The sequence below is a fragment of the Phoca vitulina genome, unplaced genomic scaffold (assembly GCF_004348235.1).
Source record: "Phoca vitulina isolate PV1807 unplaced genomic scaffold, GSC_HSeal_1.0 scaffold69, whole genome shotgun sequence".
Taxonomy (NCBI): Eukaryota; Metazoa; Chordata; class Mammalia; order Carnivora; family Phocidae; genus Phoca; species Phoca vitulina.
This window is the reverse complement of record NW_022589772.1, coordinates 6,831,160-6,973,362: the sequence shown is the minus strand read 5'-3', so window position 1 is coordinate 6,973,362 and position 142,203 is coordinate 6,831,160. Positions and strand designations below refer to the sequence as shown.

At 50.0% G+C, this 142,203-nt stretch overlaps 2 protein-coding genes across 2 annotated transcripts; both read left to right on the top strand.

Moving 5' to 3' along the window:
- Positions 1-25,839: 25,839 nt before the first annotated feature.
- Positions 25,840-107,481, top strand: FRMPD3 (FERM and PDZ domain containing 3; the record flags this gene model as incomplete). The annotated part of the gene is made up of 16 exons (XM_032392772.1): positions 25,840-25,892; positions 26,488-26,605; positions 42,906-43,047; positions 46,156-46,258; positions 49,206-49,251; positions 58,531-58,635; positions 62,346-62,453; positions 65,226-65,357; positions 66,985-67,104; positions 78,131-78,267; positions 78,602-78,728; positions 80,828-80,917; positions 82,839-83,018; positions 92,025-92,169; positions 101,153-101,974; positions 103,602-107,481. Coding segments are annotated over 16 exons (5,382 nt in total), but the record flags the coding sequence as incomplete, so codon positions are not given.
- A 12,156-nt stretch (positions 107,482-119,637) lies between these two features.
- Positions 119,638-140,183, top strand: PRPS1 (phosphoribosyl pyrophosphate synthetase 1). Its single transcript, XM_032392819.1, has 7 exons — positions 119,638-119,922; positions 130,451-130,634; positions 131,788-131,886; positions 132,946-133,070; positions 135,987-136,160; positions 138,085-138,244; positions 139,174-140,183. The coding sequence occupies exons 1-7, from the start codon at positions 119,801-119,803 to the stop codon at positions 139,264-139,266; spliced, it is 957 nt and encodes a 318-aa protein (XP_032248710.1). The 5' UTR covers positions 119,638-119,800; the 3' UTR covers positions 139,267-140,183.
- Positions 140,184-142,203: the final 2,020 nt, after the last annotated feature.

Sequence of the window (142,203 nt, the reverse complement as noted above, 5' to 3'; positions counted from 1 at the left end):
CGCCCAAAAGAGAATGGGTGTCAGTTCCAGAATCTTATTTTAGAGGATTATCAGGCCCACCTCCACCAGCAGCAGGACTAGCTCTGAATTTAGAGTAAGGACACTCAGTGTGTCTGAGTATCTCTATGCATATGTGCGTGTGCGTTCCCAGCGAGGAACAGTCTCTCCCCTGGTACCCAGACGCATCACACACATGGATGACACACACGGTGTGTGTGAGAGGGATTGTGCTCTCTGTCTGCCGTCCGGCTGGCAGCTGGTCTTCCTTTGGCCTGTGAAGGCCATTTAACCCCAGCTCCCTTCCCTTCCGGGTGCTCCCTTCAAGTGTCTGCCCTGCTCTGTGGAAGAGAGGCCCCAGCTGGGAATGTGTGTTTGTTTTCTGTGGTTCCTTTTTCCTCTGCCCCAGCCTTAGCCTGAGCTGCTCTTTCCTCAACAACATCCAAAGGGGGAAGCAATCATTGGTTCGAGAAGAATCTCCGAGCCAATGAAATGTCAGCTCAGCCATTGTTTCCAGATGCCTAAAGGAGAATTATCCATAGATGGAGCAAAACCTCGGTTGACCAGAATGTCTGGGGATGCGCAGATAGTAACGCAGTTTTCTAGCAGGTCAGGGGTTTTCATTTTGACTCATTGTGGAAATTCTCTCAAAAGTCTGTGGCCTCTTTCTTGCCTTAGGATGAAAGGCCCAGTGAGATAGATCCTGTGTTTGATGACTAAGGACCCTGCTTTCTAAATATCAGCTCCGATGTTTAGGATCGCAAGAAGATGGTATGGTAGCGCAGTCAGAACCCTGGCTTCTAGAAGTCAGAGGGCCTGGGTTCCGCTTTCCAGGTGAAAATGTGTACTGAGAGCAGACCACCCCCCTTGGAATTACTTACTTGAATCATCGCCTCATGCAGGCTGAGTTCATTACACTTTGCCTCTTTCTCCACACAGCCGAGTGAAGAAAAAAATGTATATGATCAAGTGATGGATCAGAAGATTGGACCCATGTTGGCTGAAATTTTATCATTTGTCCCATTTCTTCACCAAAATGTACACCCCTGAAGACACGCTGTGTCTTCCCCAAACCACTGAAACCCCTTAGCCCCCAGTTTCACCACTGCGCCACGGGGCCAGGCTGCAGGTTCTGATAGGATCCCTGCCGTGTGTGAGACCTCTGAGCGAGCCCAGGGCCTGGGGTTCAGTGAGTGCTTCATACATGGCAGCTGCTGGCCCTGGTGACATTGCTCTTTGAGGGCCACACTGGGGAAGACAAGTAGGAATGCACACAGGGCTTCCAAATTCCGCTGCGACTGCTGGAGTTGTAATGCGTAATCATAGCAAGGGGAATCTCGCAGCTGGAAGAGTCCTTCCAGGTGAGGAAATGAAGGTCAGAGGCTCCTAAATCAAGCAGTACGCCTGGCGGGGGCGGGGTGGGGGAGGCAAGTGTAGACTTTGGGGCAGATAGGAGAAAGGGAGGTAGAGGGGCAAATGTTGACTTTTGTGGTCTGGGCTCAATCCCCTCCCCCACGTCGTTCCCATCTGCTTGATAGCTGGGATTACTTCACCTGGTTAGGCTGAGGATTTGGGACAGAGGAGGGACTGGCCTCAGGGGTAGGAGTCCAGGCCTAGGTGATTGGGAGGAACTTGGGCCCTGGGATGAGTGGGGCACCGGTGCTAGAGGGACAGCCAGAGGGCATCTAGCCAGGGACTGGGGCAGGGGTGATAGCTGTGGCATACGTAGCCTACTCCCCAACTTGGCCCTAGGATACCCGAGGTACAGGATGCTGGCCTTGCCCCAGGGAATCCCTCTGGAGCCCGGGGAAAAAGGACGAGCCAGCTGTGTGCCCCAGGGCTGTTAGCATCCTGGCTCGGTGATTCTGCAGACAGAACTAAGCTTATGGTTCGGGGAGGGAGGCAGGTAGAGGAGCAGCACCTACTGCAGAGAGAACTGTGGGGAGAGAGGCCAGGCAACCGGCTCACCCAGGATAGGACTGTCATATAGAAATATTCCCATCTGGATAGTTCTAGAGAAGCAAGTCTGGGTAATGATAAACTATGAATTTTATGCATGAGCTGAACATTGAAAAACTTCAGCCCCAAGCTCCCGGCTAGCATCTGAGCCAAATCCCACTCGCACAGCATTTAATCAGCTTCCTGACAGATTCCAGTAAAAGGGAGATGAATTTACGAGATTGATTAGCTAATACGCAAGTGTTATGCTTACTCTGTGATCCAAGAGCACCAGGCTGGGGCCCCTAGACTTTCTGCTGCTCAGATTCTGCAGCTGCTTTCATGGCAGGTGAGCCTGGACCTGCCCCCTGGGGAGGACACTGAGCTGAGCTGTTCCTGCTCTCAGGCTCCCTCCCCAGCCTGTGATGTCTGCCCACCCCCCCCCCTCACCAACCTAGGACGCATCTGGTCCTTGGGAAAGAGTTAGTCTCCTCATTGCCCTCCACCCCCTATTACAGCCTCAGCTAGTTTGTTGTCAACCCCACCTCATGCCAAGGATGCCTCTCCTGGTCCCTGCCAGTCCAAAGTGTGCCCGCAGTCTCACCTTTTCTGGGAAGCCTTCCCCGACTATCAAAGCCCTTGCTGAACTCTCCCTTCTTCCAACTCCAAAGACTCAGTATTGTGTGAACCACACATAATCACAGACCACAGTTAGAGCTAAGCCAGAATTTAGCTAGTTCCATCCATCCCCACTTGTAAATGCTAGATTTAGTCAACCACAGAAGTAATACATGCTCATTATAACAAGTAAAAAATACAGGGAGGCTTAAAGAGAAAAAAATGTATCTCCCTCTCAAGCCCCTCTGATCCCACCCACTCAGAAAACCGCTCTCACCAGTGTCTCTGAACTGTCTCTGCTCATACAGACATACACACATAGCTCCTTCATTTCGCCTGTAAGGAACTGAGGCCCAGGGAGGTGAGATCCATTTTCTACTCGCCACAGCTGGCGAGGGGCCAAGCTGGGAGCAAGAACCCAGGTGTTCGGGCTCCCAGCTCCCAGGCCAGTGATGCTGTGGTTTAGCTGCCTCCCAAGAGAGTCATGTCATGTCTCCCCATGAATCGTAAACTCAACTGAGGATAAGAGAGAAAAAAAAAAAAAGTGTTCTCTCTCGCATTTCCCACAACACCTCGCACAGTTTCGAGCATCTGGTCCAGGGTGTTTACTAAATGTTTGTCTCCTCGTTTTAAATCCTTCTGAAACAAGACACAGTATAAATAAAGAAAAAGAAAATGTTTGACTCAGTGCCTGGTTGCGCTAGACTGCAAAGCCGAGTCATGCAATCATACAGAAATTGATTGTTAGGATGGCGGGGAAAAAAGCAGCCGAAAACTCAAGTGATTGCTGACCGGGTGAAGATACCCGGAGACAGAGACAAATGTGGAGGCTAAGGAGCCCAAATGTTTGAGGTACAGAGCTGAGAACCTGGTTTGGAGGTGGGGGGGACAGTGCTGGTGGTGAGGAATAAGGCCCCTCAACACCCCACTTTCTTTGGCACTTGTCACACCCAATGCCAATGGGCACTCTGGCTGTGGCCAAGTACTGAAGGCTCCTTTCCTTTTTCAAGTCTCGAGAACCTACTTTCTGGCCTTTTTTACTCCGTTGTGGAGTCATTAATGGGATTCGTATGGGTCTATTTGACGAAGTTGTTTATTGCTGATCAGGCGTGAGGGCAGAAAAGGCCAGGCTGGAATGGAGGCTCCTGCCCACAGGCGTGTGTCCCTACCCTGGAGAGCTTGGGAGGGGTTGCGAGTGGTCTCTGGCACCTCAACTAATCTGGAGGCAGAACCCTTTGGAAAATGATAAATACTAATTGAATTTTAGAGCTGAAACTAATTTACAAGATCATCTAATAAGGTTATTAATATCTCACATTTATATAGCACTTCATAAGTTTATGAAATGACGAGATGTGACTCATGCCTCTCATTTTACACGTGGAAACCTTTGTTTAGTTAAGAAGACTCTGACAATTGGGTAGTAGATTAATTGTCTTCATTGTGAGAATGGCATTGTGGATATATTGGATTGTTCTAATTTTTAGAAGATGAATGATGGAAGTATTTAGGGGTGAAGTGTCATGATGTTTGAAACTTTAAAATGATACAGCATTTAAAAAGATATAACTAGGGGCTAGGGAGAATGGGGGGTTGGTATTTAATGGGTACAGAGCCTCTGGGGCAATGGAAAAGTTACGACGGTGCATATTGGTGATGGACATCAGTGAATGTACTTAATGAATGCCACTGAATTGTACACTGAAAAATGGTTGACATGGTCATTTTTTTTTAAGATTTTATTTATTCATTTATTTGAGAGAGAGAGAGAGAGAGAGAGCACATGAGAGGGGGGAAGGTCAGAGGGAGAAGCAGACTCCCCGCCGAGCAGGGAGCCCGATGCGGGACTCGATCCTGGGACTCCAGGATCATGACCTGAGCCGAAGGCAGTCGCCCAACCAACTGAGCCACCCAGGCGCCCGACATGGTCATTTTTATGTTGTGATATTTTACCACCATAAAAATATATATAAATATATACACAGAGAGAGATAAAGCAAAAATACTAATAAATGTTGCTTCTAGGGGATGAATATGAAGATGGTTATTGGATTGGTTTTGAGGCCACTTTAGCGGCTCTGTATACTTGAAAATATTCGTAACAGAGCATAGGGAATCAAAGAAACCCTGAATGTGAGCAGGCCTATGGAGAAATGGACATATGGCTGTCTATCTTAGCCAAAGACTGTACCAAAGATGGGTGCCGGGCCCAAAGGGCATGTGGGAGGTTGGGACACATGATGGAAAGGAGGCAACAGCTGGACTGCCGTGTGCTTGGCTACTAATGGTCAGTTGACGGGGAAGATGGGAGAGTGGAGCCATTTGTCCACTCGGGATGTTACCTAGGGTGGGTTACAGGAAATTTGTACCATGGAGAGTCCTTAGGTTGCAACATGAGACAGCTTACAGTTAGGGGTAGCTCAGGAGCTCCAAGTTATTCAGAGGCTGACTGGCCAGTTTCTGCCTCACACCTCCTCCGGCTCACGGCGATGGGCACGAGTCCTCTGTGATTGAACGAAGCCGAGAAATAGAAGTTGCCAAAACTGTCATTGGTTCATTTGGGTTGGCTTTGGTGCCGCCCAGCTGCACTCTCGAAATCTCATCCGACTGCACACCCTCCAGGTGAGGGTCAGAAGGGCTCTCTGAAAGGTGGTCCCCAGGGGCCTGGTGGTTCCAGGTTTGGTGAGAGGAGTAATCAAAAGGAAGGATCCCGCGAGTCAGTCGCCCAGCCCCTACCTGCGTGTTCTGTTCCTCATTTGAGCCTTTGCTGATGACAGGGACGGGGAGGCTCTGGCCCAGTTCCGGGGCCCTCCAGATGTTCTTGCCATCCTTCTCCCTGCTTTTCAGGGCCGAGGGTCAGCTCAGAACTCAGCAGAGCAATTCGGGTGAGAATCGCCCCCCAAAACAATGCAACGAGCTCTAATTTGTGCGGATCCCTTTGTCCCCGCTACTGCCTTGCTGGACCTGCCCAGCTTCAGCCCCCGGGGCCTCATCCCTCCTCAACAGACAGAAGAGCTTTGACTGACCCTCCCAGGGCACAAGGGAAAGGAACAGGGACTTAATTTGCATTTTCCTTTGGCCAGCATTTGCCTGGTGTCTACATTAATCACCATAAAGGATAAATGCCACCAAGAGGATGAAGCAAGCCAGGGAGAGCGAGAGCAAGCAAGCGAGAGAGGGAAAGAGAGAGAGAGAGAGCACACATGAGTGCCTGGAGCAAGTAGGGGGGGGCCTAACGGAGGGTGAGGGAAGCAAGCTGGTCTGGAAAAGAGCAGGCCAGAATGAATCCTTGGTGCGCGCTCACGTCATCTCCTGAGTCTCTGGGACTTCAGCCTTTGGAAAATTGGATCTCCTTCCATGTCATGTTTGATAGCCCATATTCCAAAATAATGGAGTCCGGGGCTAAAAAGAAATCAGGCTGTAAGCAAGGCCGAAGCCAGTGTCGTCAGAAAAAATGGATGGAGTGCAGGTGGGAGATTGGGCAGATGAGGATAGGGGAGGGCGTCAGGGATTATTTACTAGTTCAGTTTCCTTCCGAATTTCACTCATAAGGAAACTGAGACTCGGCAAGGGGAAGGGACTTACCAAGGCCATGCAGTGAATTAGCCCAGGGGGAGCCCCTGAGTCCTAAGCCAGTCCTTTTTTATAGATTGTAACGCCCCCGTGCTGGCCAGCAAAAACCCCATGAGCCGAGAGTTCTTTTCCTCGCAACCATCTTTGCAGGGTGGCACCAACAGGAACCGGGTCTCGGAAAAGGCCTGCCCCTCTTCCCTTCCTGTCTTACCCAGCAAGGTGGCCACGCTCTGGAGTCAGGTCAAGCTCCAGTAGGTCCTCACTGTGTCTCCAGCCTGCTCCCCCTCCCTGTCCTTTGTCAGCAGAGGCTTACTGGAAAGGCCACTCTGAAATGAAGTTAATGTCAGTGAGGTGCTTGTTAGTAGGTAGCCGCTGGCAGACTACAGGCTGGGCCATCCCCCTCGGTCTCCGTCCGAGGCTCCCGACCTGTGCCGCACCTGGCCCAACTCCTCTGCCCCGCGATGCCGAGCATCGGGGTCACCCGGTGATGCCCTGGGGCCCGTATTTTTTCCCACCCCAGCTTTGAGGGCAGCACCGTCCTCTGTTGGGTTGCTGGAGAGGCAAAGCCAGGGAGCAAACCTTGGGGCAGAAGTAGGACAGGAGTCACAGAACCTCAGCCAGGAAGGGACCTTGATCTGCCCCCAGTGTACAGATAGGGAAACTGAGGATCACCGTCACGCTAACACAGCCCAGTTTCCACCTGAGAGCAGAGCATGAGGGAACAGGGTCCCCAAAGAGTTTGCCTGCATAGGAGTACTGTAACACTGTTGGGCAGGGCGGTTAAGTGGGAAGTTAGGTGGGGGCTTTGGGGGAGGGCAGTCCAGGGGACAGGCTGAGGAATTCCAAAAATACGAGCATTATTTTCATGCCGGAATAAAACACAGTAAAAACAAAAAGTTGCAAAGTCCTCGATGGGCAGAAGGACCTGGAAAAGAACTTCCTCAGAGAGGAAAAGGCGTCTGCACCTCAGCGTCACTGTGTAGCTTCCTGCCCGTCTGGCGCCCCAGCCGGGTTTGCTGTCGTCCCTGTGCAGAGACCCAGACATTTCCTTGCTTCTGAACCAATGAGGATGGGGTGTGGGCAAGGCTTTCAGCAGCTCAGGCCCCCCGCACCTCAGTGTGAAGGAGGAGGAGGGTCGCTTCCTGCAGGCACAGTTGTGCGGGTTGTGAACTACACAAAGGTGCTTAGCCAAGGAGCTAAGTAGGGGGGAGAAATCCAGCCCAGCTCTGCTCCCCAAACCCTGTGCCCTGGTGCAGGGCTGAGTCCACTTGGATGAAGGGGTACGTTTTTCATCTACCAAAGCCATGCCGTTATTGGGGCTGCGTTCACACTGAGGGAGTAGCTTCCTCTAAGCTTTTTACACAAAGGCACTGAGGAGACTACTTGTGGCTCTGGCTGCCATCAGCCGAGGGCTCCTGTGCTCCGTGGTGACCCATCCCCAGGCTCCTAAGCTTCCCCACTGAGGCTCCCTCCCTCCCTGTGTGAGACCTCCTGGTCCCAGGCTTTTGTTGTTGTTGTTCTTGCCAGCCACCTTCTGAGTACGAGGGCAGGAAATCCAGCAAGGCAGCCGTCTTGGAGCCCGGGGCCTGCCTCGTGAAGAGTCGCAGATTTCTGAGCTCTCTGAGCCCTGCGTCTTCTGCCCCTGTGCTCTGCCCACCTGTTTGGCTCAGCCGCCACATCTTGGATGCCGGCTCCCTTCCTGGTAGTCTGGTGCCAACTGCTTGTCTGGATCGTGACTCTGACTGTCGTGGCCCCTGTTTTGTGTGCCCTGCCCTCCCAGCTGCCCCTCTGTAGCCCGCCAACAGGGCCAGAACACATCCCTTAGGCCAGGAGGGCCCTGATGCGGGGGCGGAGCTCCCCGCCTGCTGGTCTGGACCGAGGCCTCCTGGTTGGGGCACTGCGCTGCAATGGGGCGTACGTGCAGGGTAGGCCGGGAGGATGACGGTGGCCAGGGCTTCTCGGCTGGACACTTTCGTCATGTCCACAGAGCGCAGTGGCAGGACCCGGCCAGACACCCAGCCTGTTCCCCTTGGGCTGCAGGGGAAGGGCTGTGGCAGGGCCAGGAACGGCTGTAGAAACCTTCCAGGTGTGAGGGGGAGGGCGGGCAGGTGGGTCCTTGGGATCAGAGTTGCTCCTCCTGGCTAGGCCTGAAGTGTCCCCTCCCCCCTCTCCCGGGCCACACGGGCCCAAGGCTTCCAAATGAACTCAGCGGGCCCTCCCAGAGGCCAGTGGAATATGATGCCAGATGGGCCTGAACAAACCGCCCGACAGAATGCTGCTGGGGAGAAGGGGCCCTCGGGTCAGGACCAGCACGGGGCCAGCCAGAGAGGGAGGAGACGGGTGGGGGGAGAGTGGGGGGGGAGCCAGGTTCCCGAAGCCTCTCCGCTCTGACAGGGGAGGCCAGCATCTTCTCAGCTGAGCCCCTTCAAGGGAGGACTAGCCAAAGCCCTTGAATCAAGAAGAATGTGAATGGAACAGCTAAATGTTTTCCCTCTCTGCCTCCCCCCTCCTCTCCAAATCCCAGAGCTGGAAGGAGCCAGACAGTGGAAGAAGGGGCGGGGAAAGAGAGCAGAGGGCCTGCCATCAGTCTCCTGCCCCACAAGCTGCATGGTCATCGGCATCGCTGGCTCCAGCTGGCTCTCCTGGGGAGGGGAGCCGGGTGTGGGTCCTGGCCGGGGAGAGCAGGGGGACTGAGACACGAGGCAGTGGCAGTTGAGTTCCGGGTCTTAGAGCCAGGACCAGGGCCAGGGCAGAAGCCTGGGATGCCCCTCCAGGGGTACTGAGAGGCCCCGGCAGGCCAGGGCAAGTCCAACTCTGAATGGATACTGGACAGGAGCCAAGCTTTGTAGAGTCCAACAGCCGATCCTCTGCTGCCTGTCGGGGAGCCGAGACAGCAGGCCACTCCCCAGAGGTGGATGCAAAGCCCCGATCGATATCGTTAGCTAACTGGAAAGGCCAAAAATCCGGTCATGCCAAGACGCGAGGGTTACAAAGAAGAGGGAACCCCAGATCAGTTAGCTCACAGTCAGAAATGTCTGCTTCCTGGTTCTTTGAACTCTCCTGGAAAGAACCACACAGCCCAGGAGAATGTTCCATTTTCATCACGCCAGTGGGGCTAAGCCAATGGAGTAATTTGGTGAGGGGGAAGGAAGGCGGAAGCCACCCTGCAATGGAAGAACCTCTCACGCCATGGAGCTTGGGTTCCTCTGCTGGTGAGGCCGTTCTTTCTCAGGAATCTGGCTGAGGACCTCACAGCAAGAACTTCTCGGTTGGGATTTTCTTGGGGCGGGGAGACAGTGGGTGGGAAGATGGGGAGTGCTGGAGAGAAGACTGAGACAGAGAAGAGCGTTCCCAAACAAGCATCTACCAGCTCTGGAGAAAGTTCCTGAACCAAATTAAATGTTCAGTCCTGCTCAGATGCAGTGGCTGCTTAACTTTCGTTCAGTATGTTACAAAATATGCAGCTTCGTTCTAGTTTTAATTGGTTTACTAGGTCTTAAAAAGCACCCCAGTTCTGTGATCAATAAGAAAAGAATCCAGGTTCCGTGAAGGAAGAGGTTCAGCCAAGGAGCACATCTCGTTCGCGGTCTGCTCAGAGCTGAGCTGAGCCCCTACCCCTGGGGGGGCCGTGGCCACTCCAACAGGTAGCCTCTGGGACCTCAGGCTCCTTGGAGCCTCACCTTATCTCAAGCTCTTGTACCAGGGTGGAGGGCAGGGGTGGAGGGAGGGAGGGAGGGGAAGAGGGAGGGTGGAAGGGGTACTGAGGAAAGGGAACAGTTCCTCCTTGATTCTATCCTGCTTAATGGTTTTCCCCCTGAAGAGCACTCATTTGTCACATTTAGCTTCAGGAGGTATGACAGGATGATCCATCCCTCAGGCCGGGGCCTATAAAAACCAGGGAATTGGCACCTGCCGTCTACTATTCTCTCCCTCTGCCTTCTCTGGCTGCAGCTAAACTACCACTGAAATGCCTTGTCCATGATGGAGTGAGCTTTTAACAGGGTAGCCAGGCCTGTAACGCTTACTTTATTCAAAGCCGCATAAAAGGCTGGAGGGGTCAAGAGCTAGAAGGGCCAGCGGAGGAGTAGGGAGGAAAGAAGACACCGGTGGCCTGGCCGGCTGTGAGAAGAGCCCCATGAGGCTGGGGTGTGCCTGGATCTTCCCTGGGGGCTGTCCCCAGTCATGCCCAAAGAATGGGCCCAGCTGTTCCAGACATTTCTCAGATGGGGAGCTCCAGTAGGCAGCTTCAGGGGTAGATATCTACCCACATGGCATGCTTTGAAAACGTCCATGGGTCCTTCCCAGCCACAAAGTACGTTCTCCATGCTTGGCCATCATCCCCGAAAATTATTACTGTGGGTCAAGTCATTGTCCTCCGAAGACCCTCATTAAAATGGACTTTTTTTTTTTTTTGTCTAGTTTTCATCTACCAGACCCAATGGCTTCTACCTGTCAAAAGCAGGGTCACAAATAAATGGGATCCAGCGCAAATACTGCCTGATGGGAAGGGGAGAGAGGATATGTTTGCCACAAGGTAGAGAGTAATGAGCTAGCTGGGTCGGGAGTGGTCATCCTTCAGCCAGGGAGGAAGGACTGGACGGCCCAGGAGAAAAATCCGTCAACTGGCACTGGTTATCCCTGGGATCTGGGTGTCCCTGTGTTCTCCCCTGCCCCCCAGGAGATAAGATTCCTTCAAAATCCATGCCCTTCCTTCCAGATCTCTGCATTCGCAGGGAAAGCCCCCCTTCTTGTCCCTCGCAGCCTAGGCTGCCAGCACCTGGTTCTCCCGAAAGAGTTCCATCCACGCTGGTGGTTCTACACCTTGGTTGCTCATTCAGAATCACTTGGGAAGCTTTTAGAAGCTTTGATGCCAGACCCCCACCCCAAACTAAACACATGAGAATCTCCGAGGGGAGGCCCCAAGGGCATCTCAGGGCTTCTCAGGTGATTCGAATATGCAGCCAGCGATAAGAAGTGTGGGTTTAGACCTTCCACTTGTTGCATCTTTTCCCGCCAGCCGAAATGTGGAGCTCGGCCCTCTTCTTTAATCCCACCCAAATAACCATTCTCCCAAGGAATTATGTGTAGAAGGCTTTGGGGGGACAGAGGGAGTTAGCTAACTGAAAATGTGAAGTCAGGAATCCTGGAGCTAAGGAGTCCTCGGTCACTCTCCCAGTCAGGCTCTCACGTCCCATCCTATTGCTGCTCCCCTCTCTTCCCTCCGTTTACTCCCCCTCCTCTCCATTCCCCCACACCCCAAAGTTCTGTTCCTTTTCACCACCCAGTGTTCTGCTTTCTCCTCTGTTGCCTTGGCACCTGCCTACCTATGCTGCCAAGGCAAGCAGCTTATCAAAAATCTTTCCCTAAAGACAGTTCCAGGTCTCTCCTTCAGAGGGATTCGGGTGCCAACGGGTGAGCTGATTGAAATTTCACCCCAGATCCACATGGTTTCGACAAGGACCCTGGATGGCCTCGTCGTTTTGCTCTCCAGTGGCTCCAAGAACCATCACAGACGCAGGCTCTGCTATTTCCATCCAAAGAAGCAGGGCCTACATCTTGCAGGGGAGGCCCAAAGTTGGCAAAGCATTTGAAGAGTGACTGTCTGTGTATCCACTTGAGGGAGTCTTTGTGTACTTGTGGGTGTCCAGCCCTTATGGCTAATATTCAAATTTGGCCCGTTTGCAGACTCCTAGGACTTTCCCAAGTGCAGAGAAAAACATCCCTGATGCAGGACCTGAAAGAATACATACTGTGGCTACAAAACGACTTTGAGATGAAAAAGGGACATTTTATTCAGCGGATATTTACTGGGCATCATCATATGCCAGCCACTGGGCTAGGTGCTTTGGATTTGGTGGTGACCCAAACCTGTGTGCCTGGTACTTCTAGCCTAGTGAGTTCCAGTGCTCTCTTTTTTAAGCTCCTCTGTTTGAAGTAAAGGGCACGATTTCAAAAACAAACCAACCAAACACTGAGCTCCCAGTCAAGAGTTTCCATGCACTGGAAATGCTCCTCGGCAAACAGGTGCATTTCTGTATAGGGGCCTGAGAACAGCATTTCCTTTTTATGTATGTGACGTGGTAGCATTTAAAAGACACTCGGTGTGTATGTCAGCCTTTTATAGGCCTGTCTGTGATTCTCAGACTGAACTGTGAGGACACCTTGACTCCTGAAACCTTGCTTCCCAGAGCCCTGTCAAGTTCTCAGACGCTGGCTCACTAGCGAACTGACTAACAGCTCTCAGCGCTTACGACACCCCAGGCCCCGGGCTTCTGGCTTCATACATGTCGCCTCATTCTGTCCTCACGATGGGCGGGTAACGAGAATTATTGTCCCTATTTTACAACTAGGAAGATGGCTCACCTACTACTCAGTAGCAGAGTCGGGATTCAAACCCAGGACTGTTTGACCACAAAGCCTTTCAAAACTCACCGCCTCCCGACGCTAGCCGCCAAAGCCGGGCTAAGGGAAAGCAAGCTCCCGCATCATCATCATGGTCACGGCACCCTGTCGTCCTATCAGTGATCGTTTGTCAAACACCTTCTTTGTGCCAAGCACTGCTTTCAATAATAATAAACCGAAAGAATATTACCAGCAGTCAAGAGTTAGTGAATTCTTATGCGCCAGGCACTGTCCTAACCATCTTATCAGGATCGCCCTAATCCTTCCTCACCCTACTGCTGTGAGATAGATCCTATTCATAGCCCTGTTATAGAGAAGAGAAAACCAAGGTTCAGACAGGCTCCCAGCTAGCGTGTAGCAGAGCTACGGTGTGGCCTCTGTCTGTCTCCAGAACCTGATCTCCTGTGCCGTACGGCCTCCCCGAGTCAGGGGGTGCCTGCTTGTCCCTTGCTGCCTGCCCCTGGCTTCTGACAGTGGGACAGCTCTCCCAGACCCATCTGCCAGCTGGGGTGCCCTCCTACATGAGCTGACAACCCAGACCCTTTCCATCGGGTAACCGATGCCCTGAGCACCAGAAACCCGCCCAGAGAGGGCCTGCCTGGCCAAACACTTTGCACAGCGGAACTTTGGGGAATTATGCAACCGAGACCCGTATAGGCAGAGGCCAGGTAAACAAGATGACTCCTCCCTTCGTGTCTTCTCCTCCTCCTTCTCTAGGGGCTGATTTCACAGAGTGCGTATTTTCTCCTCATCATACCCCCTCCCCCCCCGGGCATCTGGCCCACCAGCGTCTCTCGCTGATGCCTCCCTCTTCCGCCTGGCTTCAGCTAACCCCAGGGTCCCTCACCTCCTGTCTCCTCTCAGTGTTACTTCTTCGTCATGTCCTTCCATTCCCCTTTCGAAAATGCCTGTTCTCTCTGCTCCAAATCTCCTCGCTTTTCCCTGCTTTCATTTCAGCTCAAGCCACATTAAGGTTGTAAAGCATTTTGGAAAAGAGCGGGCATGGCAGGACGGTAAATAGGGTTTTATGGTGTTTTGCTGTCATTGAGCTTGGAGCCTGAAAACCAATGGCAATTCACAGCCCTGGCATACCTTCATCTCTGCAGGCTATTAACTGGCCCTAGATGAGATCTCCGGGCCATGACCCCAAATGTCTACTTCTCAGACGATGCAAAGTCACTCCAGGTGGAGTATTCGCTTGAGCAGCACCTCCCAAATTGGCTTCCATAGTGCCCTGAGTGCGAGGGATTAATAGATACCACGGGGAGAAACAAAAAAAAAAAAAGGTTTCTGAGTACAAACGAGCTTGACAAATGCTGGGTTAGATAAGCTAAATTTACTACTACAGGGCTTCGCAGAGCCCTTCACATACTAATGAGAATCATGAATCCCCAAGAGGACATTTAGACCCTTGCCACCCGAAGTGTGGCCGAAGGATTGGCCGCACAGGCATCACCCGGGGAGCTCACTGGACATGTAGATGCTCTGACCTCCACCCCAGATTTTCTGAGTCAGATCCGGCATCGTAACAGCATCCTCGGGTCATCCATACGCACGTTAAGTCTTGAGAAGCGCTGATTCAAACTACCCTCCATTTCTCAAACTCTTCTGTCCATAAAAAGCCTTTATGGGGCCTCTTCTGTGACTCGTGTTCTCCGCAACATACTTTTGGGGGAGAGACTAAGGCTAGGAAGGCCTTCATAGGAATTTCTCATTGTCTAGAGACTCCATCGGAAGACATCAGCCAAAACAACATTTAGAAATTGGGGAGGGGGGGTGGATTCATTATATGGTACCCAAAGACTCACTTTCCTGGGGCATTTTTTAAGCAGTGCTGCTTCGTCTGTTCTCTGGCCCAGATCAACGTGCTCGTTTCAGAAACCCGGCAGCTTCTCTGGAGTACTGGAGCTCAGGATCCGAACCTCCAAAGAATGCTGCATGGTCGGTCCCCTGCTGTAGGACATTAGAAAGGCAATTTTCTAAAAGCTGGGCAACTTTTCAGTCCGGTGTGTTCTGTTCAGTTAAGCTGTCGCTGTTTTTCTTTTAGGCCTTTAAGCTGTTGTGCCAAACACTACAATAACACTAGCTATTTTGTATTCAGATCTTGCGACTCATTTAGGGGCATTGTTAATATTTTATAAGGAACTTCTCATTTTTTTCCATTCACATTTGTGATTTTCAAGTGTGTTGCTGCATTGCATTCATAAACGTGATTTTTATTAAGTCTCAGGGCTCCGTTTTTTTTTTTTTCCTCCTCAGAGAAACACATCTCCAATTTTATGTGAGAAGTTAAATGGAAAATAGGCTTTGATATTTGAAAATTTGATTTGCAAGAAATTTGTCTAGGAGGCAACCATTCTGTAGAGTAAGGGGCTGCCATGCCCAGGCTCTGGTTAGGACATAGGCAAAGCTCTCAGCACGGCTTCTTGGCGGTTGTCATCCGGGCCACCTTCTCGGTGGCCACTTTCCGTGGCTAGCCAGGATCGCCTGCTCAGAGCGCAGAACAAGGAGGTGACATGAGCAGCAGAATGACATGTAGGGATATGTGAAATTGGCCCCTCAGGCTGGAGGACCTGCTGACCCCTGAGGTTTTCCGCTCTGGGTTTGGAACCATCGCTCGGATCTCTCCCACCCTCCCACCAGGACAGAAGCAGCAGAGGAAAGAGGGAATGGACTACTGACATACCTCCTCATGCTGGCTTGGAAGATCCAAGGCTTCATCTGAATGTCTCACCTGCTCAGTGATGCCGGGGAGGCTACTGTTCCGAGGCCCATCGGTTTAGAGCTAAATGCAGACCCACCCAAGGAAAGGTGCCCAGCGACACCACGATCATCTCAACCTTTCTCACGTGACAAATGCCCATTTGTAATGTTAAAAATGTAGGACACTCCCCATGATAGTGATTCTACTTGAATTTTTTTTCTTCGCTCTACTGACAGATCTGCAATTGACGTATTCAAGAATTTTCCTTGCAAGAAATCCATAGGCTTTTTAGGGGACCAAAGGCATACAGATTGTTCTCTATACTTTATACCTGGGTGTGAATGAATAAGAATGGCTTCCATTTCGGGAGTGTTTACTATGTGCCAGGCACTGGGCTCAGCATTTTACATGCACGATCTCATCTAATCCTAGTAATACTTTACTATCTCCATTTTAAAAATAAGGCAGTTGAGGCTCAGAGAAGTAGGTGAGTTACCCAAAGAAAGTCACAGCGAGTTAGCGGCCAAACCATGAGGCAAGTCCAGATCTGGGGGCTCCCAAGTTCTGCTCTTTATTCCTCAGGCTGGGGGACCGGCTTTGATGGCAGAGAGCATCAGAAAGGCTTTGAATTCTGAGGGGGGCAAATGGGCTCCCGGGGAAACAAAAGGACGAGGGGGTCGAGAAGTGGCAGACATGAATGAGCATTTGCCTCATAATTTTGCCTAGAGCTAAGCCTGCAAGCTAGCCAGGGTTAAGGTGGCCCTCATAAGCCACCTAGAGAGCTAATGACAGACCCCCTTCCTGAATCCACCTCTACACACATAGCGGTTCATATGCGTTGTCGCAGACAAACTTCCAGTGACCCCGGCCTCCTTCACAGTCCTTGGTCACTCGAGACATACTCCGTCCCTGAGTCTGGCGCATGCCATTCCTTGTGCCTGACACACTCTTCCCCCAGATAGCTATAGAGCTCACTCCCTCCCTTCAAGTCTTTGCTCAGCTGAGGAGCGCTGAGGACTTCCCTGACAACCCTATTTAGAATTGCAACCACTCAGCCAGAAACCCATATCCCCTTCCTTGCTTCATTTTTCTCCAAATCACTCATCATTCCCTAAAATATCTATCATTTCACCTGTTGATCTGTTTATTGTCCCTGGAACGCAAGCTCCATGAGAAAAGGGATTTTTATCTCTTTTGTTCACTGCAGTATCCCTGGCGTCTAGAACAGTATCCAGCACATAGTAGGAGCTCAGTAGATATCTGTTGAATGAATGACCAAATACGCAAAGAGCTTTAAACATGGCTCCCCACCCTGTCAGATCTGCAGAGACACACAGGTTCTTTGAGCTAAAACAAGAGGTGAACATATAAGAGAATGAGTGCTTTTGTAGGTGAGAGAAAGTGGGGAGTACTCTATGCACAAAAGACACGTGGTCCTCAATCTGGCTAAAGTCAAGGAACCCTATTGTGGACCTCTCTTGACAGCAGTTTTACTCTTCGTATCCATTTGCAGTACTCTGCGGTCCCCAGGGTCCTGGGGCCACAGTTCTGGGAACCAGAGTGGTAGACACTAGGTGGTTTTGGCAGTCAAGAAAGAAGGGTTGGTCGCTGGGTGAATAGGGGCACAGGCATGGTGAGAGTGGGAAGGTAGACAAGAGGGAGAGTGGCCCCGGGCACCACCTGGGAATGGTGGCCGAGTATACATATTCAGAGAGGAGGCCAAGCACCTACACAGGGAGCCTTCCAACACTTCTGAAACCCTCACCGTGCTAAAGATGGCTCAGGAAGACAGACAAAGATAGTTATCGCCAAATAGCCCTGGTAGAAGTTGAAAGTGTTTTATCACCTCCGAGTGCTAACTCTTGGCGAGTGGTGAGGCTGCTCTGATCATCGCCCCATCTGGCCTTGCTTTCCAGAGAATTCTGAGTTCAGATGGTAGCCCATTGGTGGCCGATTGGTCTGGGTGACCTGGACAATTTCTCTGCGATATTTCCCTGCTTGTCTGCTACCCCTCCAAATAGGGGCTCCAGAAAGCGGTTTTCGAGATAATCTGTGGGGCTGCGGCGCCAAGAGCAACCAACCTGTGGATAGCGGAGCTGGGAGCAGCAGTGGGTAGCCAGTGGGCAGGGGTACTCTTCTCCGTGGCACTTCATTACTGTGCCCTACAGTGCTGGAATAAGAGGGCAGATTAATCAGGGGGTTCAGTGAATCCTGGTGGTTCAAGAGATCAAACAAGAAGGCGGTCAGGGATGGAGATCAACGTGAGGGGCAGGGGTGAGAAGGAGTGGCCGCCCCCTGAGGCTAAACATGATTAGACAGGAACTAGTCCACCCATGGAGAGAGCATGCAAGCTGTGCCCATAGGCTGATTGATTTGATAAGAGTTGAGTACGGTCTGTGATTTTTTTTGTTCAAAATGGCCAATAGAGCCAATTAAACCTTCCCAGGGAAGAATAGGGAACCCCAGCTTTCGGTTTTATTTTAGGAAGCTGATCTTTCTGGAAAGACAAAAAACTCCGGTGACACTTGGCAACATGCCACAAGGAGGCTTCTTCCTGACCTTCAGGTGGAAAGCTCAAACTCTGGCGCAAGTCAGGAATGTTTGTCCTCAAACCAAGGATCTTAAAAAGATAGCTCTGTCAGCTCATATGAATTGGCCGGGGCCCCTTTCCCATTTTTCTGGAAGCCTTGACTTCATTCTTGTCATCATGCAAGTGGACCATTTGTACCTGTCCAGTCCGTTTCTGGGCCTGATGGGGAGTTCTGCTCTGGGGCATCATTTGCATAGACAAATGCAAACTGGCATCTGTCAGCTTAGCACCTCAAGCCAAGGAGCTGGAGCGGCGATGGGCAACCTTCTGGGCAAATACCCTGGATATTGGATTCAAAAATGACAGTGTCAAATTGGGGCTAATTTGCATAGGCTTATCAGGTTAATGACTACAATGTCTCCAGGAACTTGAAAATCCTTGAATTCTTATGCAACCAGAACGCTCAAAGTCTGTTGCTATGAAACTTGGAGTGTAAATTACCATGAATACCATTAATCTGTTCACTAGGAGGTTAATTTGCAATTTGTTGGCAAATCACATGTGGGTCTTATAGCAAGAATGTGGGTGGTGTTTTTGTGCCAACGTGTGGCCCTGCCTATGTCTCTGGGTGGGTGGGTGGGTGGGTGGGTGTGTGTGCGCACGCGCACGTGTGTGTGTGTGTGTGTGTGTGTGTGTGTGCACATGTGGCGTTGGGACCCGCACGCTATGGGAGCTCACGTCCTGGGCTTTCTCACTGCTTGCTAGGTCTCGTCGGGCTCTTCTGGCACATCCTGGCTCCTAAGGCATGTGTTCTCAGGGTTGGAGGGCTGTTGTGCCGAGCGGTCTTTGGCCCAGTGGCAGCTTACGAGACATTAGCTCCTCCTGAGACAGGATCACAAAGGTGTCCATTAATGCTTTAGAATCATCTGGCTTTTCTGAAAGATGTTCTTTCCCATTAATGGCCCTCAAGTTGTTTTTGTACGCCAGCAGCTTACTCCTGGCAAAGGAATTCGGATCATCTGGAGGAACCAGGGCAGGGACGTTGCATGGGTGTAGGAGATGGTGACAGGGACTACCCTGGGTAGGGGTGGAAGGAGAAGACTGCTGAGCAGAGCCCGGAGGCTTCCATGGCTGCCGTGAGTTATTGTTAATGGAGTGTGGCAGGGTGGACGATACAGATCTCACCCCGGCTGTCCTCGCCTGCTCTGCCACAAAAGACCAGTACTTATGACAAAGTGAGAAAAATCCCCTCCTGCCCAAGGGGACAGGCTGTGGGGTGTGACTGAAGGGGTATTGGAACCCCTCTCACCTGAAAAGAGCTCCCCAGCTAGCCTCCCCCGGCTGGCAGTCCCTTTGATTGGAGGCATCAGAGATTCAAATATGTTTTCTGGGAAGGAAGACCCTAGTGGGAGAGCAGGGCCTAAAGGGAACGGGGACATGAAATATCTCAGTGTGGATGCTCAGGAGCGATCTGCCAGGAAGTGCCCAGTGCTTTGGGGACACCTTGACCAGGCTGGGGGATGGAAGCATGTGAGAGGCAATTCAAAGGAACGAGGGCATGCTGAAAGTTGGGGAAGGCTCCAAAAACAGCACATCCGCCTACCCTACAGGTGAGCCTTGGAATAATCCCGGGAGAGGCATAGAGAATTTGTGATGTGAGTTTCAAGAACTTGGTGCAGGGGGGTGAGGGGAAAGCACACCGAAAATGTGGCTGCTAGGATGTCCTCTCGAACCTTTCTCTTCCCGACATCCCTGCCCCCCTCCCCATGTCAGTCAGCATGTCCCGAGTACCTATACTTGTGCGGAACCCTGGGGATACAGTGAGCAAGACATATGCCTTGCTCTGCCCTCAACAAGCTCACCTTCTGATGGAGGGTAGACTTTTACATCAGCTCTGCCTGGGGAGGCAGATGAGGCTCAGCAAGCGGTTCCCAGAAAAGGTGACTCGAGCTGAGTCCAGAAAGATGTATAGGAGGTTGCCAGGTAGACAAGGTGGTGGAGGGCATTCTGGGTAAGGAAAGAGCAAGTGTAAAAGCGTGGAAGTGTGAAAGAATTTGGTGCCGTCCCCATGAGCAGGGCAAGACTGCCTTCTCCCTAGAAAAGGAAATGCCATCCTCCCGAATAAAATGTGACCCAGAACCTCCACGATGGGCCCAAGAAGGAGACCGTTTCAGCGGGGAGGAAGCATCGGTAAGATTCACTTTCCCCTATCCCGTTGCCCCATCTCAGGGTATTGTTTAGATTAGGAAGAAACTTTTCAGACAAAACCCTTTATTAAAGGCTAGGGGATGACAAAAGGGAAACCAACATTTGTCAAGCACTTTCTCTGAGCCAGGTGTTATTGTAAATGTACATGTATACATATACTCATTGAGTCTTCAAAATAACCTCATGAGGTAGGCATGGTACTGTTATCATTATGCCCATTTCACAGATAAGGGCCAGGAAGCTAGTCTAGACAGTTTGCCCTGGAAAGTACCACTGAGTCATCTTTCACTGCCGGGGTCCTCTGGGGACCCATTCTTCCTTCCTAACTCCCAGCATGCCTCCATGGGCCAGAGGCCACCTATACGGTCCCAGCCACCTACAAGTGCCCTCCCAAATGAGCGCCCAGCCTTCCCTCTCCCTGCCTTAAAGAGGCAGTCGAGAGGAATGGGGTGGATGGATCATGAGCTCGGATGCCTCCAGGGCCAGACCCGAAAGGGTGAATATATTCACTAGGGCAAGAGCAGATGTATGCCCAAGAAATATTTCATTCTCCTCTTTGTTATTATTTTAATAAGAATAGCAGCACAAGAGGACAAGAACGATATTGAATGGCAGCCGACACCTGGCCCCATGGCTAGGGTACAGAAGCCAAGGTGGGGACTGGGGTGATCTGGAGAGAGCCCATCCCCTCATCCAGAAGGGGCACTGCTACTTAGCTCCAGCGGCTCACGGTCAGGTGGGACTTCAGAGGCCCAGGGTTGCCACGTAACCAGAAATCCAGATTCTTACACGAAATCTGAGGATGTGGCAATGTTAGCAATGAATCAGTTTTTTGTTTTTTTTTTCCAACGCTGTGCAGGCCAAACAAAACACGCTTGCTTACCAGCTGGGTGGCCTTTGGGCAAGTAACTTCACCTCTGGGACCTCAGCTCCCTAATATGTCAAGTAGGGGTAATACCACTACCTACTTCAGGGGATTAAGTGAGGTAAGATAAGTAAAATGCCCGTTAGGATAATTATTAGTCCTTAGGAGTTCCTGTCTTTTACCTCAGGACTATCTCTTCCTAGGTGATTGACATGGAAATCTCCCTCCTCCACCTCCAGAGAGACCCCACGCCTTACTCAGGGAGTTCAGCTCCACCCTTTACCGGCAGAAGAATCTCAGGCTACACTTAGACAGTAATTGGTCGGCGTGTCTATATGGGGAGGGGGATGTGTCTCTTTCTTTATACCCTTTCACACAGCACACTCAGTGCTGACTGATTTACCCAGCCATCCCGGGCCTGGGGAGGGGCTGAGAAGGCCTGCGGGATGATTCCCTTCAAGCAGAAAGGAGGGAACTGAGGCAGGGAAGCGAGGCGACCGTCGTCCACATTCTAGTCTACCTTCAGTTCTTCCTGCGGACAGCCACGGTTTTCAAGAAAAGTTCTTGGCTGCTAAAGCTTTTACACCCTCGTCTTCCTTTCAAGCAGTGGTTCTCTCCCCACCCCTAGCTGCATATGAGAAACACTGGGGCAGCTTCTAGAAAAGACTGATGCGGGGAGCGGGGCGGGGGGGGCTGGCCTTGAGAGATTCTGTGGCCCCCTCACACAATCTTAAGCAAAACTGGATACGGGTGCATGCGCCTCTGTGCACTTTTCTGGGCGCTTGGTTGGGGCCTCAGAGGGCAGTGTCCGCAGCGATGGCGTGAGCTTGTGGGGAAGAGCTGTGGTTCTAGGCCTCCTCAGCCATCACACAGTATCTGCCCACACAGACTGGCCTTCTCACCTCCGGGATCCCCAGATTTCTCTCTGGGCCCGCAGGGTTCAGTAATCAACACCCTGTTTGTTTCCTCAGCCGCGGGGACGATGTCCCGAACTACCAAAGCACGGACAAGAAAGGGCTTTGAAAAAGCCTCACCCCCTCTCCACAGGGGAGGGCCAGTTATTACAAGGTTAAGGAGGCTGTGGGTGGGGAGGTAACAGAGGCAGCGGGGAAACAGCACTACACATGGAGAAAAGGCCACGCGCGTTAACAAAGCAGCTCACAAATGAGAGCAAATTAATACAGGGCCCAGCGAGAACAGAACATTCGCACCGCAGGGGCAAAGCACCCATTGGAGCAGCCAGGCCTTGGCAGAGGGATGGAAGAATGGCAGAGGGAGGGGGGACAGGGGCCAAGCAAGGGGGGTTTTCAGTGCTAGGGAGGCTTGCTCTGGCGAAGAGCAGAAGGTAACCAGTGGGGAGGGGGGTACGGAATCGGTGCCCCCTTCAGGGACTAGTAGGAGGGAGGGTCCCTCCAGCCTCCGCACATTTGGCTTCATCCTCTGACAACTGGATCCAGACCATAAGGCGGAGGGTCACCAGGGCAGCTGCTGGTAACTACAGAGCCAGACCCCCCACTTCCTGCTGCTGCTTTCTTTTCCTGCCTTCTCTGAAACAACCAGGACCCACCTGACTCAGAGGCAAGGAGCCAGGCATTCCTCCGTTCAGGAAGCCCTTGACAAATCTTCACAGAGAAATGGCCAGGAAAGGGGGAGGGACATTGGACACGACTGGAATCCTAGAGTAGGGTGATATTAAAAATATTGTGTTGCCCGTGTGGCACGGACACTGACCAGGCAGGATGAACTGCCCCTTAGAACTAGAACAGTGTTCCAGAGGGCCCCTACTGGCATTAACCCTTTGGTTGCTGGATCAGAAGGAGGCGGGGGGGGGGGGGGGGGGGGCCCCGGGCGGGGGCCGGGGGGGGGGGGGGGGGGGGGGGGTGTTGAGTGATCACTAAGTCAGGAATGTACAATGTGAAGACATGTGATGGTGGGACAGGCGTTCACTGGTAAGGTCAACCCTGACCTGGGGCAGCTGAAATCAGTCCCGGAGGGCACCAGGGATTAACAGGCAGAGAGCTACTGCTGGGGATGTGAAGGGTCCTGTCTGCAAGATGGGGCGGGAGCAATGAACAAATTCTCCCTTTGTTCCCTGGCAAAGGTGGGTCGGACACTGGCTGCATTGTTGAACGGCAGGGCCAGGCTCATGCCCATAGCGCCAACCCTTGGCAACCATCTAGCTCTCATGCACACACAGTGCCATGCCCAGTGTTCTGGAATGAGGGCCCATGCTGGAGGAAACATCAGTCTACTTCAGTTCTATATAGCCTAGAATCTGAGCCTGAGAAGAATAGGAAGGGACCCTACAAATCACCTTTCTTTTGACATATGGAGAGACCGAGATCTAGAAACGGAAAGTGTAGGGCCATACATCTAATTAGCTCCAGAGCAGGGATGAACAGCAAGATGTCCCTGCTCCCAGCCCGGTGTATTTTCTATTGCTTTCTTTGCTATTATTCCAAGTCTTCATTATAGTTGAGGGAAAATGCCAGAATATCCTCAGGGCCAGCCTTACCCATAGGTAAACATGATGTGATCAAATATGTCTCCTTAACTGCCAGTCACAGTGCCTGAAATTTCACCGTCGGTGAGTCTCTCCTTTGGATCTCGAAGCTTTCAGGTCTTTCAGGGGGATATAGGTGTGGGATTTATTGACAATCACCAAGAGCAAGCCTTTGCAAATTGGACTCGGGTTATATCGCCGGAGGAGAGGAGTGGCAGCCGGCCCAGGGAAGAAGATTCGGGCTGAGGTAGGCATGGGGACTCAGAGTAAGGATCTGAATCCAGGGCCCAGGCCACCCTGGGGGGGGGGGGGGGGGGGGGGGGGGGGGGGGGGGGAAGGGCAAAGAAGGAGTGTTCGGTATGCCCACACCCAAAGCTTCCATCACACCCTGGCTCGGGTGCTCAGGAAGCATTTCTCCAGGAGAGGGTACTGTGACCCAGGAGACCTGAATCACGGCTGTGTGGCCCACGCAGGGGAGAAGGGCAGGAGAGTGAAGGATAACATCAGGCTGTCTGGAGTGGCCGCAGGGGCACTTTATTAAGAGGAGCAGCCTGGGTGAGATGGATGTGACAAGGGAATCTATGAAGACATGGAGAGGAGCCTCAGTGGCAAGAGGAATGGGCTCCAAGACTGCCAAGGGAGGCTGAGTGTGTGGAGTCGTCCTGTTCGGGGGGGGCCCCCCCCAGGGACCTGCTGGGGGGAGGCATCCTGGCCCAAAGCTGGGCTCCTTTCTGTTGCCGCCTCTGACTTCCGTTCTCGTTTGGCTCCAGAGCCCGGCAGAGCAGGTCCGGGCTTGGCTGGCCATGGAGCCCAGGCTCCTGAGCCCCTTCTTGTTCCTTATCAGTTCTAGCACTTTCTTAGGGAACGGCCTTCAGGGTGACGGTCTGGTGGGAAGGGGGAGAGGGAGGAAAGAAGCTATCGGATCTGTCTGGAAAGGGTTTGCCTGGTGTTTCCTTAGAGTCTGTGTTTACTTGGGGTAGCAGGGGGTCGGGGAGAGTGCTTGGGGGAACTTCAGCGATTTAGCTTGAAGCTGCATTTGCATAGCAAGCACGGTATTGTAATTTAGATTGGAGGTCTATTTAGGTTGGGGTGGCTTGCTGGGGTGAGCTGAGCCAGCTGAAGACCCTCCCAGAGGCTCCACTCGTTCTGTTGTAGATCTCAGCCAGCCAGGCCAACCCAGAACCCCTAGCTTCCCCCCAAAGAGAGCATCCACCCTCAAGGCCACCTTCGGGTGTCTGGCATAAGCCCCTTGCTTCCTAAAGGGGTGTCTCTGGAGGCCTCAAAGCGGTTTCTACCCAGACGCGTGTGGTCCTGGGCTGCGTGGGCTCCGGTGGGGGGAGGACGCCGCTGTTGCCAGGAATTAGAGACCCAGAGCCAAGACTGTCCCCTGGGTCCACTCAAGTCCCTCAAACAATCTCCCTGGCTTAAGGCCAGGCCATCACTAACCCGAGTGTCAGGGGCACTGCTGAGGGAGGACGATATTTCACAGAGCAGAGCTCCTGCCCAGGTGCAGGATTGGTGATTCGGGGAAGATGAAATTCAGGGCAATCAATTTGGGAGAGTCAGCCAGGAATTCTTTTAAGCTTTACTTCCCAGCAGCCTCGCTCCCACCTCGGAGAGGGACTAATCCCTGACATTTGTCTAGTGGCTTTATACTTTTCAAAGCTCCTTCACATCCATTATGTCCATTGAGCCTCACAAACACCCCAGTGAATGAGGACAGGAAGGTGTTATTACTCCTGTTTGACCAACAAGAAAGCTGAGGTCTCAAAAGGATGCATGACTCATCCAGGGTCACACAGCTGTTTAGTCAAAGAACTCCGACTTAAAATCTGTTTCCTAACTTCCAGCCCTGTGTGCGTCCCACCTCCCATGGGTGCCGACGCCCCCACAGAATCGTGGAGGTGCCCAGCACCTGGCATGGCGCCTGGCACACGATAGATGCTAATAAAAATTTGCTAAATGAATGACTGGGTGGATAAGCAGGAACGGGGCAGGGAGGAATACAAACTGCTCCTTTTTGTCATCAGAACGGAAGGACGGGAATACTGTGTTGTCTCATCGTTTTGACCAGAAAGGAAGGAGTAAGAGATCGTCCCATTTCACAGATGTCATTGTCAAGGCAGGAAGATGAAGGTACCTCCCTTAGGGAAGCCACAAGGCTTAATCTCCCCACCGGCTGCTTTCTACTCACACTTGAAAGAGGAATGAGTGGTGTGGGCCCTCACTCCACGACCAGGAAGGAGTTACAATCAGCCCTATAGGAAGAGCACCCTCCGCACCCTGTCCCTGTGAGGCTCTTCTCCACCCCTCCCCTGCCAGAGGCTCCCTGAGAACACTGGCTGCTGGCTCCCTTAGGGCCTCTGCACCCCCCACCTTTGATCCTTCTAGCATAACCCAGACCTCACAGGCTCGGTGCCTCTCTCCTGTATGGCACCCGGACCAAGACTACCTCCTCTGCCTTCTCCTGTGTCCCACAAGGCCTGGCACACAGTAGGTGACTTGTCTGGGGTGAAGAGGGATGGCCACTCCCTGGCACTAGGCACTGCAGACAGTAAGTATCCTGCCTCCCAGGGTCCCCGCCTCCGCCCTCCCCAGCAAACCGGCCTGGAGTTGCCACTTGTCCCTAGTCCTGTCACAGAAAGGGGGAAGCGGGAAGTGGAGACGCGGGTATTCCGATGTTGCTTTGCAGTAGCACAGAGTGGCTTCTGAGGCAGGCGGCAGCGAATCTGAGATCCCTCCGATTTCGAATGTTGCCCCCCCCCCGACTTATTACTAGCCCGTGTATCTGGAGTTATTTGCTTCGCTCCCCTGGACGTCGGTTTTAATTTCTGTGAGCTGGGGAGGATGCCGGGGTGGGAATATGGATGTAGGGCACGGGGGCCGGCCCCGGCGGCAGCTGGATTATCCGCACGGCCCCTCCCCGGCTCCCCCGCGGGGGCCCCCCCGGCCAGAGGGAGGTGGGGGGGGCTCCTCCGCGGCGGATTGCGGGCGGCCGAGAGGCAGCAGACGCGGTGTTTACCAGCGGCCTCGCTGGTTCGCCACCTCAGCCGCGGCTCTGGGGCCGAGCCAGTCGCCTCCTTCTTTAAGATTCTGCTCACAGCCGGGGCTGGGTTTCTAAGGCAGGCGTGATCTTTCTCTTCCTACAGACGCCGCTGCCGCTACGGTCGGCGCGGGGCACAGCCGGGGGCAGCGCGAGGGGAAGACGGCGACAGGGCTCCCGGGGCCGGGCAGCCGCCCAGCCCCGGCCCGGAGAGGGCCCCGACAGTAAGTACGGCGCTCCGAGCAGCCGGGGTCGGGCTCGCCTGGGAAGGGGCCCGAAAGCGGGGCACCCGGCCGCGGAGGCTGGGGGCTGGAGGGGAGGGGCCGGGGGGAGGGGGGTGGCGGCCGGCAGCCGGGCGCTCGGGTCCCCGCCGGGCCCCTCGGAGTGACTCCCGGCGGCGCGGGCACAGGCCCCCGGTCCCGGGCGCGCGGCCCCTGGGCGCCCGCAGTCGATGGCCGGAGTTGGCACGTCGGGAGCCCACCTCCCTCCACCCCGCCCGGAGCCCCGAGCCCCCAGGGAGCCGTTCCGGGCGTCGGGCTGCCCGCGGGGCCCCTTCGCCGCACCGCCCGCGAGGAGACTGGAAGACAGTCTGCGCGGGGCTGAGGATGTGGACGCCCGTGGAAAAGTGGCGGCGTGAGCGGGAAGTTTTCCGCCGGAGGGGGGGAGCGAGGAGGGAGGGCAGGAGCGAGGAAAGCGGGAAGCCGGGAGGGCAGTCCCCGGCGAGGGGGGCAAGGGCGACCCCTCCTGGGGCTCGGGCCTCGCTCCCCCCCCCCGCTGTTCCCCACGCGGGGCTCCCCCCGCCCCAGGCTATCTTGCCCACCACCCTCGCATCTACCCCCGGGCGAGGAGCCCCCCGGTGTTGGCGGCAGCGCCTGGGCTTCCAGGCGCTCTGTCCCCAGGACCCCGGCTTCCCCAGGGCCCTGGCGCCCTGGCTGGCCTGCCCTCCCTCGAGTGCTCTCAGCGCTCACGCAGCGTCATGAGGCTGAGAAACAAGACCACCAAATGAGGTGGTGCGTTACTTGTAGAAACCTTGGCAAATCGGGATATGCAGGCGCATACCTGTCACTTTCTTTTCTTGAGCTGTGTTCCATACAAAGGCGGGGGGGTCGGCTGAGATCACAAAGGTGAGTTTATCCTCAGTCACTTAGTCCCCCGCTCAGAAAAGACCCAGATCTCTCTTCGTTCCTCTGCCCCCAATTCACTCATCTTCAGAGAGTACTGATGATCACAGTAGGTACTGATGCCTTTTGTGCTCAGCACTGTGCTAACAAGCTCTTTAGGTAGCCCTAAGAATCCGTGTACAGTAACAGTAGCTGGCACTCACTCAGAGCTTTCTGTGTGCCTGGCACAGTTGAGAGTGCTTGACATGCATTATATTTAATCTTCACACTGCCCCCCCCCGGGGGGGGGGTAGGTGGATCCTCGTATTATCCCCATTTTACAGATGAGGAAATGGAAGTGATGGAAATTGAAAGGTGGACAAGTCCTGGATCCCGCCGCTGGTGAGAAGCAGAGCCGGGATTTCCACCCCGTCTTACTTCAGCACCCCCACTGTTAACCGCTATAAATGTTCTTTTGGGCTTTGCCAAAGTAGGAAAATGATTCGCTTTCCCCCACAGAAAAGCTAAGTTCTTCTGTAGATCTGAAGTCAGAGCCCAAGGTCCAAAGAGATTTGAACCACCCTCATTACAATCTGTGGAGAAACGCAGACCCAGTGGGCTGCAACGGGACAGCAGATCCTGTTGGTTGGTGCCTGCATCGAACAACGGTAATAACCATTGCTAATAGCCATCATCAACTGAGCACTCACTTTGTATATTTAATCTTTATGGACACACGTTGAAGTAGGTACTAGTAGGAACCCCATTTTATAGATGAGGGAACTGAGACTCAGGAGGTTGAGTAACTTGCCACAGAGTTGGGATTCCAGCCCAGATCCACTACCTCCAGAGTCCAGATGGGAGCTAACCTTTGGCAGATGTGTGTTAGAGGCAGAAATGCCCCCATGACCTCTACCCCAGCTGGGCCCCTTGAGCTCTCTGCCCCCCTCCCCAGCCAGTTGCCTGGAGCTCTGTGCTGTTCCCTCTTTTCCTCAGCCCCCGTTGGCATGAAAGAAGGGATTGTACAGGTTGTAGAAGAAAGGGTTTCCTAAAGAACATGAGGCATTCTGCACGGATTTGGGCTTTGTTGTTGTACTAAGTGTCGTGCCTGTAACATCAATAAGTGGTTCTGCTTTATAAGTTTTATTAATTAGACAAGTGTCTGGTCTGCTGGCTTGGAATTGTTAGTCCAACATTATGGCTCTATCCGAGTACCTCTGTTAGGAATTATTTTCCGAAGTTTTTAGGAGCCTTACTTGCAGTGCTGAGCAAAGCCATCTTCCCACCTCCTGGGGAGGGAGATGGGGCTTGTTTCTTGGCCAGGATTTCAGTAGCAGGAAAGACTTCCGGTACTTGCCTAGTAGAATTGCCCAATGCCTGTTGATAGTCATCCCTCCTTCCCTCAGGGTGGTCCCCGTGGGCTGAACAGAATGTGGCCAGGTCCCAAAGGGAGGGGCTCTTCCTGGTCACATGTGGTCCTGCAGGGGGGCTGCTGGTAGCTAGCTCCCCACCATTGGCCCCTGCCCATTAGATAGAGCTGGCTTCCGTGGGCCCTCTTCAATGTGGGCATAATAAAGTGTGGGAGCTTTGTGACTTTGGTCTCCATTCCCGTGGGTGCTTCCCAGTGCATCTGTTGGAGGTCTAACCTTCCCTCTTCCTTCTGTGATGTGAGAGGGGGGCCTCCCATGTGTAGCTTTTGGGTAATACGTAGGTTGTGTGGCTGGTAACCCGAGTGCTGGGCTGTGTCCCCGTTTGCCAATGTGGCCTCCTCCGAGTGCAGCGCATCAACTCACAAGACTGCATGAAAGGGACCAGTGGGTCACATAAGTCCTCTTCCCTCATTCCCGAAACCAGAAATTGAAAACTCCCTTCAGTTTTGCCTGAATTGGTTCTCTGATTTCTTCTTTTCATCGAGGTGGCTTAAATACCTAGAGGTTTTCCTCTTTCCTGAATCGTCCTTAGTATTCGTTTGCTGTCACATTTGACATTCCTTTCCTGGAATGTCCTTCTCTGCCTTGACCATCTGCTGGACTCCTCCTATTCACCTTCACCACTCAGCTTAGTTTGGGCGTGGGTGTCTGCTGGAAGTCGTGGGGGTGGTAGGCAATGGGCCCTCCTCTGGGCTTTCGTAGCATCCTCTGCTGCCCCTTGTGGTTCCAGGTGACACATGGTTTTATGTTGTTGACATACCTGTCCTCCCCTCCCCCCGCCCACCCCTGCCAGACAGACTGCAGCCTCCCTGAAGGGAGAGACTAGCCTATTTTCTCTTCATGTCTCCAGTACCCAGCACCATGCCCGGGCACATAGGAGGTACTTGGTAAATTTTTGTTGCATCTATGAATAATACATGCATGAATGAATGTATCTAAAAACTGGAGGAAGGAGCCTGTGACTCAAGCAAGGGACTCCGCTATTGTTCCCCTTACAAGAAGGGAGATAGGAGCAGAGCTTGCATTGTTCTGCAATAGAGTCCCAGCTCTGTGGATTTTAATCACTGAAAAAATACAAATACACTGAACTGCCAAAACCCCAAAACGTGAATGCTTGGGGAAGGGCTTTTCTGGTTAATAGAATGTTCTGGGTACCTGAGGGTTAAGCAAAAACAAAAACAAAAACAAAACAAAACAAAAAAAACACTCTTTTTTCCTTACCCTTCTCCTTTCTTTCTAAACTGCCTGATTCTGGTTCTTTACCATAGTGAGTCAAGTCTGGGGTCCATCGTTGAATCTGTGTTGCTGAGTAGGGAGCCTGCAAGTTCTCAGGATCCCCTAGGATTCTGTCTCTCCCCAAGCGTGGTTAGAGAGTAGGGTGCAATCTCCTTACCACCCCCACCCCCACCCAGAGACAAGACCACAGGCCCTTTGAAGTTTGCAAATTGACTGCCGCCACCTCCAAGAAACAGACAGCCCCCCCCACCCCCGCCCAGACTAACAACATAAGGGAGGTGCAGAGTGCTTGGGTGCTAACTCATGCTCTCTGAGATAGTAACTCAGCACCTGCTCTTGCACTTGGCTTGTATTCTTTGGCGGAGGGTTCACCAACCTCCCTCCCCCTTTTCTGATTCCATAGGATCTTCCCTTTTCTTTAGGAAAGACCTTATAATTCCTTCCTCCTTCTCAGCAGGGAGATGCAATCAGGCAGAATAGAAGGGGTCTCGTCCTGAAGCTGTATTTGGCATCTCTGGACACCTCCAGGCGGGGTGATAGGAGTTTACCAGGCCTCTGCTCACATAACCTCTTTTAAGGAGCTGCTTCTTGGCCTGATTCTTGCACTGCCCCCACCCAGGTACTCCTGCATGGACAGCTTGAAGACAGAGCACAGGGGGGATGCCGAGGGTTGCTCTTATCTGCTCCCTCACAGGAGGTCAGCCTGGTGCCTGCTGGGCATGGTGCCTGGGCCTCAGATACCACCTGCATCATGTCAGGCAAGGAGGGGGCAGATGGGCATCGAGGCAAAGCTGTGGGATAGATAGGCCTTTCTTTGTCCAGGTCTAACTACACTGGCCTGCCCATCTCCTCACAAGCTCCCCAAGGGACACTGGAGAGAAGACCTTCTGCCCCAGCAGAGCCAGATGAGAGACAGACAGAGAGAGAGAGAGGAGAGGAGCAAAGGTTTACTCTCAGTCTCCCTGCGTTGGCTTCAGCTTCCTGTTTCCCACTTCACCTCTCCCAGCACCCCCTCCCCCATTCACGCTGTCATCTTCACGCCCCTGCCATCGTCCCCCTACTCCCTTCTGTCTCCAGACCTGCTCTCGGTGTCCTCCCTCTGGACTTGCCCAAATGCGGTCCCTCCTCTAGAAAGCCTTCCCCTGCTGCTTCTGGAAGTCCGCAGAGGGTGGGCAAGGGTGAAGTAAATAACCTCCAAGGTCCCTGCCAACTGTGAGATTTGGCCGTTTGGCCAGGGTCGGGGGCTGGGGACATCCGAGGCTGGTGGCCCAGGTCATGAGTGCCTGACAGCCTCACAGAGAGGAGGAAGACTGCACAGCCAGCTAGCCGAGTAGGCCCCTGTGTGGCTTCAGGAGGCTTTGCTGGGAGCCCCGTACAGCCAGAGCCTGCCAAGCAGCCCCCTGAGGGGCCCTATTTGAGCCCTGGATCTTTGGCTACTGGAAGGAGCTACTTGTTGGGACGTTCCCAGCAGCTCCTGCCCACACCTGCTCCCCCTATCCGGCCTCCAAGCCTTGTTTACAGTTCAGCCCTTGGCCGACTAGAGGCTAGGATCCAAGAGGAGTGAGAGATCTGGGTGGCCAGGGACCGTCTCCTGGCCTAGCATTCTGTGCCAGAGCACTGCAGCCCAGCCTGGCCTCGGAGAGATGTGCTCACCGAGGGGAAGAATTCAGGCCTGCTGCTCCCTTCCCTGCCAACTCCTCTTTTCCCACCATGACCATTCCCTCCCACCTTCCGGAATTCTCTCCCCTTCCAATTTTCTCCTCTCGAGCTCATTCTCTTTGACAAGAAAAAATACAGCTTCCGGTGGCTGGGGCAGGATGGTGTCCTAGGTGTCTTCTTCAAGCTGTTTTGGAGGTGCCCCCTTGCTCACCACGTCCCCATCTTACAGATGGGGAGGGCCGTCAGTGGTGTCCGTATGGCATAATCACAGTGCCCTTCTCCAAAGAGCTTGATCACCCCAAGTCCCATAGCAGAAGGCTCTCGTTGCCAGCCTGGTGGCCCTTTCACAGCTGCGGGAGACTGAGGGAGGAGCTGGGGGTGGCCCACGGGCATTGAGAGAGCAACCTCCAAAGAGCTAATGCAAACTGGAGTTGGTGGCCGTGGGTTCTCTGGTGGGCTTGCCTTCCTCGATCCTGTCCTTTCTCCTTTTACTGTCTCGGAGGCCGTCCTCTTGTCTCATTTCTCCACTTCTGTGTTTTTCTCTGCCTCTTGTCATGCCCCCTCCCCCCCACCCCAGCTTTGCCTGGCCCCCTTTCCTGCCCAGCTGTCTTCCCCTCCATTCCTCGTCCTCTCCCCCTCTGGCTCAATCTCTGCCTCTGCCTCCCTCAGCAGTACTCAGTGTGGTATGTGGAGAGTGGGGGCTGGGGTCCCCAGGGCTCTCCCGAGGAACACGACAACTCCTTTCAGCTCCTGCGAGGATTCCATTGCTCCGGTCCCCCCTCCCCACCGTCTCTGCCAGGGACAGGTGAGTGGGGGCTAAAATGCAAGGACCTCCCCACTAACTCTGCCACAGCTCAGTGGCAGCAGCTTTAGACCTTGTGACCCACGGCGCCATATGGCATCAGCCTCACATCTGGCACAGGCCTCACATCTGTCACTGGGCTGGCAGCCCCAGCAGGGAGGGTTTAGGAGTGGGTCTGGGCCTATTAGACAACATGTCTGAAGTCTACAGGATGTGTAGCCCCTGAGGGGAGAAGTAGGGAGGAGGGGGCGCTGCTTCCCAGAGGGTCCCCTGCAGTGTCCTCCCAGAAGCATCAAGGGGTCGGGCTTTTGTGAGGTGACTCCGGGCTCCCAGGCGTTTGTGGAAGGACAAACAGCCTTTGTCTCTCTACCTACCCCCTCATGAGCTGCTAGAATGGGTGACAGGTGTTCTCCATTCCAGCCCACTGGGGAAAAGCAACTGTTTAGACAACCAGAAAATGAATCCAGACACCAGCAGGTTTTCCAGAAGATGCCTCTGCAGGCTCAGCTGAGGAGGAAGTTTCAGGGCCATGAAGACCTGGAGGAAAAGAGCGAGGGAGGCAGCCCTTGGAAAAATAACCAGATCTTCTACCCCGAGACTGCCAGGAGTGACAAGGGCTATCCAAAGTCATCCTGCCCACCCCTTGGACCTCTGGCCATTCTGAAAGAAGAGTTGTTTGCCCTTGAATGAAACATTCCTTCCCTGAGAAGGAATAACTGTTAGATTTCCCACCCTCATGCCCCTAAAAGGACTGGAGCCATGCCAGCTTCCATCTCGTCTTAGATCGTAGCCCTCCCGGACTTTTCCTTTCATTCTGTTCCCTCCCTGTCTTTGCCTTTGGCCAGAGACGTTAAGGAGTTTCTCCCACCGGCCAGACTCCCCATCCAGAAACTGTTCTTCCACAGGCTGAGACAGAACTGGCCAGAGGATCGTGATCTGTACGCCTCAGAATCACTCCTACCTGTGCATCCATCGATCCATTAAGAAAATATTTATTAATCACCTACTAGGTGCCAGGTACCATACTAGGTGGTGGAGACACAATGTTGAACAAAAGAAACCTAGTCAATAGTCTTTATAGACAAATAATCACATAAATGAATATAGATCGTGGTGAGTCTCCTGAAGGAAACGAACAGGCTGTAGCAATGGGGAGAGCCAAGCCAGAATTCTCAGGGAAGACCTCTGTGAGGAGGTGACATTTGAGTGGAGACCTGAAGGGTGGAAGATCAGCCATGTGGAGAATGGGGAAAGAGGTTTCCAGAGGAAAAAGGAATACCAAGCAGGAAGGCCTTAAGGTGGCAAAGAACTTGATGTGTTCAGAAACTGAGAAAAGGCCAGTGGGGCCAGACTGTACCAGGCAAGAGTAGGACTAGCCTGAGAGGGGTCTGGCAAGGAGGGCAGGAGGAGGAGACCACACAGGGCCTCTCATAGGCCAGGAGAGAAGAATCTGGATGTTACTGGCTTGTAGCGGGAGAGGTCTGTGGGGTTTTAAGCCGGGGAGCAACAGGATCTGATTTGGACTTGGCATTATCTCCATGGGGAGACCAGGAAGGAGGCTGCTGCCGGAATCCAGGGGAGAGATGATGGTTGCTTGAACGGGGTGATAGCCATAGAGATGGCGAGAGTTGGGCAGATTGTGAAGGAAAAGCTGCCAAGACTTACTGAGGGATTCACTGTTGGGGGCAGGGGAAGGGGGTGGTGACGGAAAAGGAGAGACAGGACTCCAGAATAACTCTGTGGTTTCTGGCTTGAGTAATTAAAGAGATGATGGTGCCATGTACTGAGATGAGGGAGGCTGAGCAAGGCCTAGGCTGGAGAGGGAAAAAAAAATCAAGAGTTCAGTTTGGGACATGTTAAGTTTGAGATCCCTGTGAGTCGCCAAAGCAGAGATGTCAGAATAGATCGTTGGAATATAAGAGTTTGGGAGCTTACAAAGGAGGTGGTGGTAGAAGGCCAATGTGGGATTGTGTGCATATAGGTTGTACTGAAAGCCAGGGGACTGGTGAGATCACCTGGAAAGAGAGCAGAGGAGGGAAGGCCTGGGACTGAGTTGGGAAGCACGGCAATATCTAGTGATTAAGTAGCAGGGGAGAAGCCCACAACAGAGACAAAGAAAAAAGCAGGCAGAGAGGTCCTTGGAGACTCAGGAGATCGTCACAGAAGTCAAGAGAGGAGAGCACCTCAAGGGACCGGCCAACTCTGCCCAAAGCCAGGGAGAGGTTGAGTAAGATGAGAACTGAGAGATGACCTTGAAGGCCATTGGTGACCCTAACAAGGGCAACTCTGTGGAGTAATGGATGTGGAAGTCAGATTATAGTGGATCGAGAGGCCAAGTGGGAGATGATGAAGTGGAGACAATACGTGTAGCAAAGTCTTGAGCAGTTTTGCTGTGAAGGGGAGCGGTACAAAGGGACAGTGTAAGGGGACCGTGGAGTGGAGGGAGGTGGTTTCTGTTTATTTTCTTAAGAATGGGTGATTTCCATCAGCAGGCTAGCATGATTCCAGAGAGGCGGAAAGCTTGATGATTTAGGGAAGAGAGTGAATGCCCAAAGGAGCAAAATCCTTGAGAAGATGAGATGAGGATGGCACCAGAGCATAAATGGAGAGACCTGCCATTGGTAGAAGAAAAGAAACATTCTCCGTTTTCTTTGGGGGGGGGGAGGAATCATGGGTATGGATGTAGGCGGGGTGGCGTATAGATGTGGTGTTGGTAAGATGAAGCGGGGAGCTCTCATTTGATGGTTCGTGTTTTCTCAATCACATACGGGGTAAGGTCATCAGCTGAGGCTTGTCAGGGCCAATGGGGAAGTGCGGAAGATCGAGGAGAGAGGAGGAGCTCTGATATAGTCATCTTAGAGAATGAGAAAGTGGTGGCCAGACAGCATTGAGAGCCCACACCAAGTTGGAGACGGTGAATATCAAGTGAAAGCCTTGGACCCAGTTGTGTGGTTTTCCTCCAGCTGCCTTCAGCTACTTGGATGCAGGCATGGGGAATGCATATGGTTGAGTTCATCAAGGAATGAGGTTTTGCAAGGCAAGAGTAGCCAAGGGAGAAGGAAGGAAGGGAGTTGAAGATGGGTGCAAGAGAATAATCATAAGGGTAGACCAGAAGCTCTAATTTGAACATGAAGGGAAATGAAGATAAAAAGGAGCTTGGGAGACAGTAGGAAAGTAAATAACTAGGAGAAAGGCTCGGGGAAGGCTCTCGGAGGAGGTGACATTTAAGTGGAGACCTGAAGGATGACACAGTCAACCTGCCAATGCAAAGACGCGAGGAAGAGATTTCCAGGAAAAAGGGAGTACAAAGTGGGAAGTGAATCAGCGATCACGATGCTTCTGAGTGTGCCTGCAGTGGGGGTCCTATGGAGGGAAACTGGCAGGATGAACAGGGTAGTAGTGAATGGGATGTTGGCAAGGGAGACAGGGGAGGTGGTGCACCCCAATTCTAGGTGTGACGATGGAGTGAGTGACTGAGTGGAGGAAGCAATTGTTGGAGGCCTCCCCATCACCATGTGCATGCTCAACTCACCAATGATGATATCAAGAGTTGGGAGTGGGCACACCCACTAGGACAGCTATCATCAAAACCAAGTGTTGGCAGGGGTGTGGAGAAATCAGAACCTGTTTGCATTGTGGCTAAGAGTATAAAATGGCACAGCCGCCCTAGAAAATTATAGAACAATTCCTTAAAGAATTCGACCTAGAATTGCCATCTGATCCAGCAATGCCACTTGTGGGTATCTACCCTGAAAGACATGAAGGCAGGGACTCAAACAGATACTTGCACACTCATGTTCATAGCAGCTTTATCCACAAGAGCCAAAAGGTGGGAACAACCCAAGTGTCCGTTGACACATGAATAAAATGTGGCACATATATACAAATGGAATATTATTTATTTTTTTAAGATTGTATTTATTTATTTGAGAGAGAGAGAGCACAAGTGAGGGGGGCAGGGACTGAGGGAGAGGGACAAGCAGACTCCATACTAAGCAGAGAGCCTGACATGGGACTCCATCCCAAGACCCTGGGATCATGACCTGAGCCAAAGGCAGACGCTCAACCGACTGAGCCACCCAGGCACCCCACAAATGGGATATTATTGAAACTTTAAGAGGAAGGGAATTCCGACCCATGCTACGACACAGATGACATTATGCTAGGTGAAATAAGCCAGTTAGAAAGGGACAAATGTCATATGCGTCCGTTTATATGAGGTTCCTAGAATAGGCAAATTCATAGATGCAGAAAGTAGAATGGTAGTTGCTGGGGGCTGGGGGAGGGGAGAGGGGGATGGGGAGTTGGGGTTTCATAGGTCCAGAGTGTCAGTCTGGCATGATGAGAAGGTTCTGGAGATGGGTGGTGGTGATGGTTGCCCAACAATGTGATAAACTCAATGCCGCTGAACTGTACCCTGAAAAAATGAGTAAAATGGTACCTTTCATGTTAATGTTATATTTTACCATGATAAAATAAAAAGGATTGGAGTCGATGGGAAGATCACATGTGACCAGGAACTGATGTCCTCAGTGAATGTGGGGGCTGCCCAGGAAGCTGTAGAGAGCAGTGAGGAGGGAAACGGGGTGGTAGAGGTGGGTGGCAGGTGTGGTCCTCAAAGGATCAGGATTTCTGGCAAAAGGAAAGAAGAGTACTGGCCTGGAGGAGGCATCGGCAAGCAAGGAGGACACCTACCCCCACGTGCAGTTCCTGAAAGTCTTGAGATTTGAGTGTGAGGAAAAAAAAAAAAAACCAACCCAGCTTCCATTTGAGAGGCCTGGTGGGTCAGTGATGTTTATTCCTCAAGGAACAAGTGAGACCTTCGTTGGGAAAGAAGGGTGAAGGGCACTTTCAGAGACGAAATTGGCTACGTAGGAGAATTTGCTGTTGACCAAGAGTTCCAGAGGGCACAATGGAAGGGTTGGAAGGGAAGAGAAGAGTGGCATTAGTGTGTGAACAAACCACTGTGGGGACAGGAGAGTGTGGGTGTCTGAGGGACAACCGGAGGCGAACGGACTTCCTTCCGGTGATGACTGAAGTTAATAGGCCCATAGCGAGGCCCTATGAGCCGAGTCCCCCGTATGGGAGGGTGGACTTAGAGGCATGTGGGAAGTTGGTTCTGAGGTCTCCAGCGTGTCCCCTCCTTTGGGGTGACTCAAGGGAGGCCGCTGTGACTGCACAGAGGCATGTCTCATTTCACTTGTGGAGGAGGGGTCTGCTGAATCCTTTCCTCCGGTCTCCTCGATGTCACCTGCTGGGCATCTGCTGAGGCCGCAGGTTCTTGACAGAAATGGTGTAGGAAAATGAGTTGCTTGATCTCTCCTCCCAAAGCTCAGTTTCCTCATCTCTAAAATGGGTCGTTGTGGGGCCGGAGTGAGGCGATATGTGGACAATGTTGTTTTCTGCACTGTCCTCTCTTTCTTCATCCTCCTCGCCTTAATCCCGGATGTCTCGACTCCTCAGACTGTCCTTCTGCTGACCAAACTCTTCAGTGGGGCTAAGTAATGCCCACCCTGTCCAGACGTTCCTCTCCTTTTCCCTAATGCAACCTTACTTGTCCTATTTCATATCCATTTGGAGCCCTCCCTATTCCCTCTTGGGATAAATCTGATTCAGCCAGTGAGTCCTTTGCTGGCATGACTTTATGTGTCCTTTTTCCAAGAAAGCATTTGTGTTTTAACGGGGACCTTCAATGCCATAACCCAGTGGAATAAAAGCCCCTCTGTCCTTCCACCTGATTGTGACCTTCCCATTGTCTGAGAATCGCGTTCTTTTTACATCCTTGCTTCTCCAAGTGTGGTCTGTGGACCAGCAGCATGGGCCGCACCCTGGAATTTGCTAGAATCTCAGTCAGTACTCCAGACCTGCTGCATCGGAATCATCGTAGCAACACCCCTAGGTGATTCATATGCGTGTGCAAGTCTGAGCAGCACTGCTAGAGAGGAGTAGCTAGCCAAAGCAAGGCCCCTTCACAAGAAGAAGAGTTTATGTCCAAGCTCCTTACAAGAGGGCACCCAGAGCAGCTGCTTCAGAGCCCCAGGGACGGGGCTCCCATCCCCAACACCAGAAATTGATGGCGTCTTCTGGCGGCCCAGCTGCCATGCTGGATCTCTGGAGCTTCTGGAAGAGTCTGGCTCCTGTGATTGGAATCAGAGGGCTAATTGGCCCCACATGGCTCCAAATCCTGCCAGTTGCAAGGGGAGTGACAAGACTCCCCAAGGAGCCAACCAAATGTAAAGAAAAAGGAGCCAAAGGCAAGGAGAGATGGAGAGCCGAAAGCCGATGCCTGGGAATCTAGCTGTGACATTTCTATCTTCCTGCCCAGAAGTGCCCGGGAGAGAGCATTAGCTCCGAAGCAATCCATCTTCTTCTCAGTTCACTTGTCCCTTAGCCATGTCCTGCCTAGCAACAGGTGTCAGTAGGAGCTGCAGCTCGCAGTCTCTCTTTGGACGGCCAGGAGAGATTTGTCTAGCCCCCAGAGGTACTAGTATCAGGACGGCCGCGGAGAGCCAGGCCATCTGATAGCTGGATCAGGGACGGAGCTGCCTGGGGAGTGAGGGGACAGAGTCCACTGTGGGGCTGCCCCTTGCAGGCAAGGAGCTGATGGGGGACGGGCCTGGGCTGCGGGGAAGTGGGTGGAGTTTACCTTGGGCTCCCTCTCCCTGCCCCTCCAGCCACCCCCAATGAGGCTACCAGTAATGTTACCGCCTCTACATCTGTGTGATGCGTTTAACCTTCCAAAGTGCGTCTGTAGCCATGATCTCATTTCATTCTCCCAACAACGCTGAGTGCAGGATCAGAGACAGGTTAATTAGGACGGGGGCTGGCCTTCCAGACTCAGCCAGGACGTGGAGTGCTGCTGGCCTCGGGGCTGGCGCAGCACTGCGGTGAGGACTGAACAGCCAGAGGGTCCAGGACCCTGAGTGGCTGTAGGCAGTGGGGGGGGGGGGCGCCAGGATGGAGGGCCCCATCTGAGAGAGATTTGGCTCCAGCTGGGCTGCTAATATGCTTAGCCTCCATGGGTCCCTACATTGTCACCTAGCTTGGAGGCTGGGATGGAGGAGGAGAAGTCACCAAGCCTCTTTGGCAGGATAGTTAGAGACTGTGAGGAGATAATGGATGTGAAAGCACCTTTTCCCAGATGAGGTAATGGGTGTAAAAATGAAAAGAAGCACTTGGCTATAAAGTGTCATTATCATTAGGCAGAAAAGCTAGGCTTTTACCCAGGTGACTGACTAGAGGGGGCAAGCCTGGAGCGGGGTAGGGAACAACCTTCGTGGTCCTTGGGTAGGCAGGGGTCAGAACAAAGACATTGTGTGCATCTGGAAACACAGAACAGGTCCCAGAAATGAAGCTGGGGGGGCAGGGAGGACCACAAGCTTCAGCTGCTTCATGATTTTGTCCCGGGTTGCCCTGTTGGAAGGGACCAGAAACCAAACATCTTTCAAAGTGAAATTGCCTTCCCCCCCCACCCCCAGGAGGGAAGGCACGTGACCCGTGGACAGCTGAGCTCCTGTCATCCATCACCCGCTTGCTTTCATTGTCACTCCCAAGTCTCCAGGCACTTAGCAAAAATTTCAGAGAGACTGAGCTATGGTCCCTGAAAGATGCAGACCCAGGAGGGAAGGGCCCACTTCCATTTGCATTGTAAAATGGCCTTCTGGTCTGTTAATGGAGGTGTTTCTTCCCTGACGGGAGATAACTTGGGAAGGCTCAGGCAGTGGGAGGCAAGGGCTGCTTGCTGATTGGCGGGGGGAGGGGAGGGGAGGGTCTAGTTGGGGACAGTTAGTCCAGCTCGGTTAGGGACAGCGCAGGGACGAATGTGCTTCAGGCCCAACCTGGAGACATGTCTGCAGCTCTAGGAGAAGTAGTTGGGTTCCCTGGGCGAAGATGGGGCTGCCCATGTCTAACACAAGTTGGACCTTAATTATGGACTTTCGATACTATTCTCAGTTACCACTCTAATTCTCCTGTTCCGTGTACACCTCTCTTTCCTCCCCCACGCTAGATTGGAAGCTGTTTGAGGGCAGAGATCTGTAACTTGTGTGTCCCTCGAAGCTCTGAGTAGGCACTCAATAAATACTTGTTGATGGATGACCACGAGTCAAAACAGGAAAGCAAAACACTTGTGTCACAGAAGGCTCTTAGCCTGTTGGTTCCTCTGGCTCCAGGAGCGTTTCTTTGCATCGTTATTGGCGATGCCTTCGGCCCAGCGGAGGCTAAGGTGTGCCCAGCTTCAGAAAAAGAAAAAGGCAGCAAAATTGAGCCTGCAGTGGCCAGGGGACCTTGAGCTCAGGACAGCGTTCTGAGTACTGGAACATACGCCTGAGTGTTCCTCTCGAGTGTCCCTCCTCCCCACGCACAGCCCCACGGGCTCTCATCCTCCAGCCTGCGCTGGCTGAGGCCCATGTCAGAAATGAGCTGGTGTCACCCCAATAAGAGGCTCTTTCGGTGCCAATGGGAGACAGGAAAGCAAGGGGCTCATTTCGGAAGCAGCGCCGGGGGGGAGGCAAGATGGCAGCTGCAGGAAAGACGTTCTCTGGCTCCCTTCGAGGCCAAGCTCCTGCCTGCCACCAGGCGCAGAAATGAGAGAGGTGCCAGCCTGGGACCACCCTCATCAGGGCCCTGTCCTGGGAGGGTGCCTATCTTAGGACACTGGCCAGCCCCTGTCCAGCTTCTGAGTGACTCCCCATCGAAAAATGACCATTTGTCCTACCAGCGCGGGAGGGCAGGAGCCAGTTTCTGAATTTGCCTTCAGGGGGCCTGACCGCATCCTGGCCAGCCCCCTCTGCCTCCCTAAGGGGCGACAGACACCACCCGCCCCCCAAGCTGGCTTGGTTGGGTGCAGCCGGAGTTGATGTGACACATTAAGGCAGCCGTGGTCTGTCTTCCTTCCTGAGTCCTTCTATGAGAGAGACAAGCCCCAGACTATGAATTTCTCTTTTGTACAATTACTCTAAATCTCCCGCCACACACCCCCCGATAAATAGTCCTAAAGTCTAATTATCGAATTTGTGTCCTGATAAACAGCCTAATCGCTTGAAACCGTTTGCAACTGAGGAATGCGGTATCCTGAGCTAGCCAACAATCACTCTCCCGGTGTCAGAACCTCCCACCTCTTTTACGAGCCTTATACAAGTTTGATTAATCACCTCCTGCCCCTCTGAATCTTGTTTCCAAGGGCCCTGCCTGGAACCTTAGTTTTCTGGAATACACACACTGAGGCTAGGGAACTCAACCCCATTTGTTAGATCAGAACTTGCGTGGGGCTTGAGCGGTGCCAAGTCCGGGAGCTAAGGCTCTGCGAGCCTCTTGGCTCTGGTGCCCTCTCTTCCACCTCCAACTGCCCCGCCCCGCCTGTTGGCCATTCATTGCCCTCTTTACCTCCTTCCCTGCCTCTGGCACCCAGTGCCCTCCCAAGCCCCACGGTCCCCGTACCCTCACCCTGGCCCTAGCTGTAGAACCATTCTAAAGTCCTCATGTTAATTTTTCTAAGCTTCAACAACTCCCTCTGTGAGCATCGGGAGAGCTGTCTGCAGTCTCTCCCAGGTACTGGGGCGGCGAGGTCTCGCAGCCCATTGGGGTTCACGTCTGCCGGCACCCACGAGACACAGCTCCCCTGCTTGCCCATAGGAGCCATTTTCCAGTTGTCCCATTACCTGAAGTAAGTTGGCATTACGTCCGATTGTGTACGGTAATGGTCCTCCGCATGAGCACATTTGTTTACATACGCCATCTAATCGTTTTTATATAGAACCTAAGGGAGATCAGAGTTTAAAATCGCACAAGGACTTCATGAAGGGCTGTTCTGAAGCGACTTCGCATTCCTTCCCTCACTTGCTGGCCTGTGTCCTGCTGCCTTCCTCGAGGTTTTGGTTTCCCCTAGGGAGTCGACAGCCAGTTCAGCGGGCGCTACCAGTTAACCTTCAGAATAACATGCCTGCATTTAGGCTCCTTCTAGAGTCCCAATATCTTGGAGGAAAGGGCTGACTCTGATGTCAAGTTCTGTGGCAACAGTTGTTTTTGTTTTGTTTTGTTTTGTTTTGTTTTTTCCTGTTGGCTCTGGCCCTGTAGACAGTGGGCTTTTCCTTGCCAGACTCCTCTTTCTCCAAACTGAGCTATGAGGGCCGTTGTTGCCCCTGCTGGTTCTAGAGGACTTAGGAAGCCAAGCAGGGGAGCTCCCGCGTGCCATGGCCAGCACCCTCATCCGTGCCCCCTCCCAGCTGGTTCTGAGGCTTAGTCGCCTTTGCATCTTGTTTTGCTCCCATCTTCCCCTTCCCTCGGTCATGTGATGCAGGAAGAGAGCACAAATGCTATGGAATGGGAGCAGCTGCCAACAGAGACGTGGCGACAAGTGACCATTCGCCGAGACCCTATATATGGCTTTGGCTTCGTGGCTTGCAGTGAGCGGCCCGTGGTGGTGCGATCTGTGAGGCCAGGTAGGTGTTCCTCACAGTGTCCCCCCCTGGCCCCGGCTCCTTTTACCCCAGCATCCACCCATCTTCCCAAAGAGCAGGGCTCCCCCGTTCACTGTGGTGGCCCCAAGGAATTCATGAAGAGCGGGGTAAAGACTCGCCAGCTAAGGACCGCGCGAGGGAGCTGGGCTTTCAGAGCGATCGACACAAACCACTGAGGCTTCCTGGGGCCAAGACAGAGGCCGCAGTTGATGGTTTAGCAGAGTCTCGGTCTTAATGAAGCCTCCCTGTGCATAGAACCTTCATAAAAGAGCCAGACTGCCTTGGATGATAAATGTCTATTCAATTCCATTCAACAAGTATTTATAGATTGCCTACTCTAAGCACAGCAAGATGGTAGGGAAGGACAAGACGCAGGCCCTGTCCCCAAGCACCTAACCATCAGGCTGTGGAGACTGGTACCCACTCACGAGAAAGGTCAGCCACCGACGGCTGGAATCAGGATACGGACCATAGGTGGGGGGGGGGGGGGGGGGGAATGAAATCTCCAAATGCCACAGTGGCAGTAACGAGAGCTGCCATTGATTAAGTGCCTACTGTGTGCTTTCCTCATCTTGTTTATTCCTCCCAGCCAAGCCTGCAAGGTGAGTCGTCCTCCCCATTTAACCAGATGAGGAAACTGAGGCATAGAGGAAGAGAAATGACTTGTCCAGGGGCACTCAGGTAGGAGGCAGCAGAGCCAGGATTTGGACCTGGCTGGGTCTGTCTGATGCGGATGCGGGAGAAGCGGGGCTTGAATGGGACCAGGTGGGAGTGGATAAGTGAAAGCCCCCACCTGAACTGTGGAATCCTGCCCTCATGAATGAAATGGGCAATGGTCTAAGCGCCGTTTCATTCCACATCTGCTAGGCATTGACAGAAAAGATGAACAGAAAGAAGCTTTATTCCTGACTTGCTGGGCCCGAGGCTTTAGATGTTTACAACAGTTTCTCACTCAGTCAAGAGGAGCAGCCGAGTACAAACTGGTCTAGCAGAAATTTGATGAATTTTGCAATCCTCGAAGGAAAAGAAAAAAAAAAGATTTTTGTAAGCTCCCTTTTCAACTAGAGGGCATAAAGAAAAAAACAATCCAGTACAGGAGTTCGTGGCTGACCTCAGGCTCCCGAGTCAGTCATGCAGTCTGGTGGAAGGTTCTTGAGTCCCTGATCAGAAATCAAATCTGTCCTGGGTAAGAGGAATTGGGAAAAACTTAGTAGCAGGCCACCCAGAGCCCCTGCTTTTGGCCTCAAGGGAGACAGGATTTACAGGGCTGAAGGGAACCTAGACAAGGGGGTCAGCTTCAAGCCATGTGAAAATGAAGAGGCAGAGTTGGAGGGGTGGGGACAAAGGAGAGCCACAGGTGAGAGCCACAAAAAAATCATGGGGTCGGCAGGCACAGCCCTATAAAGACGTAGGCTGATCCAGATCACTGCTTCTGGCCCAGGAGGCTCTTAAGGGCAGAGGCTTTTTGGTTCTGTATTTGAGATAAGACAGAAGACAAGAGGCATCCTATGGAGGCCCAGTCACGGTAGGGCCAGCCAGCACAGCATTCCGGGAAAGTGGTAGGAGATTGACGCCCACCACCGCCGTCAGAGTTCAGTTTCACGAAGACCGCTTCCATTAAAAGGAAGGAAGGGAGGGAGTGGGGAAGGGGTAGAGTGGCCTCTCTACCAAAAGATTGGCATGTTGGCAGGAGGAGACAGAAGGAATGAAATGAGTTGAAGGAATTGCCCCCTTGGAGGATAATAAGTACCGTCTAGCGAATTCATACCGACATCAATCCACCGTCTAAAGTGCTGTACACTCATCATCTCCTGTATCCGCCCCGCGTTCTTATGAGGTGGAGGTACTGTGATTTTCCCATTTTCCAAAGGAGCAAAGAGAGACAAGGTCACACAACCAGTGAGTTGCAGATTTGGAATTGGAGTTCAGGTCTGGCTGGCTGCCAAGAGTGGGGCCTCCCCCGCCTCCCCCCCACCCCCCCCATTCCCTGCCCCTGAAGTCACTGTGCTATCAGGACCTTGGCCACCAATGCAGGCGGAGTGGTGAGTCTCGCTGGCCGAGCCACATAGGCCCCCTCAGCACACGGGCCCCACGCTCCGGAACCACCACCAGGCCACGCTCAGGTGACAGAGGTGTTCTGTATGTTCTTGCTTCTGGTATTGGCGTAGCACACTTCTTTGTAGAAAGAGGGAACAGTTGGGATCCAGCCCTTGAAGGCAGGCGCAGACGGGAGTCAAGCCTGGTTTGAGAGTGGGACCTGTCAGTAAACATTTCTTTGGGGCTTGAGTTAGGCCTCATTCTCCCTGAATTCCACTCATTCTCCCTGAATCTCCGAAAAGCTTTTCTCCGACGTCTTGGCTAAACACCAGATTCAGCACACCCTGTGGTGCCCCTCGACCCCCATCCTTTACCCAAACCAGGAAGGTATGGCCCTCAGACAGCCCTGCTTTCTTAACCTCGACAGTGGAGTTGGGAAGGACAGGAAGCAAATTTCCAACTATCCGTGATTTGGGGTCTGTTCTTGTTCCCCTCACCTACTGAAGAGTGGCATCTCTCAGAGATGAGAGAAGATAAACCCTCTGGGTCTTTTAGTCCATCCCCCTGACTTCAGGCAAGTGACTGCCTAAATCATTCCTGACCAGCGAGTAGGAATGTTGCTCAGGTAAGAAGATTCCTTGTCGCTCCTCACTTCATCTATACCTCCTTCAGTAGTCTGGAAGTCATCCCTCGGGCCTCAGCAGATCCCTCCTGGCGAAAGGGAAACCCGTGTCCCTCTTTAGAACCCAGCCAGGAAAGTACATATTCACCTGGTCTGAGGGCCAGGCCTGGGCTTGGGACCTTTTGTTCCCACACCACTGGCAGCCACAGGAGGTCTGAGCTATCCTCTTTCTTCGGTCTTCTGCCCTCTGTCTGGCACAGGCAACCGTGGCCCAAACAACACCCCTACCACCAGCCCGCGTGGCCTGCACTCTTTCCTGCGGGCTCTACGGTCCCCACTTCAGCTCCCTCAGGCACTGGTGACTCCTGCCCAGACCTGTGCTTTCCCAGCAGTGGCCCCAAGCCCTCATGCCTCTCTCCTCTCCTCTGCAGGAGGCCCCTCTGAGGACAAGCTCCTGGCTGGTGACCAGATTATGGCTATTAATGAGGAGGACGTGAGTGAAGCCCCCAGGGAGAGGTTCATAGAACTCATCAGGTAACAGGGGCCTCTTGGGCCTTGGCAGGAGCTGAGCACTGACCCCTCCCCTGCCCTACCAGTGGCATAGGGCTACCATGGTCCTCCCTGGCCCTGAGAGGGAGGCCCTTCAGGCAGAGCAGCCCTGGCCAGGGCTCCTGGCTACCCAGGACTTCAGAGGCCAGCCCTGCCAGGGCCCCAGGGTCCCTCACACTCTCTGGCTTAGCCTTCTCCAGTGATGTGAACAGAGAACAGCCTTCTTCAAGAGCTCACCTCACCTTCCTCCCCCTTACTACTCCCCTCACCGAAGCCCCTTGGTCTTTGACTTACAGTGCAGGGGGACAGACCCAGTGTGCGATGAGAACCAAAGAAGCCATTAAAAGAACACTCTGGAAAACAAACAAAAAAAAAAACCACTCTGAGATAAGCACAGTGTGAGCCAGGTCTTGTTTCCCATGTCTCCATACCCTACTCCACCAAAAAAAAAAAAAAAAAAAAGCCTGAGGAGAAGAAAATCTGAATCCCTGGCTCATGGGTTGAGGAAGGGAACCTGCCATTGTGGATTCTGCTCGCTGTGTGTGTGTGACCTCTTAGTGCCCTCTACAGATGGGGGCAAGAGAGAGAAAGAAAGGAGTGTCAGGGGACTCCCACCATCTGTACACGGGAGTAATCATGGTGACTTTTCCCCTCCTCACCCCTACACACACACACACACACATACACGCTATACACATATACACAGCCTCCTACCTCACACTCCTACCACACACACACACACACACGCACACACACACCACACACACCTCCTTGCATAGACGTGTTGATAAGGAATAAGAGGATAGAGGTGAAGGCTCTAAATTCCATGGGTTGTCTTCTGCTTTGGTGACCTTGGCTGTCTCCTCCCAAATGGACCTATGTGCTCTCTTGCTCTCTCTCTCTCTCTCTCTTTGCCTTGTGTGGTCTGCTCTATCTCTGCCTCCATCTCTTCCAGGCCTTCTCTTGGTTTAGAATGTTCTTCATCTCACTCGTCTTTCTCGTTCTCCCAAATCCCACCTGTCCCCAGCGCCCCTCCCTCCTCTTCAAAGGCAGATTTAGCACACTTGGGATGGAACAGCACCCTCTCGCTAGCTCTGGAAGCATTTGGAATGCTCCCTCCCGAAGTCCAGGGCAGGTCTTCCTCGAGATGCTCCCCTCTCCAGCTCACATCTTGAAACGTGTCTGGTCCCTAATGACGTTTAGTTTGTCTCTCCTCCAAGTTCAGTGGTCCATTGCATCCCCCCCCACCCAACTCCACCCTTGACCCTCCACCACCACACCAAAATGGGGTAAGTCCTTTCAACCCCATCGAGGGCGTGTTGGGGTTCTTTCAGCCTGACCCTCCAGAAGTGTTTGCTCTGCTTCTACGGAATATCTTTGTACCCTAGAACAGGTAGCCCAGTTTTGTGAGGGAGTCCAGAGCTCCTCCAGGATCAAGACAGAGCTCACTCATTTGATAACCCTCGGGGCCAGCAGATTTTTATTATTTCATTCAATCAATGAATATTTGTTATCGAGTGTCTACTATGCACCAGGCACTCTTCAAGGCACCGAATATACGGCAATGAATGACAGAAATCCCATTGGAGTTTATGTTCTCGTGGAAAGAGACATGCCTTAACAATAAACATGATAAATATGTAATTATATGGCATACTGGAAGTAGACGAAGGTTATCAAAGGATAGAAAGTGGATCGGGATAAACCGGGTCCTGGAGTGCTGGGCATAGGGGTGCTTTTAATAGCCTGGCCAGAGTTAGCCTCATTGAGAAGGTGGCAACTAAAGAAAGACTGAAAGGAGGGAGGGTGTCAGAGAGGGAAGAGCCAGTGCAAAGGCCCCAAGGCAGGAGTGTGTCTGTTATGTTTGGGGAGCAGGGGAGAAGCCAGGATGTGAAGTGGGGTAAAGAGGGGAAGACCTGTAGCCACTATAAGGACTTCGGCTTTGTTCTACGTGAAATGGGGAAATGTGGCAGGGGCTGGGGCAGATGCGTCACATAATCTGACTTACACTATGCCCTCCCCTGTTCAAGAGACAGATTTTCCTGTGGGATTTTCCTGGAAGACAGCTCCTTCCTTCTCCCAGGAGCTCCCCATCCCTGGACTTGGCCTCACTGAATGTGGAAAATGTTCCAAGTCCTTGAGCAGGAGGCCTTGGCCTTCCTTGAGTATCTAGAACCAAGTGATCTCGACTCTGCTTCTTGAATACCCTTGTTCCCAGAAACGTATGAAAAGGTCCAGCGAGGAGAAGGGAAGCTCCTTCCAGGCAAACTCTTTCCATTTCTCTCAGTTCTTTTAAAGGACTGTGTATTCCCGGGGGAGAATTTTCATACCTCATGGCCTGTTTGATCATTGGTATAATTCTTGTCGGAGGAGTTTCAAATTCTTCATCCCTTTGAATATTTGCTGTCTGGAGAGGCTTGCTTCCATCTGTTGCTCCCTAGCTCTCATTTTTTGGTCCTTCAATTAAAACAAATCTGCTGAGAATGAGTCATGATAACCAAATGACCTCCTTTGGGTTTTTCCTTTGAATTTCTCCTCTTGCTTAAATACCAAATTGCCAATTGAGTTCCATAATTCAGGCCTTTAGTTTTCCTTGAGAATTTTCTCTTCTACAGATAAAATTGCTCCTAAGGTTTGGGGAGATCTACAGAGCGAATGTGAGAGGGAAATAGAACGGGAAGACTTGAAAAATGACAGCCCCAGAGATTATGGTAACGCCTTCTTCAGATGCCTGTGTGAACCTCTATGGATGGTTTCTGTCGGCCACCACAAATGATGGGAGGCGAGGCGGCCGGGCAGATAGTCAAAGTGCCCGCTGGCCTAATTCATATCCCTGAATGCAGCCCAGGGGAGAATTCTGGTGTTGCTTCTCGTGCGAGATGAATACCTAGTGCATGATACACTACTGTCCTGTTCCTTCTTCTCTCTGTAGGAGCGCTAAGGAATTCATCGTTCTTACAGTTCTGCACACTCATCAGGTGAGTGAGCCGCTGTGCCATCCACCCTTCCTCCTGACGGAAGTGACAGAGTCCCATATTGGAAAGTGACCGTGACGGAAGGGTGGGTGGACGGCGAGACTAGAATCCACGTGTTGTGAGCCAAAGCTTGAGGAGTGAATGTAAAGCATACCTTCTGAACATCTGAGTCTGCTTTCTACCTCCAAGGCTTGGGGATTTTTTGAAAGGCTCTCCAGTGCTATGTTCTGACCTGTGCCCTTCTGCTTTACCCCCACTGAGGCCGCGCGCTCACTGCCCCGGTCCCAGACAGATTTTCTACCTCTTTCTTTTTTTTTTTTTTTTTTTTTTGCTATGCCCCATCAAAATGTACCCGTCCAGGGTCCAACTCCCATAAAGTCCTTGCAGATGGTGGGTGCTAGCTAGTCTCATTCATTCATTCGTAGCAGTATTTACTAGATGGCATGCAACGTATGAAGCCCTGCACCGCATGGGGGGAATTTAATATGACGTTGGTGGGAAAGTACGGTGGAACGAACCGTTTCATCTTAGTCCCGGTACAGTCACTAACTAGCTGTGTGACCTTGGGTAGGTCAGTTCCAAAAAGTTCCCCGTCTGTAAATTGAGGGGTTTAGACTAGAACAGTGTTTTCCAAACTTGACTGGTCAAAATAGTCAACAGGACTACTTATTAGAAGTAAAATTCCTGGGGCACCTGGTGGCTCAGTCGCTTAAGCATCTGCTTTCGGCTCAGGTCATGATCTCTGGGTGCTGGGATGGAGCCCCGTGCGGGGCTCCCTGCTCAGCTGGGCGTCTCCTTCTCCCTCTCCCTCTACTGTTCCCCCTGCTCATGCCCTCTCACTCTCTCTCTCAAATAAATAAATAAGATCTTTTAAAAAATAATAAAAATAAAATAAAAATCCCCAGGCCCCTCTCCTCAAGAGTTGGATTTAGAAGGCCCAGAGTCCATTACTAGGTTACTTTGTCATAGTAATCTTTTTTAAATGCACAGACCCAGGTGCAGAACTTTTATGTGCAAAACTCAGAGCCCCCCTTCCACCTCCAGCCTAGTTGTCCCTTCTCAGTGTCCCCAAGACTCCCCTGACTTCCAGCACTGATGTCCCACCTCCATGGCCACAGGAGAGGTCCCATCTGTTGGGGGTGGGGGCATGAAATCAGCACAGCCTTCACAGAGGAGGCTGCATCTGAGCTGGACCTCCAGAGAGGGGGCAGGATTTCCCAGGCAGAGACAGAGGGGAAGATTTCCCAGAGAGTTGGCATTTCCGGGCAAAGTCAGGGACAGCGTGCAAGTGCAGAGCGTGGGCTCATCAGTTGGAGATGGGGTTCAAATCAAGCTCTGGCACTAACTGCCTTTCCCCATGGCCCCCAGTGTGAAACACACACACACACACACACACACGCACACACATACACACACACACATTTACACAGGCACATTCTCTCTCCCTCCCCTCCCTCTCCCCCTTCTCCCTCTCCCTCTCATACTTGCTCTCTGGCAAATAGGCCTTTCTCAGTTGCAATTCTCCTGTATCTCTGGGCAGGCAAGTTCCACCCCTCAGTGGGTGTTACCAATAGACCCCCCCCCCTTACTGCGCAGGTGCAGTTGCCTAGTGGACAGTGGACCGTCATTCCCCACTCCCCAGTCTCCTCGTGAAATGGCTACCAGTTCTACCCCCCACCAAAAAAAAACCATGCTTGTTGTGTTTTACCTCTCTGATCAGAGACCCATTGTGGGTTACTGTGTTAGTCAGGTCTCCTCAAATGTCATCCCCTCCTAGAAGCCTTCCTTGACTACCCTTTTTAAGACAGCATCGGCCTGTCACGGCCAATACTGCATCATTTTTTTCCTCAAAGCGAAAATATTATATTTGTAAACTTTTTGTTTGGAGATCATTACAGACTCACAGGAAGTTGCAAAGCTAGTACACACATCCCTGTGTACCCTTTACCCGGTTTCTCCCAAGGGTTACGCCTCCCAGAACTAAAGCACCATTTCAAAACCAGGACATTGACAGCAATACAATGTGTGTATAGGGTTCAGTGTCAGTCTGTCACATGTGTGGTGTGGTCCACGTGGCCACCAGCGCAGTCAAGACACTGGACAGTTCTATCACTACAAGGACCCCTCACCTTGCCCTTTTATAGCCACACCCCTCTCTCCCTCCACCCCAATCCCCATCAACCACTAGTCTATTCCCCCTTTCTGTAATTTCATCATTTCCAAAATATTATATACACAAAATAATATAGCACATAATCTTTTGGAATTGGCTTTTTTTTTTTTTTCACTCAGCATGGCGCCCTTGCGAGTCATTCAAGTTTTTGCCAGTATCAGTAGTCTGTTCCTTGTTAATTGCTGAGTAGTATTCCATGGTGCGGATGGACTGCAGGCTGTTTGGTGATTCACCCAAGCCTTATTAGAATGTCAGCTCCACGAAGATAGGAGCTGTGTTTCATTCACTGCTGTCTCCCCAGCACCTGGAAGAGCACTTGCCACAGAGTAAGCATTCAATAAGGATGTGTTGAAGGAATAAAGAAAACCCAGCTTCCAGCCATCATGGCAACCCAAACTCAAGTATCCAAACGTAGGTGCAGAATGAGGAGCCTAATGCTGCCCCCCACCTCTGTTCCAGCTCTCATCCCAGTGCCCCCAACACCCCTCTGCCCTCCAGTTCTGATGTCCCCACTGTCCGATCCCATGGCCTCTTTGCTATGACCAGGCTGCTTTCCTTTTCTCCCTGGTACAGATCTTAGTTCTTACAGCCCTGCCGGCTTCTGTCCTTGTACGGCTCCACCCTTCTTCTAAACAGGTCTGTTTCCTTTAAGACCTGGCTCGAGACTCTTCCAAACACCTCTGCCTGACTAACCTCAGTGAGAGTTTCTCATTTGCCTGTTCAGCAAACACCTATTGAATACCTACCATTCGAGGTGCTCTTCTAAGCTAGGAACATGGCGGTCCACGGGACAAACATGGTTCCTATCCTCACAGAGCTTACACTCTAGTACTTGGCCTTACGCTTTTGAAACCCTTGGAGCATAGAAGTGAGCACACACACACAGGGGTGATAGTCGGAACAATTAACCTGTACGGTCGAAGCCATTCACTCATAATGTAAGCCAGCCATGGGCACTGGAGCAGAGTCTTGGAGGCCTCCTGACTGCGCCAGGTGTTAACCCTTCAGATGACCACTGGTAAAGAGGTCCCATGGGAGAGGTCCCATGGCACCCAGGAAGCTTAGGGCAGTGGCTGCTTACCAATCAGTGTGAAAGAAACCCTCACAACAGGTATGGCCATACCAGTGCATCCCAAGTGAATGTCAGCCTTGCATACATGCATGGTTGATCCTCACTATTCATAGATTCTGTGTGAGCAAGTTCACCTACTCCCTAAAATGTATTTGCAACCCCCAAGTCGAGACCCGTGGTGCTTTCCTGGTCACTTGCGGACATAAGCGGAACATGAAAAATTTGAGTCTCCTAATGCACATGTTGCCGGCTGAGGTCAAAGACGGCAGCGCTCTGCCATGTTGTTTCAGCTGTCACACGGAGGTGTCCAGAAGATAGAGATGGCAGGGAGCAGTGCGGTGTAGTGCAAGAAGCTCGGGCTCTGGAACAGTTGGATGGGATTTGAATCCCAACTGTGGCACCTGTTAGCGGGGCGGCCTCAGGCAAGTCACTGAACACTTCAGAACTTCATTTTCTCCTAGTGAAATAAAATAGAATCTACCAGGATGAGTTGTTTTTAGAATTCAGAATTATAATCTGTGTGAGACGTATACACACACTCGCGCTCATGCACACACATACATGCACGCACGCACACGCATGCACGCGTGCGCACGCGCGCACACACGCACACACACACTTCCCCTAGGAGCAACTGTTCAGTATTCATTCGTTCCATGTTCGAGGTGACTTTATAAAACGTAACTAGCGTGAGTCACAAAAATTGACCGAGACAGAGAATCTTCTCTCAAGTTATAATGAGAGCTTATCGACAACCCCTAGCCTATGTTCCGTGTGATAGCCCCTGCATTACAGAGCATAGACCAGCGTCCACAGCAGGCACTTGACATCTTAACGGTTGCGTGGAGATTACCGCTTCTTCCAGAAGACAGTCTCCCTGTAGGTCCAGCCTGTGGCCCAGGAATCTTTATACCTCTGGGGCTCCTTCCGGCTTCTACATTCCGTGGCTGAGGAGGGTCCAGTACAGTGGTTCTTGACCCTGGCTATACATTAGAAGCACCTGAGAAGCTCTTAAAACTATTGATACTCAGGCTCTAGCCCTGAGCGATTGAATTCGAAGCTTTGGAGAGGGGACCCAGGTGTTGGTCTTTCAAAAAGGCTTCCAAAATGATCCTTATGCAGCCAAGATACATATCAAGAACTACTGATCTAACATGTAGTCTCTTTCAGATGACATTGTTCTTTTAACGGAGTGACTTTTATGATGGCAGACCATTGAGGGTATTTTAGTGGAGTGATCACAGAGCTTCTTGAGGTATGGTGCTTGGCAGATGGTAGGTACTCAAACCATATTTGCTGAATTGGTGAACTAATTCATTATGAACAGTAGTAATCAACTGCTACCTCTTATTCTGTGCCTACTCTATGCTTGGTGCTAGGGGTAGATATAGTAATATAAAATCCCGTCTCTTCTTTTACAAGCTGGGGGGGGGGGTGGACATGAGTGGATATGAGTGTGGATTAACAAGGAGTCTATAGGGGAGCCTGGGTGGCTCAGTCGGTTAAGCGTCCGACTCTTGGTTTCGGCTCAGGTCATGATCTCGGGGTTGTGGGATCAAGCCCCATGTCAGGCTCCGCGCTGGGCATGGAGCCTGCTTAAGATCCTCTCTCTCTGCCCCTCCTCCCACTTCTATCTCTCTGGGGAAAAAAAAGGGGGGAGTACTATAGGAAATCCAGGGAGGGCACTGGAGGAATTGGGGAAGAACTCAGGACCAAGGTAGAATTTGAGCTGGGCTTTAGGGATGGCATTTAGCTAAGCAGAGGGGACACTGGGGGCCCAGAAGGGCAGGGATGGTGAAGAGGCAGCATGAGGTGGGCGTGGAAGTGGGAAGCAGCCCGGTGTGGGCACTGTGGGCAGAACCACCTGTCGGGGCCAGAGATGAGGAATGAGGGTCATGTGTGGCTCGCAGGGGGCCTTGGGAGCTGGAGAGAAGACATGTTCACCTCCAGGCCCCAAGTGCAGATAGGAAGGCCCTGGGTCCCTTATCAGTAGTCTGGTGAAACCAGGATGGCCCTCCTTTGTCCCAGACTCCCACAGTGGTTGCCATGGGAATTGCCTATAAAGAGGCTCAGGTGTCAAAGACAATGAGCCAGCGGTAAGGAGACTAGGAGGCTGTGGGCGCTATAGGAACCCGAGCTTTGTCCTCTCACAATCCAAGCGGGGCCCTATCTTGCACTAAAATGTTGGGCCATATACCTGACTTTGAACCCAACCCTGAAATCTGTACTGATAGAGCCACCAAATTAAAAAAAAAAAAAAAAAAAATGGTCAGAGAATCACCAGCTGCTGAATTCAGTCCTGAGGGAGAGGCAGACTCTCTCCTCTATTGCTTATTCCACTGAGCTGCTGCCTTCATATTTGCTTCGAGGGGCTTACAGTGGCCCCGGCAGTGCTTCGTGATTCTGGTCCCGTGTTTCCAGCCAAAATTCATTTTTGCCAGCGAGGGTGCCTGTTGCGAAATGAGACTCCCAACTGCTTGAGGGGAAAAATGGGGTCAGTGAAGAGCTCAGATGTCCCAGCTCTGAAGGTACTCAATTAATCTCTGCTTAATGGGCTAAGACATTTTCAACAATATAAATTCCTGTGCCTTATGCTCCTAGAGATTCTGACTTTTTATGTCCGCCGTGCGCCTAGAAATCTGTGCTTCAACAAGCGCTCCCCAGTGAGTCTTACCATCAGGAAAGTTTTGGAAACAGTGGGGCGTGCGTGCTAATGAGTTAGTGCGGGGGTCAGCAAACTTTTTTTCTGTAAAGGGCTGTCTAGTAAATATTGTAAGTTTTGTAAGCTGTGCTTGAGAGTTGCAAAAGCAAACACAGGTAGTGCCCAAGGGAAGATCACGGCTGTATTCCGATAAAGTTTTATTTACAGAAACAGGTGGTGGGCAGGATTTGGCCCGGGCAGGCCCGCAGTGCACTGACCCCAGAATTATGTTCACTACTCCTCCCTGGTACTGCATTCATGCTTTGATGAGGGTCTTCCTGATTCTCAACTTTTTCATTCAAAAGAGTGACCCTAGCATTAAGAACTTCAGGCCACATAGCTGAGCTTCAGAGATGCTTCGGAACAGGGCAACCTTTGAGAACCCCTCCCATCACACTGCAAGGTAGACATCACCTGTGTGCGGGCGTCAGGCTAGACGTGAGTCCGTGACATGTAGCCGAGACCAGTTGGCAACGAGGGACTCACCATCAGTGATCAAGGCAGAAGACTGAGAATAGGACAGAGTCTTAGAGACGGACAGGACAAGGGTCAAGGAGGAATGAGGCACGAACAAGCTGAAAATAGCTCTACCACAGACCCCAGAAATGATTACAGTCCCTGAAAATATGGGCAATTCCACTTCCTCCTTCATGATTTTGCTCCTATAAAAATACCTGAATCTTTTGAGTATAGTCGTAACTGTCAGGCAGGATCCAATCTGGGACTTTTGGTAGGGATCCCCAGGAGGCTGTCCTCTCCTCATAGGTGAAGACAAAAAAGGATACCAGTTGCGGTCCTTCATATGTTCAGAGGTCCGTTCAATAAGACCAGGGTCGAACCAGAACCAGTGGGGGAAAGATCGGGAATGGACACCCAGCTTCAGCTGGCTATGGGGCCTAGTCGCCAATCCAAGACTCGGGAAATCGGGGTTTTAGTTTCAGCTCCACTACCAAATTATTTTGATACTTTGAGCAGACCGTATCCTCTTCCCAGGCCTCCGTTTTCATGTGTAAAAATGAAGGGTGGACTCCATGGCCCGCTGAGGCCTCTAGAGCTGCCTCGGTCCACACGGGGCGTGAAGGCATCCGATGACAGGTGGTTACAGAGAAAGGAGGGGGTGACGGGTAGACGCGAAGATTTTACCTGCCTCGTGTCTGTGGCGCCCCAGGTGGACATTCGGACTACTGTGGAGACAGAGCCAAGCAGAGCTGCCTGAATGTAGCTCCAGATCTTTCTGTCTTGCCCGTCCTGTGCTCCTGCAGCCTGCAGCCCCTGCCCAGGATTTAAGCACCAAGCTGTGCAACACACAAAGGCATTTCTTGGTTCCCACGAACAATCAATACTGTAATCACTTTCTGCAACGATCTCCAGCCCTGGATCTTGTCGTGCTGTATGATCTGCTGCCAACAAACCGCGTCTGTGGCTCAGGATGAGAAGTCCGCTGTTCCTTTAGCTCAGTGGTTCCCTGCAACTTTAGCCACGTTTTGAAGTCATTGGAAACATACCCAAAAAAATGCCAATACCTGGGCCCCAGCCCCAGGAATTTGAGGTCATTGATCTGGGGCAGGGCCTGGGCATCAGGGGTTTTTGAAAGCTGCCCCACTGTTTCTGTCACACAGCCAGGACCGAGACCCACCGCCTGAGGTTCGAGCGCACTTGGGTCAAACAGGTGGCTTTCTGCAATCTGCCCTCTGTGGGGAATGAGATTGCTGGCTCCGGAAGAGAACACAGCTGGGACCAGGGCCCAAGACCTGACAAGGACATTTGTCTCTGGTGTGTCTTTATCTCAGGGCCCTGCCCTCCTGCGACCGATCTGGTAAATGGATTTCAACTGCGGTGTTCATGGCAGAAAATAGCTTAAGGTGTCCCCTTCCCAGCTGGCAGGGGCCTTCAGGACCTTAACTCTCAGGGATTCTTGACTGTGGGATTCGAAGGCTCCATGACAAAGCTGGTAGGGGAGGCGGTTTGAAGGAGCCCCAAACCTGGTGTATCCCCTAGTCCTGCTCATCCTAGTAAGTGGCAACTCTGTTCTTCCAGTTGACTCCTCTCTTTTTCTCACCTCCCACATCCAATCCGTCAACACATCAGCTCGGTTCTATCTTCAGAATAGATCCAGAATTCGCTCCCTTTTCATCACCTCCATTATTACTACCCTAGCCCAAGCTGCCATCATATTTTAACTGTATTATTACAGGAGACTGCAAACTGGTCTCCCTCCTTTGGGCGTCAACCCTCCTACGCTGTTTTCCACACCACAGCCAGAGGCATCCTTTTAAAATGCAAGTCAGACCCTATCTGCTTAAAACCCTCCAGTGGAGTCAAATCCAAAATTCTTGCCATGGCTGACAAGGCCCTAGGTGACCCAGCCCCCACCCGTCTCTTTGAATGCCATCCCTCTGGCTCCCCATCCATTGCTCAGCTCTGGCCACACTGGGCTTCCTTGTGGTTCTTCATGCACCCCGATGCCCCTCCCACCTCAGAGCCTTTATCATTCTTTCTGCCTGGGAAGCTCTCTCTCCCTCACTTGCTTCCGGTCTCTGCTTAAATGTCGCCTCCTCTGAGAGGTCTCCCCTGAACATCCAGTCTAAAATAATGCCCTCATCACTCACCCCTCCTCACTCGTGCATTCTCTTGTGTAGCCCTTCACCCTGCTTGATTTGGCCTCGGGGTCCTTCTTTGCTACCTAAAGGGTATTGATTTGTTTATTGTCTGTCTGATCCTGCTAGATGGATGCTCTTTGAGGCCTGGGAGCTTTGTGTTGCTCACTGCTGAATCCCTCATCACCTAGAACAGTGCCTGCAAGTAGGAGGTCCTCCCTAAATTTGCCACACGAATGAATAAATGCCCCCAAAGACATGAGGGGGCCCCTCAGCAAGACTCCTGATTTTCCTTGAATCATTTTCTTTAGTCTCCTTCCTGGGGGCAGGGCATATCTATGAGATGAATAAGATCATTCCTGTAACTCCTTTGAGATGCTCGTATTCAGATTAATAAAAGCCACCATTTAGGTGTATCTCACACTACGAAAACCAAATATGTACTCATTCAGTGTATGTTATCACTAAAGAATTTTTGCAAACTCCCTTAGGCCTGGAGTGTTAATAACGGGATTCGATTTACCCAAATTCTATTCATTCCCAGCTTTTTTCAGAACACACCAATCGTAGAAGGAAGCACTTAGCACGTTGCCTCGCATCTAGTAGGGAATCAATACTTATTGACTTATTGATCAGTAAGGCCAAGTGTACCCGTACTGAGACATCTTAACTCCAGCGTGGCAAAGGTCAGGTTTTTCCCAGGGATGGAGAACTCACCAGCCCTCTGTTCTTTTTGCAGTCCCCCAAATCTGCCTTCATCAGCGCTGCGAAGAAGGCCAGGCTGAGATCGAATCCCGCGAAGGTCCGATTTTCTGAGCAGGTGGCAGTTGGAGAAACAGACGCAGTAAGTGCAGCTTTATTTAGCTCCCTGTCTTTGGCCCTTGGCTAGAATCAGCCTGGCCATGGAGGTCTCGCTCTGGAGGTCTCACTCTGGAGCTCATCTGCGGCTCCTCGGAGTGGGCGGCATTACGAATGGGGTTGGAGAGAGAGGACCACGGGGCTCCAGACTAGTAGCGAGTTATGAGTATGTGGCATCCCGAGCACCAAAGCTTACACTCAGAGCCAGCCCTCCACAAACATCTCTGGGCTGTTTGACAGAAGCAGGAAGGAAGAGGTAGTGGTTTTCTAGATTCGGAGCAAGAGCGGCTGGTGAAATCGAGCTCTCTTCACATTGAAGTGGTCCCACAATGGCCCATCTTGACGGGAGAAGACCCCAGCGAGCAGCCTGGGGGATCTTTCTGATACAGAAAGATACAGACTCTCATTGTCACAGAGCTTTGATTAGGCACCTGCTGTGTCCTCTTCCCTGCCCCTGGATACCACTCAGTGATGTTGGGGGGTCGGGGGGGTGGGGAAGTAGTTCAGATTGAGATGACACAGCGTCCCCCACTGGGTGGTATGGTTTCAAGGAGCAGGTGATGCTTGACGGTCCATTGCCATGCAGCTGCCAGGCTGGGGGGGGGGGGCGGTCATGGCCAGCCCGCAGTCTTTCTCACTGCTCTGTGGGGGTTTCCGTGAGCTGAGCCGTCTGCTCCACATAACAGATGGGTGGAGGGCAGAGAGGTGTGTGTTAAGCAGTCATGGATTATGGCCCGAGTCCCCCAGGAGTGTGCAGAAGTCCGTGATAGCCAGGTGGGGGTGGGGGGCGGGGAGAGCCAGAGCTAACAGGCATTTGTGCACTAGGCTTCTGCGGGCTGGGCTCCCGGGAGGCCCATGGCATGTCTGTCCGTCCGAAGCACAGCTGCAGTTGAGAAAAGAAGCCAGCAGGCCCAGCCCAGTGGGGAAATCTGTGGGGTGCCAGGTACTTGTGTAGTTCTTTGAAGTAGAGCCACTCAGAAGAAGGGTTAGAGGACACAGGTGTCTTCCATCGCCTTTTCCCTGGCACTCATTCCCAGCCTCAGCCCAGGCCCTCTTCCATCCCCGTTCAGGGACAGCTGAGAAGCCCAGGGGACTCCAGGGTCCCCCTGGGGAAGCTGCCACATAATTGGTGGCTGGGCTCCATCTCTGTCCTAGCAGGAGAGGTTCAAGAGAAGTGGGGGGTTGGTGAGCAGAGAGAAGAGGGAACTGCGTGGAAACCCTGCAGATCATGATGAAGGACACCCTTAGGGCCAAGCCACTAAGGGGACGTGTGTGTCCTGAGCCCTCGAAAAGCCAGAGGAGATGCAAATTGAATCTGGAAAGGACAGACTCTCAGCATTACAGAGTAATCACTCAAGACCAGGCCACCAGGGGAAAACTTCCCCTCCACCTCTCCCTTCCCTTTCTCCTCCCCTCTCTGCCTTTCCCCTCTACTCTTCCTTCACCTCTCTCCCCTCCCTCCACCATGATTCCCCTCTCCATACATCTCAGCTATCCACAGGCAAGATCAAGCCCCCACCCCAGACCAACCTGAAAGCAAATGCCCCAGAGTGGCTAGGCCCCACCCAGGGTGCCTTCTGTCGCTCCTGGACAGGCCACCACGTGCAGTGTGAGGCTCTTGACTGAGAGACAGACAAACAGACATCAATCTTCCCGCTCTAGCTGTGCTCAGGAAATGGCCTGATGTCACAACCCCCACCTCCCATGCCACCAGTGTGGACCCTAGCAGCCTCACCATTGGTTGGGACCTAGGGGAGTCCAGGCCCAGGTGACTCCAAGGCTGTCCTATCATCCTTTTGCCTCGGTGTTCTGGGGCTTTATTAAGCAGCCAGAGCAAAAATAAATCCTGTGGGCGTTCCTTGCCAACCCTATTTTTAAGCAAAATCAATTAAGTAATTATCTGAGTCCAACCCAGTGTGCTAAATAAAACCTGCCACCGCTGAGCGTCAGCCTGGAGATCCAGGGCCTCTGGGCTTGGTAGGAGCAAGGCATCTCAGGAGCAGGCCGAGAACCAGGGAGTCTACACTTTTCCAACTTTATACCCACTCCTGGCTCCCCTCCACCGCCAACCAAACCCCAACGCGGGAGGACCTGCTTGTTCATTTTTTCATGTCCGCGACGGTCCCTAGATGTGGACTAGCCCTCTTCGGGCCTTTCTAGTGGTCTGCGCCCGCCGTCTCCTTCAGAATCAAAATCTAATTAGTCTCACCTAGGAAATCTTATCTATCTTATAGCTTTTGGTTTAGTTTTGGTTTTATAATTGCTCTCCAGTGGATTCGTGTGGATGTGCCCGGTCTCTACAATAAGAGTATAAGACCAAACCCAGTCCTCTATTTTTGCCTGGCCCTCATGGAGCTTACTTAGCATAGTGTGGGGCATATAGGAGAGGCTCAATGAATGCCCACTGAATTAAGGATTTCTGACCATTTTAGGCAGCTTTTTGGTTCCTATAGACCTGGTGATGGCCCAGGGAAATGATTGGACTCTCCCAATGATTCTGATCATTCAAGTAAGCACATATTAAGCATCTACTGCTCACATATTCAGTACCCATATATTGAGCACCAACTACGTGCCAGGAACTCTGCTCAATGTCAGAACTACAAAGATTGAATAGGGCCATGGACGTGCTACGAGTTCATCATTTGGGAGAGACAAACATTCTTCAAAAATATGCTAAGAACACTGAAAGTGGTGTGTGTGACATTACTCTGAGAACACACGGGAACACCAGGTCCAAGTACCTGATGAGTTTGGACAGGACTTTACAGAATTGGTATTTAAGCTGGGTTTTGAAGGATGAGTAGGAGTTGGCCAAGGAGGCAAAGAGGAAGGCAGAGAGAACAGTCTTTATGTAACACATATTTATTGAGAACTTAACATGCACCACTCTGTAAATCAAGGAACACCTGGGCCAAGAAAACTTTTGCTAACAAGTTATCAGGTGTTCAAACATGGGCTTTGCCAATGGTTCTCAATCAGGTTCAGTACTGCCCACTCTCATCTTTTGGAAATGTTGGAGGGTGTTGTGGGTCATCCCGACGATTTGGCATGCTACTGGCATTGAGTGTCTCAGGATCGGAAATGCGTAGTGTCCTGCAGGGAGGACACAGTCCCTGAACGATTGGTTATCAGAGGTATGGAGGCATGAAAGTGCAGGGTGGGTACCTGGACTGGCAAGACAGGACTCTGGAGAAGTAGGCAGGGGCCAGGTCAGAAAAGACCTAGGAGACTCTGGGGGCGGGGAGGGGGTTGGCAGAGCAAAGGCACGGATGTGGACGTGATCTCGGCATGTGAAGGGCTTGGTGGAAAGGGAAGTGTCAGGATATAAGAGCAGGCAGGTGAGGTGGGTCCTAAGGAGGCCTTCCATCTGCTCTTTAGTGCATGGTGGTCTCTGTGGGCCAAGCACCACCCTAAGGTGTGGAACTCTGAGCCACAGTAGAATGGGGGTGCGCCATGATACCGAATGAAGGGTGAACTTTTGATATGGCCCAATGTTTTCTTAGAGCCTTTGGTTCTGGTCTGCAGGTAGCATGATCACTGATCTGTTCTTTCCTCTGTCTCCTTGTCCTTCCATATCTTTGGCTCCCTGTCTCCTTCACTCGCTCCCTCCTCTTCCTTTCTATACCCCTCCTCTGGCTTCCCTCTGCCTTCTAAATGAGCCCCTCTCCTTGACCTTTCCCTGCTTATTCACAGAAAATGATGAAGAAAGAAGCTCTTCTCCTCATCCCCAACGTCCTGAAGGTTTTCTTAGAAAATGGGCAGATTAAATCATTTACTTTTGATGGCCGGACCACTGTTAAGGTACATACAGAGTCTCCTCCCTCTCGGGTCAGCCTTTGCCCTCTCTGGGGCACACATGGCTGCTGGTTCCTGACTGTCTCTGAGTCTGCACAGAGGTGCTGCTGGGGAGCGAGGTGGCCTGGGAGCTTCTGCCTCTGTGAGCCCCAGGCTGCAAGAACACGCAGCCCTCGGGTGAGGGGGTGTGTGTGGGGGGGGGCATCTGAGTGCCCAACTACATGTGTCTGTGTGTCTGCGTGCGCATGCGCGTGCATGCACACCACGCACGTGCGCACAAGCACGAGTGCATTGTATGTGCATACCTGCTTGTGGACTACGTTGTGTCCGTGTTATACCGGGTCCTTCAAGACTCTTAGGAGCTAAGGAGTATGAAGATCATTAAAACATTTCTAAAGCAAAGGTGATTTATATTGCTACAGTAACCCCTATGCACATTTACACACAGAAATCAACAAACACAATCTCTTGGGAGATTAGCTTAGCCATGCTTTGCTTCTGAAATAACCATCAGATCTTAAGCACTGAGCCAAGATTGGAAACGTCCAGCAACAGTCCCTTTGGCTATTCCTTTCATAGAGAGAGCAACTACTGAGCTGTGATTCTTAAGAACTCGGCCAGCCGTCTAAAAGCTGTAGCGATTCCCTTCGTCCTGAGGAGAAGAGGCAATGAAACGATTGACCCCCAGGTTCAGCTCTGATCTGGGACAGAAATAACTGCTCCTGTTTCTTCTGAACCCCCTAGAATGAATTTCCACGCAACCAGTGGAATAGCATCTATCTGCCTGGAAAACCCACCCTGGCTCATAGGCGTCCTGAGGTCGTCAGGCTGGGGCCAGGACAACCCTCTAAAGAAAGAAACCCTTGGGCCAGGAAATTTCCCGAAGAGGAATTATCAGGTGTTCAGGGGCGGCCTCACTGGTGGTTCTTGGCCAGAGTTGCCACTCCCTTCCCAGATGGCATTGAGGAATTTGGGGGTCATCCCATGGTTTGGGGTGCTACTGACATTGAGTGTCTGAGGGTCAGAGCTGCTGAGTGTCCTGCAAGGAGTGAGACAGTCCCTGAATGATGAAGAATTGTCCTGCCCTAAGTACCAGTAGCTCACAAGTTATAAAACACTGGCCTACCCGTGTCGTTGGAACGGAGAGTCTCTTCGGAAGGCTGAGGCTTGGCTGGGTCCCCCAAGGGGCCTAGGATCAAAACATATTCCTGAGGGTATCCTGGGATGGTCTCTTGCCTGTCAGAGGTCTCAGCCTGTGGGAGGGACATTGAAGCACAACTAGGCTACCCAGGGGTGTCCAAATGCCCCTCCTCCAGATGTGGCTATCTCTCTGCATCAGAATCCTCCATGGCATTTATTCGTGGGTCAGTATGTCCCCTATAGATCTGTCCCCACACCAGAACATCTGCTCCTCTCATTCCCCTCGGAGGCTTCTCCCAGTGTCCCCCGACCTCACAGTGATGACCCAGTGACCCAATGACATTGTTGCCCCCAGGTAGCCCCAGCCTTCCAGGACAGCAGTGTCCCCTGGCTTGTGATCTCACCCTGACTTCAGGGAAGGTGCACTGGCCATTCATGGGAACTTGTCCCAGAGAGGTACCTGGGTGACTCGACAGCCTGGCACGGAGGCTGCTCCACTTGTCCCACCAGTTGGCAATCACCAGCTTGGCCATCCACAGTCCCAGTGCAGCTAAACAGCAAAGAAAGCCTCATTTGTCCCCGCCAGAGCTCCATCTGCACTGGCACCTCTGTGGCTACTTGGACGCCGCAAAGAGACACTCTCAAGTACCCACCAGTTGCCAGCCTCACGTTTGAATGGCTTAGTGTCCTTGAATGTTCACTGAGGGGCTTGTTTGGCAACTCTGGGTATAAGGGAACCGCGCATTCCCAAGCCGGCTGCGTTCTGGCCTCTGGAGGCTGAGCTGTGCTGACTCCAGGAACACACACACACACACACACACACACACACACACACACACACACAATGGAGCCCAGTGTGTGCTGAAGTCACAGCAAATAGACGGCCGAAGTCTCAAAACTGACATCTGGGCAGCCCCCAAGGATAGGTTTGCAGACATCCTAATATTAAAAGTAGGGCAGCAGAGCAGACAGAACCCCGAAGTAGTCAGATTTGTGACTGTACACAGACACGTGACGTGGTTCCTCCACGTGGACACATTTTTCAAGTTGCTAAATTGATGGTCTCTGAAAGCCAGCTACGATCAAAAACGAACGTTTCGCCAGTAACTCAAGTCATTCGATTTGGATTATGAATCCAGAAATAGTCTACTTTTTAATTACGTGATTGTGGCTCTGGCTTTTGTTCGTTCCTGAGGAAAGGGTTGGTGGACAAACTAGAGTGAAGGTTCTGACTTATGTAAGGTCAGGAAGAACCAGCATAGTGCCTTCCTTATTCAATGGCCCGCTTGGTAAGCACTCCGAAAGCATTTTGTTGACTGGAAGGAGAGAAGGAGGGAGGGAGGGCCATGACCACCTTTTGCCAAATGTCTGGCCAGGCCAAATTCAGAAACCCCGCCCTCTCCCGCCCTGCACCTTTGGTGTTCCCCAGGGCCCAAGTACTCAGGGTCCCTCTCCTCATCCTGGAGAATGCCTGGGCCACCCTAAAGGCCTGTGTCTCCGTCTGGCCACTCTCCTGGCTTCTGCCTCCTCCCCAGGACCATCTCTCTTGGGGTGCAGTCCCCCTCTCCCATGTTTGGTGCCGAGAGTGGTATAGAACTGGAATGTATCTCCCTCTCAAGGCTCTCTTCTCTTCCACAGGATGTGATGGTAACATTACAGGACCGTCTTTCCCTGAGGTACATTGAGCACTTCGCTCTGGTCCTTGAGTATGCTGGGCCGGAACAGAACCACAAGTTCCTGCTTCTCCAGGACAAGCAGCCTCTGGCTTATGTAAGCAACTCCTTCGGCCTGGCTTGAGAGCTGCCTGTGGGCTCTAATAGAGAAGAGGACTCCGGGCACCCTCTTTCTGGAAAATTCATAATGATTTCCTCAGCCAGCCAGCCCCCAGAAATGAAGAGTTCTCAGTTAAGGTCTATACTAACCACATCCAGTGGGCTTTGGGCAATGTTCCTCATGACCTGAGAAGGGCATGAAGATTGTTAGTCTTGGTCTCTAGTGGGGAAGGTGCGGGGTGGTGAGTCACTGCGTGGCTCCCAGAATGCTGAGATAGCCGTGCCAAGCCTCCTGTCTCCTGGGGGCCCTGCCGGCTAGACTTTTCTGTCTCTGAGAGGAAACTTGGCCTTCCGATGAAGGCTTTAATACAAAAAGGTCAACAAGTGGAGTCTATCGAGACCACTGAGGCCGGGACAAGTGTGGGCTGAGAAGGGGCTGAGTGGGGGATGGGCAGCACGTCACCCACATCCACTTCCAAGGCAGAGTAGGAGAAAGAGGCTGGGGAGAGCCAGAAAATGCTGGCTTCGCCAATGGGGAAGCACCAAGAAGAGCCAGGGAGGCCAACCAGGACTCCCAGAGAGGGAAGGAAGGAATTGGAGAGGGACAATTGGGAAGAAGTGCCTAAATGCAAGTGCGACAAAAACCAAAATCAGACACACACACACACACACACACACACACACACAAGAAAGGATTTTAGGAAAGAACAATTCTTCAAGGTTAGCTCTCAGCCAAATGCAGTCCAAAGCCTCACAGGTTCCCCCCGTGGAGGGAAGATTGTTAGCTTGGAAGGGAGGCCTACGCACCTCCCACCCAGCCTCTCAAGAGGCCTTCTGAATCCAATTGGTCTCTTTTTCCAAATGGGATTTTAAACTTTTTTATTGCCAAAAAAAAAAAAAAACCTCAAACATCCACAAGAGTAGAAGGAATTGTATCATGAATTGTCATGACCTATGGCAGCTTCAGCAGTTACCCATACATGGCCAGCTTGTCTCCCCTATACCTCCAAATGGGATTTTAAAGCTTTGGTTTGGCTTTTTTAATCAGCCACTTACTCTGCAGGCGCTGAGCCTCTCTGCAAGGGAAAGGTGTTAGACCCGCAGCGAGAAGAGTCGGAGAAGTTACCAGGAGCCCTCTCTTCCCATCTTGTATCTTGGGCCTTAGACCCCATTGTTGATAAAGGCCATGTCCTGGTTAAGTGATTCGACAATCCTAGTCACTTTGGGGTGCCTGGGTGGCTCAGTTGGTTAAGGGTCTGCCTTCGGCTCAGGTCATGACCCCGGAGTCCCGGGATCGAGTCCCACATCGGGCTCGCTGCTCAGCGGGGCGTCTGCTTCTCCCTCTGCCCCTCCCCTAGCCCGTGCACTCCGCCTCTCTCTCAAATAAATAAAATCTTTAAAAAAAGGTCTTTAAAAAATTTCTAGTCACTTTGGACCAGAAGGGCAGGCAAGACCTTTCCTCGAAGGGTAATTGGGGTGGGCCGGGTGGGAGGCAGGGGTAAGCAGCCACCTCGCTCAGCCCCGAGCCCCACCTTGAGGAGGCACCAAGCTGGCTCTCACCCCTACGGCCACGGGCCAGGGATTCCCAGAACTCTTTCCTCACCCCTCTCATCCCTGGGATTCAGGTGGTACAGCGGACACACTACCAAGGAATGAAATGCCTCTTCCGAATCAGCTTCTTTCCCAAAGACCCCGTGGAACTGCTGCGTCGGGATCCCGCTGCTTTCGAGTACCTGTACATCCAGGTAGAGTCTGATTGGGGGTACACAGACAGACAGACCCATGGACAAACAAGCAGTCAGGCTGTTCTGCCATCACCATGAAGTCGCTCTGTAAGGTACTCCAACCTCCGGGTAGCTCTGAAGGCCCTCTCCTTTCCTGCTACGGTTGTGGGCCACGGCCACGTTGTTTAGCCTGGTGACCAGTGCTTGGTGTAGCTCAAGTCCCGCCTAGGTGTCTGGGCAGATCTCATCAGTTTGGGGGAGCAGGCAACCCGTGTCACTCTGTCACCATCACAGGATCCCGGGTTTACCGAGCCCATTTGGGTAATTCTGATGCCCAGTGGCATTTGGGAACCACTGCTTTAGGGCAGTGGGTTTTACCCCTAGCTGCACTTAGAATTATCTGAGAAGGTTTGGAAAAAAAAAAAAAATGTTCTGCTCCACCCACAACCAAATGAATCAAAATCTATGGGAATGGGCTCCAAACGCTGATGTTTTCTAAATTCCTCAGGTGGTTCTCGGGAGTAGCCAGGGGTAAAGAAATTCTGCCGTAGGGTGGGGGTACAGAAATGTGGAAAGGAGAGCAGCCTGGGCAGATGAGCAACTTTGAAAGATTACATAGGTGCCGAGGGAGTACACCAGCTGGGGAGCTACGGGGGAGACATGATGGAGGCCAGAACCAGGGCAGTTTTGGATGGGGGAGCGGGATTCAAGAGATAATGAAAAGGTAGAACCAATGGGCTTTGACTCAATGTGCGTCTGGTAGAGGTGGTCTCATTCTCCAAGTGAAGGAATACAGGGAGTTTCGGAATGGGTTTGGGGAAAAGATGAGATCGTTTTGTGTTGAGTCCTAGGTGCCCATAGAACGTACAGAGTGCTTGACAAGAGGAGAAAAATGAGCTCCAGACTCATCTCTGATGATGTCTCTGACACCTGCAGACATGCTGTAAGACATCGCGGTTGTCCCTTCTAACAATCCAAAATGTGAGGAACATTTCTCAAACAGCCCTGGGCTCCTCTACCAGCACTCTGGGGACAATGAGTTGTGGTTCCTCTATGAATTCTTTAAGTTTAGTTCTCATTTTGTTGGCCCTAAATGTCTTCATCCAAGCTTCCGGGGATCACCTTGGTTCAATTGTTTTGGAATTTGGTATCAAGACCGTGTCCACCCCATCCCTCCCTTTCATGATGATATGGACTTCACCCGTAATTTCTTATTTTTTATGTCGAACAGCTTTATTGAGGTATGACTGACCCATAAACTGCACATATTTAAAATGACAATTTGGTAGATTTCAACATGTTTATACCCATGAAACCATCACCACAACCAAGATATTGAGCATATCCAGTGCCCCCCAAAAGTTTCCTCAGGCTTCTGTGTAATTCCCTCCCTGCCCCCAATCCCCAGGCAACCACTGTCCTGCTTTCTGTCACTATAGATGAGTTCACATTTTCTAGAGATTTTATATAAATGAAACCGTATGGTGTGTACATTTATTTTGGTCTGACTTACTTCACCCAGCCTAATGACTTTGAGATCTGTCTTTGTTGTGTATTTCATTATTCCATTCCTGTTTATTGTTGAGTAGCATTCCATGGTATGGATGTACCAAAATGTTTTTTTTTTTTTTTTTAATTTTTTTTATTGTTATGTTAATCCCCATACATTACATCATTAGTTTTAGATATAGTGTTCCATGATTCATTGTTTGTGCATAACACCCAGTGCTCCATGCAGAACGTGCCCTCCTCAATACCCATCACCAGGCTAACCCATCCTCCCAACCCCCTCCCCTCTAGAACCCCCAGTTTGTTTTTCAGAGTCCATCGTCTCTCATGGTTCTTCTCCCCCTCCGATTTCCCCCCCTTCATTCTTCCCCTCCTGCTACATTCTTCTTCTTCTTTTTTTCTTTCTTAACATATATTGCATTATTTGTTTCAGAGGTACAGATCTGAGATTCAACAGTCCTGCACAATTCACAGCGCTTACCAGAACACATACCCTCCCCAGTGTCCATCACCCAGTCACCCCATCCCTCCCACCCCACCCCCCACTCCAGCAACCCCCAGTTTGTTTCCTGAGATTAAGAATTCCTCATATCAGTGAGGTCATATGATACATGTCTTTCTCTGTTTGACTTATTTCGCTCAGCATAATACCCTCCAGTTCCATCCATGTCATTGCAAATGGCAAGATCTTATTCCTTTTGATGGCTGCATAATATTCCATTGCATATATATACCACATCTTCTTTATCCATTCATCTGTTGATGGACATCTTGGCTCTTTCCACAGTTTGGCTATTGTGGACATTGCTGCTATAAACATCGGGGTGCATGTAGCCTTTCGGGTCCCTACTTTTGTATCTTTGGGGTAAATACCCAGTAGTGCAATTGCTGGATCATACGGTAGCTCTATTTTCAACTTTTTGAGGAACCTCCATACTGTTTTCCAGAGTGGCTGCACCAGCTTGCATTCCCACCAACAGTGTAGGAGGGTTCCCCTTTCTCCGCATCCCCGCCAACATCTGTCATTTCCTGACTTGTTAATTTTAGCCATTCTGACTGGTGTGAGGTGGTATCTCATTGAGGTTTTGATTTGGATTTCCCTGATGCCGAGCGATATTGAACACTTTTTCATGTGTCTGTTGGCCATTTGGATGTCTTCTTTGGAGAAATGTCTGTTCATGTCTTCTGCCCATTTCTTGATTGGATTCTTTGTTCTTTTGGTGTTGAGTTTGATGAGTTCTTTATAGATTTTGGATACTAGCCCTTTATCTGATATGTCATTTGCAAATATCTTCTCCCATTCTGTCAGTTGTCTTTTGGTTTTGTTGACTGTTTCCTTTGCTTTGCAAAAGCTTTTTATCTTGATGAAGTCCCAATAGTTCATTTTTGCCCTTGCTTCCCTTGCCTTTGGCGATGTTTCTAGGAAGAAGTTGCTGCGGCTGAGGTCGAAGAGGTTGCTGCCTGTGTTCTCCTTTAGGATTTTGATGGACTCCTGTCTCACATTGAGGTCTTTCAACCATTTGGAGTCTATTTTTGTGTGTGGTGTAAGGAAATGGTCCAGTTTCATTCTTCTGCATGTGGCTGTCCAATTTTCCCAACACCATTTGTTGAAGAGACTGTCTTTTTTCCATTGGACATTCTTTCCTGCTTTGTCGAAGATTAGTTGACCATAGAGTTGAGGGTCCATTTCTGGGCTCTCTATTCTGTTCCATTGATCTATGTGTCTGTTTTTGTGCCAGTACCATACTGTCTTGATGATGACAGCTTTGTAGTAGAGCTGAAAGTCTGGAATTGTGATGCCGCCGGCTTTGCTTTTCTTTTTCAACATTCCTCTGGCTATGCGGGGTCTTTTCTGGTTCCATACAAATTTTAGGATTATTTGTTCCATTTCTTTGAAGAAAGTGGATGGTATTTTGATGGGGATTGCATTGAATGTGTAGATTGCTCTAGGTAGGATTGACATCTTCACAATATTTGTTCTTCCAATCCATGAGCATGGAACGTTTTTCCATTTCTTTGTGTCTTCCTCAATTTCTTTCATGAGTATTTTATAGTTTTCTGAGTACAGATCCTTTGCCTCTTTGGTTAGATTTATTCCTAGGTATCTTATGGTTTTGGGTGCAATTGTAAATGGGATCGACTCCTTAATTTCTCTTTCTTCTGACTTGTTGTTGGTGTATAGGAATGCCACTGACTTCTGTGCATTGATTTTATATCCTGCCACTTGACTGAATTCCTGTATGAGTTCTAGCAGTTTTGGGGTGGAGTCTTTGGGATTTTCCACATAAAGTATCATATCATCTGCAAAGAGTGAGAGTTTGACTTCTTCTTTGCCGATTTGGATGCCTTTGATTTCTTTTTGTTGTCTGATTGCTGTGGCTAGGACTTCCAATACTATGTTGAATAGCAGTGGTGATAGTGGACATCCCTGCCGCGTTCCTGACCTTAGGGGGAAAGCTCTCAGTTTTTCCCCATTGAGAATGATATTCGCTGTAGGTTTTTCATAGATGGCTTTTATGATATTGAGGTATGTACCCTCTATCCCTATACTCTGAAGAGTTTTGATCAAGAAAGGATGCTGTACTTTGTCAAATGCTTTTTCTGCATCTATTGAGAGGATCATGTGATTCTTGTTTTTTCTTTTGTTAATGTATTGTATCACGTTGATTGATTTGCGGATGTTGAACCAACCTTGCAGCCCAGGGATAAATCCGACTTGGTCGTGGTGAATAATCCTTTTAATGTACTGTTGGATCCTATTGGCTAGTATTTTGGTGAGAATTTTTGCATCCATGTTCATCAGGGATATTGGTCTGTAATTCTCCTTTTTGATGGGGTCTTTGTCTGGTTTTGGGATCAAGGTAATGCTGGCCTCATAAAATGAGTTTGGAAGTTTTCCTTCCATTTCTATTTTTTGGAACAGTTTCAGAAGGATAGGTATTAATTCTTCTTGAAATGTTTGGTAGAATTCCCCTGGGAAGCCATCTGGCCCTGGGCTTTTGTGTTTTGGGAGATTTTTGATGACTGCTTCTATTTCCTTAGTGGTTATAGGTCTGTTCAGGTGTTCTATTTCTTCCTGGTTCAGTTTTGGTAGTTGATACATCTCTAGGAATGCATCCATTACTTCCAGGTTATCTAATTTGTTGGCATAGAGTTGCTCATAATATGTTCTTATAATTGTTTGTATTTCTTTGGTGTTGGTTGTGATGTCTCCTCTTTCATTCATGATTTTGTTGATTTGGGTCATTTCTCTTTTCTTTTTGATAAGTCTGGCCAGGGGCTTATCAATCTTGTTAATTCTTTCAAAGAACCAGCTCCTAGTTTCGTTGATCTGTTCTACTGTTCTTTTGGTTTCTATTTCATTGATTTCTGCTCTGATCTTTATTATTTCTCTTCTCCTGCTGGGTTTAGGCTTTATTTGCTGTTCTTTCTCCAGCTCCTTTAGGTGTAGGGTTAGGTTGTGTACTTGAGACCTTTCTTGTTTCTTGAGAAAGGCTTGTATTGCTATATACTTTCCTCTTAGGACTGCCTTTGCTGTATCCCAAAGATTTTGAATAGTTGTGTTTTCATTTTCATTGGTTTCCATGAATTTTTTTAATTCTTCTTTAATTTCCTGGTTGACCCATTCATTCTTCAGTAGGATGCTCTTTAGCCTCCATGTATTTGAGTTCTTTCTGACTTTCCTCTTGTGATTGAGTTCTAGTTTCAAAGCATTGTGGTCTGAAAATAGGCAGGGGATGATCCCAATCTTCTGGTACCGGTTGAGACCTGATTTATGACCTAGGATGTGATCTATTCTGGAGAATGTTCCATGGGCACTAGAGAAGAATGTGTATTCCGTTGCTTTGGGATGGAATGTTCTGAATATGTCTGTGAAGTCCATTTGGTCCAGTGTGTCATTTAAAGTCTTTATTTCCTTGTTGATCTTTTGCTTAGACAATCTGTCCATTTCAGTGAGGGGGGTGTTAAAGTCCCCCACTATTATTGTATTGTTGTCGATGTGTTTCTTTGCTTTTGTTATTAATTGCCTTATATAATTGGCTGCTCCCATGTTAGGGGCATAGATATTTACAATTGTTAGATCTTCTTGTTGGATAGACCCTTTAAGTATGATATAGTGTCCTTCCTCATCTCTTATTACAGTCTTTGGTTTAAAATCTAATTTGTCTGATATAAGGATTGCCACCCCAGCTTTCTTTTGGTGTCCATTAGCATGGTAAATGGTTTTCCACCCCCTCACTTTCAATCTGGGGGTGTCTTTGGGTCTAAAATGAGTCTCTTGCAGACAGCATATCGATGGGTCTTGTTTTTTAATCCAATCTGATAGCCTGTGTCTTTTGATTGGGGCATTTAGCCCATTTACATTCAGGGTAACTATTGAAAGATAGGAGTTCAGTGCCATTGTATTGCCTGTAAAGTGACTGTTACTGTATATTGTTTGTGTTCCTTTCTGGTCTATGTTGCTTTTAGGCTCTCTCTTTGCTTAGAGGACCCCTTTCAATATTTGTTGTAGGGCTGGTTTCGTGTTTGCAAATTCCTTTAGTTTTTGTTTGTCCTGGAAGCTTTTTATCTCTCCTTCAATTTTCAATGACAGCCTAGCTGGATATAGTATTCTTGGCTGCATATTTTTCTCATTTAGTGCTCTGAATATGTCCTGCCAGTCCTTTCTGGCCTGCCAGGTCTCTGTGGATAAGTCTGTTGCCAATCTAATGTTTCTACCATTGTAGGTTACATATCTCTTCTCCCGAGCTGCTTTCAGGATTTTCTCTTTGTCTCTGAGACTCGTAAGTTTTACTATTAGATGTCGGGGTGTTGACCTATTTTTATTGATTTTGAGAGGGGTTCTCTGTGCTTCCTGGATTTTGATGCCTGTTTCCTTCCCCAAATTAGGGAAGTTCTCTGCTATAATTTGCTCCATTATACCTTCTGCACCTCTCTCTCTTTCTTCTTCTTCTGGGATCCCAATTATTCTAATGTTGTTTCGTCTTATGGTATCGTTTATCTCTCGAATTCTGCCCTCGTGATCCAGTAGTTGTTTATCTCTCTTTTTCTCAGCTTCTTTATTTTCCATCATTTGGTCTTCTATCTCACTGATTCTTTCTTCTGCCTCATTTATCCTAGCAGTTAGCGCCCCCATATTTGATTGCACCTCATTAATAGCCTTTTTGATTTCTACTTGGTTCGATTTTAGTTCTTTTACTTCTCCAGAAAGGGTTTCTCTAATAACTTCCATGCTTTTTTCAAGCCCAGCTAGTATCTTTAAAGTGATGATTCTGAACTCTAGATCTGACATCGTACTAATGTCCGTATTGAGTAGGTCCCTGGCAGTCGGTATTACCTCTTGTTCTTTTTGTTGAGGTGATTTTTTCCGTCTTGTCATTTTGTGCAGAGGAGAATAGATTAATGAGAGAACAAAATGCTAGCAGGGTAACAACGTCCCCAGAAAATATACTCTAAACAAATCAGAAAAGACCTGAAGCAGTGGGAAAAGAAAGGGAAAGAGAGAAAAAAGAAAAGGAAAGAAAAAAAGAAAAAAGATAAAGATAAAGATAAAAACAAACAAAAGCAGAACAAAACAAAACAAAACAAAAACAGAATGTGATCAAATATGATCAGGCTGGATTATAGATCAGTGCCACACACTAGATTTTGGGTGTATTTTGGTCTGTTAAAAGAAAGTCCCTCCCAAAATTTTAAAGAAAGAAAAACTTATATATGTACAAAAATAAGGGTTGATATGATGAAGGGATGGAATATGACTGTAAAGATGGAAATTATAAAAAATTTTAAAAAAGGATTTGATAAGTTGTTTGAAAAAAGAAAGAAGAGGATTAAAAAAAAAGAAAGAAAGAAAGAAAAAAGGGAGAGAATGTGATCAGGCAGGGGAGTAGAAAAAAACCATACACTAGAGATTTAGAGTATATTTTGATCTGTTAGAAGAAACTATCTCAAGATTTTAAGGAGAGAACAACTTATATATATATGCCAAAAATACGGGTAACTACTATGAAGGGATAGAATATGACTTTAAAAATGAAAAATAAAAATGTTTTTTTTTAAAAAGGGATTGATAAGATGTTGGTTGAAAAAGGGAAAAAGAAAAATTCAAAAAAAAAGGAAAAAGGAAAAAAGAAAAAAAGACAGTTAAAAAAAATAATTAACTTTGAAAGACTAAAGAATCATGGTAAAAAAGCCATGAATTCTATGTGCAGTGTTCCCCTAGCGCTGGAGTTCTGCCGTTCTCATTGACGGTAAACTTGGTCTTGGCTGGCTGTTCTCGCTGATCTTCTGGGGGAGGGGCCTGTTGCCGTGGTTCCCAAATGTCTTTGCCGGAGGCAAAATTGCCCCGCCCTTGCCGGTCCGGGCTAAGTAATCTGCTCGGGTTTGCTCTCCGGAGCTTTTGTTCCCTGCAAGCTCTCCGTACAGCTTTGGAGGCGGAGAGTGAAAATGGCGGCCTCCCAGTCTCCGCCCCGGAGGAGCCGAGAACTCAGGGTCCCGCTCCTCAGCGAGCCCCCAGAGAAAAGCAGTCAGTCACTCCCGTCTCCCCGGTCTCCGGCCACACTCCTCGCTCACCCGGCCTGTGACCGCACCTTTCTATCTGGCACCCGACCCCGGGTGGAGTCTCCAAACCCAGCAGATCCCCGCGGTGCGCTCCCGCACCTCTCCTCCCGGGGGAAGAAGGTGAGTCTCCCCGGATCTGCCGCTTGTTGGGTCCCTGCTGGAGGAGCTGTGGCCCAACTGTGCCGCGGATCACGGTTTATAGCAACCCCGAGCTGAGAGCCCGCGCCTGGGCTCCGTCTCTCCAGCCGGCTTCCCTGCTCCGATACCTGGGAGCTCTGCCGCACTCAGGTACCCCCGGTCTTTCTGTGACCCCGAGGGTCCTGAGACCACACTGTCCCGCGAGGGTTCCACCCCCCACTTCGCCACCAGAGTGACGTCCCTCAGCGGAGCAGACTTCTAAAAGTTCCGATTTTGTGCTCCGTGGCTCTATCACTTGCCAGAAGCGGCCGACGGAGGCCCCTCCCCCGCCGTCTATCCTCCCGAATATCGCCTCGGATTCACTTCTCCGCACGTCCTACCTTCCAAAAAGTGGTCGCTTTTCTGTTCAGAGAGTTGTTGCTCTTCTTTTCTTTGATCTCCTGTTGAGTTTGTAGGTGTTCAGAATGGTTTGATCCCTATCCAGCTGAATTCCTGAGAGGAGACGAAATCCAGGTCTCCTACTCCTCCGCCATCTTGCTCCGCCCCCCCTACCAAAATGTTTTTATCAGTTTACCCGCTGATGGCCATTTGAGTTGTTTCCAGGTTTGGGCTACTACGAACAAAGCTTCTATGAACATTCATGTACAAGTCTTTGTATGACATGTGCTCTTTTCTCTCTTGGGTAAATACCTAAGAATGGAATGGTTTGATCATACGGGAGATCTCTTTCTTTCATTTTTTAAAAAGAAACTCTAATACTATTTTCCAAAGTGGCAGTACCATTTTATATTCCCACCAGCCATGTATGAGAGTTCCAGTTTCTCTACATCCTCATCAGCACTTGGTATTTTTCAGTATTTTTTTTAAGTCGTTTTAATAGTATTCAGTGGTATCTTGGTGGTATCTCACTTGCATTTCTCACCGACTAATGTTAAACACCTTTTCATGTGTTTGTTTGACAACATACATCTTTTTTGGTGAAGTGTCTTTTCAAATCTTTTGCCTACTTTTTTATTGGGGTTGTTCATCTTCTTGTTACCAAGTTACGAGACTTCCTTATATATCCTGGATAGAAGTTGCTTGTTGGATATGTTATTTGCAGTTTTCTTTCCCAGTCTGTGGCTTCCCTTTTCAGTCTTTAAACAGTGTCTTCCACAGAGCAAACGTTTGAATTTTGATGAAGTCTAATTTCTCACTTTGTTCTTTGATGGATAATGCTTTCATGGATCATGCTCATAATGCCATATCGAAGAAATCCTTGCCTAACTCAAGGTCACAGAGATTTTCTCCTTTTTTTTCTAGAAGTTTTAGCATTTTAGTTTTTACATTTAGGTTTGTGATCCATTTTGACATAATTTTTCTTATGCAGTACAAGGTATCGACCAAATTTCTCTCTCTCTCTCTCTCTCTTTTTTGTATTATGAATATCCAGCTGTGCCTGCACCATGTGTTGAAAAGACTATCCTTTCCCCACAGTCTTGTCTTTGCATCTTTGTCAAAAATCAGTTGTCTATAAAGGTGTGGGTCTATTTCTGAACTCTTTATTGATCTACTTGTCTATTTTTATGCCAACATCACACTCTTGATTACTGTAGCTTTGTAAGTCTTAAAATCAGGTAGCACTTACTCTCTAACTTTGTTCTTCGTTTTCAAAGTTGTTTTGGTCATTCTAGGTCCTTTGCATTGAATTTTAGAATTAGCTTGTCAATTTCTACCAAAAATCTGCTGTGATTGTGATTAGGGTTGGGTTGAATCTATAGATCAGTTTGGGGAGAATTGACATCGTACTAATAACGAGTCTTCTGACCCATGAACATGGTATATTTCTACATTTATTTAGGTCTTCTTTAATTTTGCTCATCAGGATATTCTAGTTTTCAGTGTACTGGCCTTTCACTTATTTTGACAGATTTATCCCTAATTATTTTAGAGTTTTCAATGCTATTATAAATGGTTTTGACTTGTAATTTGACTTTCCAATTGTCGCAAGCATGTAGAAATGCAATTGGTTTTTGTATGTTGCTCTTATGTCCTGCAGCCTTGCTAACTCATTAGTTTTAGTAGGCGTTTGGTAGATTCCATTGGATTTTCTACATAGATGATCACTGATGAAGCATTCCTTTTCCACTCTCTCCTATGCTGTGGTGATACCACTGTGGCTCCCTAGTCCCTCGGCTCATCCAGGTTTCACCTCAACCAAATGGGCAACTGGTCTAACCTAGGCTGAATCATCAGGAGCTGAGACTCTAACCCTCAGGGTTTGTGCACTATCATACCCTTGACCAGTAGTTCCCGGGGACCCCCTTTAGGATAACATAGAGAAGATTGACTCATTGCTGCTTTTGACCTTCAGACCCCTAGGAACAGAATATCTGCTCCATCCCTGCACCCTGGGCTTTGGGGTCAGAGTGCTATGGAGAGCTCCTCCCAGTATCTCTCTTTATTCCCATCTGAGCTAGTAGAAGATCCCTGTATGGCTGGGGAGTGAGTTTAGGCCTCTTGTAACAAGACGAAAGAAAGAGAGTGGTGCCGTGTCTCACTTTTGCAGTGACCTAGATGTTCTGCCCATTTGGACGTCGCCATTGTGTGCATCTATCCCTGAGAGGCCTGTCCAGGATCTGCTGAATGAAGCAAAATAGTGTCCCTGAGACCCAAGGTTCCTCTGTTGCCTCTCCCCCAAGGGCAGAAATTTCCTCTTCCCCTTTATCTAGGATGTCTTACTGGACACCGCCATTCTTTTCTGGGATGCAAGGGAGTAGATCTGGGGTGGAGTAGGGGGTGGGGGGTGGGGAGGGAACATCTTTTTTAACTGACAGGTTTGGACTGCCCTCTCCTGCAGAGTCGGAACGATGTTATCCGCGAACGCTTTGGAATGGACCCCAAGCCGGAGATGCTTTTGGGCCTTGCTGCCCTCCACATCTATATCACGGTCTCGGCCACTCGACCCAGTCAGAAGATCTCGCTCAAGAATGTGGAGTGAGTTGTGCCAGGGCCCTTTGGGAAGGTGGCAAATAGCTGTGAAGGGAGAAAGTGCAACGACTGAGCTGTGCTATGCTTTTCAGGAATGTAGGGCCCCGGGGTGGGAGTGAGGATTATGGTTCCTCACACCTAGGCCGTGATGCCTTTGAGCTCCAGCTTCTACCAGAGAATCATGGCCAATGGGATTCTCTTGCCCCCATCCCTCTCTTTTTCTTACAGGCTCCATCCCTCCCTCTGTCTCTCAGATCTGATTTCTGCCTCACCATCTTCTTTTCTCAGCCCCGCTCTGTCGCCCTCACTAATTTCTCGCTTTTCTTCTTTCTGCTCTTAGGAAGGAATGGGGCCTGGAACCCTTTCTTCCCCCCTCCCTCCTACAGGGCATCAAAGAGAAGAACCTCCGGAAATCTCTCTCACAGCAACTGAAGGCTCACCAAACACATCCTTCCACTGGCACCAAGGTACCAAGTGTCATCCATTGGGGCCCTGCTCAGGCGCTTGGGGCTGTGCAGCTCTCCTGTGTGGTTTCCCAGCAGGTCTGGTCTTCCAAGGGAACTCCCCCCACCCCCGTTTTTGACTTGGGTACACATCCAGTTTGGCTGGATATGGGGGATGATGGTGGAGAGGGATTTTCCCCAAACCTGAGCTGCTCAGGGGCAAGTCACCGCGAGAGCCCAGGAACCTCAAAGCAAAGGGGCCGGGCCGAGGTGCAGGAGGAGGCAATTCTCAGATCATTCCGCCCATTTCGTCTGTGCTGACTGAGCACCTGCTGTGTGGACAGCACTGGACTCTGGGGAGGCATGTTTTCCATGGAAAGGACTGCTCTGTTCCTCATTAGCTTTCTAATTCGTCAGGCGGGGAATAGGGAATTCTGGGAGATGAAAGCTCAGCCCGGTGGGACAAGGCCTGACCTGGAGCATGGGTCACTGGGCAGCGTGGCGAGGGTTCACGTCACTGCTGTGCCCTCTGAGGGACTCCCAGTCACTCCACCTCCAGCCCTGAAGGTCTCTAGCCCTTCTCAGTCTTCTGGTTGCTTCTTGCCCAGGAGGCAGGAGGGGTGGTTAAAAGCCGCATATTCAGCATACAGACAGAGACAAAGGACACAGTCGCCCCGCCCTGCCCCCCCCCCCATATACCACCCATTCCGGATTACTTGTATTATCCACAAGCTTCTCTTTTAAGATGCAAATTTCCCCAGAGAGTTAAGTCAGGCCTACCTTGCTGTGCATATTTAATCAAATTGTTTTATTCCCAGAGGGAGAACATCAGCGCTCCCCTCCTCCCCGACCATCTCCTCAGCAAACACTTTTTTTTGAGGATCCGCCCCCCCCCCCCCCCCCCCCCCCGCCTGTGCGTGGGCTGGAGAGGCAAAGATTAAAAAGGCCTGCCTGCTCCCCAGCCCTAAGTCAGGCACAGGCTAGTGGGGAAACACGACAGTCACAACACAGAGCGCCAGTCAGTCACAACACCAAGCAACAGGCGTGGGGGCTCTGGAAACACGGAGGCGGAGGAACACCCAGCCCAGCCTTAGGGAGGTAGAAAAGGCCAGGAATTGGTGCGTTTGATGCCAGATCTGGGTCTTGACAGACAGATAGGAGTTTGTCTAGATGAGGGGGAGGCGGGAGGGGGAGGAAGACTTTCCCAGGCAGGCAGATCCGTCTGTACAACGCCGTGGGGATATAAGAGAACATTGTGCATGGAAAGAAATGCAAATAGTTCTGCATAAGCAAGTACAGAGAGCGCAAGGCACATGCCTCGGGAGGGGGCACGAGAGGAAGCCAGAGAAGCTGGCAGGAGCCGCTTCCTGGAGCACCTCGTGTGCCGTGGAGAGAGGTCATACTTCATCCTGTGGGCGTCAAGAAGGCATTGAAGGATTTAAGCAGGCGGCTGACATGATCGAACTTCTGTTTGAGGCTGCCACCCTTACCAGCAGTGGGGAGGGGTTGAGGGAAAAGAGTATGGGTAGGTCAGAGAGGAAGTTAGGAGGTCCAATCAAGGTGATGTGGTGGCTGGTGGCACTCAGGTGAGAGAATGAGGGGGAAGCCCGGTGTGATACAGGTTTCTGGCTCAAAGGCCTGGGGAAGCTGGTACCACTGAGAGAGACTTTTCTATGAGGGGATGGCAGAAGAAGAACAGGCTTGAGGCTTAGGGGTGCTCAGGATTAAAGGCATTGTTGGGACCCCTGGCTGGGGATGGCCAGTACCAAGGCAGCAGTAGGGGATCTCAGGACACAGGTATAGATGAGGTGGGACGTCCGAGCTGGGGGAAAGGTGTTGGAATTATCCTGAGAACAAAATGACTAAACTGGGTTTTTAAGGCACAAGGATCAGGAGGTCAGAGGAAGGTTTAGAAAGGGACACGGGATGACTAGAGGCAAGAGTTGTCCAAACTGGAACCTTCCTGCCATTTTTCTGAGGGTCTCCTCACATACCCGGTGTGGCTTGCTGACGAGCCTGACTAGTGCCCGTCCTAAGATGTTGACACTCCTTCCTGAGAACACAGGTTTGCTTTTCCTGTGCAACTCAGGCTTCTCACGTGTCTGCATGGGTTGTTTCCACAGGGCTCTGCAATTCAGGCAAAGCTCCAGTATCTTCGAATTCTGAATGAACTTCCAACATTCACGGGCGTTTTGTTCAACACTGTGGGCCTGGTCAGTGAGGGCCGTGGTGGGGGAGGGAGTCCCTTGTGTGCGCTTGGGCTTGGGTGGAGGGCAGGAGGGACTCCACTAGAGCTTTAGGGTGGCATTCTCTGTCAGCAAATATTTCTAAAGACCTTCCTCTTCCTCCTCTTTCTCCCTTTCCCTTCCCATGGTGCTCCAGTCCCGCCTCTGGTAAAATGGTCAAGTAGGAGGCCGTATTCGTTTTCAGTATCCCTCCATGACCTTTCTGGGTCCCCTTTCCTTGATTTCAGGGGTCAGCAAACTTGTTGCATAAAGAGCTAGATGGTACATATTTTAGGCTTTGCAGGCCATGCGGGTCTCTGTCACAACTATTTAGTGCCCTTATAGCGTGAGAACAGTTATAGACGATGCAGAAACAAATGAGCGTGGCCGTATTCCAGTATCTATTTATGGACACCGAAATTTGAATTTCGTGTGATTTTCACATGTCACAAAACATGGTTCTTTTTCCAACCATTTAGAAATGTAAAAATCATTCTCAGAGTGTGGGCCGTATAAACGCTGGTGTTGGACCGGATTTGGCCCGTGGGCCAGAGTTTGCCAACCCCTGCCCTACCCCATTGGCTTTCCCCCTGCCCCTGCAGCCCCCACCCCCACCCCAGGCTTTCTGAGTCTGCATACTCCCCCCTTCCTGCCCAGGGCCCCCACCGTAGTAACACCCCTCCCCGACGGTGCACAGCTGATCCCCCTAAACCTGTGCCCCAGGCTGGTTCACCCTAGTGAGCCACCGTGAAAGGAAATTCAAATCGTCTTGCTGACTGGATCCAGGTGCTTGTCATGCTCTGGGGAACATGCTGTCATGCTCCTAGGGCACACTGATGGGAAGCCGCTTAGCAAAGTGTCTATAGCAGACCCACAGAGGTTCCTTGGGGAGATGCGAATGCCAGGAATGGGCCAGCAGAGGGCTCAGGCTTGATGGTGCTCAGGAGCCTGTCGGGCCACCTAAGGGAATCCGGTCCACCAGGAGCAGAGGGAGGTATTTACATACTGGGACTTGCAGATCCCTGAAAGCCTACTCCCCTCCCTCCACCCCCACGCACCCCCCTGCCGGGGCTGAAATTCCGATAGGCCATTCCTTTGGGTTAAGACTGCTGTTTTTCAGGGATGCCAGGGTGGCTCAGTCAGTTCAGCAGCTGCCTTTGGCTCAGATCATGATCCCAGGGTCCTGGGATCAAGTCCCGCATTGGGCTCCCTGCTCAGTGGGGAGTCTGCTTCTCCTTCTGCCTGCAGCTCCCCCTGCTTGTTCTCTCTCTCTTTCTCTCTGGCAAATAAATAAAATCTTTAAAAAAATAAAATAAATACTAAAAAAAAAAAAAAAAAAAAAGACTGCTGTTTTGCCAGTCAAAGAGCAAATGTCGGGATTCCCCGACCCTGCTCTTAAGCACCCAATCAACTCCCAACACCTGAGGCAGAGTGACTGTTTAGCTTTTGGCACCAGGTGAGGAGTGCAAGTTTCAGTGGCTCTTGGGCCCGAGGAAGTAAAGACCAGACACAAGATGCCACCTGTTCAGGCAGAGCACTGGGGGTCACCGAGTGACCCGCAGCAACAAATGGAAAGTTCCTGGGGCTTGGTGGGAAAAGGATGCTGCAGAGCTTTAAAACAGAAACGTCCCCTACGTCACGATTTTGCTAGAGCCAGCCCTGCCACTGCCCACCTCACTCAGCCTGTTGCTGAGGCTAAGGTGTCCCCTGAGACCAGTGACCCGGGGCCTACCCTGGGAACAGGAGCATCCCAGACCACTTTCCCCTCACGGTTGTCCCCCTGCCCTGGCACTAAGCCCTTGATGTTTCCAGACCTGCCAACAGAACCAGTTCAATGCCTGTTTCCTATTTCTTCCTGCCTCCTCTGCCCTTCTTTCCGTGAATGCTGCCCGCCACACTTGGGGCCCAGGACGAGAAGCAGTCAGCCACCACTCTCCTGGTGGGACCCCGTCACGGCATCAGCCATGTTATTGACCTCAAAACCAACCTCACCACTGTGCTGTCCGAGTTCAGCAAGATCAGTAAGATCCAGCTGTTCCGGGAGAACCAGGGCGTGGCCCGGGTGGAGACCAGCATCATGGATGCCAAGGTAAGCCCAGCTCTGAGGAGCTCCTGCTCTCCAGGGACAGGCCTTAGGAACAGAGGAAGGAGCAGACTCGAGAAAGAGAGTTTGAGCCTTTCCAGGGGGGTCAGTGATTCTGAAGTGGTTCAGACCCTGGGCCCCTTTGGGCTCATCTTTCTTTCCTTTCTCAGCCCTGTAGGACATGCTGTCTTGGCCACATATTAAGGTCAGCCAGTGCTGGGGAAGGCTAGGAAGTGTCAGATCAACCCACAGGGGGTCTTCAGCAGAGGGCGGGGCAATTGAACTTGGAGTTGCCCCCAGGCTATGGCTTCCGGATCTTTCTTGTGTCACAGCATGCACAGAAAATGACACTCATGCAGAACAATGGGATAAATGGTCCAGCCCCAGAGACTTCAGCCTCCCCAGGCTCTGTCTAGCCAACCCAGAGGCTGAAGGGATATGTGCACACCAGTTGGGGAGCCCTGCCATAGGCATAGACACTTGGAATCATGGGGGAGGGGGTGCCTGAACATGTGGACAGACCCAAGGAGGCCTAGGGAGATGGGGAACAGGCAGGACCTAGTCCACATTTTACCTCCCAGAGTCCAGCTCTTCCAGAATCTTAGAGCCTTTCCCATAGATTGGCTCCTTCAGACTGGCAAGCACCTGTTACCCGTGCAGAGTCTGACAGCCATGGTCAGCCACCCCCTCCCTGGCTCTCCTGTTGAACACCCAGTAACCAGTGCGGGGGGGGGGGGGGGGGGGGGGGGGGGGGCAGGCTTGCTTGCCAGCTGGCGGAAGCTATTAGAGGAGGGGCAGTTTTCCTTTCTTAAAGGATTTCCCAGGGGAGATGTTGTTAGCAGATTAAGAGATGGAGTGCTTGCTGTTTCTAAAAGAGCAAATTATTTATTTTTGTCTTTGTGAAACCCAGAAAGCTTTAATATGTTAATTTTTCCACCTGTGATTCCCAGTATTCCCATTGGTTTAGGAACCCGCCTGGAGCTGATATCTAATTGGCTTGTGGCCACTTCCTCAACCAATGATCACTGCCCTCCACAGATGTCGCTGGGTAAAAAGCCAGGTGGACAGGGAAGGGTGAGGAAAGACAAGAAGACATGCAGGGTAGATGTGGCTTCCTGAAAAATAAAAAGGGTTTAAAACAGGGAAAAAACTTTCTGGAGGACTCTTCTTCTATGTTGTACGAGGGATTCTCAACACTCGCCGCCCAATAGAATTTCCTTGAGAGCGTCTTAAAAATGCAGATGCCTGGGTCCTGTTTCCAGAGATTGTGATCGAATTGGTCAGGCTGCAGCCTGGGCATCAGGGTTTATTTACTTTTCAGTTCCCCAAGTGATTGTGTAGTGTAGCCAGATTTGAGAACCACTGACCTCTGTGTCCAGAGCTCTGGGAGGAACCAAGCTGAGCAGGGTCAGTGGGTATTGACTGAGTGGGGAGCACTATTCTCATTTCTAGGGGCGATCCAGCCACAGGTGTGGGCATGAATGCTGCCCAGGAGAGACCACAGTCTTACTGGGGAGGCTAGACTCACAAAGACACACAACCTGCCTTAATAACACAATATCAGAACATGTATGGAGCTCTGGAATCCGACAGATCAGGTTCAAGTCCCCGTTCTACCACTTCCTAGCTGTGTGGCCTTGAAAAAGGGACTTAACTTCTCTGAACACTGATTTCCTCAACTGCGCAATGGAATGCCTATCTCAAAAGGTGGTTGTTCAGGATTAAATGAGAAAATGTAGGCAAAAGGTCTTAGCACAGTGCCTGATACATAGTAAGTACTAAACAAATGAGAGCTGTTATTTTTTGAAAAGCAAAACAGCGATGAAGAAAAGTTAACATGAAGTAAATTTTGCAGGTGAGTATGGTGCAGAACATGGAACCAAAGAACGGGAAGGGGTTAAGCAGAACTGGCTTCCCACAAGAGCATGTTTTAAGCTGGATCTTGAAGTGATAGGCACAGATTAGCAGAGAGAAGTGGGATTGTGTTCACAGGCAGAGAGCAAGCACGGAAGTAAGCACGCCATATGTGCAGGTCGATAAGCATAGCTGCTTGGCTGGAGAGGAAAATAACGAGAAGGAAGATTGGAGAGATTGAGGGTGGGCAGAACAAGCTGGCTAAAAGCTTCGAAGGCAAGGCTAGTGTGAAGCCAGGGAGGCGAGGAGGGGATCGTGGCCCTAGCACAAAGGCAAAGAGACGAGGGCATGGCCTGAGCTGGAGGGACAACAGTGGTCAGGAGAAAGAGCCAGTGTGAAACATACAGACTCACCAAGCGCATGCGTGTGAATGCCCACACACGTTCCCCTCTTGCACATACAACACACATGTCTTATTATAGCTAACCCTTACTGCCTGCTGCCTGGATCCTGGGTACACTGAAGACCAGGGCTATGCACACAGCACACGGAGGGTCCAAACTGCAGGTGGGTGGAGAGGTGAGAGACTGTGTTCCGGGATAAACGGGACATGGCATTGGTGAATGGAGGGGGTAGGAGAAGATTGCACTCTGCTGAGTGGGAAACAGCACATGGTTAGGTAGGCGATGCAACTGCCAGGTGGTAGATAGTTCTGGTATGCCCACTTGAGCAGGCGATATGGTGCATATGAAAAACCACAGGAGAATTATCCATTTTGCATTAGAATGTTTCTGCTAGGCAGAATAGTGGCCCCTCCCAAAGATACCCGCGCCCTGATCCCCAGAACCCGTAAATATGCCATGTGATATGGCAGAGGAGAATTAGGGTTGCAGATGGAATTAATCAGATGACCTTAAGATAGGGAGATTATCCTGGATTATCCAGGTGAGCCTGGTGTCATCACAAGGGTCCTTATAAGTAGAAGAGGGAGGTAGAAGAGAAGGTTGAAGAGAAGGTCAAAGTAATGGGAGATGAGAAGGACTCTGCCTGACCTTTTTTGCCTCGAAGATGGAGGAAGGGGCCATGAGTCAAGGAATGTGGGTGGTCTGCAGAAGGGAAGCAGCCCTGTCTATCCTTGATTTTAGCCCAGTGATGCTCGAGTCAGCCTTCTGACCTCCAGAAGTGTAAGAGAACAGATGTGTATTGTTTAAGCCTCTAAATTTGTGTTGATTTGTTACAGAAGCAACAGGAAACTAACATAACCGTGAGATTCCTTCAAGTAGGAAACTCTCATCCCCTACATTAAAGATAGGATTCAACTGAGAAATGTGCTGCTCATCCCCAAGTTTTGTTACATTAGATCGGATGCATCTAGAATCAGAGATGTCTGCTGTGTGTATCACTACAAGGCGGTGCCCTATGGAATGGACAGGATGGTATTTATACTTTTCGCAGATAAATCAGCAGAGATAGGATCAATGATACGGTGATAGGAGAAAAAGAGGAAGATTGAGGGAGAAAAAAAAAAAGATCCAGGCTTCCATCCGAAGGTCATTTAGTATGAACTCAGCGTTGCTAGGAAGCAGGCTAAACCCAATGGGAGGTACAAGCATGAAACGAAAAGAAAACATGGCTTCTGGCCCTCAAGAAGCTCTCTGTGCTGTAGGAAAGAAGTGTGCCAATACATGGCCTTCCTAAAGAGGGCGCCAGAGAGGAGGTGCCAAGAGCATATCAGGATACAGAGGAGGGCAAAATTAATTCTGGCTCAGGGATTAAGGAAGCTTCCTGGAGGCACTCCGTATCAGCAGTATCTGTGTTTACTGAGTGGTGCCTCTCTCCATATATGTGAACAAAGGGAAGGATTTGAGGGGGGGCGGGGTCTGGGGAATTGGCAAACAATACACATCAGAACTCCATAGAACTGCTTGTTTAATGTTTCCCAGCATGCCACTGTATAAGGTATCCTGAAAAAAGAATGTCTGAATTCCCTTAACGAAGAGCATGGAAGTTAAAAACCGGACTTGGGCTCATTTCCTCCTAGATATGCCACACTGGCCTGGGAATATTCTGGAAGGGCCTGGTGAAGCTAAGATTTCTCACTCAGAGCTCTGACTGCACATTAGAATCATGTATGGAGATTTAAAAACTACCGGTTGCCTGGGCCCTTCCTTTCAGACCTTTTAAACCAGAATGTTGGGGGGTGAGGCTGGGGTATATAGGTTTTTCAAGCTTCCCAGGGAATCGTAATATGTGTCTGGCCTGAGAAACACTGCCTTAAAGTGATATTCTGCCTTGTTTCCAAATTGGCTGGTTATGCCCAGTTAGCCTTCCCCAGGGCCGTGGAGGCAAGACCCCAAATGTACTGGTTCCCTGGGACCCAAGGACAATTGCCTTGTACCCTTGCCCTTCTGTGTCCCTGGAGTCCCATCTTTTTCCAATTTTCAGAGGTGCTGGAGTGCACTGAGGCTACCCCAAGGCCAGTCCCCTCCCTAGTTGGCATCCCAGAGTGCAGGATGCCTGCGAGCTCCCAACACACTCTGAACACCCCGGGAAGGAGATGGGGCTGGGGCATAGCAAATTAATCCCTGCTCTACTTTCTCATGGATGGCCATGCCTCCAACCCCATCCCCCTTTTATCCTTTAATGTTGGAAGATGGCCTGGGCATATTTAGTTACGGTTTTCACTCTGCTTACTTGCTCTTAGTGGATTGAGCGTGAGGTAGTATGCAAATCTCTTTCTCCAAGAGACAGCAGTCTGGGACTGAGACGCCACTGGGCCATTACCATACCCTATTACCACAGAAGCACATAAGGGGGAAAAGAAATCATCAAAGGAATGTCCCAAGGGATCTCTCATGGCCCGGTGTGTCTCCTGCTCTCATGTTTGAGCTTTATTGCTCTAGTGCTTTCTGTAGGGACAAGCATTACATTAGACGTCACAATCATTAAAATCCTATTTAAAATAAAATGTCTTTGAAGGTTTCTAAGAAAACCTACCCAACCTCTTTGGTTGCCTGCCTTTGATTTGATTTTTACCCCTGCTGGCGAAAAGCACATCTGTGTTCCTTTGACAAGTTCCTTTTGGCCCATGCTGGGGTGCTCAGTTGGCCATGTGGGCATGCAGAGGACAGACTCCCGATGTGCTGGGCTGAGCCAGCTGGGGATGCACCTGGCCCTCTCTGTGCACAGGATTTTTTGCCTTCGTGCTGTTTCATTACCCACATCAGGCTGTATTTAGGGTAAGAGAAAAGGAGGGGAAACTGAAGCAAAGTCAGACAGGTCAATTGGCCAGCTTGTCACTCTGCCTCTGATCTGTCCATTGGCCAGCCAGCCAGGCAGCTAACCAGTCAGGGTGTCAGGCTATTAGGCATTCTGCCTGTCCTGCAGCCAGCCTGTCAGCCAGGGCACCAGTGAATCAGACTGCTCCTTAGCCAGCGAGCCAGTCCATCTGTCCATCAGTCAGTCAAACCAGTCATCCTGTACTTTGGTCAAATGGAATGTCATTCTAGTCGTCAGCCAAGGTCCTTTCCTCAGAGAAGCTCTCTCCAGCTTCCAAACCCAAATTAGTCACACGAGCACACGTTCACACCCACCTACCCACACACTGATCTAGAACATTCTATGTTCTGATAACTCTCTGTACTTTCCCTTCATAGCGCTTATCACACCTTCCACTCATATTCATTTGTATGGTTATTTGGTTTCTGTCTTATTTCCTGTTAGATTGTAAGTTCCATGAGGGCATCTCTGTTCTGGGATGAATGTTTGTTACCTATCAGAGGTTCATGTTGTCCACGAGCTATCCCACCAGCACGTAGCAGTTCACTGGGGGGTGGGGGGCAGAGTGGGCCGCAGGGGCATTTCAGCCAGAGAGAAGAGTGTGAGTTAAGATATGAAGTGGTCAAATAACGTGGCATCTCTGGAAAACTGGAAATGCTATGTCCTTGCTGGAGCACAAGGAGAGGGGCAGGGGATGGGAGGAGGGCACAGGCAAGCTAGTGAGAGATATGCTTGGAGCTGTAGATCAAGTCCAGGTCCTAAAGGCTTTATATGACATGAGAAGACAATAGGTTTCAGGTGATGAGATATTGGGCATTTTACGTGAGAGTCTTGTTTTAGAACCTCGGGCAGCAGTATGGAGGTGGAGTGGAGTGATGTGGGTAGAGACTGGAGGCAGGAAGGCCGATCAGGAGGCTACTGGGAGTCCTGAGGTTAGTGTGTCCTCACCTTTTCCACATCGTGAAAAATGCCACAATTTGTATGGCTCACTAGAATCAACAGATGAGGTAGCTTGGAGCCAGAGGCAACAGGGGCTCGAGATCTCAGCCCACTTGTCACCCATTCACACATACCTTGAGAAGTTTTGGTGTTGGAGGAAGACAATGAGGGCGTGAAGTAAAGCAGTGGCAGCAGGAGCGGCCATGATGTCGGCGAATGCTCCTGAGGCAAGCCTAGTGAGTCTTGGGTCCTCCTAGTGATGGTGGTAGTAGCTATCCACACCCAGACCTCCGTGTATCCTTCTGTCATTAATGGCAAGGGGGCAAGGCCCTCTCCCCCTCCCCATTCCCATTCCCCTTCTGTCTCTCCTTTGCTGTACACAAGGTTGACCATTCTGTTGTGACTGAGAAGCATCCATTCACTAGAGGTACAAACACCCCCTCTTCCCCTTCTTAATAATGACCCAAAGGGTGTGTTAACTAACTGGAATTAAAATAAAAACTTAAAAAAAAAAAATGACCCAAAAGTAACATCTCGTCCCTGGTCCCCTTCTCACTGGAGAAAGGAGCCAGCGGCTCCTCGGGGTACAGATGGTCCCTTTTCTTCCTGATGGTTTTGAGTGAGCTCCACAGGAGTATCATCAACTCATAGCCTGTGGGGTGGAATCCAAATGCCTTACCGTGGCTGGCAGTGTCATTGGATATAAAATAACTAAACAATTCAAGATAGGATTTGAGCCAGCACAAGCCCGTGTGATAGAGACATAGCACTGAGGTAGGAAAAGAGTTCGAGAGGGAAGAGGCTGAGGATGGTGATTCTTGGGAGGCTGCACAAGAAGAGCAAGCGTGAGAGATGGAAATGGTCAGGGACTAAAGAACCAGAACCTAGTGTCACCTCATGGAAACAGAAGTGAAGAAAAGAATTTCCAAAGGAGAAGGGGATCAGTGTTGGCAAATGAAACAAGCTGAGAGGTGTGAAAATGAATATGAACAATTGTGTTGGGCTGGAAAGAAGCTTCCCTTCTAGATCAAACCAGACCTGACCCCCTGCTTGTTTCTGTGAATAAGGTTTTCTTAGACCCCCGTCACACCCACTGTTTAGCTCACAGATTATCTATGGCTGCTTTCACGTTGCGATGGCAGAGTTACTGCGACAGAGTGTGTGGCCCACAAGGCCTAAAGTATTTGCTGCCTAGCCCTTTTCAGAAAAAGTTTGCCAGCCCCTGGTCTGGATGAATACAAAATAGTCAACCCGAGCTATGTGTCAGGATCCTGGGAGATAGCAAGGGGACTTGGGCAACCGTATTTAAAAGGTGAGCTGGCTTGGATCCAGAATTGTTCCCCAGGTGATGATCCAGGCCAAGAAGGCTAGTCTAGTTGGTGACCAAGTTCAACCAAATTTTGCACAGTGTTCCTTTTACTGCCCCTACCTTCATGGATGCCCCCATCACGTCTCATCTGGACTGTAGCAGTAGCTACTTCACTGGTCAGGGAAGGGATTCATTCCATCTTCATTCTTTTAGCTCTTCATGCGTGGTCTGGGAGCCCCCAAAAGTCAAGGTGAGTCATGGACCCATGGCTTCCTCTTCAGCCAGTCTCCATTGTCTTTCTCTGAAGGCCACTGCCCTGTCCCATGGGGAATGCTCCCATGGCTGACTTCAGTCTAACCCAGACTTCTTGTCAAAATCACGATACAGATATTGGGAAGGTTTCTTGAAAAGGTATTGATTTGGGGGGGGGGTTCCTATCTTTTTTTGGTATATCGGTGCCAAGTCACTGAAACAGTCAACCAGCTAACCCCAGGATTAATTTGACTGATTCAGGGTCAAGAACAAAAGTCAACAGAGTATGTTAGCATTTCCTAAAGTAGGTTAAAAAAAAAAAAAGCTACACCCTACTACCATGAGATTTTCTATGAAAATAGATGGTTCTGGTCAAATAATTTGGGAAATGTTGGAATCCTAAAACCCCCCCGTTAACATTTCACAGTGCACATTCATATGTGAAAGCATCTGAGAGTTCCCATAAGTACAAGTCTCTGCATAGCTTTGTTTGACCCAGTGTTTCACACATGTATTGGACCAAGGAACTGTTTCAGGGGACACCAACTAGCTTCTCGAGGACACTTTAGGAAAGGGGGGGCATGGAGGTCTGAGCAGAGCTGCAGGCCAGAAAGAACTGGGCCCAGAAGGCACAGTGAGGATTTTGTTGCATGGAGTGTCCATGTCCTGGGAGCCATTCTGGGTACTGGGCAGAGAGGGCTATAGAGATGAGCAAGAGATAGTTTGTGGGTTCAGGAACTTTCTATCAGGGATGTTCCCCAGTCCAGCCAGGACTCCCAGGTTCACCCCACCTCTCCCAGCTGGTGCGCGCATCTGCCGGACCCCAGTGAACACAAATACAGCCATGCAGCAGTCCCACGATATTATATAATTTTAATCTTTTTTCTGTAAAGGTAGTTCATTAAATGTGTAATTAAAGGTTGATTTAATTTTGATACCTGGGTATGAGTTCACTATAAATAAACTCTCAAACCAGAAGAAATGGTCTGTCAGTCCATGCGCCTCGATTTTTGGTTCAGAAAGTAGGATTCCTGTCCCTCTGCAAGGCATCTTTTCACTGTTGTCCTCTTTTTTTTTATTATTTTTTTAGATTTTATTTATTTATTTTTAGATTATTTTATTTTTTTTAGATTTTATTTATTTATTTGACAAAGAGAGCACAAGCGGGGGGAGCGACAGGCAGAGGCAGAGGGAGAAGCAGGCTCCCCACTGAGCAGGGAGCCCGATGTGGGGCTTGATCCCAGGACCCCGGGATCATGACCTGAGCCGAAGGCAGACGCTTAACCGACTGACCCACCCAGGCGCCCCACAGTCGTCCTCCTGGACGTGCACCTCCTCCCCTCCTTCTCACATTCTCATGGTTCTTGTCTCTCCCCCAGCCTCTGGTGCTGTTGATGGAGTGGCCTGAAGCCACCAACTTTGCCTGCCTGATCGCAGGGTACTGCCGTCTCCTGCTGGACTCCAGGAAGATGGTCTTTTCCAGGCCTGCCAGCCAGCCTCTTCCACCTCCAATGATCAAGGCAGGTAGGGCTCAGCCTCAGTTTTCAGTATGCCGGAAGCCCTTTGGACCCTGGAGCCAGGGAGGGAGGAGCTCCGCTGCCTTAGTGCTTACCCCATTCCCCCAGCACCCCGGTTTCCCAGGAGCCAATGATGTACCGCTGGGTCCTACCTGGCACAAGCCGGTGGGAAAGACAGCTGGCCTTCAGATGGGCCTGTCCCACAAAGGATGCCTGTGACAACACATGGCGATCGAGTCAGTGAATGAATGTAAGATAAGAACAGCAAATAAGCAATAAGTAGAACCAGTTAGAGAACTGCATTAGATCTAAGGCACAGCTTTAAAGGTACAATGATCTAGGAGAGACACATGGGCGTTCTGGCTTTGTGGAAGGTGGAGGTTGAAAGTGAAGATAAAATCTTTCTCTTGTTCATCGTAAGGGGGATTGACAGAGCTGCCTGAAGTTAAGAGGCCGTGGAAGCCTGATATAGGAAAGATTGTGCAGGCAGAGTATAGTCCAGTGGGAGGCTTAGAGATACGAGAGGATGACCACCAAGAACGAGGTCAAGTGCGGCCCCCAACCTGAGGCTTCCCCCTTAGGCAACTCTGTGCAGCCACCCCTTGGAGCTGTCTTGGTGCTGGCGCAAGCAGGGGCCTGAGGAAAGATCAGCCCAGCCCAGATCCTGCTGCCCCGAACCAAAGCAGGAGACCTGAAGAGCAGGGGCTTCACATACTAGACCTAAGGCTCACGTACACGCAGGAAATGCCTCCCTCCAGCCCAGTACCCAAACGTCATGGCGGAAGCTGAGACTTCCTACCCCGCAGTCGCCCTCCTCACCTGCCAAAGCCTCACCCTCCTCTTGCCTGGCAGCTCGGCCATTTCTTCTCTCTTCAAAGCTGCAGTGTGATCACATCTGATCTAGATGGAGGAGTTTGAGAGCCGAAGCACACTCCCAAAGGCTACCCCAGCTCCCGGAGAGCCGTGCAACCCCACACACCCTGTCACCTCATTGTCTCTTCATCACAAACATCATGACAAGCCCATGCGTACATCTCCTAACATTGTCCACAGGACGTAGAAGGCAATCTACCAAACATAGACCGGGGAGAGGACAGGTGGCCCAAAGGACAGGTGGCCCCGAGGCATAGACAGGGGCTCTACATAGAGAAGCAAAGGAACTGACTAGAAATAGGAAGAAGCCAGGAGGCCGGGTTGCCACACGTCCCCAGGTGAATAGCTCCAAAGCGGATGGCCATAGGTGTTACTAAGCCTACAGATGGCCAGTGACAGCCAAGCCCGTGTTAGCTTTGTCATTGTCCCCTCTGTTCCTCTCTGTCATCACAGCCAAGTCAATGATGCCTTTTACTGAGCAGGATAGGGAGAGAGAAAGGGAGAAGGAAAGGCAGAAGAAGGAGGCTGGAGCCCAGCCGAGAACCAGATGTGGAAGTGAGGGCTCTTTGGGGGGGGGGTCTGCTTTCTGAAGGCCCCAGAGATGGCTCTGTAGTCCCACCTACCTTCCAGAGGGTTCTGTCATCCCATCAGCACCCTGGTCAGTGCTCTTAAGTATATATCTCTCTGTGGGGATAATGGCACCAAGTGAGGGCACAGGCTTCCTGTTTCCCTTTGGTCTCACTGAACACACCCGGGGTTGCATCCCTGTTACTTCTCCAGAGGTAAATCAATTTCATGGGATTCTCTTGAAGGTATTGCAGCCTGGAAAGAAGGCTTCTGTAAATGCCGGGCATGGCTTCAGAGCCCCTCCCTGATTCTTGAACGTCCCCCTTGGGGCCTGCAGAGTGACAGTGGCTCGACTGCCTCTAGCCCAGGGCCCGTTTTGGTGCAGGAGCCAGAAGGACCACTGTGGTGTTCGCCTTGCTTGTTCTGCTTCGCCTCCCCAGGGGTGTGGGTCCATGCCCGGGCCCAGTACTCGGCCTTTTGAACTGTTAGCTGCTGGCTCGATGGCGACCACTAAGTGCCCTTGGTGGGTGGGGTGTGGTAAGCATTATAGCCCTGCCGATTGGGGGCTGGCGTGCACATCTGACCCCATGGCCCCAAGAAACGGACAGGGGCACTGCAAGAAGCACACTGGGGAGCCCTCCACCCAGGTCACAGTGTGGGGCCATCAGTTCCTGGTACAAAGCTGAGATACATTTCCTCCATGGGTTCCCCCCCCCCAACTTCCGTCCCAGAAAAGAAGCCCCAGTGCCCAGTTGTTGTTTAGCAAAGATCTATAGGGAACAGGCATCCTGCCAGCCTCCTCTGAGCTTTGTCCTCAGGGCCAAAGCTCCAGCCCGCTTAAGGGCCTGATCTCTCTGTTGGGCTCTATATTCTTGTCCCACAGCAACTGCCAGCTAGCCCAACTCCATGCTCAGCTGCCATCTCTCTCCAGTATCATGGGGGAAATCCAAGAAAAGAAGGCTTTGGGGGCCCCAGTGGGGGCCACAGTCAGAAGAACTCACTGATTTTCTCCCATGGTTAGGAAACAGCTTGGTATGGTGAATTGAATATTCTGGTTAATGGCTACTGTATATCCCATGCGTGGCTCGCCCATTTTCATGTAGTTAAATCCCAGCAGCACACAAGAGTACTCAAGCTTGACTGAACATACTAGGTGCTTTTTTGATGATTCAGAAAGAACTTGAGGGCCTCTAAAGGCCTCTAGGTCGTCCCTTTGACCAATCTTGATCATCAGACTATAGAATACAGCAAAGCCAACTAATAGAAGGCTGGTTGACTCAGTGTTGCACTGACTCTGTGTGTGTGTGTGTGTGTGTGTGTGCGCGTGTGTGTATACACACACTGCGTGTATTTTTTAACATAACTAATGGGATCACTATCCTGTTCTTTGCAAGCATTTTTTTTGAAAGTCAGTCTTCTGAGTGGCTGAGTACAGAGAGCTAGACTAGGACATCCCCCTTGGGGAAAGCTGATGAGCAATTTACAGCAGATTTGCAATCCGAGAGACATACTGTTCCAGCCATCAGCCCAGCGCACCTGGCTCCCCTTGCATTTCTAATGCATTTCTAACCTTATGTCTGGAGGAGATTTGGGCTTTTCCAGACATATTTTCTCCTCCGCACAGCACTGTACTGCTCCTCAGATCTGGAAATCACAGTACCAAGTGGTGGGCCATGCCTCACCTGGCCTTGTCAGCCTGCTGTTCGGAAATGTTCCCACCTTGCAGGGAGGGGAGCCATCCTTAGACCTCCAGCCCTCGTCTGATAGGAGTCACCACCTGCCTATTGGACATGCCCCCGGGAGCCACCTCTGATGGCAGCTCATTGCCAGGCTGGCTGGGCTGACTGTTCAGCTGTCTCGTAGGTAGTTAGCACCTGGGGCGTGACCCCAACCTGTGGACAGTGCCTGAGGATAGAAACCTCCAGAACTGAGAGTTCACGCTCCTGGCTTAGCATTGCCCTAGAGCGCTTCTTCACTGAGGCTCAGAGGGTCGTGACGTAGTATTCCCCCAGCTGATCCAAAGTACCCTAGATCTAGATACAGCCACTAAGGCCTGAATTGAACCCATTCGACCTAATTACGTTGACTCTATATTGAAAGGGGCAACAGGGTCTATGGAAAACAGCAAGGGCTTGGAATCCGAAGGTAGAGACCATGTCTTAGCTGTGTGATCATGAACAAATTCCATAAACGGAGTCCCAGTTGCTTCATCTGTAAGCTGACGATAATAGTACCTACGTCAGGAGAGATTTGACAGGATTATGTGAGATAAACCCCATAAAGTTCTTTCAAGTGCAGAGCACATTTTTGCTTCTTTTTATAATGATTGAGAGTTCACTTGGTGCCCAGTGCTGTGCTTTTTTCTTAAATAAACAGCTTTTCTTTTAAAGATTATTTCTTTACTTATTTAGAGAGAGGAGCACGAGTGGGGGGAGGTGCAGAGGGGGAGGGAAAGAGAGAATCTCAAGCAGACTCTGCGCTGAGCGTGGGCCTGACGCGGGGCTCAATCCCACCACCCCGAAATCATGACCTGAGCCAAAACCAAAAGTCAGATGCTTAATTGACTGAGCCAACCAGGTGCCCCTTAAAGAAACAGCCTTATTGAGATATAATTTTAAAGCTAGAAAATTTACCCATTTAAAGTTCACAACTCAGCATTTTTTTAAAGATTTTATTTTTTTATTTGACAGAGAGATAGAGAGCGAGTGCGCACACAAGCAGGGGGGAGCAGCAGAGGGAGAGGGAGAAGCAGACTATCCACCAAGCAAGGAGCCTGATGTGGGGCTCAATCCCAGGACCCAGGGATCATGACCTGAGCCGAAGGCAGATGTTTAATCGACTGAGCCACCCAGGTGCCCCAACTACTCAGCATTTTTGAGTATATTTAATATTACAGGACTGTGCAATCATTGCCACAATTTAATTTTAGAACCTTTCTACCCCTCCTAAAACAAACTCTGTACCCATTAGCACTCATTCCCTAGTTCCCTTCCAGTGACCACCCAGCCCTAAGCAACCATGCATGAACTGGCTTTCTGGGTCATAGCTTTGCCCATCCTGGACATTTTGGATAAATGGAACCATACAATATACAGTCTTTTTGTGGCTTGCTTTTTTTTTTTTTTCATTTAGCATAACATTTTCAAGGGCCCTCCACATTGTAGCATACATCACTACCTCATTTCTTTTTATGGCCAAATAATATTCCATTGTGCAGACAGATCGCCTTCCGTTCATCCATTCATCAGTTGATGGACAGTTGCATTGTTTCTACTTTGTGGCTCTTATGAATAATCATGTCATAAACCTTTATGTACAAGTGTTTGCGGAGGCAGTTTTCATTTCTCTTTGGTATACAACTAGAGCGGAACTGCTGGTCAAATGGTAACTCTGTGTTTAACTTTGAGAAACTGCTGAACTGTTTCCCAAGAGGACTGCACCATTTTACATTACCATCAGCAATGTCGAAGGATTCAATTTCACCGTAACCTCACCAATGCTTGTTATTGTCCATCTTTCTTTCTTTTTTTTTTTTTTTTTGAACATCCATTGTAGTGGATGTGAACTGGTATCTCATGGTTTTGATTTGCCTCATCATAGCTGATGGTGTTGAACATCTTTGCATGTGCTTATTGGGCATCCGTATATCGTCTTTCATGAACTGTCTATTCAAATCCTTTGCCCATTTTTAAATTGGGCTCTTTGAGCATAAACATGAGGGTTTATTTTCTGGACTCTCAATTCTATTCCTTTGACCTATGCGTCTATCCTTAAGTCAGTACCACACCGTTTTGATTACCATTGCTTTGTATTAAGTTTTGCAATCAGAAAGTGTGGGTCCTCCTGCTTTGTTCTTTTTTAAGATTGTTCTGGTTATTCCGTGTCCTTTGTGATTCCATATGGATTTTTGAATTACCTTGTCAATTATTACAAAGTCAGTTGGTATTCTGATAAGGACTGTGTTGAATCTGTAGATCAATTTGGGAAATACTGCCATGTTGGAATGGAAGACACACAAGACTGGATCTTCCAATCCATGAATACAGAATGTCTTTTCAATTATTTAAATCGTCTTTAATTTCTTTCAGAAATGCTTATAGCTTCCATTGTACAAGTCTTGCACTACTTTTGTTGAATTTATACCTAAGTATTTTATTCCTTTTGGTGCTATTGTAAATAGAATGTTTCCTAATTTCATTAGCAGATTGTTCATTGGTACTGTATAACAATGAAATTAATTTTTGTATTGTCCTTTACTGTGCAACCTTGCTGAGCTTATTAGCTTGAATAATTTATTTGTGGTTTCCTTGGGATTTTTTTCTGTACAAGATCATGTCATCTGCACATAGAGATAGTTTTACTTTTCCTTTCTAATCTGGATGCCTTATATTTCATTTTATTGTCTAATTGTCCTGGTTAGATCTTCTAGTACAGTGTTGAATAGAAGTGTTAAGAAAAGAAATCCTGGGCTTTTTCATGAGGAAAGTTTTCAGTCTTTCACCATCAGGTATGTTTGCTATGGGTTTTTCACAGATAATATTTATCATATTCAGAAAGTTCCCTTTTATTTCTAACTTTTTGAGTTTTATCATGAAAGGGTGGTGGCTTTTGCCAAATTATTTTTCCGAGTCTATTGAGATGATCATATGGTTTTCTTGTCCACCATTCTATTAACATGGTGTATTACATTAATAGATTTTTGGATGTTAAACCAACCTTGCGTTCGTGTAATAAATCCCATTTGGTGTATAATACTTTTTATACGTTCCTGGATTCAGATTGCTAGTATTTTGTTGAGGAACTTTGTATCTATATTTATAAGAAATATTGCTCTGTAGTTTTCTTGTGATGTTTTGTCTGGTTTTGGAACCAGGGTAATACTTATAGAATGAGTTGTGAAGTGTTCCCTCCTCTTCTGTTTTTTGGAAGGGTTTGTGAAGGATTTGTTTAAGTGCTTTGAGCATTTAGCACATTCACCAGTGAAGCCATTTGGGCCTGAGTTTTATTTTTAGTGGGGGCGGGGTGGGTACTGTTAATTACTAATTCAGTTTCTTTTCTTGCTATCGACCTATTCAGGTTTTCTATCTTCTTGAGTCAGTTTTGATCATATATTTCTAGGTATCTGTCCATTTCATCAAGGTTATCTAGTGTTTTTTAGTATAAGCTTATTTATAATAATCCCTTATAATCAAGTCCCTATCTGTAGAGTCAGTAGTGATGGTCCTTCTTTCATTCCTGATTTTAGAAATTTGAATCTTCTCTTTTTTTTTTTTGCTTGGTCTCTGCAGCTATATGTTTGTCAATTTTATTGATCTTTTCAAAGAACCAACTTTTGGGGTGCCTGGGTGGCTCAGTCAGTTGAGCGTCCGACTCTTGATTTGAGCTCAGGTCGTGATCTCAGGGTCGTGAGGTCGAGCCCTGCATCAGGCTCCACACTGAGCATGGAGCCTGCATGCAATTTTCTCTCTCCATCTCCCTCTCCGTCTGCCCTTCCCCCCACTCACAGGCACATGCGCGCTCTTTCTCTCTCTCAAAAAAAAAAGAAGCAACTTTTAGTTTCGTTGATTTTCTATTGTTTTTCTGTCTCTATACTTTACTATTTCTTCTCTTCTGCTTACTTTGGGCTTAGTTTGGTCCTCTTTTTCAAGTCTCTTAAGGTGGAAGGTTAGGTTATTGATGTGAAATCTCTTCCTTTTTAATGTATGTGTTTATAGCTATAAATTTGTCTCTAAACACTAATTTAGCTAGACCCCATAAATTTGTGTATGTTGTGTCTTCATTTTCATTCATCTCAAAATATTTTCTAATTTCCCTTGTGATTTCTTCTTTGAACCATTGGTTATTTAGAGATGTTTGATTTAATTTCCACATACTTGTGAGTTCCCCAAATTTCTTTCTGTTATTGATTTCTAATTCCATTGTGCTCAAAAAAACACATATTTTGTATGATTTCATTCCTTTTAAATTTACTGAGGCTCATTTTACGACCTACTATATGGTCTATCTTAGAGAACGTTCCAGATGCCCTTGAGAAGAATGTATATTCTGCTGTTGGTAGGTGGCATGTTCTATAGACTTTTGTGACTACTTAGTGTCTACTTAGTTTATAGTTGTTCAGGTCCTTTATCTCCTTGTTTATCTTCTGTTTAGTTGTTCTATCCATTATTGAAAGTAGGTTATTGAAGTGTCCAGTTAGTGCCGTTGAATTGTGTGTATTTCTCCTTTTGATTCAGTCAGTTTCTGCTTCGTGTATTTTGGGGCTCTGCTGTGAAGTGCCAGCACCATGCTTTTGTGATGGTTGGAAGCTCTAGTGAAAAGCAACACTGACACACTGACCCCATCAAACTGGAAATCGAAAGGCATTTTGAAGTTTTGTTTTCTAGCATCTTGACTGCCATGATGAACGATAGGGTACTCATTAAAAACATGGGCTTTGTAGTCCCTCAAACCTGGGATCAAATCCAGGCCACCATTTATGACTCATGTGACCTTGGATAAGTCACATAACCGAATGGATCAGTTTCTCCCTCTGCAAAATGGGGATAGTGACTGCACCAACCTCATTGGCTTGTGGTGAGGATTAAATGGGCTCGTGTATGATGACCTTAGCCTATGTCAGTGCTTACTTGCCGTCTGTCACTCTGTCTGCTGCTAGCAAAATGAACTGGTCTTGTCTGAGTATATTCTCCCAGAGGACATGGGGAAGGGCCCCCAAAACAGTCTACGAGAGAGAAGCCATTTAGAGAGAAAGCATTTCATTTGCTATGGTTAAATCTCAGATGTACGCACCTACCATCACTAAAAAGCTGTTGACTAGAACATTGTGTAGCAGGCAGGCTGGCCCTGCACGAACACAGAGAAATAAGGAGATGTGAGGAATTGGAAGAATGCTCCCCCCACCCTCCTCCCACATACGCACATCCCAGCCTACTTCCCATATACTTTACACATTCAGATGCCCAGAATACTACTAGTGGCGCTTTATTCTTCTAGGGTTGGTCCATGACAGACAGTCCTCTTTGAAATGCGAATTCTCAGGCACCCACGGTATGTGGCCTGTTCTGCATTTTCCCACCAAGGCATGAGTAACTGGTCAGATTTATTTTCTTTTACTAGAAGAGATCCAATGGAACCCAAGAGTAACAGAGCACTGGGGGTTGGAAAGGCTCTGAGAAAGGTGGGGACAGGGGAAGGGGTGCAGGGCCAGTTCCAAGGGGGACATAAAAACAAATTTCACATTTTTTTTTTTTTGGAAGTATGTGGACAGCTGACTTTCAGACCAGACATACCCGGGTGAGAGCCCAGCTATACCCAGATGCCAAGGTGCTCAGCCCCTCCCCCATCACCCCATGCGGTTTCCCATGGGGCTGTTCTCCTCACTCAACTTTAAGAGTTGGCAGCAACGTAGCTGCCCCTTCCCCTAACCTCTAGCGGCCAGGTAATGCTCTCTGTCAGTACCTGCCATCCGGTGGCGCACCAGAAACGCCAAGGGAGCTCAGCCACGGTCTTCGGCGCCAGGGCTCATCTGTTGATTCTCTTTCTGGGTTTAGATTACATGCACAGCGCCCACCGCCCTGTCCCTGGGGGCCACCTGGGGAAAAAGGAGAGTAGTTATGTGGGCAGCATGGGCACCAGCCCCAGGAAGTCGAGCCGCTGCACGCCCCCGCCTGCCGACTCTGAGCTTGTCAGCTTTTGCTACCTCCACATGCGGGAACAAAGGAAGGAACAGGAAAGCCGGACGGACGTCAACGAGAACTTAATCTTCTTTGAGGAGACCAGGCCCCGGACCAAGTCTGACCCCACGTCCAAAAGCTCTGGCCAAGGCTACGACGTGATCCCCGATGACTTTGATGCAGCCAGCCTCGACCATGAGCCTTGCGCCAGCAGGGCCCGGTCCTACACCTTGGACAATTCCCTTGGGGCCGAAGCCCTGAATTTCTACTGTGACTCTTGCAAAGCCAAACTCCAGGAGCAGCTGGGCCCTCGCAAAGGTGGGAGGCCCGGCTCCTCTCGTGACAATATGGTAGACTTGATGTCCCTGCCACCGCCTGGGAGCGAAGAGGAAGAGGAGGAGGAAGATGAGAGCACTTCGCTGTTGCCTGCCATTGCCGCCCCCCCTCCTGGTTTCCGAGACAATAGTTCCGATGAGGATGACCCCAAGCGCCGGGCGGCCCAGAGCCACGAACAAGGACGCCACCTGCGTGGGCTCCTGTATGATGAGATTCCAGTGACACTGATCGACAGCGTGCAGCCCCGGACAGTCCGAGATCATGCCCAGGAGCTAGATGATGCCCTGGTGTCCACTCTGCAGGCTCTGGAAGCCCTGGCAGCCTCAGAGGATGGACCGCACCCCCCACCCCCACAGACTGCAGGTAACAGCCCATTCCTCCTCCCTCTTGCCTCCCCTTCCTTCTCCTGGCCAGGCAGGGCCAGGGGGTGATATTGCTTCTTCCCGAGCAGAGGTCAAAGTCACCGTGGTGTGCCAGGGCAGTGGATGGCCAGAGGTAGCTCAGATAGGGTCAGGGGATCAACAACGCTGCGTCAGGGCCCGGCTGCTCAGCCCCAGCTCCAGCTCTGGCTCTCACCATTCCATCTCTGGAAATGTCTTGCTGCTGGACCCCAGGGACTGGGGCCATGAACAGCCACGGAGCCAGGCCAGGATGGAGGATCAGAGTAAAATTGTGAGAGATCTAGAAGACAGGCAAAGAACCTCCAGCATGCACATGACTGGAAGAAAAAACAAAACGACCAACTAACCACCTAGTGACCTGGGATCAGGGGAGCCAGGAGCCATCACTGCTCAGGGCTGAGGTCCTTACCTTGCCTAAGAGCATGGGCTCCCAGTCAGATGCACCCAAATCCTGGCTTCTTCACTCACTTGCAGTGTGACCTTCGGCAAGGCACTTAACCCTCTCTGAGCCTCACTTTTGTCATTTTCAATGGGTCTGATAACAATAGTCCTATCGTGGAGGCTTGCTGTGAGCACAAAACAAGATCATTCGTGCAGAGCACTGCCTAGCACGTAGTCAGGAGTAAAGCTATTAGTATTGGTCGTAAGTAGTAGCTAGTAGTAGTTATTATTTGGTGGGACAGCCATACGATGCACATGCTGTTCCCTGTTACAGACACACGTACACCCATCGTGTAGCCAAGCACACGTGTCAGGCTGCAGCCCTATTCACAGCACATACCTCCATACACATACACCTTAAAAAGAACAGGTAAACGCTACGGCAACAGAAAAGCAACAGGAAGAAGGTGTATGAGAAAGTGTGTGAGGCAGGAGGGACATGTGGACAGAGAAGAGGAAGAGCTCGGGGTCAGAGGCAGCCTGGCTGACCGGGGAGAGTCCCAGCCCCTCCCTTTTCTGTTCGCAAGGGCATCCTTGGTGGTGGGCAGCCCACATGCGTTTAGCCCCCCGGGGCCAGCATTTCTCTTTGATCAGAGTCTGGAGCGCCCAGCACTAGCCACTCCCTGGCTAGCGAGAGGCCCCCCGTGGTCGCCAGAGAGAGGACAAGCTCAGGCACAAGGGCCTCAGCTGTAGGCAGGCCCGGCCAGATAGACAGGGGCCTCTCTCTGCCAGGCCTCTTCAGGACAATTGACAAACATTTCCTCGCTATTGAGTCTAAAAATAGTGATGATTAGCATGTCGTTCTGCATGCGCTGTGCATGTTAATTTGCCTTCAAACTGCCCAGTAGATCTCCTCTGCGCCTCTTTTGTTTCTTTTTCGGATTCCCGCCCTTCAGGAGCCCTCTGCCGGCTTGCCTCCCTCCGCTCCTCCCCTCCCTCCTCCCACCTTCAGCCCCATTACCTCCCCCCTGCCTGCCCCCTCCTCCTGGCCGGTCCCAGGACTGACCGACTGGGCTTTCTCCCTGGCTTCAAATACTGCTGGCTGCCCTTGCCTCCCCCCCACCCCGCCCCCATAAACTTTCTACATATGGCTGGCGAAAGGACTTGATTGGAGTAAGTGCAGCAAGCCCCTCTCCCTGTCCCTCCAGGTCTGATTGTGCTGGCCACAATCACCCCTGAATCATCGCTGGACTCAGGCCACGAAACCAACTCTTCGGAGCTCACAGACATGTCAGAGATGATGTCTGCCATGAAGCAGCACCAGAACACCACCTACTTCCTGGCCCAGCACCTCAACAAGGAGAGCCTCCTGGCTCGCAAGGACCTGCCCTTCCGGATCCAGAGCTGCGCGGCCCAGGCTGTCCTCACGGCCCCTTACTCTCTTGGGCGCCCAGATCCCAACCCGGCCCTGCAGCCAGCTGTCACAGGCCAGAGTCCTGGCCCCCCTGGCGCTCGGAGGAAGCTGCCCCCGTCAGAATCCCAGCCACCACAGCGAGAGAGAGCATACGCCCTGGCCATGCACCCAGCATTGTCCCCACAGCTTAGTGAGCAGAAGAATCTGAGCCTGCTGTCCCCAGTTCCTGAGGACAAAGGGCCTGGCCACACGAGGGCAGGCCTGGAGATGTCCCTGAGGGCAGCCACACCATCCCTCAGTGAAGAGCAGGTCTCTGAGCTAAGGGAGAACCTGCCCAAAGAAGTCAGGTTGAGCCCCAAGCTTATCCTGGACCCGAAGGGCAGCGTGACCCCAGCGATCATCTCGGCCGCCCTCCAGCAGGTGGTTCACCCTAAGAGCCTACCTGCCCCTGGCGGGGCCATAGTGAACCCTCCCAGCAGTGGGGAGAGAAGGCTGGAGGCCAGCATGGGGAGGCCTGAGGTCAGCATGGGAAGATCAGAAGTTAGCATGATGAGCGGCGGTGCCAGTAAGAATCTGAAGTTCAAAATGAGCCCCGGTGCTCCAGAGACCTCACGGAATTCCCAGCAGCCGCTGAGCCCAGAGGTCTCCTCTGGCTCCAGAGCACCCACAGGCAGCCGGGCCGACAGCCTGCACCTCTCCCCACAAGAGGACCGGCTGCCTGGGCCAAGTTTCCCTCCTAAAAGCTACCTTGCACGAGCGAGTCGAGAGTCCCTGAGCAAGCCGTCTCTGGGGGAGGTGGCAGGCAAGGCCGGGCCAGAGGGGGCTAAGCCCTCCCTGCACAAGCAGGGCGCTGTCTCCGGCCAGGGGGAGAAGGGGCAGCTGGAGAGCATGCCCCAGAGCAGCAAGATCGAGGAGACCAGCCTGGTGCCCCGAGCCGGCTACTCCATGGCTCTACAGAGCCCCAGCTGCCAACCTCGAGGCCAGAGCCCACTGAGGCCCCAGGCTGCCAGCCGGCAGGTGAGCACCATGCCCTCCAGGAAGCTTGAGACAACCCTGGACGGAGCGCCCTCGGCCTTCGAAGGCCCCGCGAAGCCCAAATCCTCCCGAGGACCCTTCCGGCTACGCAATTTATTCTCTGCCACCTTCCCAACCCGCCAGAAGAAGGAGACCGATGAGCGGCAGGCCCAGCTGCAGAAGGTAAAGCAGTATGAGCTAGAGTTCCTCGAGGAACTTCTGAAGCCCCCGAGCCAGGGGGAGCTGCCAGGCACCGAGTACCTGCAGCCCCCTGCACCGGGCCGCTGCAGCTGCCAGCTTCGTAGCAGCCCGGTGCAGCAGGGGCCGGGCATGTCCCGGGAGCAGAGGCGCAGCTGTGACTGCAAGCGCATCTGCCGGGGGGGCCGGCCTCAGGCCCCCCAGACGCCCGTGCCCGGCCTCCGGGGCCAGGAGAGGGACAGGGTCCCCCCGACCCAGAGGCAGCCGGAGGCCAGCGTGGGCCTGAGCCTCAGCAGCCCCACCAGCGAAGGGCGCCTCCGCTCCACCAGCCTGGAATCCCGGGAGTGCCGATCGGACCCCGAGAGCGGCGTTTCCTGCCTGACCACGTGTGCCTCAGGGGGCGAGTGTCTGGGAGCTCCCAACTACCGGAAGCTGATGCGTCGCTACAGTATCAGTGAACTGGACCAGGGTGACAGGGCCTCGCTGACCTCAGACATCTACCCACACCCACCCCTGGGCATGCTGCCCAGGGAGGCCAAGGAGGTAGAGGCAGGCCTCCCCCTAGGTTTGGGTCCCAAAACCAAGTCCCTGGAGTCGCCGACCCTGGGAGACCCCTCATACGTCCAGGTTGCCCCTGAGACCAAAGGCCCCAGACAGATGGCAGTGTTCTCGCTGCCAGAAGAGGTGTACCGGAAGCCCACCGATCTGGACGAGGACAGCGAGAGCGGCAGGTGCTGCTCCATCCGCTACTGCTTCTACTACCGCAAGTGCGACATGGCGGATGACGCCAGCGACGGCAAGGACGAGCTCTCCTACTCCATCCCCATGAAGATTCTGCCCGGCATGAAGCTGGACGAGCAGGTGGTGCCCGTGGTGAGCAGGACCCTGCAGGTGCTGGATGCCGCCACCTGCAGCGGCAGCAGCCCCGAGGCCTCCCGCACCCAGGAGATCGACCTGCGGGCGTCCACCTTCGAGGGGAGCCTGGCCAAGATCAATGCCCTGCGGGCCCACGCCTATGGCCTGCCCGACGGGTTCCTGGCTGCCAGGCTGGACACCAATGAGCTGCTGACGGTCCTGCGCCAGTGCGTGGCCAGCCCCGAGGCCCGCGCCCCGAAGCCCTACGTCTCTCAGATCTCCGAGTACAAGCTCGAGCTGGCTCTCAAGTTCAAGGAGCTCCGGGCTTCCTGCCGCCGCGTGGCCAACGTGGACAAGAGCCCGACTCACATGCTGGCGGCCATCACGGGCAGCTTCCAGGTGCTGAGCAGCCTCATCGAGACCTTTGTGCGGCTGGTGTTCATCGTGCGCTCCGAGGCCCAGCGCCAAGAGCTGCTGGCCAAGGTCGAAGAGGTGGTGAGGAACTACACCTTCCTACTGCGCGCCGCCGAGGAGTCCACCTCCCGGAACCTTAACCAGCAGCAGCAGCAGCCGGCCGCCGCGGCGGCTGTCAGGGCAGCCTCGGGGCACCCCCCAGGCTCCCCGACTCCAGCGACTGTTATGAGCACATTCACCCGCTCCTTAAAAACCCTCATCAAGTAGGGCACCCGCCCGGGCCTGCCTCCCCCCGCCCCCCGCCCCCAACCACGGCCCCAGGTTTGAGCTTTGTGGTCTTTGCATCTTGTGGTGAGTGTGCGTGTCTGCCCGGCCAGTCGGGGTCCGAGGGCCTTCAGGCGCCAGGGAGTGGGAACTCCCCGGATTGAGGCCGTCCCCGACGGCTCCGGGCGCCTGCCACCCTGGGTATCCTCGCCCCTTCCCCGGCCTCTGGTCGTCACTGTGAGGGCCAAGGCCCCTCGTCACTGCGCCTGCCTGCCTGCCCGCCGCAGAGCTGGATTTTATCTCTTCTTTAGGGCTGACAGGTGACATCAGGCTCACCTTCCTGCTCCATTTTTGGGGGCCAGGGGAGCCGGGGCCTGAAGCAGGCAGGCCCACAGGCCTTGAGCTCCCCCCTGGCATCTGCCCCCCCATGCCACGGAGTTGTAAGCCGTAGCACCAGGGCACAGCGCCCGGCGGGCGGGGGGGGGAGGGCACTCAGCCCAGCCGTGCCCGCCCACCCTGGGCTCACACTCACACGGCAGAAGCCACCTAGAGGGCCTGTGCCCGGGTGGCAGGTCTGCGGAGAACAGCCACCACGCAGGGCTGTCTGCGGCCACGGCCCCATAGGCTGGCGGCCTCAGGAGCCCTCGCCCCCAGGCCCAGTAGCTCCACACCAGCCATCCCCAAAGTGCCCTGTCCCTCACTGATGGGCAGGGCGGCTCAGTCCACTAGGGAGCAAGCATCTGGGATCACCCCACTCCTTCTGGGTAAGGTACCTGGTGATAAACGTCTGCCCTGGGGAGACCCGGCGCAGGCCTCGGAGCCCGCCCGGCCCAGCCCGGCCCAGCCCTGGGGCTGGCGCTCTGGGCGTGCGGTTCCTCTCTCAACATCTACCAGACAGACTGTCCTTAGGAGTTTGACTTAGCTACGGATTGGGGGTGGGGGGGTGGGGGGGGGGGGGATGGGGGTAGGGGTGGGGGGTGTTGATGACTATATCTTAAACTTCTGGAAGCTACCGTGGTATGTTAATCCTGAGTATATGCTTTTGGCTGTGTATTGACCCTGTGGATTTGTCTCTCTAAGAAAAGAAGCTGAGCGCCTTACCCGGTGCAGTCCTGCACCTCTCTCTCTCTCTCTCTCTTTCTCTCTCCGGAGTTATCTGGAAAGGAATTCACACTGTTTAGCATCTTCCTTGACGCACATCTACTGCTGCCACCACCCCCCCCCCCCCGCCAGTCCCCCCCCCCCTCCCCCCCCACCTTCCTGGGAGTGAAGACACGGAGTCCCTACCAGCTGTCCCACACTGTAGGGAACAAAGAAAGCCAATGTTTATTCTGTATAGATTGCTTCTTGTCCACCTCTCCATACCTGCCCCCGTTTGCCACACGCTCACGCTCTGTGTCTGCCTCTCTTTCACCATTACGTGAAAGGTCCGTGTGAAATCTCTCATTCTTATGTGAGTTTTATAAAGATGTACACTGTGCTTAACCCCTGCCCATCCTCAGTACTACCCCCCCCAACGCAGCGCAATAAAGCCCCCTCCCCTTCCCAAGTGGCGATTTCTCCCGGCAAGGATCAGGGGAGCCCCTTCTGTAGAAGCCAGCCCCCCCTTTCCTTGCTTCTCCTCCCCCTCTAGGACCAAGTTGTTTAATGGGCCAGAGATGCAGCCAGTGGGGAACCCTTTCCCCCGTGACCACCGCAAGCCCCAGGGCCGTCGTGGTCTTCCTCTTCTCCCAACTTCTTGATCCTGCTCCTTCGCCACTCAGCCCCCTGCCCGTGTCATTCCACCGCCATCCTTCACCTCTCCCTCAGCCTCACGGAGAGGACACATTTTCTAATGTCTGTATATAGTATATATACTACATAAAATATATAAATTATATATATATATACTAATTTATGTCTTGTTTTTCAAACAAGAATGATTAAATCTATTCATCTTACTATCCCAATAAGCCTTTGCAGTGCCTCTTTGTGGGTGTCCTTGTGTCCTTGATTCGCTGGTTGGTGACGGACCCCCCACACACACCCCGAGTGCTCTCCCTAGCTTCTGCTCCCATCTGCCTGGGCCCCAGTGAGTGATGAGAGCTTAGGACCCTGTCGTGCTGCCTCCCTTTGCTCCTCTTAGAAGCCTCCTGTGGGTCACGGTCACGGGAATTGAATATGGTCTACTCCTTTCTTTTGAGCCTGGCTGTGACCTCAGAGCTGAAGGGAGCGGGGGGTGGGGGGTGGGGGTGGGGGGTGGGTTGCAGAAACACAATGCGCCCCGTGCATAGTGCATAGTACACTGGATGGCCCGGGAGGTAGGGGACAGACAGGGTAGGGGACAGCTCTCTGGGTAGAACTGGGAAATGGGGCCTCTCCCTCTGAAACGTGCCCCAGTTGCCTCAGAGTATAGCTTGGCTGGTGTGAATCCCCTGCAATGCCCTCTGGTGATTTTTTGGGGGGGGGGTGTTTCAAAAGGATAGGAGCAGCAGGACCGTAAGCAGGGCTGGCCTCTCTGGCTTTATATCGAATGGAGAGAAATGATTTTGCTTCTCCCATTCTCTTATTTTCTTCTGGTAATCACAGGTCCCCACGGGCATGAGGCATCCTCATGCCAACTAGATAAATGTTCTTCCTGCCACGCACCCCCCCTGTGATAAATTAGAGAGAAAATCATCCTCTGGGTGACACATGGGCACCTGTGGATACATGATGATTTCAGCTCCATCCAGCGCCCCTCCCCACCCCGGCCTTGTTGGCCCGGTAGGCAAACGAGACAACCACGTACCACCGTGGCCCTAATTAATCACTTCCTCCCAAAGACTGGACACAGACTCTCTTCTCCTGCCTGCAGAGGTCCTGGCTAAAGTGGTTTGGGAGGAGGGCAGAGAGGAGGAGCCAATAACAGCGCAGGCCGCCCCCCCCCCCCCCCCCGCACGCAGGAGGCCATAGGGGTGAGAGGCCTAGCCCCTGGTGCAGAACTCTTCTGGGGCTGCCCGCCAGGGATACTGTTCCACAACCCCAAGGTTGGAACTCAGTGGAAGGCAGGGCCAATGTAAAGTGAGACCTGTTCCCACTTAAAAACCTAACTGGACAGTCCAGAAATTTGGGGCCCCTCTCATCCTGCACTACATGGGCAGCTCCCTCTGGCCAGAAAGCATTCTTACTCGGTTCTAGTCCCTGGATACCCATCCACACGGGACTCTGCATGTAGTAGGGCTTCAATAAATATTTGTGGGATGGGGGCACCTGGGTGGCTCAGTTGTTAAGCGTCTGCCTTTGGCTCAGGTCATGATCCCAGTGTTCTGGGATCGAGCCCCGCATCAGGCTCCCTGCTCCGCAGGAAGCCTGCTTCTCCCTCTCCCACTCCCCCTGCTTATGTTTCCTCTCTCACTGTGTCTCTCCCTGTCAAATAAATAAATAACATCTTTAAAAAAATATATTTGTGGGATGAACGAGTGTTGGACGGATGACTGTCACGAGAGAGCCCTCCCAGACCTCTGTACCTCGTGCGAAGGGCCCTCTCTCCCCTGGGAATGGCTAACCCAGGGCACTTGGACGAGGCCAGGCAGCCTGGCCTCCTCCTGTCAAAGAATGCGAAGTCAGGTCTATCGTCCTGTGTCCCATTAACTCAGCGGACTTTCACACACTACTTTTCCAAAGCTTCGGAAGCTCTCCCGAGATGACCGATGGTCTCCTTTTCTGTGGACGCAGGACCACTGTGTGGTGCCCCAAAGCACGGGGGGAGGCCATCTTCCCACCACGCATCTACCTGGTCATCTTCGGCCTGAGCCAGAGCCCGAAGCTGATGCTCTTCAGCCACCCCCTACCAGACCTGAGTCCCCGGAGCCTGACTGCAGCTTTCTGACTGCAACCAATGAAAGGAAAATGGGTTCGTGCTGTTGGCACGGACCCAGGATGCCCGTGGTGCTGTCAGAGTCACATTTTTTGTCAAGCTGTTGTCAAGGCACTGTGGATAATAGGCAATTTCATCCGAAATGGAAAGGACCTGCCTCAGCCAGAACTCTTCCTTGCCAGAAGGGGCAAGGGAGGATCAGCCGCCAGCACTGGGAAGGGGCATCAATGTACATCTTAGGATCGAATTCCTCCCAATAGCAGCTGCTAGGATGAGAGTGAGAACCGCATCCCGTTCCCCATCCTGTAGGCTGGAAGCCAGACTCTGGGTGGGCGTCTGCATTGAGGAGGCGGTTCTCCATGGAGCCAGAGGAAAAAAACCTCTGAGGGTTCAGTCTTGGGCCCTGGAAAAATGGTCTGAATTCCAGGACGGTCTCTTAGTTCCAACGACCTGAGCTTCTGGAAGCCACTGTGAGGAGAATTATGGAGGCCTGTCTTCTCACAGGGACCAAAGTGCTTGATTCACTTCAGTGCTGCTAGCAGTATCTCGCCCAGGCCACCAAGCCCTTGGGTGCTTCCCACATTCCCAATATTACCGAGGCATGCTCTGGACATTTCCAGCTGTAGGGTCTGGACCCACCACTTAGGAATGAACCCCCTTTTAGCTCCCCAGCCCTCCTGTCTGTGATGTCTGTCTTTCCTTCTGGGTGTTGACTCCTCATTCTTATTTTCACGGCTTCGGCTAAAAGGAATATGAGTCTGTACTGCGCTGAGAGCCTTCCACAACACAGAAAAGTTGATCCCTGCCCTTAAATATGCAAAAACAACAGTGTGATCACTTGCCGTATGCCAGGCACTGTGCTAAGTACTTTACACGCATGATCTCATTTAATTTTCCTAGCAACCCTTCGAGAGAGAGATGACGAGGGGTGACTCGCTGGCTCAGTCGGTGGAGCGTGCGACTCTGATCTCAGGGTCATGAGTTCAAGCCCCACAGTTGGCAAAGAACTTACTTAAAAAATATATATATATATATATATATAAAAGTTTAAGAGAGAGAAACTATGATCATATTCATTTCTCAGGGGCACCTGGGTGACTCAGTTGGTTGGGCAGCTGCCTTTGGCTCGGGTCGTGATCCCACGTTCCTGGGATTGAGTCCCGCATTGGGCTCCCTGCTCAACGGGGAGCCTGCTTCTCCCTCTCCCACTCCCCCTGCTTGTGCTCTCTCGCTCTCTCTTACTGTCAAATAAATAAATAAAAATCTAAAAACTAAATATTCATTTCTCAGAGGAGAAAACTGAGGCCTAAAGAGGTTCAATTGCTAGCCCGAGGCCACCCAGCTGCTAAGTGGCAAGCCAGTCAGGGTTCAGACCTCCCCAGGCTTTCGAGGGCCACCCTCCAGGAGTCAGCCCGGCCCCCCCTTTGAGGCAGTTCCCCCGGAGACAGGCACAGGTGTAACTACACTGATCAGAAGATGGCCTGTAAATGCTGCTCACAGATCCAGGCAGCAAGTGGGTGACCAAAAGGTCATTGGTAACATTGGGGTGTGAGGTGTGGGGTACCGCAAGCCCACCTGCCCCCCTCACCTCTCTTCAGGCTGCCCCAGTGCCACATGCCTCTCAGAACCCGGGGGTGGAGTGCTATTTGTGTATAGAAATTTGTGGGGAGAGCAGTGTGTCCAAAAAGCCACCGTCAAAATTTTGGACACTGCCCCCCTTCATGCTCTTCAAACTGGAGTCTGAGTCCATACTCCTTATGCATTTGCATTTTTCTCAAAGATTTGGGAGGAAAATATCATGTGAATAATACATTAAATATTTTTTTATGTAAAAATATCATGGTGAGGAATGCACGAGTTTCATGCCTTGTAAAGAATACATAGCATTTCGGGGTGCCTGGGTGGCTCAGTGGGTTAAGCGTCTGCCTTCGGCTCAGGTCATGATCTCGGGGTCCTGGGATCGAGCCCCGCCTCGGGCTCCCAGCTCAGCGGGGAGTCCGCTTCTCCCTCTGCCTCTGCCCCTCCCCACAGTTCATGCTCTCTCTCCCTCTCAAATAAATAAATCTTAAAAAAAAAAAAGAATACATACCATTTCAGAGACACTTGAGACTCATGTCTGATACTTCTGGCCTTATCCCCATGCCCATCTACCCAGCGTTCACTATCCTCTACTACTAGACATGCTCTTGTCGAAATATTGGACACACTCAAGGCCCATCAGGTGAGCTAACTGCTGGCATGGGCCCCAGAGGTAGGACATCGGGGACTGGCCTATATCCGTGAATCTGGCCACGCAGGTGGGGGCCAAACACTTCTTCGGGAATAAGACACCTGGCGTGGCACGGTGTTGGGAAGAAGTTGCCTGTGACACGCTTTAGCAGAGGGTTGCCCCCAAGAATAGACAGGGGAGCCAGATTCCCTCCAAGCCGGAGATTTTTGCACCTGCAATGAGCAAGCGAAGCAGGGAGGCCGTGTGGGCTAAGTTGAGCGGTTCCCCAGAATAAAGATTCAGTGCTATTTTCGGCACAGTCGCTGACTTGCCATATGATGGGGGTACAAGTCATTTTACCTTTTTGTGCTTCTTCTCTAAAACAAAGATGATTGGATCTTTGGCCTCTCTCGGCGGCTCGGAGGACTAATGAGGTGGTGCTGAAAAGCAGCTATAAAAATCCCACGCCCAAGCTGTACGAGCTTAACAAGTGCAAATGGAACTGCCCCCCTTTGCAACTGGTCTGGAAACTAATTAAGCTTGCACCAAGAGCCTGGGACTAGAAACCCAGGGGCCTGTTTCCTTCAAATCCCTGTCGTCCTCGGTCAAAGCCATCTGCCGGTCAGTTCCCCTCAAGAAGGATATGCAGGACCCCTGGCCCCCTTAGGCCTTTCTTTTGACATTGGGAATCTCAGTGGAGAACCCTCGTCCTGCGGTGGACACGTTCGGGCGGACCCGAGGCTCTTCTTGCCCTTTGGCCAGTGCCCTGGCTCGTTTCTCTGACATCCTCCTGTCCTCTCTCCATTCTCCTCCTCGCTAGAAGCAGCTACAATTGAAGGAGGCTCGGACTTCTAATTTTTCGTCACCGTTTAGGCTTAGCTCATAGGAGAGGACTTTCAACTCCAAACCCTTAGCCAGCTTCCCAGGGGCAGCTGCAAGTTCAAGCTGCCCAGTGTTTAGTTCCTGTGGGTCCCACGGCCACCCTAGCCGTGGGCCAACCTATGGCATCTCGCTGTGCTGCAAGGGAAATGAATTTCAAAGACCCGCAGGGGAGGGGGATGGTTCAGCTCCCAGGATCACAGCACAATGGCCTAGGAGGCCAAGGTGGTCTTGCTTCCCGCCCCCCGGGGGCCCTCCCCACCCCTTTCTCGCCAGGACAACCTGGGTCCTCATGAGTTCCTCTGGCTTCTCAATGATCTACATGGTGACGACCCGCTAGGCCGGCCCTCCCTTCAAAATGACCTCTTCCTCCTCTTCCTTTCCCCCAGCAAAAACTGGTATTATGAGCATATGTTCCGTTTTAAGCCATCTGATTAACAAATAAAGCAATTTGTGTTGTGCTTTAAGGGCTTCCTGCCCTGTTGGATATAGTCATATCCAATAGGGATGCGGTGAATCTGATCTTTTAATTGGTAGGCATGCTGTGTGACCTTGGTAACATGACTGTCGGAAATCCCTTCTCTCAGTTATGGGATTAGGACCATGGGGAGTGGCCAAGCCACTGAGCTAACATGTTCTCTTTGACTTCTCTAAAACCCTAATCACTCAGTCCCTCAGCCTGCCCACTTGTAAACTAAGGAGCCCATCTGCTCCTCCCTGCTAAATCTGCAGTATGGACAAGCAGGTTTGCAGTTTTCTTGGGAGTGGCTGGAATTCCTGCTTCCTAATATGACTTACAGGCAAAACTGTGTTCGATGGCAATGGCAGGACTCTTGGCCACCAAGGACAGAAGAAGCAGTAGGAAAAGTGAGAGCAAGGACAAACATTCTTGCCCCTTTCCTACCCTGGCATGGCAGGAATATTCATACAATGTCCCCCAGGGACCTGAAAAAAAAATTCAAAGAACCAAGTAGAAAGTGGACAGATTTTCCCCCTGCTGAGCATTAGAAAACACTGATCTGACTTGCAGTTTTGAGCTACAAGCAAGAGCCATACACCAGGAGCCAGAAGACTTTGGTTCTACTCAAAGCTCTTCCAAGAACTAGCTGTGTGACCTTGGGCATTCACATCCTCTCTCTGGGATTCAGGTTTCTCACTACGTAAAATGAGTGGGTTGAACTTGGAGGGCCTATTAGCTTTTAAAAGGCACATTTTTCTACATTCTTTCATTTAAGGATTTTTAAAACAAAGGCAAGTACTTCCAGCATCACCCAAACATTCCCCAAATCAGTAATTCAACTGGGAGAACACCAAAGCTCATAAAAGTCAAACACCAGAGCAAACCACAGAGCCCACTTGCCCCTGCGGGTTGTTTTTTTTTTTTTTTTTTTTTTTTAATCCAGTGCTATTCTGCCCAGGGGGTGCTCAAGTCTCCCATCTCTTAAATCTCTAGATGATTCTAGCTTTTTGGGATACTGACCTTGTACAATCAAGCCTACATGCCTAGGAAACCAACTTAGGAGAACCCTAGGAGAGAATGCCTCTAAAGGGTCTGGCCAGATCCTACTTAGGGTAAAACAGCAAACTTGGCTTTGTGAGATAAAGCTTCCGGAACGGGACTAGTTTTAAGATAGACTTTCGTTAATAAAAACCATGATTGACGTATATGTCCTTTGCTCTTTTAAAGGACTCCTACACTGAAAATTTTTGAAAAGCCACAAATACCTCCTCATTTATCTTCAGTGTCAATCCAGATCTTGATTTCAAATCCTTAAGTGTTTAAAATGCACCCACTCCAGGGGTCTGTGCTAGGGGCTGTGGGAGATACATGGTCTCTGCCCTCAAAGAGCTTGCATACTTGCTGAAGACACAGAACGTGAGTCCAGGAGTTCAGGGCCCAATGGAAGGGCCAGCTGCTGACAGCTGGTGAGCTCAGCGGGGCGGCAGCACATGGGGAATTCTCTCTAGATGTGATGTGCTTTGTGGCAGCCTCTGAAAGCCCTCTGTTGTGCTTACATGCAAGACGCCCACCTGCCATCACTGAACAGTATGAACAATGAGGACAGGTCACCCTAGCCTCCAGAGGGAAAAAAATCAGAACACAGGAGACAGAAATTGTTGCAGGATTTCTTTTCCCTCCGTGGGTGCCCGTGGTTCTTGGTCACGCTGCTTCGAAGAATGAAGAGGTAGACCAGATGAAGGGTGGTGGGCAGCAAAGCAAAGTTTATTGAGCGATAGTACAAAGTTCTGGAAGAGGGAGGGGACCCGAGAGGGTTGCCACTGGAGTTTCTGAGTCTAGGGGGTTTTTACGGGCTTGTTGGCGGGCTGTTTTAATCGGATTAACCCTCCATGTACCTGTCATACAATCACGTTTTTGTCATCTACCTATCACGTGGGAAAGGGTGGAGGGCTCCTTCCAGGGGGGTATAAAATACTTTTAAGGGTGGTTTCCTCTTAGGGCAGGAGCCCCTTGTCCCTGCCTGCCTTTCTTCCCACTATCCTTCATTAAAATGAGAAAATCTCTTGAAAGGAAGGGAGCCCTTCCAATGACAAGGGTGTTCACAAAATTCTCCCAGTGGCCCCGAGCTTTAATCTGACGAGTCCAGGGTTCCATGATCATTTATCTGGAGAGATGATCCACAGTGTTCATAAAATTCTCGAAGGGGTCCGTGATCTCCAAAAGGTTGAGATTCACAAATCGCATTCCTCCCGACCCTCTTGTTAAATCCTTTAACTAGTGACCCAGTTAAGGACATGACTAACTTACCCTCCCAACCTGGTTCACCTGCTTCCAATCTCTTCCCTATTATCCATCCTCTACAGATAAATTGGCCCAAAACACAATTATGATCATGTCATTCCCTTACTCCAGAAGGATGGCTTCCCATCGCTTGCAGAATAAAGTCTCAACATAGTACCTGATACTCCAGCCAAAGTAGACTACTACTTCCCTTTTCTTAAAACCCCTCTCTACTTCCTCACCTTTGTCTCAAGCCTGGGGAGACCCACCCCCTCCCAATCATTGCCTGTCAAAACAGTACAAAATGTACTTCGACCTCCAAAACCACCTCCCAGGATGTGCCGCACAGAGGTGATACCTTTTCCCACTGAGTCTGTGTATCACTTTGCTTGGATCTTGTGACCGGTGTCTAGTTGTACCTCCAAAATCCATTTTCTTCTCCTGCCTGGGCACAGGGCCACCTCCCGAGATGTTTCCTAGTCTTGCTCGCAGCTAGGTGTGACTTGCAACTAAGCTGTTGCCATGTGACAGAGCTGTTGCCAAAGGGATATGACGGAAAGTGAAATGGACAAATTCCACCTGACTTGCTTCAAAGGAGAGCCCTTCCCTGGACCCCTTTCTTCCTTCCCATGAGCTAGAATTGTGGATGCGCTCATGACCTTGCATGGAGCATAACTGTCCCACTGGCCTAGAATGGCCGGCATGTGATGTCAGAGAAAAATCGTCTGTCTTTCTTGAGCTGCTGTGTTTTAGGGGCTTGGCCACAGCAGAGGCTTCTCCGTGGTAGTGTAGTAAATTGTTCTGTGGCTTCTAAGTGTCTCATTTTCTCCACTAGGAAGCCAACCCCTTATTGGTCTCCCTGCTTCCTGTTGTGACCCCTACATTCTATTTGCAGCTGAGATGATCCTTTTTTTAAAAGATTTTTTATTTATTTGTTTGAGATAGAGAGAGTGAGAGAGAGCACGAGTGGGAGGGGGGCAGAGGGAGAGGGAGGAGCAGACTCCCCAGTGAGCAAGGAGCCTGATATGGGGCTCGATCCCAGGACCCTGGGATCATGACCTGAGCCAAAGGCAGACGCTTAACCGACCCAGGCATCCCTGAGATGATCCTTTTAAAAGGGAAGTCAGATCATGTCATGCTTTGCCTAAAACAACAACAACAATAATAACAACAACAACAACAACAACAACAACAAAAACCCCACTTTACTGGGTAAAAACAGAAATCCTTAAAATGGCCTACAAGGTCCTGCAAGGTCCTTGATCAGCAGCCTCCCACCAATTGCTCTTACCTCACTGACCTTATTTTCCTGATTTTCTCTTACAGGCGTGCTCTACCCCACCGCCCCAACACTCACTCCACACCAGACACACCGACCATTGTACTATTCTGCAAACAAGTTAGACACTCTCCTGCCTTGGGGTCTTTGCACCTGCTGTTCCCTCTGCTTGTCCCAGATATCAACATGGCTCCTTCCTTTATCTCCTTCGGGTCTTTGTTCAACTGTTACCTTCCCAGATCGGCTTTCTCTGACTACCCCACTTAAAACTCCCTCTCCCCTACTACCATCCTGGCACATTATCCCACTTCCTTGCCTCATTTTCCTCTACAGCGCTTACCACCATTTGACATATTATATATTGTCTTTATTTACACATTTCTTGTTTGAGACCATAACCTCCATGAGAGCAGGGGTTTTTGACTGATTACTATCATATTCTCAGTGCCCGGAACAGGACTGGGTACATTAAAAGTATTCAACAAATATTTTTTGAATGAACGAATTCCTTGGGTGCAAATACTTTCTAATCCCTTCAATGCCTAGAACACTGCTTTTTAAGATTTATTTATTTATTTTAGAGAGACAGAGAAGGATCGAGAGTGGGGGGGAGGGGCAGAGGGAGAGAATCTTTAAGCAGACTCCCTACTTAACACAGAGTCCAACTGGGGGCTGGATCCCAGGGCCCCTGAGATCATGACCTGAGCTGCAACCAAGAGTCGGACCCTTAACTGACTGAGCCACCCAGGTGCCCCCACACCTCTTCGTATGCAACAAAGCACTCAGTAAATATTTGATGAATGAACTAGGATGGATATTCTGCCTTAATATTCTGCCTTGCTGTTTGCTTCCTTCTCCAAGTACCCCTAGACACCTGGGCCTACATTAAATTTCTGAACTCGTAAAAGTATGACAAAGGGTCAGAAGGAGAGGTCCTCCATGGACACTGCTGAACATGGCAATGAGAGAAACACAGGATGCTGCTTTGAGTATTTTCTGCCTATGCCACTTGGACAAATCCCTTCCCATCTCTGGGTCTTAGTTTCACCATATGTAAGATGAAGCTAGGAGACTAGATGATTTCTGAAGTCCCTTCTATTTTTACAGCTTGTAGTTATGGTGCTCATAACTAAAATTGTATGATTCTAAAATTGTATGATTTTTCTCTTCTAACCTGTGCTTGGAATATGCTGAATGAAAATGTGGTGGAGGGAAGAAGGCTCTCTTTGGTCCCATAAGCCCATGTATCATTATAAAAATAATAAAACATGGTGTAAAAGGCCTCATGAGCAACATGTTGACATGACGCTGAGGCTCACATGAGGCAGAAAGACCAAAAACTAGGTTTCCTGATTCCTTTGGGGCTCTTAATCTGGAGTCCCATACATATACTATATTTTCTCTCCTTTCCAAGAGGTAGATAAATTAGACCTTTATTGCCAGGGTATTTTGGAAAATCCACACTCCTTCACTTGTTTGAACACACTTGGTCCCATCGTCCAAAACAAAACACAACTTTCTCTTGCCGTGGCTCTGGATGATGGAGGTGGCGGGCGCTCAGTCCCTTTCCCCTCGCGACTCGTCTTCCAGGCAAAGGCAACGCTGCACAGTCGCAAAGGGCAAACACGCCCTCTGGACGCACCCGTGCCACGGGTGTCTCTCGGTGATGTCAACGTGCTTTAAATCAGCCCTGCCCTATGAAGAGATAAAAATCACGTTCAGAAACATGCAAACTCCCGTTCAGAAATCTCCCCTTCATTCTGACAAACTGGCTGCCATCGCGCTAAACAGATTTTCTTAAAAGGAACGGCAAACCAGAGCCAGACTTACTTCGGGTGCTTAAGGGTTGGGGAAAAAGCGTGTCTGGTCTCCCGCTTGCGGGAAAGAGCTGGCACGACGCGCCACCAACATCCCTCCACCCCCCCGCAGTGGAGCGCGCTTCGCCTGGGCGCTCGGGAGCCGGCTCGCCCCGACCGCCTAGCTTCAGGGGGCGGCGCCGCGCCTTAGCCTCGCCCTTTTCATGGCCTCCAGCCAATACCTGAGACAAGCGGGGGCAGGCCGAGCTGCGGCGAGAAACCCGCCCCTCGCTCCCGCTCAGCTAATCGCGGCGGCGGGGTGTGGCCCTGCCTGCTGGCCCCGCCTCCCCGGCGCGGGGCAATTTAGAGCCGCACGCCGGGCGGGAATGCAAGATGGCGGAGTAGCAACGCGAAGCGGTCAGCACCGAGTCTCTTGGCCGACTTCGGGTCCCGTCTCGGCAGTCGCAGTGATCGCTGAGCGGAGAGTGCCTAGGGTAGTGAGCCAAGATGCCGAATATTAAAATCTTCAGCGGCAGCTCCCACCAGGACTTATCCCAGAAAATTGCTGACCGCCTGGGCCTGGAGCTAGGCAAGGTGGTGACTAAGAAATTCAGCAATCAAGAGACCTGGTAAGGGCGAAGTCGGGACCCCGACCGGCCTCACCTGCCGGGGCGGCGGGGGGCGACGCCGGGGTGACAGAGGGTAGGGGGATGGGGCCGCCGCGTGAGTTGTGTGCGACCCGGGTTGCGGGGGGGGGGCGGGGGAAGGGGCAGCTCTGTGGCGAGCGTGCCCCGCGGGTTGTTTCCGTTATGTTACCTCTCGCGGGAGGGTCACGTTCATTCTCACCGTGCGGTGGGGTGGAGTCAAGATGGAGCAGGAGGCGAAGCTGCTGGGTTTGAAGGCAAGGGCTGGAGGACCCAAGACGGGGATAGCGGCTGCCTAGAGCGACGGAAAGGGAAAGACGCTTAGCCTCAGCCAAGGGGACACGTGGCTTTGTCGCTTCGCTGTGGAGCCATCCAGACAGGACTGGGTTCACTTTAACTCTTGGACCAGCTTGCTTGGGAGAACCTTACTGCGGCGTACTGAGCCCTCCTGGTGTTTCTCTTAGAGTCTTAAGAAGCAGCTTTTCAATTCGAAATGGTGTCGGTCGGGTTTTTGTAGTGAGGGAAACTGACATTATGTACTGAGGGCGCCAAAATTATTACTAAGGACTTCCGTTGGATTGGCAGGCGTTGGCTTTTCATATCTTCAGCATCACGTCTTTAGAAGTGGAGCCGTACTGAAGTTAAATCTAGCTGCTCAGATAAAGTGATGCATCAACTCTGCATCCTGATTGCCAGCATCTCAGCTTGAGCCATCCAGAAAATTTTAGGGCACCTTCGTTCTGGCATCCTTGACCTTCCCCAGTGCAGCTACTGGTCCAGATGATACAGAAACCTGTTTTTCAGTTAGCAGAGTCTATCCTGAACTTGTCCACTTTTCTTAGCCCGCGTGGGGAATTTAGGAAACAGTTTTATTATCCCCGAGTGTTAAGATAATGGAGGAAAGATGAGTGGAAGACCGGAATTGCATAGTGCATTGCAGCTCGAATTTTTTTCATTGCCTTGCTAATTAAACTTGCTCCCTCCCCCCACTTCCAACTTCCTCCTGCACTTTGGGGGCCATCTTAGAGATAAACTTACTTACCTGATCCTTCCACCTGAATGTAGAATCTAACGGTTCTGATATTCATACTTGGTGTTTCTTTGCCCTGTCAATCAAATCAGGACGGTGCCCACAATCTCACAGATGCAGTCATCTGTTAAGGGGAAAGTTTACACCAAACCTAGTGGATCAGTTAAATTAGATAAGGTTACTTTCAACATTTTTTCCTAGAAGCCTTTCCTTTTTTTCTTTCCTTAAACTTACTACCGAAGTGTAACTCCCCTATCCTTCCTAGACCTGCTGATAAAAGCATTCATGTGTAGTGGACAGCTTCCTTCTGGATACTTGCTTATGGGGCCGCTGGTTGTGATGCAGATGATAGTGCAAACCAGGCAATGGCTTAGTCAGAAGAGGCTGGCCAAGCTGCTGTCTTTGGCTGTGACCACACCATAGTGACACCATGATAAGACAGTACAGGATCAGACTTGGCCAGTGGCAGTATAGGCAGGGGCCAAGGATGATTTTCTTTTAGAGGGGTTTTTCCGGCCCCCTTAGAGAACTGCGGTTATTAAATCATTTTCCTAGGCTTCTAGGAAAAATACAAAGACCTTATTTTTCTTTGTGTTAACCCTTCACCCTCTGCCTAAAGCAATACCATAGAACCTGAAGCTATATTGGGAGACAGGGAGAGTGAGAACAATTTAGTGTTCTGACTGATCTGAATTCATCAGCAATCCCAATCTACTTCAGAGATCAGGCTGGCTTCATTTTTAAACAGCTGGACAATAGCATGCTTGGAAACCCTGGTTAAGATTAAGCCCAACATGGAAAATTGCTGACTGGTTTGGTTTCCCTGTTTCAGGCTTAATCATTAGCTTTTTGGTTCCTGAGATGGTCTGAAATCTTCATTGAACATAATGGAATATGTTACCTGTGGAGCTTCCCCCTCTCTGCGCCGCCCCCCCCACCTTTGGCTCTTCTGCACTGTAGAAATGTTAACTGCTGCCCTGTGTGACTCCTGGGCTCTTAAGGACATGGACTGAGCAGCTCAATGGGTACTCTGGGTCATCAGAGGGAGAACTGCAGAGCCCAGCCTCAAATGAGACCGTTTTGCTGTCTGTACAATTTGCCAGAATCTCAGGGGTTGGTGCCCTCTGGAGAAGAGTGGCTTTTCTTCTCAAGTCAAGATCATCCATTGCTGTCCAGTTATTTAGGAAACGTACATACATACATACGTGTAGGTGGGTGTATCACACACAAACAGAGAGGAGAGATTAGAAGTTCATGCTCTGGAATCAGAGAACCTGCATGTGAAGTCTTTGCTTTTCTTTGCCCCAGTAATCTCATCTGTAAAGTAATATCTACCCATGGAATTATTGTGAAGATGAAATGAGATAGGAGTAAAGGAAAACACTGTCCCACACAATAAATGCACAGTGAATGTTGGTAAGAAGTAGTGGTGATGATATTGCAGAAAATGTGGAAAATACAGAAGAGGACAAGGGGAAAAAAGACACCCCAAATAGTCTCACCACCCACGGTCGACTGTTCACGTTTTAATTTATGACCTTCCAGATATTTGTGTGTGTTTAAGTACTTTTTCAAAAATGTAAGATGTTTGGGGTGCCTGAGTGGCTCAGTCAGTTAAGCATCCTACTCTTGGTTTTTTCTCAGGCCATGATCTCACAGTTGTGTGATCAAGCCCTGCATCGGGCTCTGTGCTCAGTGAGGAGTCTTGCTTCAGATTCTGTCCCTCTCCCTTTCTCTCTCTCTCTCTCTCAAATAAATAAATAAATAAAATCTTTTTAAAAATGTGAGGTATTTATAGCTTTCATCACTTAGCAATATTTTTTGAATAATTTCTCCCCTTAATATTTTAGTCTACATGGTTTTAAATAGCTGTAGAGTCTTGTCTTACCGTTTTACTATGATTTTAGATAACCAAGTCCCTGCTATTAGATATTTCCCATTTTTGACTAATGCTTTTATATGAAAACTTTGAACATAAATCTTTGACCATTTCTGATGATTTCCTTAGGACAGATCCCTAGAAGGGGAATTACTAGGTTAAGGGGTATACACCATTGTTCAGGCATTTGGTTGGCAGATTACTTTCTAAAAGAGTTGACCCAATTTCTGTTCTCATCAGCAATAACAGTACTTAATAGTGATTAATGTATAGTGAGTACTTAAGATGTGCTAGTTCCTATGTTAAGTACTTTATCCATTTTTAATCCCCTCAACACTACTGAGAAGTTACTATCCCCATTTTATGGATGAAGGAACTAAGATTCAGAAGTTAAGTAATTTGCCCAGCTCTAGGTATTACTGTTTAAATTTTTGCTGATACAGTATTTCATCTGGCTTTTAAATTTTTAGTATATTCAGAAGTTGTTTTTTTTTTTTTTTTCTTATTCTCTTCAATAGCGGTAAGTACCTTTGGTTTATTTCGTTACTCTGGATAGGATGAGAGGGGGAAGACTAACTTCGGTTGCCTAGGATTTTCCTAAGAACCATACCCCCCGGTTAGTTAATCCCTTGCATTTTGCACATGCCAATGTCTCCGTCTAAATTCTTGAGATTTTCTTAAGAATACTACCTGCCTATTAGATTTCGCTTTATTTCCTTTTGTGTAGCCTTATGGATGCCCTTATGCCTGATGCTAAAGGAAAGGAATGGAGAAGCTAGTTTTCTCATTGGATGGACATGGCCAGTCTGCCCTCACTAGAAGATTGGGAGAATGATTGGCCCAAAGCCAGTTGAAGAACACGCCATTAGCTAGAAGGAGAGAACATGGAGTGTTACCCTTTAAATTGCTAAACCAGGTTTTTCCACCTGCTAGATTACATTAAGAGCAAACAGGTTTTAGGCACAGCTCTTCTACCGTCAGTCACTGCCTAATTTATCATCTCTGACTTAGAGGAAACCATAAGAAAAATATTAAGATTTCTTGAACTGTTTTTGACCAAGCTGTATAATCTGAGTGTAGTTTGCAGGCTTTTTAGGCTTTATGAAAGTCTGTATACTATAATACTACTGGAGGGAAGGATTGATCTTAATTAGTGAGATCAGTTATGTACAGTAAAATAAGGCAATGTCCTAGTTTACTCGCACCCCTTTATTTTGATGTATTTATTTATTTGAGAGCGGCTGCACAAGAGTGCGCAAGTGGGCAGAGGGGCAGAGGGAGAGAATTCTTCAAGCAGACTCCCCGCAGAGTGTGGAGCCCTGGTGGAGGGCTCAATCTCACAACCCATGAGACCATGACCTGAGCTGAAACCAAGAGTTGGATGTTCAACCGGCTGAGCCACCAAGGGGCCCCTGCACCACTTTATTTGGGATATAGTTTAATAAAGAAAATTTTCAAGTTATTAGATACACGCCTGATCATAACACCTTTCTGTGCTTGAGGGAAAATTTTAATCCTCAATTTGGCTTTGGGGAGTGGTTGAACTGCTGGGTGACTATCATCAGGTGATACAATAACAGGAAGATGTTACTAGTGATTGTGTAGGGTGGTGAGCTGGTGCTTTTGTAAAAATTATTTTTCAGACCTTCTATGATATTAGACTATAATTTCTAAAAGAATCACCTCTACTAAAGTATTGTATTCAGCAAATGATCCCTGATGTTTAGTTGGCAGTGATAATTTAATTTTATAATTAATACCTTATCTGCTTTCAAGAAAGGATTTTAAGTGTGTTTCATGATAGTCACACGTACAAAAGGTTCATTAAATGCATTAGAAGCCTTCTAAAACAAAGGACTATTGTAATCGTGCCAAGAATTTGGCATAAAGTGATTACTGAAGGTCAGTTGTTAATTTAACTGTATCCCTTGGCTTCCTGGCAGCCAAAGGGATAAAGGCATATGCAGTGGATTATGTAGTTTTGTTTTTGTTTTGTTTTTTTTCGTAAAACTCTTTAGACACCTCCAGGCACAAAATTCTAAGAATTTTATGGGTGGGATCCTTAAATAATGATACTGAGTAACATAAGGAACAATGTAAGCAATTTTGTGGGTAATTTTTTTTTTTAAGATTTATTTATTCCAGAGAGAGAGAGTGAGTGAGTGAGTGCAAGAGAGCCAGCGGGGAGAGAGGGGTGGCAGAGGGAGAGAGAATCTCAAGCAGACTCCCTGCTGAGCATGGAGCCCAGCACAGGGCTCGATCCCAGGGCCCCAAGATCCGAGACCAGAGCTGAAGAGTTGGTGGCTTAACCAGCTGAGCCACCCAGGCGCCCCTTGTGAGTATTTTTTATAGAGACTCTGGTAGTCCAGGCATTTGTAAAGAGAGATAAGCCATCATGGTCTAAGGATGTTGCTTTCTGGTCTTACTTGAAAATAAGAAAGCTTTGAAATAGAGAATTAGCCCTTCTGTTAATGCTATCTTGGATCAGTTGCTAAACTGCTGTTCCCTAGCTCCTAATCAAACAACCTGGTTCTGGTTGAGTGAACGTCTGGACTACAGATGATATTCTGTGCTCTTGACTGAAGTAAGAGCCACAGGCCTCGCATATCAGATGTAGAGGATACCGTTGACTTCATTGGAAATCGGTGTGCCTGACTTTGGTTCTACCCCTGGGAAATGGAGATCTTAGTCAAGGAGGTGATGAGGTATGGGGCTCTTACCCCAGTTTTGAAGTTGCTCAGATATTTGAAGTACCTGGTCAAGACCCCGGAGTTGTGCACCATAAAACATAGAAAGGGCTCTTGTAGCCTGGAACTTGTCAAAGGGTGGGCATTGTGAGTAAAGGAGATCTGAGAAGTCCCTTTAAACACCACTGCCTCTTACTTGGGCCTGCCCCAGTGAGTACATTGCGGAACATAGTCTCCTCCAGGAGGTGTTACTCAGCCTTGTCTGCTTGTGGTTTTTAGTTTTTTAATAATATATTTTATTTATCCCAGCATATCCAAAAATAGGATAGTTTTAACACATAAGGGACAGTAAAATTGAGATATGTTTTTCCTTTTATTTATGGGCCCAGCATGCTTCCGCTGCGCAACTCTGCTTGTTTTTCCTTTTATTTATACCATCCTCACAAAAGAGTGTGTATTTTATGCTTCTAGCACATTTCAATTCAGTTACTCAGACACACTAATCACATTTCAAGTGCTTGATAACCACACAAGTCCAGTGACTCCCAGATTGTACGGTGCCATTCTAGGACCTACACTTTGGAAAACATGGAAGTTGCTCTCCCAGAAAGCCCTCCCTGGCTCCCTCCTGCTTGTCCATTTGAAATTTGAAGAATGTCTTCAGAAAGCAGATTTGGCATTGGCATAGTTAACATTGCGGACAGAGTCCATTGCTTTTTAAGGCTGATCCCGGTGATTAATAGATGTCAGTTCACAGGGCACCTGGGTTGGTCAGTCGGTGAAGGGTCTGCCTTTGGCTCAGGTCATGATCTCGGGGTCCAGGGATCGAGCTCCACATCGGGCTCCCTGCTCGGTGGGGATGCTTCTCCCTCTACTCCTCCCCCCACTTGTTCTCTCTCTCTCTCTAATAAGATCTTAAAAAAACAGATGTCAGTTAAGCTAAACCAGGGTCCACAAAATTGCTGTATTGTTCATTAGGTTGTCTCTGTATCAGGATTTCAGGATCCTGCCATAAAATTCTTCGTAGCTATCCGCATTGTGGTGGGCCCAACAGGTTGTAGTTCTACCCAAAATGAAATCTCTGCCAGCTGAGTATCTGTGAAAAGGATCTGAGCAGATTTATCAAAATCTTTTCAAGAAACATGTTGGACCCACTTGCCTCTAGTGCAAAGTGAGTTACTTTGTGAGGGATGATAGAAGCCAGTCTTCTACATCTTCTCAATAACACACCTGCAGAAGGTTTGCATTCCAACTCAAGTGAGTGGATCCCCAAGTGAGTGGATCCCAAGAGGCAGCCTAATCCTGAGGGAGTATTTATTCGTTCACTGTTTGTGTCACACTGGCCCTGGCTGGCTGGGGATACAGAAGAGCGCGACAGATCTGGTTCCCGCCTTCATGGAGCTTGCATTCTAAGGGAAGAGACGACCATAAACAAGTGGGTAAAAATATAAAGCAGTAACAAGTTTTGGTAAGTGTTGTGGAGGTAGTAATTGGGGAGGGTCACTTTATTGTGGAACATTTCAAACAAACGGAAGTAGAGAGAATAGTATAATGGTCTCCCCCAGTGTACCCATCACCCACCCAGGTTAGCAGTTATTAATTATTGGCTTAATCTTGTTTCATCTGTCAATTCCCCCTTCCACACAACCCCCACAATTATTTTGAAACAAACCTAGATATTATATCATATCACCCATATGTATTTCAGTAACCACGATACCATTTTCTTGCCTAAATAATTTAACAGCAGTCTCAATATCAAACCCAGCTAGTGTTCCAAATTTCCCTGTCTCATAAATATGGGGGGGGGGGGGTTTGCCTGAATCGGTATGCAAATGAAGCCCATATGGTGCAATTGGTTGATTTTTTTTAAGATTTTTTATTTATTCATTTGAGAGCAAGCAAGAGCACGAGCAGTGAGCAGCGGGGAGGAGGGAGAGGGAGAAGCAGATTCCCCACTGAGCAGGGAGCTAGTCGACGGTTGACACAGGGCTCAATCCCAGGACCCCTGAATCATGACCTGAGCCGAAGGCAGATGCTTAACCAACTGAGCCACCCAGGCGCCCAGGTTGATTTTTTTTAAGTCAATTTAATCTTTTGGTTCTCAGGGAAGTCACTTTTTTAAATTAAGATAATCGGAGGAGATATTTTGATTGAAGACCTGAGAAATAAATGAGCTAGTCACAGAAGGAACATTCCAGGTAGTGGGACCAAGTGCAAGGCAATGACATGATGAAGGACAGATTCAGGGAACGTAGAGGAAGACAGACCGGGTGACTGATGCATAGTAACCTAGGGAGAAAATACTTGGAGATGAGCTATTTCTCAAATCAAAAAAGTCAGAGTTTTCCAGATTCCCTCACCGTATTACATAGTTTCTCAGAACGTAATCCAACTGGATGACGCTCTTTGACTTCATACAGAAATGCCTTTGTTTCTAGTTACACTTTTATGACCTCTGCTTTCATGGAGGCCTGCGGTAATGGTTTACCCAGGTCCACACAAAGTATAATAATGCCCTCTGTCATTAAAACCAAATTTCGAGGCAGTTGTAGATTCACATGTAATTGTAGGAAATGATACCGAGAAATCCTATGTACCCATTTCCCAGTTTTCCCAACGCTCCCAACCAGAGTTCTCCCAAACTATAGTTTTCTTGCAAAACTAGTGTAATGCAAGAGGCACGATATGGCCCTTCATGCAGTCAAGATACTAAACCATCCTGTCACCACAAGGCTTCTTCCTGTTGTAACCACACCCACACTTCTCGCTCTGTGTAGTTTCCTTAGCTTGCCTTTGTCTGGTTTGGGTATCTCGCTGATACTGGCCTCGTAAAATGTAAAATGCGTTGGAACATATCCCCGCCTCGTCTCGGTTCTGGAAAAGATGGTGCACAATTGGTGTTCATTCCTCAAGTGTTTGGTAGAGCTCTCCAGTGAAGCTGTTTTCCGGTCAGTCTTCCTAGAGGCTTACCAGTTTTTTTCAAAATTTTTTCCAGTTTATTTACTTAAGTAATTTCTACACCCAACATGGGGCTCAAACCCACGACGCCACGATCAAGAGCCGCTGAGCCAGCCAGGTGCCCCGAGGCTTACCAGTTTTTTCATTCCCCTCACCCCAAGACCCAGCTTTGTGTTTCATTGGTTTATCGCTATTGTTTTCCTGTTTTCGGTTTCACTGACTTCTGCTCTTATGGTTATTTTCTTCTGCTTACTTTGGGTTTATTTTGCCCATTTTCTACTTTATCAGTGTAGGAACTGAGATTATTGATATTGATTTTTTTTTTTTGCCTTTTTTTTAAGGTTATTTATTTATTTATTTATTTGAGATAGCGAGAGCATGAGCAGGAGGGAGGGGCAGAGGGAGAAGGAGACCAGACTCCCCGCTGAGCAGAGAGCCCCCCCGGGATCCAGGATCCCCGGGATCATGACCTGAGCCAAAGGCAGACACTTAACCAATAAGGCATCCCTTATTGATACTGATTATTGAGAAACCAATGCACTTTTTTTTTTTTTTTTTGAAAACAATGCACTTTTAATGTAAGGATCCCTAGTATAAAATACTTCTTGAATTCAGTGCCTGAAGGCTTATCTCCAGATATCCCTAGCTAATGTGTTTTCCTTGTCGTTCTGGCTACCAGGAATCTCAGCCTCCCTGTTCTCATTGGTTTCTGGCTTGATTTTTACCGTTTGCTCTTATTTTTCTTGCTTGACAATATAAACTAACCCCATTCTTTTTAAAATTAACTGTTACTTGGATTGGAAAGGGATAAATATTAAATGATTCTCTCCTATATCAGCTGCTTCTGGCAATGGAATTACCTCCTGTTGCAGTTTTGCTCTTGATCAGTAGGAGTTATCAACTATTCTGACCTACTCCGGATCGATACACACTACATACTGTACACGCACATCCACAGATAACCCCCGCCTCCCCCGCAGGATTCATTCGGGAAGTGGTGTTGCTTTGAGGTGTCATGGAGGTTATGATTTTTTTAATCCTAAGTTATTCTTGGTAAGGATCCAAGCGTGGATATTAAAACTTTCATTTTATGGTAAAGTATAGCCCTACTCCATAATTAATTTCCTGTGGAATATTTTTTAAACAAGACTTACTAATTGGACAGAATACAGTTAGCATAAAAGGGAGGCAAGGACCACATCTGTTTTATTCTCCATGCGTCTCTGACACTTAGCACAGTGACTGGCATATGAATATGGACTGTTTGTTGAGTGAAGTGCCAATATGGTAGATGTGCTGGCTTCCGTAGAAGCCTTCACTATAGAACAGTAGTGATTCATTCCGTACGTGATCCTTCTGCTTTTGTTCTATGTGAATTGTGACAGTCACAGATTTTGTATCAAATTTGCATTCACATGTCCTATTCCTATATATAATGAGATACAGGCAGCTCGCTGAAATTATGTTCCAGTTACTTGTAAGTGTTTTAGCCAATCTTCATGCCACACCACTTGTAAAAGTAGCTAATATTTCTATGGCACACTGGAGTAAACTGAGGCAGTAAACTGCTTCTGGTACAGGGGATCTCCCAAAGTGAGGGGACCAGCGTTCGCATGACCCCCACTAGTCTATAACCCGTGAACATACGGAAGCTGTACTTTTTAGACCTTACTGTCTGTAGAAATGTAGTGTAGTGCTTTAAATCAACTTGTTTTCTTGTGGGGCCTGGGTGGCTCAGTTGGTCGTGTCTGCCTTCGCCTCAGGTCATGATCCCGGGGTCTGGAGTCTGGAATGGAGTCCCAGCTTCCCGCTGAGCAGGGAGTCAGCTTCTCCCTCTGCCCCTCCCCCCCAATGCTCTCTCGCTCACTCTCAAATAAATAAAATCTTAAAAAAAAATTTTTTTTTTAAATAAAATCTCTTGGTTTTTTTTCTGCTTTCCTTCCTTTCTCGTTGTAGTGTGGAGATTGGAGAAAGCGTACGTGGAGAGGATGTCTACATTGTTCAGAGTGGTTGTGGCGAAATCAATGACAATCTAATGGAGCTTTTGATCATGATTAATGCCTGCAAGATTGCCTCAGCCAGCCGGGTTACTGCAGTCATCCCATGCTTCCCTTATGCCCGACAAGATAAGAAGGATAAGGTGGGAGCAGAATCTCCTTTAAAAAAAACAAAAACAAAAAACAAAAAAACTTTTTTTTTTTGAATCAGAAGAAGCACTTGCCCAAAGTCACAAAAATTCCTTAATCCTCAGACCCATATTTAGAGGGTATATTACTGTTTTTTTTTTTATCACATTCTCGTAGGTATCACCCAGTGTTCAAAAACAATTGACACGGGGTTGGTTTATATAAATCAACTCATTTGTAGTCTGTATTTGTTCTAGTCATACATATGTGACTTTCAGTTAGCTCACTGCGACTTTTTGTGTCAGTAGGACTAAGCACCAGCTACCGTGGAGTAGAATATTTTTTAAACTCTGGTAGATCCTCTGGGACCCTCTTGGGGTTCCAACTGTGATCTCTTCATAAAACTTGAAGTCGGTTACATGAAGGCTTAGTCTCATTATAAACATACACATCTCACCTCATTTATCTGGGATTTTAGAGGCTAAGGTAATATACATAAAACTTTGCAGGACTATTGTAATAATCGGTGCTCAAATTTTGCATACAGTGTCTGGGAGAAGGCCAGATACTTTTATTCTGAGAGAGTACAGTGCTCCTCCAGAATATAAAGGGCAAGGCCTTTGCTATTTTATAGTGCAGCCAGGTATATTTGCCTGTTATTTAAAGAGGTTGAAGTTGCCAGAAGGTCGACCTCCAGATGAGTAGGTGAGTGGCATAATTTACAAAATAAACTCTAATTTCCATTCTGTGATCTTTATATTTCGACATGTTAGATGTCATACAGGTTTGAGTATGTGTTAAAAGAGATTTTAATAATTTTTGTGAAAAAGTTTTTTTTTTTAAGTCTGCCTAGTTTAAATCATTGAGCATTGCAACACTCAGGCTGAAACTATGTACATTAAGTTAAGAAAACAAAAGGTAGGAAGGTATTTTTCTCTTCTGAAAGCTGTATCCTGATTTGGAAAAGTGATATTCCACTTACTATTCATGCTAGATTGTGATCTACTCACGAAGTCAACGGCCATGGCACTTTTCTATGAATTTCCTGGCAGCACGGTGCCTTAAACATAGTAAGTGCACAATAAAGGAATGCTTCTCGAGCAAATGAATTGTTTCTCAAAATGGCATTTTGGTTTTTTTGTTCTTCTTTCCTCCCCCTCTATTTAGAGCCGGGCTCCAATCTCAGCCAAGCTGGTGGCAAATATGCTCTCGGTAGCAGGTGCGGATCATATTATCACCATGGACCTGCATGCTTCTCAGATTCAGGTATCTGGAAGCTAAATATTGGGCATTAGAAAGGGGTGGAAGAGGAGAGAGCTGATAATGCTGGAGACTGGAGAGAAGCAAAAACCTGCGCAAGTACAGCTCAGATAAACTAGACGTTGACAGCGCTGTAAGCACCCTACCTTAAGCATAGTTCCTGATCTTAGTCTTTGGGGTGGTTGGATAAGGGAGGCAGTCTGGAATTCTGAGAAGAGCATGGGCTTTGGGTTCAGACCTAGTCTGAATACTGGCTCTGACACTCAGCAGCTTTGTAACTTTGGGCAGGTTATTTAACTGCTCTGAACACACACTGCATTGTTGTTGTGAGTGCGAAATTTATGGTAGAACGCGTGGCCCAGGACAGGTGCTCCATTAATTGGAACTGTTACTGTCATTGTTAAATTGAGAGCCGCAGCTGTCGGAACCTACTTTGTAGCATAAACCCAGAGAAAGCGGAGCAGAATACTACCTTATATTCTGTACTATTTAAAGGGGCTTTCACATCCTCATTGGAGGCTTGTGGCGATCCAATGAGGTACCTGGGGTAGGTGATTCTACCCATTTTATAGAAGAGGAACAGATGTAATCTATAGCAGCTAGTATTAGAGTTACTCTCTGTGACCATTTATTATAAATACATTCCACTAGGTTTACATATCAAAGCATGTCTAACTGGTTTAGCAGTTAGCTCTTGCTCCCTAACGAACCAGCCCAATATTTGGTGCCATAAGGCAGTATGACCTCACGGGTCTGCACACTGACTGGGCTGTTCTGGTATCAGCTGAACTTGGCCGTTCTTGCCAAGGGCTCACTCATGTTCCTGTGGTCAGTTGTGGGTTAGCCGAGGGCAGGCTTTGCCCCTCTCGGCTGGACTCCCTTGTGCCGCCCAGGTTTGAGGAAGGAGGAAGCCATTTTTAGTCTGCTCCAGCGGGCATGCCTTCTGATCAGTCAGAATGTTACAGGAAGGTATTCTTCGGGCAAGTTATTAGCCTCTTTGTATTGGTCATTTATAAATGGAAGTGCAGAAAAACAAAGCAAACGTGACTCAGCTTCTTTCTACAGGGCTTTTTTGATATCCCAGTGGACAATTTGTATGCAGAGCCAGCTGTGCTGAAGTGGATAAGGGAGAACATCTCTGAGTGGAGGAACTGTACGATTGTCTCACCTGACGCTGGTGGAGCGAAGAGGTATGGCCGGAATGCATATTATTCTCAAAGTACTGGGGAAATCTTTCAGACAGCTGTGTCAGAAAGTGATAGTTTTCTTCTTTTTTTTCAAGATTTTATTTATTTATTTTAGAGAGAGAGAGATAGCGAGAGAGAGCACAGGCAGGGGAGAGAGGGAGAAGCAGGCTCCTTGCTGAGCAGAGAGCCTGACCTGGGGCTCGATCCCAGGACCCTGGGATCATGACCTGAGCCGAAGGCAGACGCTTAACTGACTGAGCCCCTCCAGGCGCCTCAGAAAGTGGTATTTTTCTAGCAGGTGACAGTTTTTAAGTACGGCTGACCCTTGAACAACTTGGGGGTTTGGGGCATCGGCCCCCCCCCCCCCATGCAGTCAAAAATCCACATAGAACTTTTGACCACACCAAAACTTAACTACTGGTAGCCAACTGTTAACTGGAAGCATTCCCAATAACATAAACAGCCGATTAACCATGTTGTATTTTATGTGTATTAAATACTATATTACAAGAAAGCAAGCTAGAGAAAAAATGTTGCTGAGAAAATACATTTACAGTACTATACTGCATCAGGAAAAAATCGGCTCATAAGTGGACCTGCACAGTTCACACCCGTGTCTTCCAAGGGTCAGCTCTACTTCAGAATGGGTGGAACCGGGACACGGGCTGGACATAGTTTTACTAACCCTCTTTTACTGGCCTGAGTCACTGTCTGAAAGGCAGGACAGCACAGAGGGGGCCCTAAAGTAGCTACCGCGTTGTAGGCTTGACTGAAACCCATGAGTCACTGGGCACCGCAGAGCTAGCCACACCGCTGTGAAGCGATCCGGAATGGTGGGAAATTTGGAGTTCTAATGAATGGCACCCGCTTTCGAACTACGTGCTATTAGCAGACAAGTAGGCCTTTTCCACACCTCGTGATGCCAGTGGTTAGACCGTCTTCATTCTGGCGTTAAGATATTAAGCAGGAAGGAAAATAAAGTGGAGTAACTTTATTTAAAACCAGGACCTTAACATTTTAAACAAACTGATTGCCAAGGATTGCCAGTTTCAGTGCTTTACGGCTCACGTGGTGCGGACTAAGAGCTCTTGATTTCCTTAGTGGATCACTCATTAGTAATGCATTCAGAAGGATGACACATGTTCTTCTTGTTGTGGAAATAGAATGAAGAGGCTACAAAACACAGATGATTAGGAAAAGCTAATTCAGATCTTTCTAAAGGCCATTCAAATCTTCAAAGACTGTTTCTCAACAACCTCATTATTTCAGTAACTTCAACAGAACGGCTAAGCTGAGAACTTGGGTTCCATTATCCAGCCAGATGCATGGCTTCGTGAGTCCCACGTAATCACTAGTTATCATCTGTAAAAGCAGCCAAGCCTAAAAAGCATCTCCCTAATGGTAGTTGCCAAACTTGTCTTAACTTGTTGGCCAGTGTTTTCCCATCTTGCCATGGGACTTAGAAAATAGTGTTTGAAATAATCAAGCAAGATTTTCTTTCCAAATTTGGGTACAGGAAAACTGCCTTCAGTAGGTGACTTATGGCTTCGTTACTATTTTGTGTGTGTGTTGATAATTTTCTTAACAGTGGTAGAGTATTTTCAGAGTGAGTGGCTATTATCACTTCTGTCTTGGCAGGGTTTCGGAGTAAGTGGAGATCCCTGTGTGCTGGTGACTTGCACAGAGTTCTCCCCTCAAAGGTATAGGGAGTGACTTACCAGCCCTTCCGCTTTGTCGGTCATTGAGTTTGTTGGCCGTCGAGTCTGGACGGTGGGGGACGCTTGAGCTAATTGGATCGTGCATTTATCTTGGATTAAGTAAATGTTCCAAGCAGATGGGTTATTCTTGACGTCCTCTGCCCACACCGTAGTCATGGAGAGGAGAGCACAGGGTGTGGTTCATCTGGGTCAGGGTACATGAGCCATCCAGGTTGTGGTTTGGATCTTCTGTGTTCTCTATGACAGGGTCATACGTTCTCCCCTGTCCGGCACAACCTCCGTCATGTGACCATAGTCACAGCGCAAACCAGGCATAATGCTCTGGTTGGATCAGTGCTGCATTTAAAAAAACAAGACCCAAAGCACAGGCTTCTTCATGCACGGGGAGGACGGCTCAGCGGAGCAGGGGCCTACACATCATTTACACTGAGCAGCACGCTGTCGTTTACACTGAGTCGATTTCTGGTTGAGTGAATTATACGGGACTTGGTCATCAGAGATCGGTCTTCCCGTCCCACCTTCTAGTTCAGTTTGTATTACTGTGTAATAGCAAAATGAGACTGACTTTTTGACTTGGAGATACTTCGGGCTGTGCGGCCAGATGTCCAGTTTTCCTGGTTAATTGGTATAACTTTCTTTCTAGCGCTCCTAAAAGGAACTTCCAAGCTTGGTGTCCAGGTACAGTTGACATTGACAGTTGATGGAGCACTGAGGGGAGTGTGGTGAGAGCACAGGCATTCTGACTCCTCTCCCGCCAGGTTCAGGTTCACTTCTCACAACATCCGCATGTCAAATTGGGCCAATCTGTGCACTCGCGGCCTTAGTTAATGACGTCTTCTCTCTCTCCCCCTTCTGCTGCCAATCTCTTAAATGAACGTGCCTTCGCATCCTACTGCTTCCTGGGACTGGTGAGGCATCTGGCTATCCCCCGCTCGCTGTAAACCAGAATTAATTATAATCGAAGTCTGACTAATACGCTCATAAACTGCTCTCAGGATATGGAGGCATTAGTCTGTAAAACCCACTCTGTGCTGTTGGCCTCTGAGAAGTCAAATCAATGAGAGCTGTTTTCTTCTAGCCCTGGGAACAGTTTGGTTTCAAAGAGTGCTCCCCCCCCCCACCTCCCCGCCGGAAAGCAAGCCCATGGTTTAGTCCCTGTCTTTCGTCCTTAGGTTTTAACTGCGAACACCCTGTTTTGCAGAGTGACCTCCATTGCGGACCGGTTGAATGTGGACTTCGCTCTGATTCACAAAGAGCGGAAGAAGGCCAACGAAGTAGACCGCATGGTGCTGGTGGGAGACGTGAAGGACCGGGTGGCCATCCTGGTGGACGACATGGCTGACACATGTGGCACAATCTGCCACGCGGCCGACAAGTGAGTGCGGAGAGGTGGGGCCGGTGGTTAGAAGGGGAACATAGCTAGCTGCTGTCTCAGTGCCTTACGCCTACAGATTCTTCATGGAAGTAAGTCGAGCGGGCTGGTAACTAGCTTTGGGAGTTTTTATCACCCGAGGCTTTTGAATTGCAGTATGCAAACATTGATGGATATTTTCTTTTTTCCCCCAGATCTCCTGAGTTTTATTATGCTAAACCATATAGAGCATAAAATTTGCCGTTTTGACCAGTAGGTATACGATTCCGTGGCATTAGGTACATTGGCAGTGCCATGCGACGGTCAGCACTGTATTTATTTCCAAAATGTTTTGACCACTCTGAATACTCTACTTTTGTTAGTTTTTAAAAACAAATTAAAGTAGAAATGTATGGGCCTGAAAAGACAGGAATTGGCCCTTCACACGGATTTGAATTGTGTGATTCCACTTAAGCGTTTTTTTTTTTTTTTATAAATACAGTGTGGTGTACTATAACATATTTTCCTTATGATTTTCTTTTTCTTTTTTTAAGATTTTATTTATTTGAGAGAGAGAGAGAGAGCACAAGCAGGGGGAACAGCAGGCAGAGGGAGAGGGAGAAGCAGGCTCCCTGCTAAGCAGAGAGCCCAATGCAGGGCTCAATCCCAGGACCCTGGGATCATGACCTGAGCCGAAGGCAGACGCTTCACCGACTGAGCCACCCAGGTGCCCCCTTGGCTGCACTAAATTGTGCCTTCACTCTGTTCGCTCTGCTGCTAGTCACCAGTCTCTTATTACCTCCCCAGTCCATCTCTCTCATTGCCTCCCCACTTGCTAATCTGTCTAAAACTAAGCCTAGAGCCCATCACTCCTCTCCTTGAAAACCTTAAGTGGCTCCTCGTTGCTATAGTCCACACCACTGTGGAGAGCCTTGTTTCTCCTAATTTTTTCTTAACCTCAGGGTGTCTGTGCCATGCACAGGGCCTGGCATATAATAGGGGCTAAGAAAGTATTTGTGGGCTGAGCAATTCCTGATTGGGATCCTGGAGTATACACTGATAAAACTCATTTCATCCTTTATGATTAAGTTAACCCTAACTGCTGTAACAGCTCAGCTCCCCGAAATGTCAGTTCGTTACCATGATAGTTTCTTGTTCCTGGCTTACTCCAGTGCAGGTATCCCTCTTTTGGTTTTGTGGTGCTGCATCTTTATCATACGGCTTCCAAGATTACCTTGGAAGACATTTCCAGTTTGGCCAGCCAGAAAGGGAAAACAAGAGCATGGAGAATCACCCATGGAAGATTCTTCTAAGCCCAGCCAGTGGTATACATTGCATGTGCCCACATTCTGATAGCTAGAATTCAGTCACATGGCCACTCCTAACTTTGCAAGGGAGGCTGGGAAATGTAGTCCAGCTGTGCGCCCAGGAAAAAAAAAAAAGACGATGGATTTTGTTGAGCATAGCAGTCTGTGCCAGTTTTACTACGTTAATCCAAACCTATTCAGGTAAGTTCTTGGTCCAATTATTTCTCTTTGCTGTGAACTGAATCGTGGCCCCCTAAAGTTCATACGTTGGAAGTCCTACCCTTCCAGTGATGATATTTGGAGACGGGGCCTTTGGGGGAAGTACCTAGGTTTAGATGAAGTCGTTGGGGGGGGACCCTCATGATGGGAATAGTGCCCTTGTAAGAAGAGACACCGAGAGCTGGTTCCCCCATGCGTAGGCGTGCGCGGAGGTCACGTGAGCGCACAGGGAGATGGCCAAGAGAAGAGGCCTCAGGGTGACCGCTACCTTGTCACCACCTTGATCTTGGGGGTCCCAGCTTCCAGAACTGAGAGAGCAAGTCTTTAAGGCACCCAGGCTGATGGATACATTGCTCCCCCCCAACTCAGGTCCCCTAGTGACAAGTGAGAGTAATCCAGAGCAACTCTGCGTTTTCCTCTAGACTTCTCTCAGCTGGAGCCACCAGAGTTTATGCAATCTTGACTCATGGAATCTTTTCTGGCCCGGCCATTTCCCGCATCAACAACGCATGCTTTGAAGCGGTAGTAGTCACCAATACCATACCTCAGGAGGATAAGATGAAGCATTGCTCCAAAATACAGGTGAGGAGGAGGTTCTTGCAAAAGAAGACTCTGCGAAGTATTTTCAGGAAGTGGTTGCCTATGGCGAGTTAGGGGTCTGGATTCTGAAGATGTCCTCCTTTGCTCTTAAAGGGCTGAGTCTGTCATCAGGATCTGTGACCCAAAAGTTAAAAAAAAAAAAAATCACATGTAAAAATTCCGATTGCGAGGTGAACCTCTGGAGGACAGAGCATCAGGACTACAGCATTTCAGCAGACGCTCTCAGTGATTGTGATACACACTCACATTTGCAAGTCCAGGCTTTACACTTGCGTGTGTGTCACTCTGAACTGTTGGCCCCCAGCAGACACAGTGGGAAACCTTTAAACGGGGGGTACACCCCTCAGAACTTCAGTGTCTCTCAGAGCATGCTCTGGAAACAGCCCAAGTTAGTTACCTAGGGTTCTCGTTAAAATGCAGGTTCCTTTGCTCCACCCGAGACCTACAAAACCAGGAGGTCCTGGGACCCCTCCTTTAATTCCCCCAACTAATTAGACACCAACGTTCAGGGGCTGTTGGCGCTAAAAGAACAAGGCCTTGCCTCATTAAAAATGTGTACAGTAATCCCTTAGCTTTCTGGAATTCATATGGAGAAGTGGAGCACCGATGTCCCTCTTAAGGATTTGGTTTTTCAGCTGAAGCATTCCCTTTTTTTCACTGCTGAGGATCTGTAAGTGTCGGCGCACCACCGTGTTGGTGAGTCTGAGTCAGGGGTGTTCCTCCTTGAGCACTTTGGCCCTTTCCTAAGCGGTTATGTTAAAAAATACTATGCAGAAGGTAGCTGGGGGCGGCTCACGAGGGGACACAGCCTAGTGCAGCAGCCTTAAGGGGAAGGCGCCTTGTCAGGCTGCTCACCAGGGTTGGCATCTGTCTGTGTGCTACTAACCTGATGCTCCTCTCGGCTCCACTAGGTGATCGACATCTCCATGATCCTGGCAGAAGCCATCAGGAGAACTCACAACGGGGAGTCGGTTTCCTACCTGTTCAGCCACGTCCCTTTATAATAGAGTAACTGCTGAGGCTTTTTACGAAGAAAGTGAACCCCGCCCCCTTGTTTTCCCTTGGTATTTGATGACAAATTCCGCAGAAGGCCCAGCTTGCCTCTGGCGAAGCTTTCTCCACCCCTCATCGGGTATATTAGCATTTCTCCTAAATGTAGAGGAAGACAGATTGAGATGAACTGCTGAGCTGCGCACAGCAAGAGTTCAGGCTTTGGAGGGTGTTGTGTCGGGGTGTGAATGTGCAGGGGGGGAAAGCGCAGACTACTTTGCATGTGAATACTTCAGGGTTTCCTTGGTTCAGAACTACTGGCCACAAAGCCACCCCAGTTCCCCCCCCCACCCCCAACCTGTGACAGGCTCTCAAAAGTCTCTGCAAAATGACAGCAAGAAACCTAGGCCACCCCAGCCTAGCTCGGGCCGCCGAGTCCTGTAAAGCTGCAGCTCTCTGGAGGGGGTGGGGGTACCCGGGGTGGCGGGGGAGGCAGCACACAGGGCAGTGAATGCTTCTTGGGAGGAAAAAGCCTGATCCTTCACCCCCTGCTTGGGGATTGTGTCGCTGGGATTCTCCTTTGTACCCGTTCCTTTCCATTTGGCTTGACCTTCAGCCATCTTGCCCTTCCCCTGGCCAGATGTCCTCTGGGGTGCAAGTGTTCCTCGTACCAGTCTTCTGGAAAGCAAAGTCGCTTCCTGCTACGTCATCTCTAACACTGACACAGGATTATTTTTGCCGTAGCATAATCTTCCTTAGCCCGCTACCGCCGTGGTAGTAGGTGTTAGGTGGGGTCGTAGTGCCTTTTGATTAATTTAAATATTTCATCTTCCTTCCATCTCTTTGGCCTCTCCAGTGACCTGCGATTTCTGTTAAAAAGACTGATGTTGCTGTCTCTCATAGAGGAAACTAATAAAGTGTCTGTGTGTGATTCGTTCGTCCGTATCGTGTCTGTACTGATCTTTCTGCTCCAGGGTTGGTCTAGGGGTCTTGCTGCCCAGTGATAGCTCTGAACTTCCGTGTCTCCGGACCGTTAGCTGCGTGGTTAAGCCCAGAGAAGGCCTTGGCCGCAGTTCTGTTCAACGATAAGACCTGAAGAAGTCTGGGGTTTACCGAGAACCAAATACGGTGAGATTCTGTGCCCTTATACCTGAGGGACAGCACGTGTTGGGCCTGCTGGATCTCCGGTTCTTCTTCCCGGGGCTAGAAAGTCAGTACTTTCTCAATTTTCTAGAATTTATTCATTTGGAACCAATTTTGCCAAATGCAAACGTTCCCTCGATCAGTAGTAGACACACGTGTGGCATTTAATTTCAGGCCTTCTAATTAAAAACTGGGGAAGATGAATGTGTACAATTGAATGAATTATGCATTCCAGAACGCTCAGTGGGTTTTTGTTTTTGTTTTTTTGGTGCCTCATCAAATAAGGGAGTTCTTTTACTTCGGGTGAAGCCACATGCTTCTGGAGCTTTGTGCAGAGCGCCCCTTTATCTTTGAAGCCTGCTTCTGCTTTTGTTTGCCTCAGTTGCGCTTTATGTTGAATACTGGGATATCGACTTTACAGTGAGTCTTTTGAGAAAAAAAAAAGGGGGGGGTGATTCCAAAGGGACCGAGGTGGGCTCTGAAGTGTGTGCCTCCGACCCGCTAGCCCTCGTTCACGTCATCGGGCCTTGGCTCCGGCAGCCGCTGACATGGAGCCTCAGTGCCCTAACCTGCCGACCATGCAGTTCCCTCAAGTATTGGATCAGTGGCTCGGGGCTTGCTGTGTCCGAACATTTTGACTGTACTGTGGGCCGCCTTGGGTAATCCAGTTCCTAGATAATCCCTCGATCCCCACCTTTGGCCCCTGTGCCTGGGGGAGGGTCAGTGTTCAGTTTCCCGTGACACCCAGCAAAGCGCCATAGCACCTCCGAGACCGTCTCTTTTTTGCCTCTAGTGGGAGCACCCCACGTGCCCTGGAAGGCCAGTGATCCTCGACTACGGAACAGCAGCAGGAACAGACGTGGCGGGGTGGGAGGGCGAGGCACCGAAGCCGAATGGGCCTGCACCTGTAAGGGCCAGATGACTGCTGCGGAGCCAGAGGCATCCCCGGCTTCTGCCCCACACCCCTCACCTTCCACCCTCCGAGCCAGAGGGGAGACTGCTCGGAACATCACGAACCTCACCACACCGAGTCCCCAAGCTAATGGCTTTATAGAAGAGTCATCTCAAATTGGGGCTGCTGGTCTCCCTGCCAGATTGGGAAGTGAAGCATTTTCTGCTAGAGAGTTTATTTAATTGGACTGTTAATAGCATGTAGCCCTTGACCTGAGGGGTATTAAGCTCATGGAAAAAGCCTGTAGTTAAAAAAAAGAAAAACCTGCCCCTCTTAGCGATCTTGCCTCCTACCATCTCTTAGTAGCTCTTGGTTGTGGGGGAGGGTAAGAGGCTTCTGGAAAGGAATCTGGTTATTGGAGGCACCTCCCGCACAAAGAACTCTGGAAGTGAGGATGAAGAAAGAAGGCTCTGCACTGCCGCTGGGCCCCCCAAGCCGACTGAAGACCACTGAGGGAGTAAATGCCCTATTGGTGGAAACAGCCATTACATTTGGTCAGGAGGGGGAGCCAGCTTCCTACCTTTCAGTTTGCACCCCTAGCCTCCCGCCAGATGCGTCCTCTAGGGATGCCAAACCCCCACCCCCCCACCCCTGCCCATCACATGATAACTGAGGTCACCAGAGTCCTCTATACTGCCCTCAATAGCTGCAAATGGGAGGAGGGAGGATTAGAATTAATACAACCACGGGGCAGGAACATACTGGAAGTTAATTCACACCTCATTTTCAGGCCAAGGATTGACCTTGTGCCTGTTAGTCATTTGCTGCCTTTTTGCCAACTGCTGGCTCTCCCGGAAGGCTGTTCTTACAGGCTCAGCCTTTTGCAAACGATTATCCAAAAGAGCACACCGGGGTA

Bases quoted from the DNA above. Each gene is read 5' to 3' on its own strand.
- PRPS1 (XM_032392819.1), top strand. From the start codon at position 119,801: ATGCCGAATATTAAAATCTTCAGCGGCAGCTCCCACCAGGACTTATCC. The intron at 131,887-132,945 runs GTATCTGGAAGC...TTCTTTCTACAG, and splicing joins TGCATGCTTCTCAGATTCAG to GGCTTTTTTGATATCCCAGT. The intron at 136,161-138,084 runs GTGAGTGCGGAG...GTTTTCCTCTAG, and splicing joins ATCTGCCACGCGGCCGACAA to ACTTCTCTCAGCTGGAGCCA.